Genomic DNA, 144179 nt, shown 5'->3' on the forward strand with positions numbered 1-144179 from the left:
AGATCAAAACAAACAAACAAAAAAAAAAACCCAAAAAAATAAAAAAAAAAACCAAACCACCACATCAAAGTTTCAGCTACTGCTGAACAGAGCCTGTACATCACCAAGGGTTTATCAATTTCTCGTACATTCTCCCCAGCAAGTGGGCTGGAAAGGAAAAGCTGACCCAAACTGATCAAAGAGATGGATATTCCATAGCACATAACATCATGCTCAGCAATACAAACTCTGTTTTTGTGATGTTTTTCCAAAGGCTGGGCACTGGTCTGCTGGTGGAATTGTTGAGGGACTGTGCATCAATGGAGATTGGTTTTCTTCTCCTTTGCTTATTAAGATATCTTTATCTTGACCCATGAGTTTCTTCTTGCTTTTGCTCTTCCAATTCTCTTCCTCATCCCACCAACGGGGAAAATGAGCAGAGTGGGTAAGTGCTTCAATGCTGGCCAAGGTCAACCCATCATCTAGTAAAATCCTTCTCATGGGGCTGGGATTGGGGTTCCTCCACAATAAAATGTCCTCAGGAGATTACATATGCTCCATATTTATGAAATTCATACCATTTTTTGGTTATCATGCAAAAATGTACACTGCTCTTGTTTCACTTTACTATGCCATCATATTGGACTATTTCTTTCACTTAAAGCAAAAATGTTTTAATTCATTTCCTGTAACTGTCATAAACAGGAAAAAAAAAAGAAGATGATACCAGAGTTAAATCAGTATTTGCTATAAATACATTCCAGTAGAAGCATACACACTTGACGAGTTTTTTGTGGCAGTACCTATGCATTTGATATTCTTCACATGTAGCTTAATGCTCTTTGCATTGATGTCATAAGGAGAAAACACACCCAAAACTTGAATTTTCTCATGAGCATGTGATCCCAGTCTGCCATATATGTAGATCAAGTGGTTGCAGAAGGTGCCTATGCACTACATGTCTTTAGGAAAGCTAAGCGACACATTAAAAAAATTCCATTCTTCTGTTTGTGGTTGTTCACAGGCACGCACATGAATAATAACAAAGGAATAATCAGTTAACTCGGAAGTGGGAAGGGAAAGGAAGACATCAAGGAGTGTTTTGCTGAATATACCATCAAATTTGGATGCCCTCAGAAAACATGCAGTATTTCATGACTGTGGAACTGTAAAACTGTCCTTTGGACCTCCTAAATAAGATAAACACAGTTTATGACCATGCTGGAGATGCTACTTCCCCAGCAGCCTGGGTCAGTTCAGCGAATCCATCACTTAGAGGACATTTGTTTATAGGCACAGAGCCTGATCCTAAGGCTGTCTGCTGGACTACCAACAACACTGACAGGCTGCTTGATGTGGTGGCATGGTGCCAGTTCATCACATCTTAGACCTTAACTCTCTGGAATCTTCTGTGGAGTGCTCATCTACAATCATTTCATCTTGGAGGATGAGCTGGAAACAGGATCTCCAACACCTGTGAACTCAATTACTGTCTTCCAAACATTTTCTTGCCGTGGGGACTCCTCCTGGGTAGATGTGGGGCTGAAGAGTCTCTAATTGGGCCACGCTGTCCCCTCATAAATGCCTTGCATCTCTAGACCATCTTAGAAACCATCTTTTCTTTCCAGGTCTTGCTCATATTGCCAAAGACTGAGAATATTTACACCCAACACATCCTCCTAAATCCCTGCATTTGGTGAGGAGTCATAAAGAACGGCAACACCCTTCCTCTGCACAGAGGTAACTTTGGGGCCAAAGGCAGCAGGGTCATGACAGGAACTGAATGGCATCAGCCACACCATTTCAAGTGCTGCAGCATTAGTCAGTGCTGCCTGCTGCTCACATGCCCTGACTTCTCTGCCAAATACAGCCTGGCATCCTGGCTTGTGCCAGCAATGGTTCTGGACACCACAGTGATAATAAGGATTACCTAATAAGATACTACAGGGAGGGTAGTGCCCAAATTGTTTCCTTATTGTCCCTTGATTGTGACTCGGCCCTGGGAGAGATGCAGAAGGCACTGGCAGTGCCACAGCACCTGTTGCTCACCCAGGCACTTTGGAAGCAGGTCACCAACATCCAAAGCTGCATGAGCACCAGTGGAAAATATTCATGTTCACAGTTTTGGGAGGTGCTCACTACTCCTCCAGATGCCTCCCATCACTACCTTGTTTGTTCACATGTCCTTCTTCAGCTTTGTGAACTTGGTGACAAAGGACCTAAAGCAATGAACCCCAGCTTAATAGAGGTATTAGAAACTGAATTTAAACTGAATTCAAAAGCTCCACAAGAACAAGGAACCTGCACTCAGGCTGAGGAGTGTCTGAAACATGGGAAGAGTCTGGCCCTTTGTTCCTCTGACAGGAAGCACAAGTGGCAGCAGAAAATCTGTGGATCCTTGTGGATATTGCTAGATTAGAAAGTCCTGATGTTTGAGCACAATAACCACACAGACATGCATCCCTAAACCTGAAATGAGGACCATTGCTCAAAAGCAAACCAGAGTGTCTAAAATACACCTGCAGAGAAAGGTTCTGCCAAAGCCTTGTTCTGATCAGCTGTTATAGGAGTAATTTCTCTATTTTTGACCAAGTTCTAACATCTCCTGTAAAAACCTGGCACTAAAATTCAAAAAATGGCACACTCAAAAGACTCTCCAAGTTTTTTGTATTCATGGGCTAAAATTACAAGGAAAAGAGAGGCAAGTGAGGGCAACCCAGAGAAGACACAAAAAATGCTAAATCAAGTAAGTCTGTCCACATTTCAGTATCCAGTTAGACAGTATTTATTTTCATGACCTTAACTCTCAACAGCCTTCATTTCACAGCTGTTTCCCCTGACACTATTAATGTGATTGGAGAGGTAAAGGCAACTGCATGTGTTCTTTCCACAAACTGAGTAAGAGGCCACTTGAAAGAGGGGTTCAGAAGTCTTTTCACAAGTAAAAATTACTCAAACACTAGATGGAATATTACACACATTATAATACACACACTGAGGGAAAAAAAAAAGAAAAGAAAAGCACCAACTAACAAAATCTACCCTTGGAGAAGCACTCTGATTTCTTTTGAAAGTAAGAAAAAGGAAGCACGTGTATCTCACACACATAATGGCCTGCTGCCACCAACACCTGGCTGCTCACATTTGCTTCATTAGATGACAGGAACACTTAATTTGTCGTCAGCAGCAAAATTTATTTATAATTATCTGCACATGTAATGGACATCCTGCTAGTAAAAAACCTCAGTAAATCAAAGTGCACGTTAGAATGAAAACAATTATTATGTCTTGTATATAAAATTAATTTGTATTTTTTACATGTATATCAAATTTACTCTACACACCTATTCTGCAATACAGCCTGTATATAAGTGAGTCCTCTGGAAGTAAATAAAAATATATTTCAGAATTATGAGAGAAACAGATCAGATGGTGGATAGTTGGAGGAATATTATGCCCAAGAAAAAAAAGAACTGAGGGAATTGCATGCTGGGAAAAAATAATAGTATTACTAATGAGAGAGAAATCCTTCTGTCTGGGTTGCAAAGTCTCGACCAGGAAATTAATGGTAAACTCTTTTTAACTGCTACCTCATGTGAAACAAAGTCAGAACCGATACATCCCACTGTGGGAAGAAATGAATATATAATAGCACACTGCTTTGGCAGCTGTCCCACAGCAACGGAGAGTTCCACTTCAGCTGGAAAAGCCAATCCAGTCCTCTACCAGGTGAGAAGAACTCCGTGGAACGTAATGAAGAACAGTGGGAACCGAAGACTTCTGGACTCTGACAAACCTTAACCAACTATCAATATGTGGAGTCTATAGAGCACAAAGGACTTGCTTTGAGCTGGATGCAGGAGAAGCACTACTGCAGAAAACAAGCAGGGAGGGGGAAAGCACTGTTTAGAGGAATTACTCAAGGAAATATGTCAAAGGTTGTCAAGTAACTCAGATCTAACTCAGAAGAGATTAGACATGTCCAAACAGGTACACAGACCTTTTTTTTTCTTTTAAAACCAAGTAAAACTAAACTGTAGCATATGGCAAGTTAATCACAACCGCAGTGATTTTAAGAAATCACCCTGATTATATTTAGCAAGATCATTTAAAAATAATTAAAACAGTTCCAAGAAAAACAACTGACAAATAAATCTTTTTGAAGACAAATCAGATAAAATAAACAGGCATCCAAGAGTGAGAAGTGATTCAAATACCTAACAGTAATTAAACATCTCCCATGGCCTAACCATATTTTGTACTTTTAGAAGAAACTTGACAGAATAATTAAACATAAATACTCATCACAAAAATCTTGATTACATCAGGCAACACTACAAGTCATCAAAAACACTCTGCTCAATATTTGAACTTGCTAGAGCACAGAAATTGAGAATTTAAAGTTGCCAAGTTTTTGTTGGACACTTCCTGTTCAGTTCCTCCCCAGCAGCCAAAGCAAGCATCCCTGTAAGATGCAATCCTCCCTCGAATACCTCCAGGTGAGCCCTGAACTATTATTACTGCCTCCAATGCTGCCCCACTGGTTTGGCAGCTAGTGGGACATTCTTCCAGTGCCAGCAGCTCCTGCCAGGCTCACACACAGCTTCTGAGCACTGTACTCTGCAGTGGGGAGAAAAGATATATAAACCCATCAAATCTAGGCTCACTTGAGATGCAGAGAATTCATGAAAATACTCAGAACTAAAGTACAACACTGTTTCACAATGTTTATACTTGAGGTCACTTTTTGATCATGTTTTTGTATTAAAGTCTTACTACCACACTGTGGTTAGTACTTACATTGGGGAAAATGGAAACTTTTCACACAACAAAACAGACTAGTTTATCATCTGACTAGATTTACTTCTGACAAAAACTCACATTATGAGGTATATGACGATATTCTAATTTTTTATTTCTTTGTAAGATATTCCTAGCACCCTGGCACACATGTGGAAGTTTTTAGGGATAAGACTCCTTTTTGTTTTGAACTTCAGTTTATGAAAATTAAAGCATCTTCTAAACTATCCTTTGATGCAAAGATAGCATGCTTGCACTAACAAATAGTTCTTGAAAGTCAAGATGAGAATCTTGGTATCTTAACAGAAAAATCTGCATTTAGGCCTCAATTTTTATGTTAATTTTATATTTTTTGTTTGATTTATTAACTATAATGAACCAGTTTACAATACTGTTGTAACTCTACTAATTTTTGTCCTTCTGTATTGAATTATAGTGAAAATGTGAGGTCTCTCCCACAGAATCTAACTTACCCGTAAATTTATTTCATATGGAACACTGAAAATCCTGTGTTAAAATGACTAGCTTCACCTTAACTCAAAGGCTATAAAGTTTTCTACTCATCCCAAGAGAAGAAGATATTATCTAGATCTTATTGAAGAACTGGTTAGTTCAATTACCAGTCGCTCCAAGCCACAGATAGGTGGCCTAAGATAGTGCTAACAATGAGACAGACTCATATGAGTAATAGGACAGCTCTGGCTGCCTTTGGATTTCTACTCTTCCATCAGAGAGCACAGAAATCTCCATAATTCAGGTTTGCTAGGACTTTAAATACAAGAATTTTCCTGAAAACATCAGGAGGTTTCAACCCAAGTACAGAAGAGTCCTGGCTACACTCAGTTTCTGGTAGGAAATGTGACAGGAATGGGCATTGAGCTGTTCATCAGGAGCCAGGGAGTCCACTTCACGTGAGTACACTCATTACCTGCAGGACTGTCACTTATATTGTATTTAAAATACTCCCCTGTGGAATGTTCATAGGCCTCTCAGCCTTTTTTTTAATTCTTCACCTCATACACACCCATTAAATTACACAAGGACTAAAAAGCCTGATAAGTTCCGCTCTGAAATTGCAAATTATATATACGGAGAGCTTTTGAAAGATGCCAACTTTTTTTTGGTCTTTTGTGCTGTGATTTATTATTTGCATAGTCAAAATCAGACTCCATTATTCTAGACATTTGATAAACACACAACCCAAGCCACCACAGCCTGGGAGAGATTAGTCAGTAAACTAACAACACAGACAAAAGGTGTGAGAAAACAATTTCTTACTTACTGCCTAAACTGAAAACAGACAAGGGTACCTCCCACTGAATAAGTTACGGAATCCAGCCACAAATCAGAAGACTCTCACAAACTTAACTCAGAATACATCTACAAGGTGGGGTGAGGCAGATGTCTGTGTTTAATGTGCCCAAATCCAAACCAGCCAGGTAAAAAGCAGCTGTAGTTTACAAGCCATGTCACTGTGTTAGTTGGGTGCTGTGCCTGCACATTCGTCCTTCCAGGCTGACTGGATGTGAGCTTATTCTCAATGCTGCAAACACCAATCCATCAGCCCAACCAAACAATCTGCCTCTCTACAGAACGTGACTGCATGAAGCTGATTTTGTTACTGGTAGACAAACCCAGCCATGGTGCTTCCAAACAGAAGGTACCTTGCTCCTAGATAACTTCTAAGCCAGGGAGGTGAGACCCCACCTGCAGTGCTGCATCCAGCTCGGGGGTCCCCAGCACAGGAATGACAGGACCTGTTGGAGCAAGTCCAGAGGAGAGACACCAAGTTGATGAGGGGATGGAGAGCCTCTCCTCTGAGGAAAGGCTGAGAGAATTGGGATTGTTTAGCCTGGAAAAAAGAAAGCTTCAGGGTGACCTAATTGCAGCCTGCCAGACTCAACAATTTTTTCCTCTTCACCAAATGCATAAATCTTCAAAGAAAAAGAACATAATCTTTTCATTTCCAATAGAGAGAATGTAAGATCTGTATCTTATGATTTCCATCCCTATTTTCTCCCCTACTCCTGCAGCTTTTGCACATAGCTAAGGGAGGTCACAAAGATGCTTCAGCAGGGAACAACAGGGAAGCTCCAGCATGTATTTACAGGTCTCCTCCCTATGCCATGGAGAATGAATTATTTGTTCTTTATCTGTAAAACAGTATAACCATGGGTAAATCATCAAAACATTGTCCTTGAAGATGGAGATGACAGTATAATATTATAGAATCTTTTTAATGATCATATGGTTTTATTTAATGCCAAATGTGTTTATACTGTACAAAACCCCCAAAATATATATTTTGTCACAATAATTACTGGTTCCTCACTAAATAATTCATAAGTGGCACAGGATTCCCAGCCAAAGGTAGGAAAATGTGTCAGGACTGCTAATCACACAGCAGCTCCCTGGCTGTTGTGGAATGCCCACCATGAAATCCCACTGGTGGTTCTCAAGGAATTAAAATGATGGAAACCAAATCAAACAGATCAGTAAAATCTTCTAAAAGTCAAAGAATAAGAAACTATAGGCACTTCCCCCGAAATCCACAGGTTCAACAGTGACACTTGGAATTACCATGCACTTCTCAGTGCCAAGTCTCTGCAAGACAATCTTCGTATCATTCCACCATCAAGCATTATCAGCAGCATGCCCTTGGCAGTGGGGGCTCCCTGTACATCTTCTGTACATGAGAAGTGTACAAAATTATGTGAGTACAGAGAAAGACCACCAAGATGCTTAGATGCTGGGATGTGAGGTACAAGAAACACCTGGAATGGCTGCTTAACAGGAGCCAGTCTGTTCTTGGGAGATGCACAGAGAAGGACAGAGAGAAGGTGTACAAGTTGCAGCATGAGAAATTCTGCTAGCCTTCTACCAAAAAAAAACCAGACAACTTCCTCATTTCCTAAAAAGAAGTCTCTTCTCACCAGCCCACTGATTTTAAGAGGTTCTCTCCCACTTTCCTAGCATTAATTACAAGTCATCTACACGACCCTCCATGAGCCCTGAGAGACTATGTTGTGGCACCTGCTCCTGGCCATAAAGAATGGACAAATGGAAAATGATGGTTTCCACCAGGCCATGCAACTCACATGTTTCTGCTTGGCTGTTTACAGTCTGTGAATTTGGGCACTGATCCTTCTGGATTTGAATGGCATCGGACAGTATTCCTGACCTACAGCCTTGCCTCAACAGCAGCACCACAGATGTGGCACCAGAAACATTTCAAAATACTCTGGAGTCAATAAAGAAGTAGCTTACAAAGAGGAAAGACCAACTATACAAAATCTGGTTAAAGGATGCACATGGGCCCCTCTGTCTGCCTATATTTCTTAGAGTACTTATAGAGTGATTAAACTGTACAAGGAGCACGGTAATAAGGTATCCTTACTAAAATTTTTGTTTTCTTTTGTCAAAATGCTGGAAAATGTTAAATACATAAAAACCTTCTTAAGAAAGGTTTTTTGATATTTAATCTTTGCATACTTTCAAGTCTCATCAACAAGATGGGAGATGTAGTCTGTGAAACAGACAGCAGCCCACAAGCTCTAAGTGATGTGCGGGTGTTAGAAAGACAAATTACTGGTTGGTAGAATTGTCTTGCTAAGCTTTAGGGCCTGGCAGGTTTCAGTGATCTCACACCCAGAGGGAGGTTAACAAACTTGGGCAGAAGGACGTACCACTGACAGCAGACACAAAGAATGCAGAATTTATGGGCCACAAGGACATGGGGCAGAACCCCCAAGATCGGGAAGAAACAAATGAACCTTACCCAGCAACTGTGCTGAACCAGCTGTGACTGGGCAAAAGGTAATTCTGCAGAGGGAGATCCCAACCACAGATCATTGACACAAAACCCATCGGCTCAAGAGAAGAGAAACACCATGGGACTGATTAGCATAAGAAACAAGAGAATAATTAACTAATAGAAGATAGAACACTAATTAATACAAGTACTATGAAACCTGTAGCCAACAAATTAAGGCTTCTTTTTGCTAAAAAGTATGGTGAAATGTTTTGGTAGTGCTGCCTTTGTGGGTGGGACACCCAGCACCCCTTTCTGCATAGAACTGTAAATAAATCAAATACCTTGACTATGTGTGTGGACTGTCCCCTGGCACACAGAATAAAAGAACCTATTTTGGGACAACAAATATAGCAGTTCTGCTTCTGGCATTGGGCTCTACCTGAAACTCAGGATTTAGGGAATTCATCAAATATGTCTGTTTTACAAATGTACATAGCTCAGGACATTTTTAAATTTTCGTTTGGTTGAGTTTATAAATTCTAAATGAGTAAAGAATTCGGACACTATGAAGAAATTTTATCCAACTAACTTTTTAAAAAAAATTTATTTCATAATTTCCAAATACAGTTCCAGAATAATACAGAAAATGGTATCTTATTTTCTTTAAATAAATACTATGGGTTGTTTTTTTTTTTTCTTCCAGAGAGCACTAAAGAAGGCCAATCTCTTACAGTCTTTGCCTATCTTTCCCTTCTTGTCTCAAGGGAGCACCAAATGATGAAATATTTGATGACAGTATGTGGCTGCATGAACAAACACGTGTGAAGATAAGAGGTACAGCAGAAAATTTGCTGGTGTGACAAATACAAGAATCCTATATGCAAAGATACACCACTATCAGATACATTACACACCTGAAAACCACTGATGACTTCTCTCTGTTTTGAAAGCTGAAGAAGGGTTTTTTTTCACCTTGCACAGGAACTTCTGGTGATAGAACAGGTCCTCAAGTTTTTATTCTATTTTTAACTGCAAGCTGCTAAAAGAAGAACCACCTAGTATTAACAGTTATCCATCTTTCCTATCACAGGATTATATTTCCAGCAGAATTTATCTTTCCTAAGCATTACTACTTTGGCTAAACTTCTGCAAATCAGACCATAGGTGCAGTAGTGTCCTCTCCCTTCTCTCCTGCTTCCCCTATTCTCTTTTTCAAGCTGTCTGGGAAAGGTTTGTTTCCCATGCCTTTCCCAGCCATCCCAAGAAAATGCAGGAGTAGGGATCAATCCCAGTTCTCTAAAGAAACTTGGAAAGTCTTAACCACAAGGAAATGAATAACAGAATATACTGAACAACAGAAATTATGCAAAAATTAGTCTCTCAAACCAGACTGCTTGTGAACAAAGAAGGTGCCTTAACATTGCACATTAAAAACCAGAACATGGGTTTTGAAGCTCACAACTGTTTGACTTTGCACCATAGCATCTCCCGCATGGAAGTGGGAGACTATGGACTCAGCCTATGGACTCCCCCATATTGGGTAACTTTGATGGAACTCAGATGCCCAAATTTAGATGTTGAAGGTGTCACCTTCAGGCAGCTTTTAAAGTCAATGAGACAAAACTTGTACTTCTAAGATGCAATTAATTTAGCCTGGTTTAGACACTCACCTTAAGGTGAGAGGCACTGCACACCAGACATGACTATTTGCCCTCCTCAATTATAAAGTGAAGAACTATTTCAGATGCAGATATCTGAAATTAGAGGATATGGGTGTCATCTTGTATGTGAAGTAAATGAAACCAATTATATTGACCCTTTCTATAACATACCAATTTCTCTCCACAGATGTTGTCCTGCCTCGTCCCTGAGATCACACAGGTAAACAAAGTACCACTCTTCTCTTTGTTCCATGCAAGCAGAAATCCACTAGAGTGTGCAGCATAAACTGCATGATGTAAATCTTGAGAGGGTAAGAGGGGACAGTTGTAGGAGCAAGGACCAAGACAAGGAGAAAAGGACAAGACAAGAGATAGGTGTGCTGAGAAAGAGCAGAGACTGAAAACTGCTGTTTTCTCATTCAGACAAGTGGTACTCACTGAACTGCTATGCATTCAGTATTTAACATTGTTTTTAGCACTCCATGCATTACTAAGTGCCAACTGTATGTACCTGCATTCAAAAAGAACTTTTTGTTTGTGCACCTTCCTGGGTGGTTTATATAGTAGTAATTTACAATAGTAATTTCCCAAAACACCTTTCTATTTTTATTTGTCACTATTTCCAAGTGTGGACCTGACACACAAAAACCAGAGATGCCAAGACTGGCACCTGGTTTGAGTAGGATAGAACTTGCTTTTTCACAACAGTCCTTGTTTTAACAGGCATTTAAATTTTCAGTACTGAACTCCTATTACCTGAATGGAACTCAGCACTATTATGGATCAGATTCACCTGGATACAGTAAGGTTTACCATCTCTTCAAATAAACAGCCAACAAAGCCAGAAACACAAAAAAAAAATTTAAAAAAGGGGGAAATCTTTAACTTGCTTCTTTTCTTTTTTTAATTTTTTTTATTTAAGTGAAAAAGCATGAGCAAAGAAAGTCAGCAATTTTTGTGCACCACAGCAGTCAGGAATGAGGTGCCACTCTACCAGGATCTACTTTTCACACCCTGACATCCAAGCAGGCTGACCAGGAAGGCATCAGTAGTCTTACTGGTTCACATTTTTCAGACTGTCATTTGATTTTGAAAAGGACAACATGAAAAAGAGAGTGCTCTTCACCCTGGTGTTTACACAGCCACCAAACCCACTAAATCAGCAACACAGAAAGAGCAACTGATGTTAAACTCACGCAGGAGAAACAAACTACTACTTTCAAGGCACAGATATTACATTTTCCCAAGACAGTATTTTTTACTTCTTAAAAATGCAAAAAAAGCAAATTAATGTTTTAGCATGTCATCCTTCTTATCTTAGTATCTTCCTAGAAACATAGGTGTTTTTTCCTAAGGATCAATTTCCTCATTAGGTCACAGAACAGGAAAAAAACTCAGAAAAGGAAGTTATGCTTTTAATTATTTGATTCTGAGATCTTAAAAGATCTCCACTCCCCTATAAAAAAAATTAAAATACTAAGTCTTTATTCTTAATTGTTATGCGTACATTACAGATGATTAAGAAACATACAACAAACCAAATTACCCTTTTCCATTTCTACCTCCCACTAAGTGCAACTAGAACACTTGCAGAAATCCATATTCAGTCCTACAAAAGAGCACAGGTGAATGTTTCTTTTTTCTTTTTTAACCAGACAATGCACAAATGTGAAGTTACCCATATAAAGTACATTGAACTGAGGGTTTGTACTTCACAAAACACCAAGCTGTATAACAGTTTTCTACATTTTATTCTTGTCAATCAATTGAGCTACTAATAGCATGTGTTTGTCACAGGATGAAGCATTTGTTCTTCATCTTTTTCCAAAATGTGATGTTGCATGTGGGCTGAGAAGCACAGCTCCTTCACCTCTTCTAACACAGAAGTCACAGAAGAGTAACTTAGAGTAAGAACATGGAAGCAGGGAAGAGATACAAGATCTTGGTCTCACTGACACTTTCTCCACTAAAAACAATGTTTCTTCACATTCCACATATCTTGTGGATATGCATATTCCTCCCCAAAATAAGGTACAATTCCACAGTCTAACTTTCCTTCAATGCAGCCTAATGCCGTTTCCCTCTCCTTATTTTTATGCTATTACGGAACCCTTAATATCCTTTATTTCCTTGCCAAATCACTGTACAATAACAGTTGCACAGGTTTCCTTGCCTTCATGTATTTAGCATGTTGATGAAGGTGAGCTGAGTTCATTCAGTCAGGGGAAAGTAATAAAAACAAGGAGTGTTGCTGGTGGTAGCGTTTCTAACATGCCCAATATCAAATATCTGTGTTTCTTGAAACTGAGGAAGTAATAAGCAACAAAAATATTCTCCTGTTTCACAGTGATTACACTGACACATCTCAGGCAAGAATCTAACTACTGTCATTTTTATGGTAGCCAACTCATAACTGGACCAAGTAACTTGTCTGGTCCTGACCATCAAGTACAAAAAGCTCCAGATTCATAGGGCAGCATACATTGTGAGAAACATTGCTAAACAAACACACCCAAAGATAAACAGTGTTTTTTGGTCCTCCTCTAGTCAACTTCCTGCTACAAAGCTCAATTCCAAGCCATCCTCTTCATTTTTAAAGTTGCCATTGGGTGGAGATCATGCAGTGTCCAAACCATGACAGCTGTACAAGGACATGACCTCCAAGAGACCAAGTAAAAATTGGTTTCATAATATGATGGCTACCTACAGCACAGTGACAACTGTAATTCTTTTTTTTTTTTTTTCACTGCACCTTCTTCTGTTAAGAGGCTCAAACTCTTAGCTGTTATCTGAGGGAAAGAGATTCTACAAGCTTTTGGTGGAAAAAGTAATCAGAGGAGTTCGTCTGGCTGTCCTGACACCCATGAATGCAGGCAGTACAACACAAATTTCATGGAGACAGGAGAATGCATCCTTGTAACTTCAAGTTTCAGGAGCTGGGATGCTTGTTTGGTTTTTATCACAAGATTCTTTTATGCCATGCTGGGTACTGCTCTTCCAGATAAATAACTAACAGCAAGGAAAAGTACTGGCTATCTGAAAAAATAACATAAGACAAGGAAAAGAGCTGCTGATGAGATAATGTTTAAATTGCAGTACCATATAAATAGGTATCTTCAAACTGACAGCTGTCGTGCTTGCCATGTGCCAAACCATAGCTAAAACCACGGCCACTAATTAAGCATCTCATACCTTCAAAGTCATCCCTGTTAACAGGACGCTCTCTCTGTCCTACACAGTACTCTTGAGACAAAGCATTACAGCCTACCATGCATGCAATAAAAATAAAATACTTCAAACCATGTCTTTTGAGAAGTGCTATCATAATCTTTAAAAATGTATTTCATGTTTTTGGCTGTATACTAAAAGCTTAGCTTGTTCCCCCCTTTTTTTTTTTTAAAGCAAGGGTGGTAGAAAGCTACACAAACAAGAGGAGTTTGTGCCCTCTGAAGGTGACCAGCTGCAGTAAAGATGGTGACATACACATGTCTTTTTATGTGCTGAAGCACAAACCCAGCCTGTCATCAATAGCATAAGGACTGGTTCCCTGACCAAAACCCAAACCCCCCTGAGTTTTGTAACAGCAGTTACAACCCTGTCCTTTCAGAAGACTTGCAATTATTAGACTTCTCTTGTAATTTAGGCACGGAACTTGAAAACAAATTTATGCAGTAAAAACATCCTGGTATCTGGAAGAAAAAGGAACCCACACCTAGATTAAAGACTTATGCCACTTCTCCTATGCCACGACTCATTTGCCCACATCTAGATATTCTATTCAGTTTTGGGCCTCTCAATACAAAATACACTGATAAAAAGAGCACAGGGCACCAAGATACTGAGGAGCTGGAGATCCTGCCCCAAGGTGTGGCTGGGGAAGCAGGTTCAGCCTAGGGAAGAGGTGACCACAGAGAGAACCCATCACCTGCCTGTTCGTATGCATGAGAGGGTCACCAAGAGCCACGGGGCTCTACAGCAGTGCATGGCAGGCACAGCACAAGCTATGAATGGAAATATGTTCCAGCCTTCTACCAGAAGAAACTATTTCACACAAGGCAGTAGTAACACAGCTTGGCCAAAGTTGTTGTGCACTCTCTCTTCTTGGAAAATTTCAAAACCGAGTGGACACAGTCCTGAGCAACTGGGATCTGAACTCAGAGTCAGCCTTGTTTGGGGCTGCCTTCCACCCGGAGCTGCACTGTGATCCCATCCCCTTCTGTTTTATCTGGCCTTTGGAAGGCAAAAGAGGGATCTGCTCCTCGTTGAGGTCACCTGCAGCATTACCTTGAGCTTGGCCACTCAATAGCATTCTGAAATACATCATTTCCCAGTTTAAAAGTTCATAAAGTACATAAAAATATGTAAACATAAGCACTTTTTTTTCCTTTTATAGAAGAGTTTGCTGTTTAAAGTCTTCAATAATACAGTTCAACACAAAATACAAACATAATTAGACTATTAGTCAAGTTCTGACTTCCTCCTGATGTGTACTTTTCAGCAAGTACTAACACTTTCATACAGAAACACCTTCTGAAACTTACAAATTTCTCAATTTGAAGCAAACACCTGAGAGATCAGTAGCTCAGAACTTTTTTTTTCTTTTTCTTTTCTTTTAATGTAGGCAGCACTGACAGCTTCTCACTGCCTGGCTTGTGATGCTCAGATCTGAGTAGTATTAACCAAACCTTTTCCTGACGTAGCCTCAAGTTCACCATATGCTACTGCGAATTACCTTCACGTCACAGGTTTTACTACTCGTGTCGCTGAGGTTCGTTGTGCTGTGGCCACAGGCTCTAAACATCCCCCGGGGAATACCTGTGTCCCCAAGAAGCCAGCATGCACTAGACAGTCATTACTCTTGGGAGGCTTGGACCACACCGGGGAGCAACAGCTATGGGGAGCGCTGTAGCAGAATGTTGTCAAGCCCTTCTCTTTCACCTTCCTCCTCTATTACGTGCAGAAAACGCGAGCGCGGAACAAGCCCACTGCTGCAGAGGGGCACAAGCCATTGACACACGCCAGCCGCCCTTGGGAGGCTGGATTGGGCCGGGAAGCCTCGCCCTGCTCCGGGCACGGGCTGCCTGTTACTCATTCACGCGGCCGCTGCTGTTTGTCAACACGGCTCGGGCCCGCCGGCTGCGGCGAGCGCGGGACGGGAAGGCGGCTGCGGGACACGCTCTTCCCTCCTGGACAGAAAAGCCCCTGGCGTCCTGCCGTGCCCGCCCCCGGTGCCCCCCGCCTCCCGCCGGGGTGTCGCGCTTACCGCGGCGCCGGGGACTCGAGGTGCGCGGCGGGCGGCAGGGTCCGGGCGGGCGCGGCACCGCCGCCCTCCCGGGGATGCTGCTCCTTCTTCTTGGGGCGCCAGTGGGGGAACGCGGGGCGCCGCTTGGGCGCGGCGGCGGCGGCGGGGCCGTGCGCGGCGATCTCCCGCCGGCAGCGGCAGCGGGGGCAGCGCGGCGCTCTCGGGCTCTCCGCGGGCATGGACGGGGCGGCGGTGCTGGCCGCCCGCCCCGGTGTATGCGTTTAATAAGGCGATTCCCTGCCTCCCTGTCTCCCTGCCCACCGCCGGACGCGTCGGTCCCTCCCCGCGGAGCGAGCGGCAGGCGGGCTGCGCGCCGCTCGCACAGGAAGGGAGCGGCCCACGTGTGATCCGTGCCCAGGTGCGCATTAGGGGCCATTATCTTGTTGTTGTTTGCTGCTAACCCTCAGGTGTGCCCCGCGCCCCGGACACTTGTGCAAGGCGCGGGAAAAAGCTGCGCGCCGCGCTGGGGGCTCCGCATCCTCCCGCGGCCGCCCCCCGGGCCCTCCTCATTTAAGGCGAAAAACACGAATAAAGAAAGTCAGCTGTACAGCACGCCCCGAACCTTGCAGCGCTGCTTTTTGTCTCGGTGCCCGCCACATTAATTAATTAGCTGCTTATCCCTCTCCCTGGGAATAAATTGGCTCTGACCGCCCTGCTGGCTCGTTATCCCGCTGGGGAGGACGAGGAAGGCATTCCGTGGGGAGGCAGAGCCGCTCCCGCGGGAAGGCTCCGGCTGAGACACCTTGCAGCGGGCAGGATCGTGTCGGGTCCATCATGACCGGCCCCTGCCAGGACCTGGCCGTCCCATGTCTTCCTCGGTGCTTTTAGGAATCTTCTCTTAAGCGACCCCGAGGTCCAGCTTTCCTTGGAAAAGGCTGCTGTGCGCTGACGGATACTGTCTGTCCTAAATTGCACATTTGTCCGATGTAAGGAGCTTTTAGGGCTCTTGTGGTTTTGGTTCTGATTTTTGCTTGTTACTGATGCGACATGGATGTCATAATTCTCTGCTAAAAATACTAAGATGACATAATAAAAATGTTGGAAGTATGTATTCTGGAAAAATTTTAAATTCTGCATTATGCTATGGTCATAATCTGCCATTAGTTGACAAACACTGCATAAATTGATGGGTATGAATTAATGCTGGTTTTGTTTTGCTTTTTTTTTATGGCAAAAGGAAAAGGAGGTGAGCAAGGCAGGGGAACACAAAATATACAGAAGTTGGCTGAGCAGCTCAGTTTTACCTATGCTACTGTTTTACCCCAAGCAATATGTACACCTGTTTGGGGAGAAGATTCAATTATTTTAGCTTGTAATTTATTCGGTTAGTGATTAACTAAACAGAATAACCTAAAAATAAAGTCGTTTTTCCCAAAATTAAGTATGTGTCATGCCAAAATTGGGCAGAACTGGAAAGAAAGACAGTTGTACTCTCAGGAACTGCATAGGCATAAATTGATGGGTATGAATTAATGCTGGTTTTGTTTTGCTTTTTTTTTATGGCAAAAGGAAAAGGAGGTGAGCAAGGCAGGGGAACACAAAATATACAGAACTTGGCTGAGCAGCTCAGTTTTACCTGTGCTACTGTTTTACCCCAAGCAATATGTACACCTGTTTGTGGAGAAGATTCAATTATTTTGGCTTATAATTTATTTGTTTAGTGATTAACTAAACAGAATAACCTAAACATAAAGTTATTTTTCCCAAAATCAAGTATGTGTCATGCCAAAATTGGGCAGAACTGGAAAGAAAGACAGTTGTACTCTCAGGAACTGCATAGGAATTGAGAATAAAAGTCAGCTTCAGTAAAGCAAGCTATATAAGCCTGAAAATTGTAGAATCACAAAACACTTTAAATGGGAAGGGACCTCTAAAGGTTGTCTAGTGCAGCCTGCTGCTCAAGCAGAGTCAGCAAGAGCAGGCTATTCAGGACCATATCCATTTGCATTTTAAGTCTTTCAAAGGACAGAGACAGGAGATGGGATGGCAGGTAGATGCTATCCTTTACGGATGGAAAATGTTGGAAGTATGTATTCTGGAAAAATTTTAAATTCTGCATTATGCTATGGTCATAATCTGCCATTAGTTGACAAACACTGCATAAATTGATGGGTATGAATTAATGCTGGTTTTGTTTTGCTTTTTTTTTATGGCAAAAGGAAAAGGAGGTGAGCAAGGCAGGGGAACACAAAATATACAGAACTTGGCTGAGCAGCTCAGTTTTACCTGTGCTACTGTTTTACCCCAAGCAATATGTACACCTGTTTGTGGAGAAGATTCAATTATTTTGGCTTATAATTTATTTGTTTAGTGATTAACTAAACAGAATAACCTAAACATAAAGTTATTTTTCCCAAAATCAAGTATGTGTCATGCCAAAATTGGGCAGAACTGGAAAGAAAGACAGTTGTACTCTCAGGAACTGCATAGGAATTGAGAATAAAAGTCAGCTTCAGTAAAGCAAGCTATATAAGCCTGAAAATTGTAGAATCACAAAACACTTTAAATGGGAAGGGACCTCTAAAGGTTGTCTAGTGCAGCCTGCTGCTCAAGCAGAGTCAGCAAGAGCAGGCTATTCAGGACCATATCCATTTGGATTTTAAGTATTTCCAAGGACAGAGACAGGAGATGGGATGGCAGGTAGATGCTATCCTTTACGGATGGCTGGGAACAAAGCAGAAAGTACTGCCTGCTATAGCTGGATAGGAATTTGGACATTGGGTAGACACTGTAAAGATTCAAATAGCTATACCTCTTCTCTTACTTTAACCTAAAATTATTCCTTTCTATTTCCTTGACTAGAGAACCACACATAACAATGGCATTTTCTGACACTCACCACTGAAGAAGCCAGATCAATACATTACTATGTCTGTGTGCTACATTTCCATTTAGGTGTCATCTGTAATTGGGATTCTGCTGTGCTAGAGCAAAGGTAAATTAATTGGTGTTGGTGAACCACTTCACCTAAACAGCACTGGAGAGAAAGGAGTCTTGGCCACTGCAGTGGTGGTGTCTTCTCCCTGCCACTCTACCCATTAGATACCTTCAGCTGGTAGCAGACCAGGCAGATGAGGGTATCTTCAGCAGAGCTGTGCTACTTTGTTCCACACCAAAAAAAACCAGAACAAAACAGACCAACCAACCAAAAAAAGAAAAAAAAGATGTGTTTGGCCTGAAAACATACAGTTTAAATGACATAAGAGAGAAAAGGGAGAAATGCAAAAATGCAAGGCACACATTTTTTCAAATCCTTTTAGATTATTTTGGCAGGGTCTGGATTAGTATTAGCAGCATAGAGTACCTAGAAAATGTGCAGAGTTCCATACGTCTCTGGAGAGACACATATAAGAAATGTGCATTCCACATAAGCCTTGAGGTATCAGTATTTGTGCTTCAGTTCTCACATACCTTAAAAATCCTGATACACATAATAAAGTGAAGGGGTTTGGTTATTTTTCAAACTTTGGCCAAAATTTAAGTCTGGTTGTTAAATATGGCAGTGTCAGAACAATGTGTGATTTCAATCCAAACAGATCTGTTGAGGCCCTGTACTTTTAGTTGTAGCTGTCTTATGTGGAAGGTTTGGACCACTTAAGTCAGGAAAGGCATTTTTAAGGCCATTAGTTAAGATAGACATTCATAAGAATTAGCCAGTCATTCAGGAAACTTTAAATGATGGTCATGTTTATGTCAGCAGCCAGTTTATGTCAGTTTAATTCAGACACATGCAACAGAACAAGTCAGTCTAGCTTTATCTGAACCAACACAATTTTGCAACAGTTCACAGTACTTCATACCTTAGAAAGGTATTAGGCAACAAATCATCCTTCTCCTGTTTGGTATCATTCCAGCACGGTGAAAAAGAAGATGATTGAGTATCTAGATTAGACTTCACCATACCAAATAATCTTGCTTGACTGCAAACTGTATGTGAGATTTTAAAAAGAACCAAAAAAACCCCTAAACCTGAAACATAATAATATTAGAGTTACAAAGATAATCCGGTAAATACAGGCTCGGAATTTTTGAAGCTGTTATAGAAATCAGCTAAAACACAGGTTGAGATAATACTATTAAATCAAATAATTGATTCTCCCTTTTTATTGTTTCAAAACAGAAACAATCTCTGTTCTAATATAGAACTATACCAATATATGGCACAATAGGTCTGAAACAAATAAACTTCCAAATTAAAGCCCATACACAAATTACAGAAAAATACTAATGTACTATCATCAACTTTTGTCATCAAATATTTTTTCTTCTTTTCCAATACAGGAGAGGTGTGAAATTTCCTTCGAAATGGTGCATGCATGCAACCATTTGAGATTCAGATAATTCACTGTCAGAATATATTAAAACTGTTTTGGATTTCCACACTTTGGAGTTGGTGGTAAAAGAGCAATAAAGTACACAGGGGCCAAAATCCTCCCTGTGTCCCACATAAAACACGTAAGTCACAAACTATGGTCCTGAAATCCCACATTCATTTGACACCTAACCCTGTGGGCACTTAAATTCCAGGGTTGCCTCCCTGTTTGTCTTGCAAGTGCCGCAGGTTCTTAGGGATTCACTTCCCCACATGCTCAGTCTTCACGGGACTGAGTGTTGGGTGCCTGCTTCTGGCCTCAGTCTGACAAGCAGATAAAAACTAGGTATTGCTTGGCCTGAATCTCTGCTGGGACTCCCTGTGGCTGCATATTAGGATCTTCTTTAACTCATGGAGTAACAGCAGGTTCCATACAAAATGCTATATTGGCCTCCATTTTTTTCCAGGAGTTCCAGGTATGCTGTAGAAATGGTAGCCTTAATTTGGGAATATCCTACCTACAAGAATACATTCTATCTCACAGTCATATCAGCACTAATGTTTGTTTTCTGGCCCAAGAAGAGACTAGAGGTTCCCTGGCCACACCTGAAAAGAGGAGTGAGTCTCACTCCATGCCTTGAAAAAAAGAGGCATAAATTAATGTCCTCAGTAAATTATCAGACATGGCTGGATGTGGGTGATCACCCCTGGGGCTTAAAGACAGTCTGGAAAATGCAACTAAATATTAGGACCAGGAAGAGCCAAGGCTAGGAACTAAATTAGTTCAGGAACATTGCAGCCAGAATTGTAGCAAGAGTAATACTTAGGCAGGCAGGGAAGCAAAGAGACTCTTAAAACAAATAGCAGGGCAAACCCCTTAAATGTGAGCAATTCCATGTCATGTGGGAGGACTTTGGAAAAATGGCAATACCTTGACTGAGAGTAGGACTAAGAAATCTGGAAGCAAGAGACAGTGATGTGGGCTTCAACCAAGAAGTAAATTTGCAAGTCAAGCTTTTCTGAGATTGCCTTATGCACCTGGTAGGTGGGACAAAACATCACTCAGGCTCCAAGGGCGATCATTATTGGCATGCCAGTTGCCATGACTTACCCTGGTCTGTCTGGTGGCCACATGGCTGGATTGCCTGGGGACACACACAGGGGAGCACACAGGCACTGGAGCTCAAGTAGATGGAAGCACCTCAGGCTCTGAGGGTATTTTGGAGTGGGGGTGAATTTACATAACCTCATGCTCTGAATTTGATCTTGTACACACAGTGTGATTACTTCAGGCAGCAATTTCTATTTCTGTGTTGGATACTTTTGGTCTTATTTTGTCTGGTTCCCATCAGGGTTCAATTTGGGATCTTTGGTATTTAAGTTCATCTGTGAGCTAATACCTCTCTTGAAAGCACGCAATATCCATCTCATAGGTGCTAGTTATTGATCAGATAAGTCAAAAATGGATGTGACTCTTAATTTATAACCCACTTATTTATGAATAGCTCTGCCAAACTCTTTGATACTCTAATATTTTTATTCTGTAAACTGGGCATTCCACAGCAGATAGGTGTGGGTAGAATTTTTAATGGGAAATTAGCATGTTCAATTAATCAATTCAATATTAACATGGTTTCTTATTATTATTATTTTGCTGTAGAATGCCAAAAATTTATCTGAGCCTTTATCTGTCTTGCTTGTATCTTTGCATAGATGAAAAGTGTAATATAGACCTCCCCACTACTCACACACCTCCTGTCAGCTACTCAAAGAAGAGTCCTGCAACCCCTCTTTGGGCCTTTAAAGACCCTTTTGCATTAGAATCCTACAGCTCAAGGGAAGCAAACAAAATAAGTCATGTATACAATCCATGGGGTTGTGTCACTTGAGTGCTCACCCATTAGAAGTGTCCCACAGTGATGCCAAGGTGGGGTATGTGGTCTTTGACTTTAACATGAAATTTTATAGCACTAACCAGAGCCATTGTAGGGTTTTTAACCTACAAGTGAACTAGTTCTGCATCAGTTACTACCTCCACATAATACTCCCACTGTGGTGCTAACAGTGAGAGTGCCCTGTTTGGTTTCAATGCCAGCTAGGTTCAGCCCATAAGTCCAGGCAGATAGCCAAATAGATTTCAGTTATGAAACGTTCAGGAGTTCCCAGTGTTGAACATTCCTCTTTTTCTTGCTAATGTATCCATGTCAGTAGTTTTCATTCCTTCTCCAATCAGCTGACAGGGAAAAAAAAGTCTCCCAGAAAAAACATTTCTTTCAGGGGTTTTCTTCTCTGTTACTAGGTGCTTTTCTCATGCTGTTAATAACAATCCAATGCTACTTTTCTTAAATGATAACTATCTTTCACTGAAGTGCAGTGTCAGTACAAAACCAAGATAACACCTACAAGTCACCTACAAATCCCTTAATTCTTGCTCAGAAAATCCAAGTATTTTGTTCTTTTGCCCACTTGTAAAAGATGAATGTTTCCTCTGTGCATTTTTCAATTTACAGTTTCTTGAAAGCTTTCAGTCTTTGGACTTAGCAGTTTGCATAAAGAGTTAAAATAAAGATTTTTGAGCCTGGTCTCAATCTGAGCACTAATATCTGTAAAACACTTCATGTGTGCTATGTCAGGGTTGGTTTATTTGGCATCTGAAGTTGTTCAGTATTTTTTTTCCTCCTCAAAGCTCTAAGAGGGAAGATAAAATAGCTGTGAGAAAACAGGCTATGTAACCAGTCTGAAACAAATTATGTGGATGCTACTCAGAGGACAGAACATTCCACATCGTGGCTACTTTTTTTTCTTTCCCATCTTAGTGGGAAAGGAGGAGGGAGGTGGGAAATGCTGCTTCTCATGGGAGCAGAATGCCACTGATGGGCAGCATCATCGGTGCCTCTCTGTGCATCAGGGGCTCCAGCCTCCCCTGGAGTTTGATTAAAAGGAAAAAAAAAAAGTGATTTCTAGCACTCAGTTCTCCTGTAGTCACAATTTAAAGGTATACTAGTAAGACCATAAATTAATTCAATTAGAAAAACACCACACATTAACATAACAATGAGGCATTAGGAATACAATACTGACAAATTGTTAATTTACTGGTTAATATCAAGATGCGCTTATGTTTTCCTGAGCAGATATAGCTTGGCTGAAATGTATTTATTTCCAGGCTAATATTTTATTGTTCTGTTTCTCTTGCTTTCCAATTTTGCACTGGTTAGTGTGCATAGTACTGCCACACTTTCATGCATGGCCAAAAGCAAAGCTATAGGTCATGTTCTTCTTTGATCTAAATTTTTGATTGTCATCTAGGTTGAAATTAATTTGCCACCTTAACGAATAATTTTTAATTTGTTTGACAGCAATGCAATTCTATTATATTTTCATCATATTCTCATGGAGATCTTTCAGCCAGCATGGCTTAAGTTAGGATAGGATCTTTCTCTTTTAATTTTTAAGAAGGAAGGCAGAAACTACAAGGAAATTTAAAATTAATTATTTCATAAATATTCTAGGTATATTACTAAATCAATAGCCCTGAAAATTAGATAGATAATTACCATTTATGTATTATTGCTCACACTGACTAACAGATGAGCTGGGAAATAGGCAAGGATGAAGGAAGGTAGGTCCCTCTCTTCAGCAATTTACAGTCTTGAGCCAATGTGCTAAAAGAATGAAGTATAAGCACAGCTGATTAAATTGCTATGGGATATGAGCATCCTGTGACAAATCCAACAGCTATCCAGTCTTTTGTAACCTAGTTGGGTGCTAAAGAATCTGCAATTAACTATTAAGCTGACCAGATGTAATTAAAAGCATAACTGTTCTTATGTATCTGCAGATAATACAGGAGCATTACTAGGAAATTGAAACTGTCTGTTCATAGTTGTGTTTACCAGTCACTTCTCCCTCCTGTATATTACAGAGGGTCTATAATACAGATGCTGTGAACACCATCAGCCTCTGTGCAGGCATCAGCTCTGCCCTCTTTCCAGGTGGATATAAACCTTGTACTGTCCTGTGAAAAGTTATCCAAAGAGGAGGTGTTGAAACAGCCTGATGAAACAAACCAGTTATTGTGAGTCCTGGGGAGGAGAAGCACCAAGTAGTAGATCTGCTCGTCAGCATTTGCTTTTCCCAGGATAATCAGTTGCGATTACAGAGAATAAGGATGTAATATTTAAAACAAACACAGAGAGTGACTGTGAGAATGTGGGTCAGTGAATTTCTACCATTAATAAACAATAATTAGGGAGTTATCTATCAGCTGTTCCACAAAAAGATAGATGAGGAAGAATGTGTAAGCTAAGGTAAGTCTTTATAAACATGCCCTTCCCAATAAGTTATCAAGGAAACTACACTATTATGGGTTCATAGAAAAAAAAAGCAAACAAGAAGAGTAAGAGTAATCAATATGATATGAAACTGAAGAACTGAACTTCCTTAAACTTCTCTAATAAGTTTATTCTTATTTAAGTGACTTACTTCTCTAGGGGCCAGAGTGCCCATCTGCAGGTTAGACCTGCTGTCAGGAAGCTGACTGCTTGTCCTGGGCTCTGGTTCCGCACACCACAGAATGACCAAGAGTGTCTTTGGATTATTGCTATCTATTACTGCCTTTTCACCATTACTGTGTGCTTCTTACCCATCTGGACACAAGTGTTGCTGCCAGCAGAGAACTTGAGCAGATCAAAGGCAACTGCTGTGCTCTGAGCTGTGGTGAAGAGCCAAGGTGGTGTTCCTTTTTGACCCTACCATTAAGGACATGGGCTTAATAGGAGAGGTTGTATTATGCAGATCAAAGCCAGTGTAGCTGGTGTCACAGGGAGAGCCTTTGGCTTCTGTGTCCATGGATTATTTTCTGGAAGTGAGGACTGGTGGGAAGTGATGGCACCAGCATAAGAAAGAAAGGCAAGAGCACCTTTCCCAATAGTCTTGCTGTTGAGAAAGGTTTCTAAGCAGGTTCATCAAAGTATGCAGATCAAAGCCTAAAAAGAAGTGGGAAAACAGGTTCAATTTAAGATTCTCAGGGAAGCAAGGAAGGTACATGGCAAAAACCTGAAGTACAGGGGAGTGGACTTCAGCTTGGTCAGGCAATCGGTCAGCAGGAATCACTGGGGAACCAAGAAAGAAAAAAAAGAGTTGGTCTTCAGATCAAATCTCCCTGAAGCACTGGAATGGCCCATTGTGATTGCACAAGAAGATGGGCAGATACAAGAAGTGGGAAGATTGGCTGAAGAGAAAAGTTCTAGCTGAGCTCAGACATAGAAAGTAGGTTACCAGGGAATCTAGCAGCATCACTCAGGCATTCAAGAGTCGAACTAGGAAAGCCACACCACTGGGGTCAAAACCACTAAGGAACATGGAGGACAACAAGAAGAGCTTCTACAGACAAGCAGCCCTGAAAGATGAAGAAAAATGTAAACTTGCTGCTAAATAGTGCAGGCAAGATGAAAAGGATGTGGTGACAAATTGCATAGAAAAGGCTGGAGTACTTAAGAGAAAAGTACTGGAGTATTTTTTTACCTTGTTTTTTACTGCCAAGTTCAGGTCTCTGAGCCTAACAGCAAATTGTGGGGATTGAGGCACTCACTACCCATCCTACAGAAAGATTAAATTAGGAATAATTTAAGTATTTCTGGACAAAGAACCAGGCAAGATGCATCCATAGAAGTTGAGACAGCTGATGTATTTGTGATGCTCCTCTTTGTCATCTTTGAAAGGCTGTGACAACTGGGGAAACTCCCCACTGGTAAAAGACAAATATCACATCAATATTTTTTAAAAATCAGGAAGGAAGGTCTACAGTATGGTCAGCTCCCGGGAAAATGAAGGAACAACTCCTCCACATTTTAGACACATGAAGGACAGAACAATGACTGGAATCAGCCAGCAGAGATTTATCAAAGTTAAATCATCCTTGACCAACCTGATTGCCTTCTATGATGAAATGGCTGGCTCTGTGGATGAAAAGAGAGTAACAGATGTAGCTTATCTGAAGCAAGACTTTCAACACTGTCTTTTGTAGTGTACTGGTAGCTAAACTGAGGAGATGTGGACTGGATGAGTAGACTGCAAGGGTAGTGAAAAACTGGCTGGACTGACTGCTGGGATCAGAGAGTAGTGGTTAATAATTCAATGTGTATTGGGTTTTTGTGGCAAGGTTTTGGTAGCAGAGGGGCTACAGTGTTCTTCTGTGGAAAGGTGCTGTAAACTTCCCCCATGTCCTACAGATCCAACACTAGCCAGCTCCAAGATGGACCCACCACTGACCATGATCAAGTCTATCAGCAATGGTGATAACAGATTTAAGAAGGGGAAAAAACCACTGCAGAAACAGCAGCAGAGAGAATATGCAAGAGCAACAGCTCTGCAGACACCAGGGTCAGTGGAGAAGGAGGGGGAGGATGTGCTCCAGATGTCAGAGCAGAGATTCCCCCACAGCACCTGGTGCAGACCATGGTGAGACAGGATCTCCCTCTGCAGCCCATGGACGTCCATGGTGGAACAGATATCCCCACCTGCTGCCTGTGGAGGAGCCCATGCCAGGAGGACACCCAAAGGAGATTGTGGCCTTGTAGGTTAAGCCTACATTGGAGCAGGCTCCTGACAAGGCCTGTGGTCCCATGGAGGGGAGTCCATGCTGGAGCAGGAATGCTGGCAGGACTTGTTACCCTGTAGCAGACCCATGCTGGAGCAACCTCTTCCTGAAGGGCTGCACCCCCTGGAAGGAACCCATGCAGGAGCAGTTCATGGTAACTAGTGAGCAATCTCTCCCTGTCCTTATGTTGACCCATGAGCTTTTCTTTACATTCTCTCTCCCCTGTCCAGCTGAGGAGGGGAGTGACAGAGTGGCTTTGGTGGGAACCTGGCATCCAGCCACAGTCAACCCATCACAAAGCCACGAAACACGTTTATCATTGAACTGGATGGGGAGCTGGAACACACATTTGTTTGGGTTTTGGGTGATACAAACTGGGCAGGGTGGAGTGATTGATATGCTGGAGGGCTGAGCTGTTATTCACAGCAATCTCAGCAAACAAGAGGATGCAAGAATCATGGAGTTCAAGGGAGGCAAATTCAAACTCCTTTGTAAGCAAGGAAATCAAGCATATACTGGGCTATGTTACACACGTAGCCAGCAGCTCAAGGGAAGTGATTTCCAACTCAGCTCCCTCAGTACTGAAGAAGTCACTGGTAATTATACTTCTCATGAAATAAGATAGACTTTAGGATTTTTACTTTTTTTCACCATCAACTTGAACACCCATTCTCTTATTTTACATGCATCTTATTCTTACTTTTTTCCCTGAGAAATCAGTGATTGAATTGCTAACTCATATAACAAATGCTGTTCAAATACAACCAAGAGGAAAACCAGAAAAACTTTCATCCAATATTGGTTTTAAATCCAATGAAAGTTCTTTGTAAATTTAAATCTCCATAACAAACTTTATAAGCAGAGAAACAAAGATATATCAGAGCTTCGGAACTGGAGTTATTTACACTTTAGTACCACAAAATTATCAAAGTGAATTTGGAATCAGTGAGAAATTTCGTTCCCTGGGTAAAACTATTGAAGATCATCCAGTCATATTTAAAAAACCCCTTTGTCTGCAATAGAGAAATTCAGTGGTTTATTACAAATCAGTACTATTTATTTTGAGAAATCTAAGGGGAAAACTGTGGTCTACGTCAGATGTAATAAGACACATACGTGAATAGAACATTACTTTTCTGAAATCTTGATGACTTGGATGGGCAGGGAATATGGGCTGCTCTCTCTGTGTCACACTTGGCACTATGTTTGCCCATGAACCCATATGATATTTGGTACGTTATTGCAGAAGTCAGGTTTCATGATATAGCAAATAGACCGGGTTGTAACGAATCTAACTCAGATGCTTGGAACTACACAGTGTAACACAGAAAAGGAATGAAGTCCTTATTGAAATTATTTTGATATAGAGCTGTACATCAAGAAATGTTCTTACCAAGGTAAGCAGCAGTTAATTCTGGTTTCAGTTCTGGGAGTTGCCAAGTGCTGGGTGACACATGGGTGCTTAGTGTCTTCTTGTACTGAGGGCTGGACTGCCCATGTCTCAGCAGTTGACATTTCAATGGTATTAACAATGTAGGTTATTGGTGAAACCTCTTCTTGCCTAAAAGTAAACAACATAAAGGCTGTTCCAATTTCCAAATAGCACAAGACTATTGTATTTTCTTCCTTCTACTTTTGTGTTACTTTCTGCCTGTGCTCTGATTCAGCACAAAGTTAGTGCTGATCCTTAGTCATAAATGGCTAAATTTATATCTCAAACATAGATAGAGCCAAACCTGTCCCATACTGAGATAGTACTGACAAAGCCATTAACCTTTTTTTCTGTATTCCCAACAGAAAAAACAGATATGTTGGGAATCATCATCCTACCATCTTTTGAATTCCCCTCTGTGATAAAAGAGAATACTTGACAGAATAGGTATTACTTAGTTAACATGCAGAGGGGTAAAAATGTGAACAATGGGCTAAGTGAACAATGAGCTGTTGGCATTTTCAGTATATTAAAAAAGAAACCTTATGATCTGATCTATGTTCATAAGAAATCTCCACATGTACATACTGTGAAATTTTTAAAAGGTGGTATTTTCCTTCCTCCTCACTAAGACCAAGATGTCTACTTGAATCTACAATGAAGTAGCAAAACCAAGAAATTTTGTTCAAGGTAAGTAATAAGTGGCAGACCTAGAACGAGGATTTCCTAATTTCCAGTCACTTGGTTTAGCAGTAAAAGATTTTTTGATAGTCTGAAATATGATCCAGGAATTTTGATTTTGAACTAAAACAGGAAATGGGGATGGTACTAGATTATCTTCAAGGTCCCTTCCCAGTGCAAATCTTTCTGTGATTCTATGAAATCAGCAAAGTAAAAAAGAGTTAACAACTGTAAGGGAAAGCTAGGACATTTGTCAGCACACCTCAGTTATTTGGAGAACAAAGAGTTTAAAACCAGTCTAGAATATTTACAAATACATTCGCTGTTATAGAAGACAAATATTAGTAAGTGAGGAGAGCATGAACAGAGAATTACATCCAGATAAGAGTGATTTTTTTTTTTTTTGCTTCACAAATTTATAAATTAAAATTGTATCTGGAAAACATTAAGTGCCATCTTGTAATATTTCCAGGAAGTTGTCAGATGAATGAATCAGCTTCTCATGTAATTAATCAAATTGACTCTTCACTGGGAGTAGGCAACAATTAACTATTTAGCTAGATATAAATAGCAGCTTTATGAGTTTCATTTGACTCTAACTCACTGTTGCATATTAAAAGATGTACATTAATGATTCTCACAATCTGGTTTTGTTTACACACTCAAAAGACAGTAGCTAGAAAATTAAAATATGTTTTGCTTTCTACTGAAAATGCTTAGGGAAGTGAAGGGAAAACAGCAATAATGATTGCTGATCATTTGCTAATAAAACAACACTGGAACAGGTAAAGGTTCACATATCTGTGTGTTTTGTCAATGATTTAATAGAGTCTGAGTTTTACAGAAGTGGAGCCAGGACTGAATAAATGGAGTATTTTCTCCACCTGCTACGGATATCTGTTATACATCCATGTATGTATAACTTGCATAAGTATATACATTATATACTTACAAACTACCTTACTTTGTGATATGTGTAGGTGACATAAAATACCAATTCTATGAAAGCACCATTAAATTAATTCCATGTAATCAAAGCAATGAATATCAGTAATCCAAGTTCTAGCAAAATACAGAGGGAAATAGTATTTAATATTTTATTTCAGGTCACTTTTCAGCAATCAAATGCTGGCATGATTTGCCTTTGCCAATATGTTCTAACTTTGTAGTTACTCCCGCTTTGAGAAGGGCTGTTGGCCTGGATGTCAGGGAAGAACTCCACAGGTCCCTTCCAATGTAAATTATACACTGATTCTGCTTACATATCTTCATCTGCACTACCATTACACAAAGACATAACTGCCCACAAATATGTAAATCATCTGTTCCATTTCTCTTATTTTTAATAGAATTAATGCATCTTTAATTATAATCTTGTTTGTTACAAGCATCTTCACATTCCATGTGTACTCAATAACAGGTATTTTGATTCAGCTGCCATTAGGCAATGACTCACTGTGTGTTGTCTGATGATGACGTTTAAAATGAGGGAATACTGCTTGAGGACCTTTGGAATTGGAAATATGTTTGTTGAGCTCTTCTCCTTCCAATTTAGACCAGTCCATTGTGCAGAGTGACAGTGCAACTTAAAGAATTAGATAGCAATATGGAAAAGAGTATGTCAAAGTGGTAATTCTCTTTTTATTGTATTTATTTTGACATTACATCCTAGCATTTAATGTTAGATTTAGATTCTTTATTTATAGTCATAATAACAGCAAAGCTAGTATTCACTTCAGGTTTAGTATATTTGTTCAGTAGTCACAGTATATCTTAGGTGTTTATCTACAACCAGCTTTGTCTCAGTAGCAGAGCCTCATTCACCTACAGAATTGTCTATAAAATCTCACATGGACAACATATCTTGCTGTATCTGTGGCTGGTGACTACACCAGCACAATGTTTAAATAGGAAGATAATTTAAACAGCAAGCTATCTCACTTTCATAACTTGACTGAGTTCTGTTCTCCACCTGGCTTCTTGTATCTAGATCCAGCAAAAGACTTGGACGCTCAATGGAGTTCAGTTTTCAGTCTATGAAGTGGAATCCATATGCCCGAGTCAGGTGCCTATGTTCCTTATGTTATGCACAAGAGAAACATGCAAAAATGAATGTTTAATCTGCTTGGTAGTTGTCATAAGTAATCAACAGAATGCTGATTGCACAGTCCAGCTGTGCTTCAGGAACTGCAGTAGTGGGGGTTAAGACAGACCTCAGGAGGTGAGCACAGGCAGCATCAGGAAGGAGTCACATCCTAACAGTATCACTGATAATAGCTTGCAGATTCCTCCCTGCCTGTGTGAAATGACCTGGCACTACCTTTAGTGATGCTGCTACAATGATCAGTCAAACCCTTCAGCCTACATCCTACCAAAACCACCCTTTTCTATAGGAGAGCTTTGAGGAGTTCGTAGGAGGAAAGGGCAAAGACTAACCCTGTGGTTCTCCTTGATTTCCTCTAGGGATATTCATATGAGCAAAGATTTCTGAAAGCTTGCAAATAATGTAACGAGGAAAAATCTTTGTAAAAATCTTAGGGTTTTTTGTCTGTTTGGTCAGGGTTTTCTGTTTGTTTGCTTGCTTGTTTTTCCAGCTGTGCTGGCAACTCAGAGCATCCTCCTGAGACTGGTTTCAGGAGACCTCTAACAACATTAAGGAGGTTCCTTGCAGAAACACATAGAGATGCCTTTAGTAAATGTGCAGTGCTTGTGGGTTGGATGTCTCTGTAATTGTGGGATCAGTTCTGTGCATGTCTCCTGCCATTCTAGGTTTACAAGACAATAGTTTCCACCCCATCTACACTAGTTAAAACTGTTGTGAGTGCACAGAGAATACATCTGGAGGAGCCTCTTCCCTTCCACCATCATGCCCAACACATGCAAGGTGAGTGTAGTTGCCCATATTCAGGAGTGTAAGGGAACTGGTCCCCTCAGAGCATAAAGCCCTTGCAATATCACATGTGCTCTGTGCCTTCTTTCCCTGTCCTTGGGGTAGGCCATACCAAATGTTAAGTTTTCTCCAGGTTTACAGCAGTTTACCTCCTTTTAAATCCATGTGTCACAGAAAAAATCAGAGAGAAGGCAAGGAAAGCTTTCTTGTGTATGTCCCAAATCACAAAAGTGCCGTAGCTTAACTTTTTGCCTATAGAGCAGTACCAAAATAGGTAATTTTTTTAATAGGCCTCGTGTTTGGAATATTATGTTTTACCAAAAAGAGGTCATCGTGATCTCATTTAAACTGGAAAAAAAAAATAAGATGAGCCTTTCAGGCTTTTCTAATCCTTCAGATGACTGAAAAAATACTAGAGTTCTGCAAATCATACTGCTGGCTCAGCAACACACAAACTTATTAAAATGCCAGTCTTTGGGTAAACCCCACCGAAAGTCTGTAATCATTGCGGTTAGTTCCCGAATTCCCGAAGACTCCTTCGGCAGCCGTGGCCACTGCATGACATCTGGTGGCCACAAAGCAGCACGGCCAGAGCGTGGCACTGCTGAAACTGCGCCGTGCACCCGCTGACACCACCCCGTGCCAGCTCTGGCCCCAGCGAGCCAAAACACACCAAAGCTGTGAGCTGCGAGCTGCAGGCGCGCATTTTGCCACGGAACAACCCAGCTTTGACAACTGCTAGTGTGTAGCGCCACAGGATACATATCTTCCTTGGGAGATGTTGCCCACCGCTTGTATTGGTCTTCCTACAGTTGTGGGACGTTGAGATGGGGATTTGCAGAGCGACAGAATTGTGGGAGATGCTCTTTGAAGTGCAGAGGGGGAATTCACTGTGGGCTTGCACCTACCGAGCTGATAAAAACCAATCCAGAACGATGCTTTGGTATGCAAGAGGTGTCACTGGTGGCGACAGGGACTCCTCATCCTCCTGTGATCATGGTATAAAATCACAGAATTGTAGAATATGAAGGGTTGGAAGGGATCTTAAATATTATCTAATCTGTCCCAATCTTCCCTGCCACAAGCAAGGTCATCTCCCACTCGACCAGCTTGCTCAAAGCCTTATCCAACCTCTCTGGGACACCAAAAATCTCCCTGAGCAACCTATTCTACTGCCTCACTACTCTCACATTAAGGGATTTCCTCCCAATACCTTAAACAAATTTCCCCTCTGTCAGTTTGCACCCATTCCCCCTTGTCCTATCACCACAGATCCTGGTGCAGAGTGCCTCTCTGGCTTCCCAGGAGGCCCCTTCAGACCCTGCAAGGTTGCCATGAGGTCTCCACACAACCTTCTCTCCTTCCCCAGGCTGAACAGCCCCACCTTTCTCAGCTTGTCTTTGCATGGGAGGGGCTCCAGTCCTCTTAGCAGCTCTGTGGCCTCCTCTGGACTTGCTCCATCTCTCACGGTGGGTAAGATCTACCACAATGATCAAACCCTTCAGCCTATACATCCTACCAAAACCACCCTTTTCTACAGGAGAGCTTTGAGGAGTTCATAGGAGGAAAGGGCAAAGACTAACCCTGTGGTTCTCCTTGATTTCCTGTAGGAATACACGTATGTGCAAAGCTTTCTGAAAGCTTGCAAATAATGTAATGAGGAAAAATCTTTGTAAAAATCTTGGGGTTTTTTTGTCTGTTTGGTCAGGATTTTCTGTTTGTTTGTTTGTTTGTTTGTTTTTCCGGCTGTGCTGGCATCTCAGAGCATCCTCCTGAGACTGGTTTCAGGAGACCTCTAACAACATTAAGGAGGTTCCTTGCAGAAATACATAGAGATGCCTTTAGTAAATGTGCAGCGCTTGGATGTCTCTGTAATTGTGGGGTCAGTTCTGTGCATGCCTCCTGCCATTCCAGGTTTGCAAGACAATAATTTCCACTGGTTTTCCCTTCTGGTCTTGAAGGGACTCATCGAGTCCCAACTCCTGGCCCTGCACAGACACCGCATAAGGTCACGGAATGTGCCTGAAAGCATTGTCCAAGCGCTCCTTGAACTCTGTGAGCCTTGGTGCTGTGACTACTTCCTCGGGGAAGCAGAAAAAGAACAACGGGGTGAGAGAAAACAGAGAGATTCAGTGCCCAAAACCCCCCAGTGCTCGGGCCATCGCTCCGATGCCTCAGAAGGGGGCCCATGGCCGTGTCCAGTACAGCGGCGGCCCTGCGGCTCTCCGCCTCCAGCGCTGCAACACCAAGCACCAACAGGGCTCAGGGCTCAGGTCTCACGTCTCCCGGCTCCCGGCTCCCGGTTCCCGGCTCCCGGTTCCCGGCTCCCGCCCTTCCCGCCGGGCCCCGCCCCCATCGCTTCCCGCTTCCGGCGCCGGCGGGGGCGGGGCGCGCGGGCCGGGCGGAAGCCCCGCGGCGGGCGGCCGCCGCCGCCGCGCTGCCCGGCCCGGCCCCGTGGGGCGGGAGCGCCGCTGATTCACCTCGGCCGGCTGCCGGCAGGGAGGGAGGGAAGGGAGGGAGGTCGGCAGACGGACGGACAGATAGGCAGACAGACAGATAGGCAGGCAGACCCCGCGGGGCCTGTCCATGCTCCGGACGCCGCCGGGTGTCAGCGCGGTGCTTGGCGATGCTGGGGCCCGCCGTGCGGCCTCGGTGCCCCCGGGCCGGTGCCCGGCTCGGTTCGGGGCCGCGCGGCGCGCCGGGAGCTGCCGGCGGTAGCGGGAGGGCACCTCTCGGCTCTGCGGCTGGGGCGTGCTGCAGCCTTAGGAAATGCTCACTTGTGTGTAGCTCCTTGCCCTTACCGTGTGTTTGTAGCTGGGAACTTAATTCATCCCGTTCTTTGTAGCAAGTGAGGCATTTAGTGCCCCGCTGACAGCCTTGGGCAGCCTGCAGGAACGTAGTTACAGGAGAACCTTTAACAAGATGTATTTTATTTGCAGTCGTCCTGACTTGTTTTCTCTGTTGGGGGTGGGGAATGGGTTATGTTTGTAGCTGAAGAAACAAATTGATCTACATGTGCTTCACTGTCCATTGGAAGAATGACAGATGACAAAGATGTACTTCGAGATGTGTGGTTTGGGCGAATACCGACCTGTTTCACTCTGTATCAGGATGAGATAACTGAAAGGGAAGCTGACCCCTACTATGTGAGTATGACAAAGGTAGTCACAAAAAAATAGTCCAAGGCCATGGTTATGTTTGTTTCCTTCATTCTCTTCACGTACTACTGCATATTGTGAAAAAACCCCACTTATTTTCTTCTTATTCCTGGTAGCTTCTGAAAGTAAACATACAACCATGCTGTGTGACTTCATCTTTCTTCGCAGCAAATTGTGTCACTACTGAGAGAAACTTATCACAGATAATTTAAGATCTTTGAAAAAATTCTGAGAAAGTTAGTGAGTGACTAGGCAAAGGAGGAGGCTGAATGTGAGTTTGTATGTTCTTGGATAATGAACAGTCAAAGGGAGAGAACTTCTATTAACGCAGAAATAATTTAGTCAGACTTATGAAGTCTTAATATTTAAGACTTGGTCACCTGTGTAACACAAACTTCTAATGAACACTGGCTCTGTGGATGACTTCTGCTCATTTTCTTTTCTTTAAAGTCCACCAGCCATGAGAGATCTAGCTCAGAAATGAGGAAAGCAGCTGTAATGGCTGAAGAGAACACTGCCTGAACAGGATTGCTAGCTGATGATAAAAAAGGGATGATGGATGTATATGAGTTATAACATGGAAGTGCCTTCTATAATGATGTATTTATTTATTTATAGTGTTCCCATCAGTTTTCATTCTTTCAGCACCTAATAGGCATGTAAGTGAGAAAGAACGTTAGCTGATTCAGTGAAATGCAAATCTGAAATATAATGAGTATATGTGAGGGAAATCTTGAACTTTTAATTTTTATGGGATTCTGAAATTCTCAAGCCTTATCGTATCCCATTCCACACTGGATAGAACTTTCTTTTTTCTGTGTTCAGTAGCATCTTGGAGTCATCAGTTTCTCATCTGAATGTGTTGTTTTGAAACCTAAGAAACTGTTGGTGCTTTATGTTCAGCAATAATAGCGCTCACCTTTGAATATTTTAGTTTCATCACTGCTAAAAGATAAGCACTGTGCTTCATATTTATTGACCTATTGCCAAATACATCTAACCTAAAAGTCTGAGACTTTAAATTATACATCTGAGTTAAAATACGTTTGCACACTTTGTGTAAGAGCTACTTGAAAGTTATGGATTTAAATTTAGAGGCTTACAGCCTTGATCTGTTTAACATTGGCTGGGAAAGCATGAAACCATGTTATCCTCGTGGTGTGGCCAGCTTTCTAAGTCAAGGAAATGGTTTTCAGGTCATAGGATTTCTTTTATTTACTCCATGTAAAGTGTGCACAAAAATTCTCAATGCTTAATTTTTTCTTTCTGCAAAATGTGGTTATTCATGGATGACAGTTGTAAAATTTTAGCTTCTTAATTTTTCAGTTCATGTTGGAGCTGGTAATACAGTTTTGTGTCTTTGGAGGGACCAAGGATTTCTAATAGTATAAGGCAGAATAGCGATCAAGCTTTTAAGTCACGGTGTAGTTCTGATAGTTTCAGAGTGTGTTTGCATTAATGTTTCTGTTCAGATCTGGAGTGCGTTTGAAATAAGTCTTCATCCTTTCCCCTTCCTGTGCCCAGGCTGGTATCACAGAGCACTCAGCCCATGGGTCGAATCATTTTCATGTGAAGCTGAAGGAGCAGATGGGCTTCAGTTGGTGTATGGGAGCAATCTTGAGCTAAATCAAAGTAAAATTATGGGTAAAGTAGAAAAGTACACGTAGTTAACATTTCCAGTCCTTGACATCAGCTCTTCAGCTGTACATGGCCCCTCTTATTTGTAAGTATAACCTCTCTATTCCAGACTGCCTTTCATAAATGGAAAGACTGCATGGGAAGGAAATGCTGGCATCATTAAGTTGAGAGAGGATAAAGGATTCTGCTCTGAGGAACTAGCTTGATGAAGATGAAGAATGACGTAGACTTGGGGGGTGAGGGGTTAGAAAAACAGCTCCGAGTCTGTGGGATGGATTTTGGTTTTTGTGAGTGGTGTGACAGGAGAGCCCTGTCTGTCAGATGTGTTAGTGCAGCACAGGAGTGTTGAAGCATGTGTTTATCACCTTCTGGCACTGCACAGGGGTAGGACAAGTAATATAAAATTAACTTGTCTGCCTTTTGGAAAGAGTGGTGACATAAAGACTGGGCAGCTCCAGTAAAACACTGTCCTGTGTCTTAATAGAGTCATGTAGGGTAGGTTTCTGCAGTTATGCTAGAAATGGATACATCAATTTTCTTTGGAGTGTTTCATGCAGATGGTTATGTTTTGAGTGACAGCACATTTAGGAACAGCTTGCTTGAACTACTTTTGTTGCTGATTTGTCTGATTTTTCTCTCATCCTAAAATTGTTATGCATCTTATTTTAAAATGATATGCTGTTTGACTCTTGCTGCAAGCAACAAGTAGAAAGAAAAAGATGAAATAAGTATACAGGAAGCAGAGACACATTGGCTGAGACTTGTCAGATGTATAAAGAACAAAATTACAGTAAGATACAGTCTTAGAATGATGGTCTGCCCAAGGGACTGGTCTTTAACAGGATGACTCTTTAGCTTGCTTGGTGTCAAAAGTATTATTTTGTTCAGATATCTGTAGGACAGAGCAACGTGAAGCCATTCCACGACAGGATATTTTATTTCATCTCCCTTGACACTTCAGTGATCAGACCAGTCCAGTTCTAGTTAAGTCTGTAACTTTTCTGTTTATTGTTTCTCATGTAAAAATACTGCATGCTGTGCAACAAAACCTTTGGATATACCTGGAGTGGCACTCTTTCCATGAAGTTGTATCACAAGCATTTATGTAGGCATTAGGAATTCTTTGTTATTCATTTAACCTCCTGGTTAATAAGAAAACATTCCTGGTTATTGTGATTAAAAACTGTAGCAATACCTAATATTCAAAAGGAAGGTGTTGCGATTTGTGTAGTTTTTGGGGATAGCATTTAGGGATGACTGTGAGGATTTAATCTACTTAGTGATGTATTTGGAGATTTACTTTTCTTAAGTAAAAAAATTTAATGAAGAGAACTCATGATCTTGTTATCTTTCAGTGGGTGGGGAAGTGATATTAAAAAGGGTAACAAGGTAAAAATGTGTTTAAACTGCTCTTAAAGATCTCACTTAACAGATTTAGTATACTTATAAATCTCTAAGATTAGTAAAAGCTAGATAAATTAAAGCTAGAAAAGTGGTAGAATTGGATCCTTTGGTTTCTCCTATGGAAGGGGATAACTATATCAAGGTAAAAGAACTGGGGGGACCAAACAAAGAGTTCAGTAGAGTTCTACAAATGCTCAGCATCTCTGAAATCTGTTAATGTGATTAACTGTTGGGTTTTGTACAGTTGTACAGTTTTTGTTGAAGCATTTTGGGAGTGCTGGCCATGTTCTGTTAAATTCAGTTGGTTATTGTCTGTGTTCTCTAATTATGTTGAAGTAAAAACTGGGTTGTTCTTTCACAATATAAACTGAAGTAGAGTATTTTACGAAGGAAGTTACGCAGTTTGAAGGGTTGTGTCAAACACTGTTGCAATAAATAATACTTCGATGTATTTATCAATTTCAGCATGGCTGTGCTACATGCAACATGCTGAAAATTGGCTTTTATAAGAGTTCTAGTAAGTCTCATCAGAGCACACCAGCATTAATTTAACTGTACATATCATGCAGAAACAACATGAAATTATTGCCAAAAATATGTGGGTTTGATTGGTATAGCCTGCACTGTATTGTCTCAAGGACAATTAGTGAAGATATGTGGAATTAGGTAAATAAAGGATAAGCTTATATTGTCATTCAAGTCATTAAAGTACCAAACAATTCTTGCTTGAATGTGTACATAACTTCATTGAATTTATTGAGTTTGCCTTTTAAAAATGAAGGCTGTGTTTTGATTACATTGTTTCTACTGTGTTTCATAGGAGCAATGTGGTGATGGTAATGAAAACAGCAGTTGGAAAAAGAAAACCATATGGTACATGAAAAATGGAGTGTTAACTGACATGATGATGACTGTGACAGGGGTGATACTTGGCCTTATGTAATTTTATAAAATTGTAACATTTACCTGTGTCACAGATGTAACGTAATGCAGCATTATCAAAAAGATGAATCTGTTCTTCCAGGAACTTGATGTACTCTCCATACTTCTTTATTAATTGAGTATTTACAAATTGTATTATCATGGCCAAAATATTATCTGATTTATATATCAAAGTGTGGTCTAGTTATTGGAGAAATTATGGAAGAATGTTGCAGCAGACATCAAATTTTCTGTCAGGCAAAATATATCCTTACATGGTTTAGGATGCCTTTACCACAGGCATTCACTTAGGCCTGGCATTATTCATATACTATAAAGAAAATACTTTAAGAAACAGCACTGATTATGAGGAACACTGGAAAAGAAACGTTTCTCTAAACATGCAAAATATAACCTATATATACCTTAGGCCCATCTATTTTATTAATAATTATGAAGTAGAACTTTACAGGATGGATACTATTCATTTAAAATGTCTGCTCTAAAGCGAATTGATATTTTACAGGGAGGTTAATCTTTACTCATTGAGATGAAATGCTGAAAAGCATTGTTTGTTAATGCTTATGGATTGATTTACCTCTAGTGAATGTGCACACAGTTATCACTCAATTCACTGATTGATACAGAGTGCATAACCACTCCTGGGCATAACTCTTTAAAAAAAGAGAATGTTGCAAATAAAAATAGCACAACATTCTGATTTGGATAGTATACACTCAAGAAAAGAAGATAGTATGTAACAGAGCTGTAAGAATGTGTCTTGTTTCAGCTAATAAAATACTTACAGTTTTCTTTCTGATTTCAGTTCCCGGGTGAAGGTTAAATAGTGGAAGAATAGTAGTCTTGACTAATAGGTTGAAATAGCAAACCCAGTGCAAAGAAAATGAAAATTGACAGCTATTGGAAGTATAAAACACTTGGAAATCAAACCCTTAAGCATCTAGTTTTCATTGTTTTTTGGTTTTTTCCTTGTGTAGGGATTTCCATTTTGAAATAATAGCTGATAAACAGTTGCTCATGCTTTTCAATAAGAAGTTACAATCTCTTCTTATGTGTTCATATAAAAAAGGTTTAAAGCTTCATTATTTAAGTACAGAAAAGCAGAAATTGAGGTCCACTGTTCTCCCCTCACCCCACTGAAAGAATCAAGAACTTAATTTTTTACTTTTTTTGGTGTTAATATATTGGATACTACTATTCTGTATTTTCTGAGTACATAATTTTATGGCCTTCCACTGACCATTAAAAAGTAAACTGTCACACCTTAAAAAGAGGAAGAAAAGAATGTTAACTGAATTTTTTGTTATGAAAATGCATACTTGTTACAGATTTTTACTAGTTTAGTGTATTTTATTTACACTTAAAGCTTCTGTAATTTTTTTTTCAGTTGCTTTTGCCAAGAATAAGCTACTTGACACTGGTAACAGACAAAGTGAAGAAGCACTTTCAGAAAGTTATGAGACAGGAGGAAGTTAGTGAAATATGGTTTGAATACGAAGGTACACCACTGAAATGGTGAGTTTATTGAACTTTGTACTTTATGCAGTTTATCACATAGAGAGTTCTCAGGTTCAGCACAGTGTCAGTTTTCCTAAAGTAATCACTCCCTTGGGCTTCAAAGATAGCAAAATGCATGTTTTTGGGGAAAAACAAAAGGTTTAATGATGAACATATTTTTTATTATTCTGCTTGAATTTTTATTGTATGTGTAAGACAGAGGTGTTGTGCTGCACTTACTGGTTTTATTCTTGTTGTTACCATAATTCAGAATGCTTGTGGTTTTGGCTTCACCGTTGCTCGCAGTAGAATTGCCAAATAAATCTTCCTTTAACATATTCTACCTTCCTAAAGGTATCTAGTAACACAAATAGGAAGCAATAATTCTGAAGTCTGAATGCAAATAGCTTATATGCATCACGGTAATAAAACATGAGTAGCCTTCACTGTTCACTGGTGTGATACGTGCTTGCACTGTAAAAAAATCTTAATATTAATCTGCAAGTGTTTGTTGAATTCAATTAGTTCAAGTTTACTGAACTAATTGCTGTTTATTCTGGTTTTATTTTCTCCTGTAGTCTATTAAAATAATCTTCTTTTGGTTTTTAGTTTGTTGGGGGTTTTTTTGTGAGAGGTTTGGGACTTGGACTGATATTGTTTCATTTAATTAATTTTCATAAATACTTTCCATCGGGTTTTCTACTTCTTTTGCTGTTAAAAGTTTTAAAGGAAATATTGAGAGCTGCAGTGTTTCCTAGTTCTGTATAGATAGTATCAGCCATCCAGAAGGTATATAGTATTTTGAATGATGAAGAGATTTTTATCTTTTTTTATTTCTTGTATCATCATAGGAAAGAAAATGAGTTGATTTTTTTTCATCTTACTGAACCTGGATTGTCTTGTGATTAGCAAACATCACGTCATGGAATGCAGTAGATCTCATAGTCTTTTGTTTCTTTGAGACCAACCTAGTGTAAACCTTGAAAATATGTAAAGAGAAACCCATAAAAACGATCTCTTTAAGCTTTTATTATAACTGACTGGCAAAACCATCTTTAGACGTATAAATAAATTATGTGGAATTTAACAAGAAATGGTGTCTTATGTGCCACGGTAATGTTGAGTCATGGATACTACCTAAATAAACAGTAAAGGTACCACATTTACCCCAGGTAAATATTGTTTATAATCCCAGGTAAATATTGGAAGAAAACTAGTTTTCACTGAAGTTGTAACAAGAAAGGAGAGAGAGGCTTTGTACTTCAACCACAAATAGACCCATATTTTCTCTAAGTTTTCAAATACCATGATGTTTAAACTAGAATTTAAAAAAACTGTACAATATAAAAAAAAACCCTGTACAATATAGGTATAGACTAAAAATGTAGCTGTTAATTCTAAAATTAAGTAAAGAGTTATTAAATTCATTGAACATAGAAATGAAAATAGTTAGTCTAATGATGATCTGCTAATTAAGGCTCTCATCTTTCAGAAAAACTAAGCCTATTCTGCCAGAACCAGCTCCACTGATTTCAGTGGAACTGCTTTTCTAAGGAAAGTGCTATTTGTAAACCAGTATTTTAGGAGAATGGTAATCCCATAGAGAGCCAAAGCTTCTTCTGGAGAAGACTCAACCACCAGAACTGAGAATTAGATTGAGTTAGTAGTCAGTAGAGAAAGAATAGCAAGCATTAATGTTTAGTCTTTTAAGCTATGACTTGTGCATTCAGAATCAAATAGAACTTGTTAATAATATTGTTTATTCTAATTATTTTCTTTGAGGTAAATACTTTTACTTTTTTTACTATGAGGTGTTATTGTTTACAGTCTATGCAGTTTCATATCTAGTTGGGGTGAAGTCTGTATCTGTTCAGATGCAGCTCTTCCATTTTCCAGTGAGATTTTGGAGGAAGTCTGAAACATAGTTTCTACTTCAGGCTCTGCAGTGCTTGGGTCAAGTTCTTAGAGAAAACAAACCCTCCAGGCCTGAAGTTACATGGGCCTGGTTCTTGGTCCTGCTGAGAGTTGGGACTGGGGAAGATGGATTCTTTGCCTGCAGGAGGTGTGCTCTGGGGGAGGGTCTGTGTCACCAAGGTGAGGAGTTTCAGGAAGAGATTATGAGACTGCAGCATTAGAGACTACAGAAGGAAATGGATGAAACCTTAGACTCTCCTGCAGCTACAGGAGATTAAACCTACAACCACAATGAAGGAGATGCAGTCAAAGACTGTGATTACTGGATTAGAAAACAATCTTCTAGGATTTGGAAGAGCTGGAAGTTTATGACTTCTTGCAACAGGAGGAATGTTCCTTCTACACCTGCATTTCTCTAAGTACAGCACAGGTTCAGTGCTCTGGCTGCAGGTAAAGGACTGAAGGTGTTGTTCAGTAATGCATTTGATATGGCTGAACCTGAACTGTGTAGGGACACCAGGAGGAAATGAAAAATTAAGTCATAAGTCTGTATTTGGCTTACTGTCCTTTCTCCAGGACTTTTAACTCTGCCATTTCATGGTCACTGCAGCTGAAGCTGCCACTGGTTATCACAACTCTTCTGTCTTAACAGATAAGTAACACATTCAGCTTTAGGTTATCTCTGGTTCATCCAGTGTCTGCATCAAGAAATCTTGACTGCTTGTGTACTTGTGTCCCATTGTGACAGAAGATGTGAGAGGTTAACAGGAACCAGGATCTGTGATGTAGACACTTATTAAGTTGTTTAAAGAAGACTTTATCAATTTTCTCACCTGGATTGCATGATCTGTTGCCCTTACTAGTCCCTCCTCTGTTCCTGAACCACAAGAACTCAACCAACCTGTTGTCTGTCCTATTAAGTTTCATACATCTAAGCTGCTCCCTGACATGAAAGACAACCCTCTGTCCTCTTCTGCCCTGCCTGCCTTTACTAAGCAGCTTATGTCTGTCCTTCCACAGCAGTATTCCAGTTGTGTAGGCTGTCTAACTATGCCTCAGGTAGCCCAACATTCTCCCAGTAATGTCACAGCATGTGCAACTCTACTTTTCCTGCTTGTTTCCCAAGCTATGTGCACTTCTGTAGATATTTGTGGTAGGCTCTCTCCTCCCTTCTTTTATCACTTTGACATCTTCCTTGCAGCTATCATCTTTCACCAATTGCTATCCACCCATGTCTATTAATTTCTGTTTACCTGTGGGTTGTTATTTACGCTTCTGTTGTTTATGGTCTAAAGCTCTCACCAGGCTGGGCAACCTTAAGGCAAAGATACTTTTGTCTGACTTAGGTGGATTCCATCTTTCCCTAGCAGTCCATTATCCCCAAACAGTATCCTATGTCTGTAAAAGCCGAGTAAGTCCTTGTTGTTGCACCAGTTGCATAACCAGCTCCTGACCTGCAGACACCTCTCTGAACCTCTCTCCTTTAATGGCGAAGTTGTGGAGATGCCTCCTTGCCCCTAGAACTTGTAGAGTCACTTTTGATACTCTCAGGGGTTCTGTTGCAGCACTTATCGTATGTGCCCATGTGGGTAAACAGCAAGGACTAATAATCCAAGCAGAGGACAACTTTGCCAATCTGCAACTTTTTACCAAGCAGCAACCCTCTCTGCAGGTTAACAAGTGAAGTTGGCAGATGGGGCTCTCTCCCCTGCAGGATGGAGTCTGGCTGTGGCTGCTTCCTCTGGCTGTGGATGGATGTGCTGTTCAGACAGCTCTCATGCTTCCTCAGAATTTCCAGCCTCTGGTCTGACACTGAAGCACTGCCAGTGGCTGGAGAAGGCCTGCCCTCTCTTGGCCAGAGTTTAAGGAAGGTTTTCTGTGTGTCCATTGGGAGCTGCTCTGGCAGTCACACCCTTGGAGCACCTGAGCTGGGTCGAGGCCCCTTTGCAGCAGGCGGCTCTGGGAGCGATGGGTGCCTCGCTTGACTCCCTGCACACCCACACAGCCAGACAAGGTTTCCTTACCTGCTCGACCTCGGTTTCCCATAGCAGAGCCTCAGGCATCTGGATCCTTAAAAGAGCTTGGTCATGGTGTAAAAACAGAATGACAGCTTGAGCTGGTGCCCCTGAGCAGGGACCCCAAACCAAGGAACTCCTGGGCTTTTACACCCTCTCAGTCTGTGTGTGACAGTGTGGGGTTTTTCCTCTGTGTCAGTGGCTCCTGCCGTGTCTCTTGAGTGTCCAGTCACCTGGCAGGGCCACAGAGCCCCATGCCCTTTCCTGTGCAAAGGGTCAGCACCAGCTTTGGCCTCTTGTTTGCGGCTCCCATCACTCAGAGCTCAACCTGCAGCTCCCTCTGCAGCACTCTGAGCTACTGGCACTGGATGGATTCCTCAGCACCAGAGTTCACACAAGTCTGGTTCTCCCCATCCTCTGAGTCCCCACTGACCACTTCAATGACTGCTGATACTCTAGATTCTCATCTCTGTGAGATCTAGGTGAAGATGCCATTAATCTCTATGTCTTTCTGATGCTGAGCAACCCCTGGCTCCCTGCAGCTTCTTAGCTTGGTGACATAGATCCTCACTGGTGTGCACCTCCTCTAGGCAAGGACATTTCCTCTGCTTGCTCTAACCCTCAGGAGAGGTCCTAAGCTCTCCTGGCAGCTTGAAACCTGGAGAGCTGCAGCCTTTCTCAGGAGCCCTCTCTGAGTGATGCCACTCTGTGCTGAGTAGTTTCTTCAGTAGATGCTAGGGGATGACACCTGCAGCTTGTTTCCATCCTGTCTGAGCATTTGCACATGGCTTTCAGTGGAATTTATGTCCTTTTTGTGTGGGTTGGCATTCTAGCCCTGCTAATTGTAAAGGTGGCTCTCTAGTACCAGCTGGATGGGTGCTTGACCATTCCTGTTCATAAATTAGCAGAAGACAAAAGGTCAAAGCATCATTGAATTAGGCATCATTAACTCTGCAAAGCACAGAGATTTTACTGAAAAAATTTGGTTACGTGAACTTCACTATGTTATCTTAACTCATTAGAAAATACAGATGTAGGCCAAGACCTGATGCAGGAGTTTTCGTATGGGTTTTTTGTTGTAGTTTTCTTTTTCTTAGTTATCTGTTTTCTTGTATAAATTGAAAGTAACTGGAAGTCATTGTTCATATTGAAAATTTATGTTCATCTAATTATCAAATCTGATCTTTGTTACTTAACTCACCTGGGAAACCACTATTACATGGAACTCTTGCTGAAACCTTGTTAAGTGTTTAGGACATGATTGGCAGTTAGTAGATAAAAATCTTCATGGTAAAAATTTGAGCATTAGCATTGAATCAGAATAAATCTGGATATGCATCCTCTTTATTCTCAGGTAAGCTCAGGAATTGTAGTAGTATTTTGTGTTTTATTTTGCTGTCGTGGTGAATTTGTCTTGGCTTTGGGGTGGCTCACCCGTAGAGGGTGCTAAAGCACTGTTGTGTGAGAGTTTCACCGATCTGGAAAGTGGCTTGGCACAGGTGCTGTTAAAGCAACACTCTCAGTTAGTGCTCTTGGGACTTTCAAAACTTATGTACGTGCTTGGGTCTGTGACCTGTGATCAGTCCCATTTAGTTCAGTGAAACTACTGACTTTACAGTTCAGCATGTGTTTCTCTCTTTGTAGGATGAAAACCTAGTTAGGCTCTTTGGGTTATGATTTTTGAAAAATAAGAGAATGGGTCTTGGTATGCTGAATGTAAAAAAAAAAAAAATCTTGCCAATATCTGTGTGTAAGAAAACTGAAAAAAGCTTTTTGATAAGAGAATGGGTCTCGGTATGGTGAATGTAAAAAAAAAATACAAAAATCTTGCCAATATCTGTGTGTAAGAAAACTGAAAAAAGCTTTTTTTACAGTGCCTGTGGGGGTTTTGTGTGTGATATATGTTTCATATACTGCTGGGGGCTGTATATTCTAATGAATTTAAAGGAGAGAAAGCTATGAGACAGAAGTGAGTATTTGTCAGAAGCAAGCTTTTTTGGGTAACTCCTTTAATCTAGAATGCCATTGAAATACAAAACTCCAATTAATTTTTTCCTCCCCTTTCATTCTTCTTAATTTGATAGTAAAGATACAGAGTTGATCTTGATCTATCATCTTTCAGCCCTTTTACAGATATGTAATTTTTTTATTCCTCTACTTATTCTCTGCATTGCTATATCAGATATGTGGAAAAAGGAGAGGATATTAAGGGTCAGCATGGTATAAACCCAGGACACTCCAGCATCTGAAAGCATGTGTGCTTTTCCTGGTCTGATGCTTTTGAACTAAAAGTGCTATTTTGGAAGGTTCCACAAAGCAGCTGTAGGCCACTTAAGGCTGTTGCAAAAGTAGCAGTGTTTTGTGGGCACAGCTTGGAAACCACTGGTTTAGATATTGAACTTGTACATTCCAGACTTAATTCTGCCTGTCAGTCATCTGAACTTGCCTGTATAACTTTTCTATGTAAACAATAAATAGTGCTAACTGTGGGAGTTAAACAGCTATTTTGTGTGTATGTGTGTGTAAATGCAGGTATGTTAACTGTGATACATAGAATTAAATGCATGGCTTCTATATTAAATGAATATCTTGTGATTTTTAGGCATTACCCAATTGGTTTGCTCTTTGATCTCCATGCATCAAATACAGCCCTTCCTTGGAGCATCACAGTGCACTTCAAGGTAAATTGATATAGACCCTTGTCTTAAGAATGAGTGAGCATGAGATTGCATGAAATTTGGAAGCTGGAAAAAGGTTTCATAACTATTTTATAAAATATGTGAATGGTGTGATTTGAAAGGGAGAATATCCATTGTTCAGGAAGCATTTAAAGGTTTCTGTAAATCTGCAGCTATTTTCCTTGAGACTTTGTGTGCTTTTACTGGACTTTCTGTAGAAAATTATTCTCAATAATCTCAAAATCCAAAATTGTTTTTCATGTCATGAGGCTTATGATAAAAGAACTTTTTACAATGTTTTCAATTTAATTGGTTTGAGTTCACTGAAGATTGGGAAGACTGAGAAGTGCTCATCCTTCTAGGCACATGTGAGCATGGTTATGAGATGCTGTAGAAATCTTTGAAGTCAGGGAATGCTGACTTCAGCATGGCTGGTCCCTTTTAGAGACCTGAGTGAAATGAGTTTGGTCTTGTGACAGCTTAGTCACAGGAGAGACATTGTTTTGATTATACATTGTAAACTCATTAAGTATGGCTTAATAGCACTACTGATCTTTGCTCAGAATGGAACTTGAACAAAGTTAGCTTTGGTGCAGGATTCTTGCATACTCTGAAATGCATTGAGACAATAATTCCAAGTATGTTTTGAAGTCAAAAGCACAACTACAAATCATGATATTTAACTTTGAAATGTTAATTTCTCCATTGTAAAAGAAATAGTGCAGTAAGAAAACTGATGTGAAGGACAGCACTACATTAATGGGTTTGACTTTAGTGCATGAGCGATTTGAGTGAAATGAAAAATGTATTGGGGAAGCACTTGTCTTGAAGGTTTTCATTGAAACAATTCTCAAAGGTGTGCGAGAAGAGCTTTTTCCAACAGTAATCTGAATATTTTTGGAAGTGTACACTGAAAGCATACATATTGTGATATGTATTTCTACATGTTGAAACTTCTAAAATGATTGACTTAATAGATCTGAAGTTGGGGATGTTTTTGAAACGGCTGTAATTGCTACACTTGTCTGATAAATGTCAGAGACCTGGGATGAGGAAACTTCCAGAATGTCCTGACGAAAATGTAGGGCGTCTAGTTTCATAAACCATGGTTTAATTGTTATGTTCTGAGAGCTCTGGGATATTAACAGTGGCAATGTGGGGATGTTGCCATCACAAAGTAGAGGCATCTTGAGAAGTTGCAGCACCACAGCACTTTTTAATCAGCAGCATAAATTTGGCTTTAATGTCCATGTTTCTGCTTGCCAAAAGATCAGCTACTTTTAGTTTTTCTGAAAGGTATACATTAAAGATCAGCAGAAATAATTAACTGCTAAGGTAGTATTATTTTAAAAGTTGATGTAATTTAGTAATATAATACTGTGGAGTTAGCACCTGCATAATCTCTCTTCCTATTTTGATGTAATCTGAAAGTTTATTTAAATAAAACCCCTCTGAATCCTTAAGTCAAAACATAACTGAAAGATATCAAAGTATGTCAAAATATTGAAGAGGTTTTCATGTGTTACAGTTCCTTACAGCTGAATAGTTTAGATGTTGGATTTTGACTGGAGTATTCTTTTCATTTCTGTGTAGCTATTCTTCAAAGAGTTGTAATTTTTATTTGGCTTAATCAAAGAGTGTTAGATTTTATGGAGTTTAACTTTTGTTGTTGTGGCTGTCTCCTTTCTTCTACCAATGCATGCAGTCAACAACAGATATCTCAAACATCTGTAAAATGTGTTTTTCAACTTCTTTTTAAAAGTCAGATTCCCCCTATCAGGTTTCTTTGTTTGAAGTTAAAAACATGGAAAAGGCTTATTTCTGTTCAGCAGAAGTTTTCAAGTTGATAGATGATTGTAATTGTCCTCCTGTATTATATACGCAGACCAAATCATAAACACAGTTAGTTTTTGCACTGAAGAAACAGTTTGTTAATTTGTACTTCTGGTATGCAATAAAATTACATGCATTGTATCTTGTAAAGTTGAAAAACAGTTGCATTAAATAGTTGCAGAAGGATGAGGCTGAACAGCATACAGGGGTCTGAGAATCATGAGAGGCTGTAGCCTGGAAAGTTGCTTTTGTTATCCAGGTGTGGCTTTACAGGAAGGAGGGAAATTCTACCCCTTCCTGTTAAAATCATCTCACCTTACTCTGCGGCTTGTTTAACACTATTCAGTTCTGTGTGGTAATCACCTCTCCAGATTTTGGGCAGTAGATAAGATGGCAGCAGTGTTGGAGGAGAGGAAATTGTGTGTGCCAGGGCAAATGCTGAAGTTCTGCTGAAGCCATTGTCTGCTGGTGCCTGCCTCTCCACCCATACATGACCTGATGTATGGGAGGAGAGGCAGTGTCTGTCCTTGTGTGACAGTCATCATCTTTGTGGTTTTTTAGGTGAAGATGGGTCGGGTGGAATGGAAAGGAAGTACTTTTCCATGTAGCATATGGATCAATTGTGGAACTGCTAGGAGATATTGTGGAAGCCAGAAGTATAAATGTTTTGGTTTTTTTTTTAAATCAGTCTACTTAAAGAAAAGACCACTGATAGTAACTAAACACAAATACATAGGTGCACCCCCTGCCACTGGATACATTCCTTATGGTTTTGAATGCCATTTTCTGTAAATGTAGTCTAATGCAAGTAGACTGTCACAGGATAGACAGATGTTTTGTGAACTAGAACTGAGAGATAAATATGGGTGGAATGGAGTTATGAAACCAGACTGTTGAAATTGCCAGTGATGTTTTTGGTACAGTTTTTTGCGAGAGGTCATTTAGTGCTCTTGTCTGTACAGACAATACCTATTTCTTTGTGACCTGTTCATACTGCAAGGGTCTACTGGTATGTGAAAAGAAAAAACAGAACTCCTTGAGCTTTCTAAGAAAATCAGAGTCAGCCCTTAGTAACTGTTCTTTCAAAGATGCAGGACATGGAGGGAGTAAGACACCACTAATGAGAGTACTTGAATTAAAGCTACTTTTGTCATCTGTTAATACTTTTTGCAAATCTCCTAGTTGTGTAGCCAGGTTTGGCAACCAGTTTGTTTACAATTGTCCCTTTCTTCAGGAAACTAAGTAAAGTTATTTATAATTGATCAGTATTTCTTCAGGTAGAAAGGCAAGTAGAATTTTTTTTTAAAATACAAGCACACATGATCTACATTTAAGTATAAAACTCATTCTTTTGTACCCTGATGGATAAATCAGCTGGGATACCGTGTTTTCTGTTGACAGTCTCATGTAGGAGAAACTGTTTCATGTACTTCTTGCAGGTGTGCAGTGTTTTTTTCTAAATTGTCACTTTCATGTTTAGGTTTTTCAGCTTCTACTTACAGTACTTCACAGAAATGTGTCAGTGTTTTCCTACTGAAGAAAAACATACACAGCACTGAGGTTCAGGAGTGTTTTCCAGTCTTTCACAGTGTTACTTCTTAGAAGCTGGGAAAATTAGTCTTGCCACAACTAATTCTACTACTGTGTCTAGGTTCTTTATAGTAGCTTAACTAGCTTTGACCAATTTTAAATAGATCCTTGCTGTTCTGCAGACTGCACTGTGTATGATTTCTGGAACTTATCCTCAGGGAGTGACATTAGCTGCAAATTGAAATTCATTGGAAAAATGTCAGCAGGAAGAGGTCTACCTGTAGAAAAAAAAGTCTAAAAAAATGACCCTGCAGTTCAATATTTACACATGTGTAGTGAAACAGTTGTTGTAACAAAACTGTTGTTTTCGTAAACTTAGCGAAGACATCACTTTAACTAGGAAAGTCAGTTTCTAGGTTCTTATATTATTTGGCATTAGGTACATACCACTGTTTCTTTGTTTTGAGGGATGCCAGTGTCTCACTTGGAATTCTTGTGTGTAAAGATCTTTTTTGATCTTTAACTATGCTATTTCACTCTATTTGTTTCTTCTGGATTGGTTACAAGACTTTACATTTTTATTTGAGCAAGTAAATTGAACTTCTGAAAGTATTTTACAGGCCTATGCAGATGTCAGTTGGCAAAAAACAGTCCCAGTAATGTTTTCCTAGTAATCTTGGGCCCAGTTATGCTGAGATACTCAGCTTTGTAGGGTAGAACAGGAGCAAGGTCTGCCCCAGAAGAACTTTCTTTATTGTTCTGTCTTTAATGTCTTTATACTTGGCCATTCTTACGTAAGAAAACAGATTTACCTCTGTCCTTAGCTTTCTAGTCAGCTTAACATACACCAGTCCAAACAACAGCACTTCCTTTTGCAAATCCAACATCAAACCATGTAAACTTTAATGGAAAAGATATTGGCAATCTTTTCTTTATGCCCCTGTTTTTGGAAAATACTCATCCTTTTGATCCACAGTTTCCAGAGTTTGGGTTCTCACTGTCATAAGGAGGAAACGCTATATGAAATTCCATTATTTAATTTCCAACTCTTCTCAATAACCTAATGAGGAGGGAACTATCACTGTTTTCCTCAGAATTTCTTTCAGGTAAGGCAATCCCTAGCTCCCTTTTTGATATTTTGGGTCTCTGTATTTTGAAGCAGTCTTCACTATTTTTCTTGGGATTATGTGAGGGAGTGATGATAGGTTTTTTTCCCAGCATTAGATTGCTCCTACTTTGACATGTTAACTATGTTGTAAAAGCCTTTGAAAAATATCCCATTATATGTACTTGTATTTCCAAAATGGTTTTGACAGTCCCTCACAAAAGCTTTTTAAAGTGCCACTTTGTAATGGATTAAGAGAAAGGGGTCTCTGGTGGAATAGCCTGATGATTTAAGTATGAACATGTGGCAAACCCTTGGTAGGAAGGGGAGTACTGATGATGCCACCACTCTGGTTTGGCTCTGAGGTTTGCTCCATTTGCATGGTCATAAGCAACTGTGAAAATAAAGTTAATAAGGAGGGAATAAAGGTGAGTTTTGAAACTTCTGAAAACTAAAGGCACTGGATTTGTAGTAGTGAATGCTTGTGTTATTATTAATGGTAAGTGATAGTAAGTGTGGATAAAAGAAGAACTGGAGGCAGGAAAACCACAACCTCTACAACGCTGGACTTCAGATCAGTTAATTTCCAAATAAATGGTTTTTGTGTCTGAACGAGATATAGTGCTATAACTGCTAAATAAATTCGTTAGGAGAGGTAGTTGTCATTTACTGAAGGGTTAAGAGTTGTCTGAGGAGTGGTAGTTGTGCATTTGCAATGCTGAATGCTGTGTGGCAGTGTAACCAAGCAAAAGGGGTATAAAATCGAGTCACACAGGCTAGCAGTAGTCACGTGGATTAGCTGAAACTGGAATTGACAAAGATTTCCAGTGTCACTAAGGAAAAATGTAAGTGGCAGATATGCTACAGTTCATATATGTGGGTGATTCTGCTTGGTTTTCAAGGAATTACTTAGAAATGGTTGATAAAATATTATAGAGAGCCAGTATATATTAGGTGCCTGTCACTTGCTTCTCATCATTTTCTCCTGTTTATTGTCTGAGATTAAATATCTGCTTGAAAACATATTAAAATTCTGGTTTTACAGAAAGTTGTTGAGCTTTTATTTTTTCCGAAGCATTTTCACTGCAACCTGTGTCTTGTCAGCACAATGAGAGAATGGTTGTTACATTCTCCTGTAAGTAGAAGATTCCAGTGTGCTTCTTTTGCATAAATGTATGCCTATTTAAAATTGTCATTTATTCTTCATCATACAAGGTATGTGTTGCATTTATTTTTCTTGATCTATCATTTATCTTTGTAGAATTTTCCAGAAAAGGATCTTCTACACTGCCATTCTAAGGATGTGATTGAAGCTCATTTTATGGCTTGTATAAAAGAAGCAGATGCTTTAAAGCACAAAAGTCAAGTCATCAATGAAATGCAAAAAAAGGATCATAAGCAATTGTGGATGGGATTACAGAATGGTAAATACAACACATCAAGTATTAATTGTATTCAGGTTGAACAAGCTAATAAATAATTTCTTCAAATTTCAGTTATTGCATGAGATATAAAATGCCATTGTTCTGCAGAATTTTTGTCTAGTGTAATGGAAAGCATTGATGGGTTTGGTGGTTTATAGTTTTTTTTAAATTAAAATAATAATTTTGGTGATAATTCAAAGGTGCCTGGAGTTATTCAAGGAATTAGATTGGGTCATGACTCTGTTTTAACAAACCAAAACTAGCAACAAATCAAAATACATAAATATTGTCTAGAGTATTTTTGTGCAAATGGTCTTTATTTGGGAGACACCTGGGGTGTAAGTATTCAGTATTAGCTATCTTGGACCATACCTAAGAGATTGTCTCCTATAGTTAATGCTTATGGATTGTCACTGGCAAACAATATAAGTAATCTTTAAAAAAAAGTTGTCCAGTAGATTTAATAATTTTACTTTTCTCTCTAAATTGCTTTATGGCTTTCACAAGGACTTCAGCAAAAATAAATATTGACTTGGAAAAGTCAGCAAAATAATTCAGAGCAAGATGTTTAATTAGTGTTCTTACTTTGCGCATATGGTATGAATCAGTATTACAGTGCAAAATAAAACATTTGTTTGTAATATCTTCTGTATTAAGATTTCTAGAACCTGTAAGTTAAAAAGCTTTTGTATTTCAGTAACTTCTGTCTGACATGGGTGATCATGCTGCTGTCATTGTATTTTTCTGATCTCCTGAAGATGTCATTTATATTATCTCTAGTAAATTCATTTTATGAAAGCATTTTAATATAAGCATGAAGATGTTTATTCTGTGTTGAGAGACAAAATACAGAACAGTTAGAATTAAGGTCTTCCCATATATGTATACGAAAAATTAAAAAGAACGTTAGAATGTAAGAGGACTTGAACCATGCTTTTGGTTTAGCCTAGAAAGTTCCAAGTTAGTTTTGGTTTAATGTGTGTGTTTAGTGGATGTGTGGCTTTTTTTCATTGTTGTTTAGTGGTACTAGCTTTCATATTAAAGGTACTCTAGTGATAATTTTGAAGATGAATGGTTATTAGAAACTCTGCTTTCTATTTTTTATTTAATTGGATGAGAGTTAGAAATTAAGATACTATCTTAATTTGCCATTTGAGTAGTAAGATCTTGAGGAAGCCCATGCATACCTCCAAAATGAAACAGTACAGGTTAAAGTTCTTTTAACCAGAAGTTACAGAATCTTGATACCCTCAATATTTAAGGTAAGAGGACAGCTAAACAGCATGGGTTGTTTTCGTGCTCATCTTAGGCTTTATCTTTTAGTTGATTATTTGTCTAAAAATATTTTCAGTTGTAGGCAAAGGAGAATGTTTCTGTTTTTCTCTATAATGTTGAGAACGGAGGTTGCCTAGCAAAGCTGATTTCCAGGTTTCACTGTACTTAATGAGAAATTGCACCTGTGGAATCTGACACCTGAATGAGAAGTTTAAGCAATCTTTCAAACGCTAATTTTAATTTCTCAATTCTTCATAAAGGAGAAACAAGAAAAGCTTGTGAAACCAAGAAAACTCTTTTTAAGCATGTTGTATCTTTCAATATGTTTTTATAGGCTTTCGTTTGAGATGTAATAATTTTAAACCACTTTGTGAAACAGAATAAATGACCACAAAAAAGAAAAGAAAGTAGCATTTGTGATAACTGCTTTGTAAGTAAAGGTACATCTGCAGATTGTTTTTTCTGTGCAACTTCAAACAATTTTCTTCAGTTCTTAATTACAGGAAGTGTTATTTGTTTAGTGAGTGATAGCATTACTTAGAAGACATGTCCTGAATTTACATTTTTGAACAGAAACCTATCCAGTTTTGTTTGGAGAAATATAACTATCAAGTAATTTGGTATAAATGTTTCTGCTGAGAAGCAGCTTCTTGAGCAGGTAACACATGAAACTTATCAGTTGCTGTAAGTTGCAGCAGAGGAGAGCTGTAATAATGAATTTGTGGGAAAATCTTATGCTGGTAACAGCTGGTGGTTATTCATATCAACCTTTACATCCCTCCTCCCACCATTTCTGGTTTTATGTTAATCTGATACCAAATGAGGCAAGAAAACATATTCTTCTATTTTGTGCTGTGGTTTTTCTTGCTCTTCACAGACAATTTTTGATTCATAAACCAGATATTTCTGAGGTAGAACACTTCTTTGGGACAGGTACATTTTTGACCTGCCGTGGATGTCTATCTGTGGTAGGGAAGTGATAAAAGCAGAGTATGCAGCATACTGACCTTTGTTCCTTTGTATGAATTGTTAAAATTCTCTGGTCAGAATTCATGGAAAATGTTACTACTGTTTTTGCTTTGATAGAGTTATGGCCATTTTTATCATGCATGAAAGGGATTTTCAAGTGGGTGGGTTTTTTTGTTCTTGCCTTTTGTATGGAAAAAGAAAGGCTTTCAGCTTTGAAACTCTAAGACTCTATTGGCCTGCTGATGAGTCAGGATCAAACCATTGAAATCCCAACTGTTTCCAGGGGGAGAGTTGTATTTTTGCATGGTTCAAAGAATTAATATCTATAACTTCAGTATATAATGGTTGATAAATGAGGGGATTTAGATTCAGCACATCTGCTTTTTATCAGTTGTAGACTAACAGGAGCGACTGTACCCTGAAATTTTCACAGGCATCATTTATAACCAATGAAGAATAGACTTGGTATTTCTGATACATGAGTGGGAGAAATAAACAGTAAGAACTCATAACTATTTTAAGGTTTCTTTTATATATTATAAAATATAATGAAGTCATTATTTAACTGAAAATATTATGGAAAAAGAATGTAATGCTCATTCATGCTGTAGGGCTTACCAGAAGTTAAGGGGCCATATTGAATTGTTCTTAGTAGAGGAGAAAAATCCTTGCAAGCATTCAGAATATACAATATTTTGTCTTTAAATGCATCTGATCTCTTTCTTGCCTTACTGACAGAATCAGGCTTGTGTTGTCTTGCATTTAGTTCCGAAATTTATCTAAACTATTCTTGGGTTTTTGAGAGCCAGAAGTTGTGTTTGTTCTCAGTTACCACATTTCTGTTTAGAAATGTTCAAACTGCAAAAAAGGGAGTGTCCTACAGCCTTTCTTGTGCTGTGTACACTTGACCCACTCAGGTTTGATGGACGTGTTTCTTCTCCTCATAGAGAACTGGTGGAAGCAGTGCTGTCCTTTACCCCATGGTGAGCATGCTTTAGTAGCTGAACAAATCTTTGTGATCTCAACTCATCATTTGAAATTTGCTTAGAAAATCTTCTGGAGTTTATCAGGAGAATGAATAAAAAAGCTACCTTGTTTACTTCTTCCCTGTTTTGCTACCAAAATGGGAAGTTCTTTCCATGTTCAATGTGTGGAGGATTGGTTAACTGTGAAGAAAGATTAAATAATTAATTTGAACTTTGAAAATTAGTGTGTTGTTTAAAAGTGATTTTAAAAACCCAGTTGTTATCTTCCTGGGCTTCCTTAGTCAAAAATGTCCCAAAATGCATCAAGTTGCTTTATAACTAGCATCAGTACCTGCTTATTCTGGAGTTAAGCTAGCATGGCATACACCAAACATTGCTGATACCATGGAGCTGAGGGAATGTGATTTGGACTGGTTCATATAGCCCTGCACAAAGTCAGCCCAGTGCTGTTTTGGTGTTGAGCAGGGTCTGGCTTTGAGCAGGTTGGACCTGCAGAATGAATCAGCTGCATCAGGGCAGGCCTTTCTGGGGATGTTTTTGGAGTTTTTTTCCATAGCAGCGGGTTGTGTTTGGGGTTTAGTTAGTTGTGGTCGTTTTTCTGGTAATGAATTGTGACCCAGACCGCACTGTTAGTTCTGCAGTGTTTAGGGGATTGTTACCCTTTCTGCACAAATGATTAAACCAGTGCTCCACTCACATGGATGAAGTATTGTGAGTCTAAACTGCCATCCCCCTGAAACTGCTGTTGCCTTGCTTGTCCTCTGTGCTGTCCTGGTGTCTACTTGAATAGCTGCCCTTTGCTTTGGCACAAAGGTGGGGAATTGATGGCAGCCTGCATTCCCCCCTTGGCTTTCTCTTTCCTGCTGTCAAACAGGAGGGCAGAGCAGATCTGTCTGTCTGAGGCCAGTGAGAACCAGTAGGTCTCAAAGGAGGGCAAGAACTATATGAAGGCAGAGAAGGAAGGAAAGCAAAAGGTAACACAGCATTCACAATCCTACTGAAGTCTCTGCCACAAAAGGAGGTTGCCTAAAGATGAGGTAGTGTTTCTAGCATTTTCACCCTCTTGTGTTAGATGGCCATGTGTCTAATGAAAACCATTACACTCTGAAGGAGCAAACTTCGAGGTCTCTTTTTCCTGCCTTCTGCTTTTCTTCCTCCCCTCCCTCTCAAAATAAGTAATTTCCTGAAAAATCTGTATAGTCTAACTAAAATTTAGAGTACACTATCTCTAAAAAATAGCCTTCACTTGTAAATTTAACTTCTTTTAGTTGTTGAGGGTTTCTTGTTTTGCAATTTGAAATGCTTCTAAGTTACTTTCTACTAGTAAGCACCTGAATTTATTAATATGCATTACTATAAAGGTTACTTTTAAGAAAAGCTTTTTTTTTTTAGGAGAAACGTAGTACAGAGAAAGCAAAGTGGGTTAGAAAGTTACATGGTGTTATGCTGGTCTGTTTTCATATATATAGAGATAGCATAATTAGAAATGAAGAAATCAAAATTCCAAGGCTATCCTAGACATGGAGCAGAGAGCTGGAGGATGGATAAAATTGTCAGGAGTCCTTTTCCCTTTGACTTCCTCAGGAAAGCCTGTAACAAGCCCTGCTTCTAATTCCTGTGTACACCCTGTGGGCTATGTGTTTCAAAAACAGCTTTGCCTTTCTCCTAGTCCTATCTCACAGCAGAAGTGAGTGCATGGGTGATTGGCCAGCACTGAACCCACCACACTCATCAGTGCACTGGTTGGGAAAATCTCAAAATTAGGGAAATCTTAAATTGACGAACCAAAACCACTACAACTTGTCCATCATCAGAGTTTTCCTTTTAGTTTAAGTGACAGGACTTCTGAGATCACCTGGTTTTTGTTGTAGAGAAAGGTTTTAAATTTTTTAGGATGTATGCATTTTGTTATTTCAATAAAAGAAAGGAAGTAGTCAATCTTGATGACTTTCTTTGCCTAAACCTTTTCCAGGTAAACTGGTGACCTAGAAATGAAGGGAGGTGGTGGTAAGGAAACAGGATAAAGTACTTAAAGTGAAACTTCTGGTTTGTATGTTGAGTAAGTGAAAAGAATGTTGGTAAGGTATGGCTCCCTTGTGTATACTGTAAGAAAACAGGGGGAAAATGCCTTTTTGATGTGATAGATAATCTAAAGAATGACATGCTGCTTTCTTGTACAGTCTTCAAAATGTCCTCTTACATTGAATGTTGTTGCTTTGCTATCAGTTACATGAAGAATATTTTCACATATTTCTGTGGCTTCTGCTACATTAAGTCAAAACTGTTCTAAGGTCCTGTCTCTCTAGATCTGATAGTGACTCATATATGAAGGTAGTCTGAAAAGTTCAGTAAACTTGTGTTCCCCGTTCAGTGGTGGATTTGTATTATATACCATGGTCTTTCAAATGCCCAGGTAAACTAGGTATTTAATAGCAAGAACATTTTAACTGTGGCAATGTGTAAAATGGAAGAGAAAAATAAATATCTTAATAATGTCATACCAGCATTTCAAGCTGTGCCCTCAAAAAGCTGTCACTAGCTGTAGTAGTCATTGGGAGTCAGATATGTACCAAAGTCTTCCTGAAGTCCTTGATAGTTGTAATTATTGGTGTTTTTATAAAACGAGAATATGAATGATGAATGTAGGTGAACTAAGTAATTTAGAGACAAATCTTTATATAGCTGGGAAATTACAGTAATCAGCTGTAAATACTGTTTCTGAATAGCACAGAAATTAAAGTGTTCAAAATACTTATTTCATCAACAAAAACTACTTCATGCTTGAGGCATACCACACAAGAACTTAAGTTTTTATAAAATTGGTTAGAATTACCAGTGAGCAGAATTATGTATGCATGCAGAGTCTTAGTCTTCCTGGGAACAATGTGGAAGTAGTATTTATACTAAATTTTGAGAAGACATCTTTTTGGCTACAAGCAATGCTTGTTAAAACATGAGTCAGTAGAAAATATGCTTGCTTTAACATTGAAAAAATACACTTTGTATCCTTGACTTTCAGCTGCAGCTCTCTGTACCCTACAATTGGATTATATGTATGTGACAGATTAACCCTTAGTGAGTTTGTCTGTGAGTGAAAGGACAAGTTGGTGGATTGGAGGGCAGATCTGCCCTTTGGAAGGGGTCATGATGGCTGGAGCCTCCCAGGGCTGACACACAAGTCCTGCACCAGAGACTGGAAAAAGCCCGTGGCAGTCTAAGAGCTGACTGGGAAGCAGCTTTCTGGAAGTGGGTAATGGTGAACAAGAAACTGAGCTGAAAGCCTTTGTGTGGTGTTGCACAAATAAAGATTAACTTGGGAGCTGCTCAAGCTGTTGTGCCCCCGCTTGGCTCAGCACTGGTAAAGCTGTACTGGAAGTGCCATGTCCTCTTGGGACCCCAAGACAAAAGGAATGGGGCAAACAGAAAAGAATCCAGCAGAGTGCTGGTAAAATTCTTAGGGGCTGGAGTATATGCTTATTAGAGAGTGGGGAAACTGCCTTGTTGAAGATGAGGAGGAAGCTGAAGGTGGATTTAATACCAGCTCTACCTGAAAGGAACGCCCCTAGAGCAGATGGAGTCAGACTCTTCTCCCTCTTGTCTCCACTGTCAGTGGAGCTGGGCAATTACCAAATAAGAAACAGTTACTTGTTACAGGAGCAGCAGGAAGTCTGATGGTAAATGGGGAAGGGAGGGTGGGGTGTGCTGGGCAAGTGAAAGTGGTTGAGTGGAAACCCACAGAGACTGTCAGACTTCACTGGGCAAGGCCTTGAGCAAACTCATTTAACTTTGTGTAGGCAGCTCTTTTGGGGCAGGGTGAGGAGCTGTTGACCTCCAAAGGCACTTCCAAACTAAAGTTTTTCTGCCATTCTTGTACATCTTGTGCATCAGTCTTTGGTCTCTTAGTGCTCTCCCCAAGTGTTCCATTGTTCATATGGTTGTTAGACAGTGGTGAACCACTGAGAATGGACAAGTTTTGTGCTTTTTAAACTTTAGTATTGAACGTAGTTGTGTGCAGGCTGCAAGTTGGTATTGCTTGCATAGAGCTACAGATACAATTTAATTTCAAGCTTTCTGTTTAATTTATTCCAATAAATACCTTTAAGGAGAAACCATGAATAGTCCAGACAAAATTGTTCATATGTGCTACCCTGAGGGCTACACTAATTTGTTCACTTCTTTGAATTTCTAAAAAGATGCTGAAATATAAGAGCCATGAATGAGTATTTCCTTTCTGAATTTCAAATATTTCCGTTGTTTTTGTATTATTTATTTCTGTTTCATAAACCCTCTCATCAGCCTTCTTGAAATGTCCCGTCCTAGAGTCTGATAATCTCTGATAGCTGCATCCCTATCAAATACAGAAACAAAATAGTTCCTTACTCTTATGATATCTTTGTTGATAAGGTTAAAGATTAGGGTGGAGTTTTTTACTTCTTTTACCTACTACACTGCAGTGGGAACTTCATTTTAATTGTCTGTATGCTTTTACCAAGGCTTTTCATTGCAAGATATTTGTAGATGTATTTTTCCATTCGGTGGTAATTGCCCAGGTTGATTGTGCATGCAGATTTAAAGCTATGTGGTAGTGAAATGCACATGTTGATGGCAAGCACTTGAGCAGTGCCCTTTGCCCTCTTGGTAATCCATCCTGTTCTAGCCTCCTGTGGGTACAGGGGACGTTTCTAACTTCAAGATCCATGTGAAATTTCAAGTTGTTTGAAGCGTGACAGCACTTGAGTTTCAGAAAATGACTGTAAGAGGCTAGTATGAGTGAAACTAATTTTTCTGGTTGCCTGAAGACCATTTCAGGCTGAGACTCAGGGGCAAATGGGACCTTAGCCTTTTAGCCCTTAGCTTGAATTAATCCTTAGTTAACACTGCTCAAGAGTAAGAGGTTCAGCAATTGCTGTCTATTACTAGCAAAGTATGATGGCGTTACCAAGAACTTTTTAACATAACAAGGTATAAGTTTGGATTAATTTCAATGACTGCTAAAGGATCTCTATGGGTTTCTCTGGGTCTGGATTAAAGGCACTTGAGACAGTATTTCATGTTCCGTGTAAGTTTGGATGAATTTCAATGACTGCTAAAGGATCTCCATGGGTTTCTCTGGGTCTGGATTGAAGGCACTTGAGACAGTATTTCATGTTCGGACTCGGGTGTTTATTATTTCTCATCAGTGAAACGGTCTCACTACTGTGAGTTTGGCAGCTTTTCATTAGCAAAGCACAAAATGGCTAACAATCTCTTGTTACAAGGTCTTTTAAGACTAAACTAGCCAATTAAGAACTGACACCTAGATTATTTTCCTTTTTAACCTAATAAATGATCCCAAAGAGCCCACAATGCAGACCTTTCTGCCCAATTACAAAATTCCACCCAAACCCATGAAGAAGAAGGAAGAAGAAGCATGAAGAAGAAACTCAGGACATCACCCTGTGCCTTCTATCTTGCTTCCATCCACAACATACTAAAAATCCCAAAACCTAAATTTCTCACCAAGTGATACACCTGCATTACTCTCTATAATCTATTTCACACTTGAAGTCTAGGAAACTTTGTCCATGAATGAGGGTCAAAGTCAGTGCTCCCCTGCGGGTCAGGAGACCCCAGAGCAGACAGAGAAATATTCCCAGTGCCCTGGGTTTCCATAGATCTCCGGTCTGGTTTAATGGAGAAAACAACAATTCCCAGTGTTGCCCTGTGTCAGTAATTTTTTCAGCAGTTTTAATGGGTACTTTAAAGACATGAATAATGTTCCTGGTAGGTTTCTGGACCCTGCCTGCATAATGTGGCATACTGTATTTGTAAATTTATGTTTGAGTTTGCTTTGTTGCTTAATGAGTTTGTGTACTGAGATTATTGTCATGGGTGACATTAATTCTTTGTAGTTTTGCCAACTCATAGATTCTGTATGTGTCTCTGTAGTACTGAAAGCTGATGTTGTCTTTTGGGCATTCAGTGACTGCATTTCTAAGTAATAAATAGTTACAAATATTAGCAACTTGGCGGATACATTTCTCAATTATATGGTCATTAACCTTCTGATCTTTGACATAAAATACATAGAAACGTTTTTATATTTCATTTTTGGCGAATTTATGTAGAATCATCATTGCTTGTTTAAGAAATATGATTAGTGGAGTCATATTGAACTTCTATAATGTCACTAATCTCACTTCTATTCAAACCTTATTGTCAGTACTTTAAATATTGTTATTCAGATAGGGACATCTGCCTTTTGCAAGTACTTTTTTTGCTAATACAGAAACTCTTAACACTTCAAGCAAGCCGTGAAAAACAAAAGGAATCAGATTTGACTGTTATGGTGGTTTAGATGTCATGCAGACTGCATAAGCTTTTTACGAGGGAGGGAGACAAGTGTGTAAAGTGCTTTTGCTGATAGGTAGAGAAGTCTTCCTTGTTTACTGGCTTGATGAAAAGTCAGTTTTGTTTTGATTGTTAAATTTCCAGCCAGTACCTTCTGTCTTTGTCCTGTCTAGCCAGTAAACTAATTAGTTTTTCTAGCTCAGTGTAGCACTAATAGCTTCCTTGAGACTTGGCAAAAATAGAGGGTACTGATACATAAAAATGAGAGAAGGAAGAATCCTTAACTTAGTTTTTTAAGGAGATTGGGGTGGATATTTGTCAGTAGCTTTGTTTTTTTAAGCTTTTAGTCTTAAGGTTCTTTGGAAAGCAGTCACTTTTGGATTTTGTACTTTTGGAGCTTTAGGATTCTGGCACTAATCCAATGCTCTGCTGATAAAAGCTCTTCAGGTCATATATATCAGTATGCAAACTGGATAACTTTTTTTTCTCCTGGTTCTGGCACTAAGCCAATGCTCTGCTGATAAAAGCTCTTGCCAGGTCATATATATCAGTATGCAAACTGGATAACTTTTTTTTCTCCTGCTTGCTTTAAAAATTTGTGTTAGTTTTCTTACACCCAACTCTGTTTCCTGTGGTGAAAATACTGTATCCCTGGAAAGATGTTTGGAGGACAGCAGTATAAGGTTGTGAGGAGCAATTTGTTTAGAGGTCTTCAGACAGTGCTGTACACAGTGGAGATCTTAAGATATCTGACTCCATTATGTCTAGCTAAAATTCCTGGGATATCAGGTGGATTGACATAACATGCTTGATTACAAAATGCAACGAATTCATAATTCATTTGTTGCAGATTTATCGCTGTTATGTTTGGAAACCACAGAAACTATTACAACTTTGAACAATAGATTTTCTTAAACATTGCCTGAGTGTTCAGAGAATAATCTGAGGGGTATAAATTTTTAATTTGAACTGCCTTAAATAAGATTACCTGGTTTCTGGCATGTTTTGTGGGAGGTGAGGAAGCGGGAATGAAGAACAGAAGTGAGTTAACTGCACATTACTACTGTTTAACTTTTTTGTCATCCAGAGCCTTCCTTGTTTGCCATATTTGCATGCCACAAGGCTTAATAGGGTTAATATGCTTAATCTTCTGACATAAGACTTTTAGTTGTTCATGATTTCTACTTCTTCTGATCCATAAGATGTGATGCTCATTTCTGGTGAATTTTGAGAACAGTAAACTATTCACCCAACATTTCTAATTACACTAATATGAGTATTAAACAAGTAAATCAAGTTAATGTTTGCTTTATTTCTGTTCAAGTAGGATGTCTCTAGATATGAAGATTCCTTATTTAAGTCTGCTGAAGCTCACTAGCTTAAAGTAGGTCTGAATTGTTTTGTTTTGTGTATCACCATAACAGTTTTCTCAAGTGAGTTAGAAGTGGTAATTGAAGTATAAATCTATCAGTGCCTGCTGTGGAATGCCTGTTCACATCTGTAGTGAAAGCTACAAGTCATTCTGAGTGCTGCCTGCAAGGAAAAAGGAAGCATGCTAAATCTTCACTTTCCCTCTGAAAGAGTTCCTGAGGAGGAGGCAGTCAGTCATCCTTTGTGCTGGACATTTAAGACTAAACCTTTGACTCTGTAGACTGGGATTCCCAAATGTGGGATTGTTTGATTACAGTCTGCTCCAGGGTTATCACTGTTACTCCCAACCCACTGGATGATGGGGTGACACCCTGCATCCAGGCAGCTCCTCATGCCAGGCAGGTGCCTGCCTGGTGGTGCTGACTGTGGCTCAGGGAAGTGCCTGTCAAGAGGCACTTGCTGCTAATCAGGAAACAAGGGTGTGGAAGTACTTTCTCAGATAAGTATCAGGAAATGCTGCTACAGTATACCTGGCAGGAGTTTGTTCCCAGTTTCTTGGAAATTCCTGCCTTGTTTTGCATTCAGTCAGGAAAAGCAATGTATTATAAACCCTGAAGTATACGCTAACCTGTGCCTGACCAGGCGTCTGTGCTGTATGCTGGAGTGAAGCAAATCTCAAACTCATTTTCTGCAATTGCTTTAAGTGTAATCAGCACTTTTGGAAGCAGGAAGAACCTTTTCCCTGTGAATACCTTTCTGAATTTTACCTTGTTTCACTGGGCCTGAATTTTGTAATGGGTGTATTCTGCAAGAGCCCAGTTTCTTGAGACTTGGCTGAACATTGTACTGAGGAGAGAAAATAGGAGACTGTGTTCCTTCTGTGGAAACATCTGCTGCATTTGGTGTTTTGGGCAAGTTAGGGCCTATAAGGAATTTGATCCCTTGCTCTTCCTCTTCTAAAGCTGCCTTCTTCAGTAAGGCTAGCACTAGCTTTATTCATCTTAGCTCTTTGTATTTCTTTCTATCACTTTTGGTGCTAGTTATTTGCTTCATTTGAATAATTGATTTGCACGTATAAAAGCCTTTATTACTCTTAAACCTATGCTGTCATTAGTACATTTTAAATGTAATAAACTATTCCATTCTTCTAGTGTCTGAGCAACATGAAATGGTGTGCAGGCTATTTACCCTACTTACTTGGATAATAACAAAAATGTGTTACAAGCATAAACTTTTATTTTCAGGTTGTATCATGAATCAGGCAGTATGTTTTCTGATTGTATTTTTTTTTTGGACATCTCCTTAGTTTTTATAGCACTAAGGTCACAGTGAAGTTTGGAAATCATTGCTGCAGATTATTTTAAGATCTACATATCCAAATGTAAACCACTCAAGAAGTATTTCTCTTGCTTTAGTTTCTGTATGCTGTACACCCATTGTTCAGTTATAGCTAAGAACACTTAGATGTTTTTAATAGACTGTGAGACAGTATGGACCAGTAACAGCAGGGAGTGGAGAAACAGGCACTGTTAATTGAGGTAATGAAATTCATAATCTATAGCCCAGTATTTCCTTAACAGTGGGAGATAAGATATGAGTTAAAGTTGCTTTCTCTTTCAGTTCAATAAATCACCACATCACTGTTTTCATAGGCGAATGCAGATGACCTACCTTTGGCTTCAGGCTAAATAGGGAAGAGAAATGTGGGAAAAATTAATTCATACAGGTTAAACTTCTGTAAGAAAAGCTTGCATGATGTTTCAGTTGTGTCTCATTTACCTCTCTGAAAAAAATGTTATTAATATTGACAATTTTGCCTTCACAGATAAATTTGAGCAGTTTTGGGCAATAAATCGAAAACTCATGGAGTATCCTCCAGAAGATAATGGATTTCGATACATCCCATTTAGAATTTATCAGGTAGGAGGACAATAAAATAAAATCAAACTCATATCCTGAGGTGTCAATATTGTAATCTGTTTTCAGAATTATATTTCCTTTTCTAGCATTATGGCAAAACTTTGCATGCTCATTTTTGCTGGACCCTTGAGTTGTATGCATTAGCAGACAAAGTAGACTGTGCTTATTCTAATAGTTAATTAACATTTATTATGTTGCAAGTGTGTAATACTTGTGAATGTGCTACAGCTGTTGTAAATTCTGTTCTTTTTTTAAAAAACAGTCCAACAGCCTAATTCTGGTTTTTAAAATAGCTACTAACTATGAAGAATGCTTTAGATACAAAATGCTCTGTGAAAGTTCTAAGTCAAACATTCTAGGAGCAACACTTTTCCTTCAACCACTGTATAGGCTTTTTTTCTTGTAGGCATTTTAAGGTGGAAGTAGTGGCATAGGTTTTGCATCTAGTTGTTACTTTTGTCTTCTAGCTGTCCCAAAACTAGCTTTTAATGTGGGGTTTTTCCTGTTTTAATACACCAGCACTTTATTTTTCTCAGTGTTTTGTTTGGAGACACATTCCTTGGAATCCTTACAACTTTTTCTTATCCTAAGGACATCTCCTTAGTTTTTATGAAGTTTGGAAACACATATTATACAAAAATTCGTGTAGCCTCTCTGTAAATGAAACTGTTGTGCTCTGTTGCAATGTTTAAATGTATTTATATTTAAGTTTTGCACCAATAGCTATGAAAATGAAGTCCTTTATTCATAGAACTGAATATTCTGATACCTCTGTAACAGCTTATAATGACCATAGAAGCCTGTACAGTCTTGCAGTGGGACTGGAGTAACTTTTAATATTAGATGTAAGACATTTACTGTCATAATGAAACCTTAGATTGAGAACGGAAGTCAGTTATTTTGTCAGTGATCACAGCAGATGGCAAGGTTTGTATTAGAATTAAAAAAGTATGTATCAGGAAATGTAGTAGTCACAGCATTTGTTTGGTTGGTGACTAAGTTATTTGCTTGTTCTCTGATAGGTGTGAGGTTTTTTAAAAGTCTTTTTATAGAAATCGCGTAAATGGGTTTGCAAAAAAGAGGTTTTGCTCTCTGAATTGGTTGCAGATCTTTAGGGCATGAGGGAAGATTTTTATGATACCACATGATTTCAAACTAATAAAGCTTTTTAAAAATCAATAAATCAATAACATCTATCACTTGAACCAGTAGTACTTATCTTGATTCCCATTACCTTTTGAATTGGAAACCCTTACTTGCTATAGTTTAAACCCAAAATATCTAACTAAAAATTGAAGACCAAACACAAATAAAGATGATACTGAGACAACCTTTGAGAAGGTTGATATGTATTATTTTCAGTAATGCTGCTCTTAGCATTTCGAAATATTTCCAGTCTTTTTAAAAATGTGGGCGCAGGTGTCTCTAGCTTTTTTATTTGGTTTGTTAGTGTGTGTACTGATTACTGCTCTATGTGTTTAAAGGAATTTTCAGAAAGCCTTAGGGTGAGATTATAATTTAATTCCAAACAAAGAGTTAGTGACAAACTTGCATATGGAAAAATAACTGATTCTAAAGTGTTTGTCAGATGTATTTAACCCCTACCCTGAATGCATTTAATTTCCATTAATGCTGGTAGGAGACTTCTTGGCATTCTAATTGGTTGCTGGTATATCTCAACAAAAACGCATGATTTAACCTGAGTTTATGTTGCTGTGGATATTTATTCCCTGTGTGTCTTCACACAGTGTTCTTGTAGGTACTTAAAGATACACAAGTGGATAGCAGGAAATGATGAGGCATTGCCTTCAATGGGAAGAGTTCCTCCTTGTATTCTCCATACCTTTTATTATGCCAAATTATTAGAAGGAAATTCTTTGAAGGGAACTTTTTTCTTTTTGGCAGTAGGAGGTGGATACATTTATTTTCCTTCAAAAAATTGTACTAGATTATGATACCAAGTAAGAAAAACCAGTCTTAGCTGCAATTAAATGTGAATTGGCAAAGTTGCTGAATGCAGAAAAAATGCATTCAGTAAAGTGATTTGATAGATCTTTTTCACTGAAGAATTCATTATTTTAAAAACTCAAAAACTCTTTCAGTTGTAAAGTTTGTCTACTAAAATACATTTCTAAAGAATAATATGAATCATACCTCGTATGGTGACCAAATCTGATGGAGTGTGTGGGAGAAAGAAATGGCAAAAATACGAACATCATACTTGGGTAAGTCAGATCTAAACTAACCACAGGTAATTTTAAAAACCCTTGTCCAGCACCTCTTTTAAGTATAGCAGCTAAGATTGGAGCAGAATCTTGGAATCTACAGTAGATAATGTAAAAAAAGGTTGAGAATCACTAAGGATCAAATCTTGGTGATTTTACTGCCAGCTGTCTGTCATATTCTGTTAACTGTGTCGTATGGAACTTGAACCAGATGAACCTTTGATATAGGTGGAAACTTTTTCTACCAGAGACAGTTTTAAAAATAGTGTTATATCTTTGTGATACTTTTAATTAAATGTGTCAAAAAGTAACTTCCCCACTTCATCACTTTAGAGGTGTAAGCTGCTTTGTCTTCAACTGACAGGTGCACAAAAGCTTTTTTGCCTTTTTATCTGATAGTATTATAGAATTGAGTGCTTTTTGCACTTGTTCTTTAATGGCAAGAAAGAAAATAATAGTAATGTTTTGAGTACATTTTTGAATTCGAGTGCTTTGAGTATATTTTGAATTCAAAGCATCAAGCTTTTCATGTCCAGTAATAGAGCTAGTTTGGCTTGTGGAATTTCCCCCCATGTTTATAAGACCAGCTGATGTTTCACAGTCTAATTGAACAATTGGCTGATAGATGGCAGGAAGTTTTCATCAGTCTTTGGCTCCAGGCACTGTGACGGGGCATATTAGTCAGGAGAGGAGTCTCTGCGTGCTGATAGAGACTGCTCTGATGAACTGCTGCCTGCTGTGGGAGCACTCTGAGTCTCAGCTGTTGTGCACTTAATTTGTACTCATTCCCCATTTTTGTTTCTTGCTCTCTCCCCATGTCATGCTCACCCACTTCATCATGCTTTTCTCTGTAGTCTGCCCTCTGAGTATATGTGGTTTAAAGCTGTATGTTGTATTTCATTTTTGAGATTAAGATTACAAGAGTATTGGAAAGGAAGTGGATGAAAACTCTTCATGCCGAGTTCTCTGGAGATTTTTTAGACTTGCAATTGCTTGAGGCAGGCAGGCTGTTTTGTGTTTGCCATGCCAAGAAGGGATGATCTACGATTCTTTGTGTTTTCCTTTATTTGGTACTGAATGAGCATTTCCTTTGCTTCCATTTTCTAAGGGTTTTGATTAGCTTAATAATTTTATTGCTTATACTTACATAGCAGGCCTTAACTTTGAATAGGTTTTCCTGTCATAATGAGATTAAGTTGTACAGTCACAAATTGTGAGGATGTTTATCTTCCTGTGTAACATGAGTGAAATTCTCCATACATAATAATATATTAAGTATGGAGAATACTTAATAATATATTAAGTATATAAAGTTAAATTCAACACTTCGCTCTTTATGTCAAAGCTGCTGTATTGAGATTTCTAAGTCAACATAAATGTTTACCATGACCTGTCCTCTAAAAGTGGGAGTGGGAAATAAAATATTTTCAGACATTATTAATATCTGTCTCAATAAGTGAATCAGAAGCTCAAGCATGGCCATTTCCAAGCAATTGAAGACTGTTTCATCCATATTTCCACATTAATTGGCAGAACTCAGATAAGCAATTGCAAAACCCATTGCAAGTATGCAAATCAACAGCACAATTTGGGCCATGTTATGACAACTATTAAAAAATGGATCAAAAGAGATTGTTTGGAAAGATACTGGGTCTACCTGTAGAGTTTTCAAGTAATAATGAATCTACCTTTTTATGCTAGTAGATTATTAAATTGGTTGTTGTTGAAAAGTCTCCATTGCATTTAAAGTCTGAATTTCTGACTTCAGTTTCCAGATTGTTTTGCCTTACCCCACTTTAAAGTCATGTGACTTTCTGATCTCCTGTATTCACTTAGGGACTGGTATCAGGAGCTTTCTTTGCTAGGCTGAATCAATTCAGCTTTTTAAGCCTCTTGTCATGAGACTTTCTTATCAGTACTGAAGTTGGTTTTTAGTCATCTTTTCAAATGCTGGCTGATAGTTTGATAATCCTCAAGATTAGTATTGAGGTTAGGGAGATATGAAGGGCAAAAGTAAAGTTAATTTTTATAGGATATTAAACCAAAAATGCTTCAAGCATTGGTGGAATACAGGTGGAATTAGCTACTGCTTGAAACTTCAGATCTGAAAAATGTTATGAAAGAAGTTGCAATGCAATGCAATCCTCGTCAAGGAAAATAACTGGAAAATATACTGTCGACCTGAAGAGGGCAACACAACACAGCAAGTTTCAGCATTTTGTTGGCTAGTGTAGAATGCTCTTAAATAGACCTGTGTGCAATGTCTTCGTTTTTTCTTATTTATTGAAAATGACGCTTTCATAAAGGACCTGCTGAAAATAGACAATTTGTTTCTTAAGAAACTTCCTTTTACCAGGAAGAAGTTTGAGTGAATAGGAAGACCATGTGAAATGCCATTTGTGTAACAGCTGGGCTTAGCTGAATTTCTGTGCTGAAGAGAAACAAATGGACTCTGAGTTATTCTAATAAGTGATGGTCCAGTACTAAAGAAACAGTAGCACACTTTGACCAGTTTTAAGTTACTTCACAATCAAAACTTCATGAATAAGAAGGTTTAAAAACTTTGCTAGGTTAATATTTTTCCTTGTGCCTCATGACTGGTGGGGAAGAGAAAGAAACACTTCTATTGAGTATTGCACAGGGGCAGTGTGATCCTTAAATACTTGTTTTCTGAACTGGGTTGTTTTGTTCCGTGCTGAAAGTAATAGCAATTTGACTAGTTCTCACCTTGAGCTGAAGGTCACTGTCACCACAGACCCACCAGCGGTTCCGTAATTGCATAAGCTCCTCTTATGCATCACAGTGAAATGAGCTGGCTCAAACCAGTGCTGCTAAAGACGACTTTTTTAACATATTCTATGTTAAGGAGTGCTCATGCAGGTCTCTTGAAAAACTTCAGGAGCCCATGTGCAAGTTCAGCCTTGTACCTTTAAGAATCTTGGTACAGCATGGGAGCTGTCAATCAGAGTTTCAAAGAACAATTCTGAGGTGATAAACTGTATTTGTTGTCAAAACGTGACTAAAGTTTCCTGAAATATGCCCAAGTTGTCTGTAAAACTGTCAGTCTGCCTAGTTCAAAGCTATTGTAAAAGTTGCAAAGTGCTCAGGGAACGAGATGCAGAGGAGATGGAGCTATAAACCTCGGTTTGGGCTGATTCTCAGCTGTGGTTGAGCTGTTACCAAGCTGGATGGTTTTAAGCTAGTTCAGACCTGTCACTGGGAGCTACAGTAATTCTTCTGGGTTGAGTATAGATGTAGCTTGCATGCAATGAATTAAGTAGTTTTGCTACTTTGAATAAAGTAGTTTTGTGAGAAACAGTTTGTTGAGGTTCTGAGTTGCATTATACCTAGTTTAAAAAATATACTGGATTCTGCATATTGGGGGTAAAATGGGTAGTATTTTTTTTTAATCCTCTTTTATCTTGCAATACTTAAGTAACTTGTAAGTCCCAGGAGAATCTTGAGTATGTGAAAAACCAGTTGAATCCTACTAGTTACTAAATTAAGTCAAAGTCCGTCTTGAATAACAATGGAATAATGAACACTTTGTGTGTGGGGGGGGAAAAAGTCCATTGGCAATTTGAAAATACCTTAATCTTACCTCTTATGCACCCCACAATTGCAAATTGGTAGTAACATTTTAACCAATTGGTATTGTATAAAACTCTTCAATTGCTGTCTTTTCTTTGAATTGTCTTATGATAATGGAATTGAGTGTAAATAAGTTTGGGTAAGTGTTCATGCTACAAGTTTGAATTTAAACCATGAGGTTTGAATCCTTGTGGCTCCCTAAACTGTTTCATGAAGGTGCTAACCTTGTAGATTTATATCATCCTAAATTTGTTAGGAAAGTTAGTGTATGTATGCAAATTTTTTTTAATTGCACTTTTTACCTCAGCCTTGAATCTTTATTCTTAAGAATATCAATACATTGAGAAGCTGTGATGAAGACAATGAATGAAACATTAATTCAGTTGAGTTGGGTCTGTGTACAGTTACAGATCTTATAATTTAATTGCAGTGTTCTTTGGTATATTGCTGCCTCTGATCATTAAAGCTGATCACTTTACTTTTCCATTTCACTTGCTGTAGCCAACACAAACTGATTTGCCACTTTCATCACATACTGTGTAATGTGGGCAGGTTCTTATGTTGTGGCAAAAGGGACTTTGCTTACCTGGAGCTGTATTCCCTAGAGATTAGCTGTTGTACTCTGATATAGTAGCAAGGGAAAAAAAAAATTGGTGAGCTGCTTTCCTCAGAAAAAGGGAAAAAGCTGATACGTAATTTTTTCTTCAGAGAAATGAGGAATGCCCTTGTGGCTGTGTCAAGGGTTATTTCTGTGGCTGTGCAGCATAAGCAGTGCCTATAGAACTAAGCCTAGCTATCTTATGATGCTGATGCAGAACTCTGTAGAGAATGAAAGCCTTACCTGTTTTGACTTATCAATATCAGCATTCCACCTTTACTTATTTTTAAATAAAATAGGTGAATAAATCAGGTTAACTTTTGCACAGAATTGAGGATTGGAAAATACAGTGTTCTGTTTTTGGAAAGTACCAAGACTTTTATTGGCATTTTCAGAAGACTGAAAGCAAATTCTCTACAGGTGAATGTGGAATGGAACGAACCTATGAGGAAATGGGATATGACACCACACTCTAGAAATATAATATGACTTAGCAAACAATTTTGTGAAATTTTGCTGTTCTGTATTATAGGAACTCCTGTTAGTTAATCATTAGTGTAGAAAACCACAGCAAATTATTGGATTTAATGGTTTGAAGTAGCTTAAAAGATATTTTTGAAGTATTGTATTCTTCACTGCTCTTAAACAAGCAATGTAGTGTTTTTGTAGATGTAAATCCATTTCTAAAGTTGTTTGCTTGATAGGTAGTCAGTATTCAATTGCTCAATTTTTAAGTGGGGCTAAGGTCTGCATGTGCACATAAAACACTGCAGCTGTGAAGAGCATTATTGATTTGTTATCCCTGACTCTTTAGATATTTTGATATTTTACCAGTTACAAATACAAATTCTTTCCTGGGAAGGAAATGTACTTTGAGGCCATACTTTTATTGTAGCTATGTTTGTCAGCTCAGGGCTCAACAAAACTGCTTCTCTGGGTTTTTTTTATTTAGCCTCTGCTATTTCTGGCTATGTGAGGGTTGCCTGCTGTCTGCTCTGTGTGTCTTAAAGTGTTGACTTTCTTCTGCTTCTAGGATCTTCCAATTCACCTGACATTAAATAATGCAAATCCAGTTGTTCAGAGGATACAATGCTACTTTCGCTGCACAAGAAAACTCAGTAGATAATTTGAAAGATCAGGCAACAGCCAGAATGTGATTCAGCCATGCTCACTAGTTATTTTGAGTGGTACTTCTGCAACTTGTTGTGTGGAATTGGAACTTTTGGCAATACATACTCTTTTTAAAAATGACCTACAAATGACTCCCTGTCATAGGTCCCATGTAGCAGTGGAACTTCCTATGACAAGGAAAGTAAATTATATCCTGGGCTGCTGCAGGATGAGAATTGTCAGCAGCTTGAGAGAAATGATCCCTCCAGTTCACTCAGCACTGGTGAGACTGCACCTGGAATCTTGTTTTGGGCTCTCCAGTTCAAGAGGGACATGGAGCTATGGGAAGAGAGTACCATAAAGACCACTGAGATGATTGAGGAACTACTGAATCTAGCATGAGAGGATAAAAAAGGCTCTGGGAACTAGGACTATTCAGTCTAGAGAATAAAAATTTGGGGGTGGGGAAGTCTCATCAATGTATATAAATATCTGTCTGAATATCAGAAAGTGTTTTGAGTGCAGAATCAATGTAGACATGATGCATTTTCACAGAATTACAGAAGTTACAGAAACTTAAGCAGTATCTTCAACTCCGAAGTGTCACAATGTGCTCAGGCCATTAAATTTTTAAACAGTTTGTTAAGGGATGCTTTCTAACTACACATATCTTTTTCAGATAACTGGAACATGTGGTAGGACATTAACTTTCCAATGTTTTATATGGTTCTAATTACTAATTTTGTTGCTATTATGTAAAGTTTTTTCTAAGAGATTGTAAGGAAGTATTCTCTGCCAGTTTAAATAGTATGGAGAAGGGTGATATTTTAAATGGTTCTTTAATCTTTTTAAGGATGAGCAAGTAATTGCCCTCAACAATGTAAGGGAGAATTAACTGAAATAGTTGCCATATTTCTCTGTAGGTTTATAATGCTCAATTATTGTTAGTTGTGTACAAAGTTAGGACAGAACTGCAGTTGCTTCATAAGTATGCTCTGTTAATGAAAGGAAGACACAAGCTGTTGTCCATGAATGATTAGGAGAATAGTCCTTAACCATTCATGATCAAAAATGGTTCAATATTATTGTCTAGACATAACTGTAATAAGCTCTACTACATAAAATTTTAACCTTATTCCAGATGTGTTTATAATTCTGGTTGTGGCTTTAATTTGACTACAGTTTTGGCTAAGATACTAGATAATTTTAGCATTATTACTTGCATCAATTCTTGACATAATACTTGCCACATGTTATGGGGGCTGTTGTTAAGGTCTGTTAAAGCTTCTACCAAGAAAACACATCATGTAATTCATTTTGCTTTTAAACCAGTGATCATTTATGTTCAACACCACCTAAATGTTTTTCAGTTTGTGTAATACTGTTAGGAGTGCTTTCAAGAATAACAGAATTTTCACTTCACTTGATGTTGTGATTCCTTGACAAGTATGATTGATACAATGATGACCTCCCCATCTAAGGAGTTTTATAGAAGTGTCGTTATAGAGGTACTCATTCAGCATGACCACATTAAAGCATATGTGCATGCATTCATAGAATCATCTTCAGCTTCAATCTAGTGATAAACTTCTGCACTACTAATTTAGGTGACTGGAATTAATGTAATTAAATGCATAAAGTGTAGCCTGTTCGTTGAATCTTTGTTTTGTCATTGTTGTTTCAGGCCTCTTAAAAATAGTAGGGAGTGTAAAATTCCTGTCCATCATGATTAAGATTCAATGAGGAAACCAGAGTCCTTTTTACAACATATAACTGTAGAAATTCTGATGCAAACTCCAAAACAGGTGAAAGGATTAATTTTTTTCCATAGTTTAAACTCAGGTATATATGTTGTAATTTTTGCAACAACTTAAAATGTCTAATTTATTCAAGAGATTTAAAATGTAGTGTAGGAAAAACATGTAATTTGATTCAACACATTTGTTGATGTTATAGCTAGTCCTGCAAACCCACAGCACATCCTGTCAGTGACTCAATTTTTGTGGTAATTCTGGGTAGGTGTGTTGAGAATGTCTATTCTTCTTTTTGTCTTATGGGTTTTATTTATGTGTTGGACATATAAAAGCATTACTTGCTTCTTTTATTAAAAAAAAATTAATCCTGTTTTGTATTCAGTTGTACCTTTTTCTCTGAACAATGATGTGATATTGCAGATCAGCAGTTCAAAATTTTGAATGCTAAGAAAAGCAGTGCCAGCCTTATTCAAAGCACACAAAATCATAACTAGGACATCTACTTAGTGGACTTTGCAGAGGCTAAAGAAATACTAGAAACAGTCTTTTTTTGTTGGAATGTTGTTCTGGTCCCAACATCTTAAAGAATAAGTGAAATAGAAAAATTATCAAAGGTATGGAATAAAGCAGTGGGTGTTCTGGGAGAAGCACTCTGTACCTGGAAAATTTGAAGAGGAGAGGAGCAATAATTACAGGATAAAGACATATCACATTGTTGCGGTTGATGCCTCTTATAATAGAAGCTGAAAAATATTAATGAAATTTGAAAGGTGACAGATTTCAAATAGATAAAACAAGATAATTTTTGTGTGTACTTTAGCTTGTTGAGCTGAAAGTTATCTTTATGAAAGAGATGGAAATTATTTTAAAGTTTTTTAAAAGGAAAGAAACAAAACAATAAAAACGCATCAACTCCCACCCAGAAACATTGTTGTACATCTCCAAAATTAAATACTCAATGAGTCTAGTCTAGTATAAAGCAAAAAGAAGTCAAAGGTACCCATCCTGAAATTCCAGCAAAATCCCAGCATTTCAGCACCAGTGGAAGAACAGTATTTCAGATGGGGATTTTTAGTACCGTGCTTTTGGACAGGCATGGTGTTGTGATGGTTCTGTGACTACAGAAACTCATCAGCTTTTCAGTTGGTCACTTTTAAATTGTGCATTGAGATTCTTAATTGAAAACATTTCTATAAAGTAGAAGACATCTAAAATGTATGGGAACATGTATTTTAGCAAATATTTGCATAATTTTGCCCTGTTCTTTCTTGTTTATATAAAATAACTTGCATAATTGTGCAAACTTTTGTTACTTCTCAAGCTTCTTGGTTGAGTTTAAGTGAGTTTAAACAAAATGGTTCTATGAAATTGAGAGCTTTTTTTTTAATGTCAAGTTGTTCATTACAAAGCAGCAGACTAAATTTGACAAGTTACTGAAAATATAATGGAATATGTAGGGAGGTCTCAGCTTTTATTGTGTTAGGGTCCTGGCTTATACACATGTGGGGATTGTAAGAACGTCTTTTTTTACTTTGTGAGTTGTTTGGTAACTTTTATTTGTTTGAATATTGAGGAGCAGCTGAGTGTTTAGGCAGAAAATCCAAATCCCTTCCTCTTGATGAAAATAGTGGTAACTGTGATTTTTCCAGATTAAAACCCAGTGGTTTGTGAGTTATGTTTTTCATTTTAAGATGCATCCTGTATAAAGTATCTGACTAATTAAATTGTGGATTTCATGCAGTGTTTGATGTTACGTTGATTCTGAAAAGGACCAGGCAAGCTGACAACTTTTTTTTTTTTTTTGCCAGGATGATAGGGAAGAAAGTTACATTTGTTAGCATACTATGTAGCTATTTAGATTGTCTGTGATCCTGTGAGACTTTGCACTGAGTTAAAAGGTCTCTTAAAACTTGCCCTCACCTATAACTCTTCTCAATGCCATTATTCCTGAATAGGTAACTCTAATCTTTCTCACTGTGGTGTAATTTGTTTTCATCCTCATTCTCCTATCATTGTCAGGGCTTAAACTTTCTTTTAAAAAGAGTAAAATCTTCATTTGTTCTGCGATCATAAGATTTATGGTGCTGTGTACTATTGGAGAAGAATGAGAAATTGCAGTTGCAGTTAAGTCCAACTTTCTAGAAAGTATATTAATTCAGAGATGAAGATTTGCTTTCATATAAATTAAATAGTTGGATACTAAATTGTGAATATGATCAGTATAAAATGCCCTGAAATTTTTAGGCTGAGTGATTGTCTTCATATGCTCATGTACTTGAAGGCATTTTCTCTGCAGAGGTTGGCAATTACTGATTGACTTTCACCTGTTGTATGCTGCAAATGCACCCAGAATCTTGAGCAGCTCACAGATACATGGAGGCTACACTGCAAAGTAAAATAATTTTTAAAATTCCAATTTTCTGTTGAAGGTATAATCATTTTAGCTGGCAAAAAGATGGATATTGTATGAATATTTGCTTTAGCTCTAGTGTAGATTATTTAAAATCATTATCAGTTATGCAGTGATATCTTTATGGGTTAGATTAGATTTTCTCCTGATTGATTAAGCAAATATTGTACAAAACACAACATTATATAAGCAGCTATTCATGGTGGCTGTTTCTTCATGTCTTGTAGTAGATGGAATCATAGAATAGTTTGGAACAGAGTTGGAAGGGGCCTCTGAGGCCATCGAGTCCGACCCACCTGCCGCGGGCAGGGCCCTGTTGCACTAACCCCTGCTGCTCAAAGCTCCTTCCAGCCTGGCCACGACTTGCAGGGATGGCAATACCAGAGTGGACAGTTGTAGTCAAGCTGGTCTTGTGTTACTACACATGAAACAGGGTGATGGCAAGGTTGTGCTAAAACTGTGCTTCTGTGTGACTAAGACACTTGGAAAAGTTATCCTGTAAATATTGTGGAATGTAGGATGGGACTTTTCTTTTGATTCTTTTAATGCATGAAGCATCTGCTGCTTGTGAGGGAGGAAGCGTGTAAGCATCTTGGGGTAATACTCTGGCTGTAGGATTAGATTTGTGAACCACGGTCTTTGTATAAACAACAGGCAGTTACTTTTATCATTTTAACATTGATGAAGACCAGTGATTTTTATTTACTTTACCACATCTGTGTTGCTTAACACTTAAAATGCAAAACTGAATTCATTTTCTATAATGTTTCATGATAGCAGCTAAGGATATTGTTTGCAGCAGTCAGCAACCATGTGGGAGACTTAAAGTACAACTTTGGCTTTTCCCTCTTGGCAATAAAATATTATAGCTAGGGAAAAAATTGTTCTTAATTTATTAATAAATAATGAGAAACTGCAGTACACACTTGGGAAATTCTTATCTTAAAAGTCTGTTGATGATAACAACCTTTGACTGCATATTTCTGTTTATTTCCACTTCTACTTCAGGCGTTAAACACTTGGGAGTTATTACAGAACTTCTGTGAATATCCAATTATTTTCAAAAACTAAACATGGTACAAAATTGTTTTGACTATAACAGTGTCTTAGAGGGATTGCATTTTTGTTTTTCTCCTTTTTTTTTAATGTTTTGCATGTATGTTTCTTCAACATAATGTGCCACATTTTTTGAGTGTGGATCTAGCTGAGGTGGATGCATCCTGCTGGCTGTGTGCCTCCCATAATTTTTCAAATGTTCACATATTTCATTATCGCTGATGATATCCCCATATTGGTACCCTGAGGACATAGGGAAGTGACTAGAGCAGCTAGGAAACAACTTTTGATTAATCTTCATAAGAAAAACTGGGATAAGACTATTTTTCCATATTTGAAGACTGCTAGCAAGAAGTAACAAGTAGTTGTGTGTCAACAGTTCTGCACTGTACTGCTCTGGAATTACTTCTGAGCTAGAGAACTCTTAGGCAAAGACTCCCTGCCTGTGGGTGACAGTTGTGTTGTTGTTCTTAATTTGTTTGTTTGTGTGGTTGTTTTTTGCCCATAAACCCCCACTGGGAGATAACATACCTCTTGATGTTCAGTTGTTTCTAATTTTTAATTACCATAGTAGGATAGGAGACACTTTTTGAGAGGTAGGAAACTAAATTTGAAAGGGGTAATGGCTTGTATTGCTTGTTCCAATTAAGATAATATGTGATGAAAGTCTCATTTGCTGGAGCCCATTCATCCACAATGCAGGGCACATCAGCTGCTTTTGGGGGTTAGCTGCTAGCAGAAAATTGTCAGCAACAATTTGGATCTAGATTAAAATATTTGAGTTGGTTGAATATGAGATTTTTAACTTCTCTGCCTCAGGTGGTGGGTTTGGGTGGAGATGTCAGGTTACCAGGAAAAAAAACTTGGCCAGTCTTTGCAATGTCAGCCCCAGAGCTGCTTTTACAGATACTCAGTGAAGAGAGCCACCTTAAGAGAACCACAGTTCTTAAATAAGTCCTGAAGATCTGATTGAGGAATTCATGGCCAGGGACATGAAGGGCAACAAGAGGAGCTTCTATAGGAATGTCAGGGATAAAGGAAGACTAGAAAAATTGTCTCCCCTCTCCAGAAGGAATGGGGAGACCTGTTCACCCAGAACCTGGGGGTATTCAGTGTCTTTTTTGCCTCAGTCTTTACCAGCAAATATTCCAGCCAGACTGCCCAAGTCCCAAAAGGGAAAAAGGCAGTGACTGGGAAAATAAAGAACTGCTCACTCTGGAAGATCAGATCCAAGAACACCCAAGGAACCTGAAGGTGCACAAGTCTATGGGACTGGGTGAGAGACACCCCCACACACCTTGAGGAGAGTGACACATGAGGTGGCCAAGCCACCATCCATCGTATTGAGAAGTTGTGGCAGTCCAGTGAAGTTCCTACTGAAACATAACTCCATTTTAAAAAAAGAGAAATAATGAAGACCTGGGGAACTACAGGCCAGTCTAACTTTAGTGCCCAACAAAGATCATGGAGCAAATTGTCCTGGAAGCTATGCTAATGCATATGGGGAATAAGGAGTTCTGCTTGATCTCCCTGGAGAAGAGAATGCTCCAAGGAGACCTTCCAGTACCTAAAGGTGGCCTACAAGAGAGCTGGGGAGGGACTTTGTACAGGGGCATGACTGGATAAAGGGAATGACTTTAAACTGAAAGATGCATAGTTGAAATAATTCCTTTTCATATCTGCAGCAGAAGTGGGCCATATATGTTCTTTACATATGACTGATTCCTTAAGTAGGTAGAAGATTCTAGGTTGCCTGTCAAAGCACAACACTTTTTTTTGGAAGTTGGTAGTGGTTCTTGCAGCTGAAATAGTTTGAAATTTTTGATATAAAGTCTACTGAGAAAAAAAATCACCTGTTGATCTGTGATGGTAAAGTATTGCTTTGGCTTGGCAAAATATCTAAGGATATGTTGAACTCCTAAGTTTGTGCTCACTGCTTGGTTTTGTTTTGTTTTTTAATTAAGGATATATTAAAATGGTTTTTATTAAAGCAGGTTGCATTCCAATAACAGAAGACTTGGGACTTTAAAAAAAAAAATTAACACTCTTGTATCCATGACACTATCTATGAACTATCTTCACAGCTTTTCTGGAGTGACAGCTTACTTGTAATTGTTAAGAAACAAAAACTTCCCTGCATTTCATGATATGAATGAAATGCAAGGTGTGGGGCAGGGGGAATGTGGAAATACCAGATATTTCTTCTGGTGCAACATTTAGTTCTGTCCTATTGTGTACCTGTCTGAAGTGCTAATACTACATATTTGCATGGTCCTTAAATTGTTTGGTTTGATTATTTTTTATTGAAACAGGCAACAACAGAGAGACCTTTTATACAGAAGCTATTTCGACCAATTGCTTCAGGAGGACAGTTGCATACTTTGGGAGACCTGCTAAAAGATGTGTGTCCTACTGCAATCACCCCTGAAGGTACTGAAGAAATAACTTATCCAATAAGATAATTCATTTTCTGTTGATTTATTGGGGTTTTGGGGTTTTTTTAGGTTTTTTTTTGTTGTTGTTGTTTTTGTGGGGGTTTTTTTGTTTTGTTTTTAATATGAGTATTTTGGAGGGAGAACTCAGTGCCAGAGTTTCAGATTTCATTAATTCCTGGCTCTTTACTGTGCCCTGCATGGTTTCCAGAAGGTAAGATTGAGTCCTTAGTCACTCCTGAAAAATTCATCTCTAAAAATTTTGTTCTGAAATTCCTGTACTCTTTTGGTGTACACATATTCACATGTTATTTTCTACACTTCAAAAAATTTATGCAAGTGTCAGCAGATTTTAAGTTGCCTTTAATTTTGCATTCCAAAAACTTTTTATATGTAAAACTCCAAAACTTACAGAAATTGAAAGTGTTTTCAGAATGTTTTTTTCTGTTCTTGAAGTCCAGCCTTTTAAAATGTACTAGTAAGAGATTTTTACAAGTATATAATAGTTTATGTATGATTACAAATTAATATTGTGTGAGCAATCAATGTAGCATATTATTTCATACAATAGCATTTGTTGATCTGCACTTATTCAGTAAATAGGATGGATGCAATTTTAGTCTCAAAGCTTACAAGTATTGGAACTGTGATATATGTTTTAGGGGGGATAAATGTAACAATTATGTCTCTGCAAATTAGGATCAAAATTATTTAATGCAAAAGGTTTTTTATTTATTCTTGCTGTCATCTTACCAGTACCTGTAAATGAGCATCTTACAAGAAATGTGTGATATTCTAGAGAAGGTCTTGGCACAGAATATACTGGTGTAGTATCAGCATCTTTTAACAGTGAAGCACTGAACTGGAAATCAGTATAAAATTCTGCAAGATTTTGTTGTACACAGAAGTTGCTTGATTCAAAATTAAACAGTTGTCACAGATTCCTCCCAGTATCAGGATCTTAGAAATTCACTGAAATATCAAAGTACTTTTTTTACCCTTCTTTAATACTTGTTAACACATGGGAACAATTTCCAAAAATAACAGAAGATAAGAAAAATATGGAATATTGCTAACCATGTGTCCATTTTTCATAAAGCTATTTGAAATTTTGGAGCATTATTTTAAGTAATGCTTTCCACTAACTGTCCAAAAGATAAAGAGAGATACCAATAAATACATGAATGTTAGCACCAGCAAGTTTAACCATCTTTAAGTACTTCACTGTCAGTATCATACACACCCTACTGAAAAGGTAGAGAGGGAATTTTAAAAAATCATTGAGAAGGATGGATGCATTTTAACTTGAAAGGCAGTCGAGCACAAATTAAATCATAAGCATTTATGCACAAGTTATTCCAGGATTTAAGGGATGACAATTTTTATGCACATTTGCCAAAGCTGTAGATGGTGAATGTGCTAGTTAACTGCCCTTATTGAAAGTGTGAGTGTAATACAATTCTGTCTGAATACCATGATGGTGCTTCCCATCGGTAGGCCTTCTTTTCAGATGTTGACAAAAGCACCAATCTTGGATAGTAGAACAGAAATATACTGTGCTAATTGCTTGCTTCATTTTTGTTAAAAGTTAAAAAAGCTTACATTTATTCAACCTGGACAAGGAAAAAGTTGGAAGAAGAGAAATTAAAGTAGGTACTGTTCTTACACATACGAGGAGGGATGTGAAATTCGGTGGGTTTTGGAGTGTTGGAATGTCTGTTCCTGTATACATCTGCTTAAATTTGACCCAGTTTTTACTGAGCAACTTGGAAACTTCAGAATTTAATAGATCTGGTCCCTCACATGGGTGTGAGCTATCCAGAACTCGACACATTTTCTCCTGTAACACAGCTTTGTGTTGTAGTTCAGTTATTCCTCTGGTGTTGTGAGCATTCTCCCCTTCTGGTGTGCTGGAAAGTCAAGGAAGCTGTCTGAGCTGAATGCAGAAAACAATGTGGGCTTCTGAGGAGATGTGGGGGTAGACTGATACACAGAGCCAGTGGAGGGGGTTTGAGAGTCTGACTGAGCAAGTAATTTGGAAGAAAATGACAGATCTGGGAATCATTAAATGTGATTGGGAGAGTGACTATAAACAATGTGGCAGAATGAAAGAGATTGGGGCAAAAGCCAAAACCAGACATAATAAATGTGAACACCTGGACAGAGTAAGTGGGGTAGGAGATGATAAAAGGATGAAGGAGAAAAAGAAGCATCTTGCTTGTAGAGCATGTACAGAGCTTGTGCAAGACATCTGTGAAAGAATGGTGAGTAGGTATCCTGCTGGCCAAGTGATTCAGAGAAGGGATTTGGAGGAGCAAATTGAATCAGAAGTTGAAAAGAAGGGTAGTTTGTGCTGGCAGAATGACAAGCTGCAGGTGAAGAGGTGGTCAGGTGGAGCTGGGGATTGTCTGATGAAGGACTGAGGAAAGCCTGTTCAGGGTTGCTGTACTGCAGACAGGAATACAAAGCAGAAATTTAGGCATGGCAACATGGAAAGTAAAAAAGGAAGAAGCAGAATTAGAACAAAACAAAGGGATGATCAAGAAAGGTTCAGGCATAAAGGACACTGACCTGAAAAGATGGATGTCCATGACAGCAGTGGTTCTTACTGCTAAGGATCATGGACAAGGAAGGACACTGCTGGTTTAGGCTTGATTGCTAGAGGTCATCATACTCTGTTCACTGATTATTCAGTTTAGCCAATAAGTGCGTTTGATTAGTCTCTTTCTTGACTAAATCCACTTATTTATTATTCAAATGTAATGTGCAGTATATTAAGTCTTCATGCTCTAATACAGCTTTGAGCTATTAAAAAAACAGCTAACTCACCAGACTGTTTAGAGTTTTGCCTGTAGAAATGTTAGCAGCTATAATGAGGAAAAACATCACTCTTTTCCACCATATAGGCTAAACTCCTGAGACTGCAGAAGCACAGCACATTTGTGCTATTGAAGTCTCCATGAAACTCATTCAGTAAAATAATTTTCTCTCTGATGCTGGATCATTGAGAATTTAACAAATTTCCTATGTCAGCAGATGTTCCATCAGTTCAAAGTACAGAAGAGGTATGAATATAGGAGAGTTTAATTTGCAAACATGTTTTGGAAACCTGGGATACTACACCTAAAGGTTTTACTTCTGAAGCAGTTGTCTTCATTTGAAGTTGAATATTTGAAGTTTAGAAGGTGTCAGAGCTGTAGACTGGCTGTACAATCATAATTTCCTTACATACTTACCATTCAGCTTATAATCACTCTCTGCCTCTCATCTCTCTTTGTCTCCTATGAGACTATTGTCTTTCTGCCCAGGCTGGGCATGTTTTAGTGTCAGGTGTGTTAGTGAAAAATCACAGTCCTGATTCTTGAAGGGATAAATCAAGAATTAATGTGCTTCAATAAGTATTATAATTTAGGCAGCTGAATACTGCCTTTGGGAAGAGAATTTAATTCTTTTTTCCCTGGAGAATTCATTCATATGTAATCACAGGCAAGCTGAGTGTTACAAATCCTATGGAGAGGAGCATCAGAAAAATCCAGTGATCAGTGTGATTGTTCTGCTGAACAGTTTGCTTGCTTGTGCTTGAAATCAGTGAGAACTCTGGGCCTTTGAGTGTGCAAACCCTAGGCACATTCTAAAGTAAAGTTTAGGCCTTTTGTACCACCCTCCAAAAAACTTAAATTTCTGACTATAATATCACTTTGACTTCAATTTGTGATCTCTAAAATTATGATAATTCAGGAAACTCTTGTTAAAATTATTTCTAAAGGAAAAATAGATTGTAGTCAGACATTAAAAATTGTCTTTTTTAGATCTTTCTTAGTATCTTCTAATATTTTTCTTGTAAACATGTATGTTTTGTCTTAATCTACACTTTATTCTGGTGGAGGCATTAAAACAATATTGCAACAAACCAGAATACATTATCAAAGGTTTATTAGAAAATAATTTAAAAGTTTTTTCATGTCTGGATTTTCAGACTATTCAGTTATTAAAGTTTAATTTTCTTAATTTTTCTGAACAAAGGAAATAAAAGTAGTATATCATCAAAAGTATGCTTAAAGGTATAACAGATACTGGAAAAGCAGGTTTTTAAAATCTTTTTACTCTTCTTTTCAAAGCCATTTAGATAATTTTCCAAGCTGTATTTAACCTCCCTCTTTAGTGAATTGATTCACTGATGACATTAACTGCATCTTTTCTTCAGTGCAACAAAATCAATATGAGCTTCTTCTGTTTTCTCCATCTGTTGACTTTTCCCCCCCCTTTTCCTCTATGGTTTTCTCTTTTCCAATGACTTTTCATTCAACTGGAAGCTTCACGGTAATTGTGGTGGTTGCTTGTCTGTGGTGACATCCGTAACTGAGCTTTGTGCCGTGGGAACACAGGGAATATATGGTTTTCAGACTCTGCATTTGTAGCTCTACACTGAGCTGTTCCTGCTGCCAGATTCTTAGGGACCACCACAAGAGGAGGGAGGGAAGGGTTTCAAGAACCACCCACAGTGTCTATATGCCTTTGCTTTAGGAAGCATGGATATAATTAAGTCTTCCTTTTAACTGTGCTGAGAAAAATGTTTCAATGAAAAAATGTATTTTTATATATATGTGGCTCAAATATATGCATTGATTACCAACTGTTGAGAACACGGTGTAAAGAGCACTGTCAAAAGAACAGGTTGAATAATGACATTAAAAGATTGATAGTGAAAATGGTCTTTGTAAAATGCTGTGTCAATATTATTTTGGACTATTATAGGCTGCGGGTAACTGTTTAGAATACTGTATTTTATTTAAATTAGCTTATGAAACTATTTATTCAAGCCTTTTATTGTTCGTTGAAGTGCTGTAAAAAATGAAAACTTTGAACTGTTATTGTCCCATCCCATACTTTTCTCTCTCCTCAGAGAGAGGTCCTTTATTTGATTTTATATATATACATAATCTTTTTTTAAATAAAATACCTACATGTCTGTGAATTTTTTTTTTTCTGCTTAATGAGATCTGTACAGTGCTCACCTTTCTGGGTTGCTGAATAGTTTCATCTGCTTAAGCTGTTAATCAGGGAAAAACTAGTTGTCAAAAGACTTTGTTATGGGTGTTGTTATACTAAAAGCAAAGAGTGGCTTCTGTTTGAGTCCATCCTCTAACTCTTCAGATTGCAAGGAGCATTGACCTTATTTTCTCTTGTCCTCAATCCCTGCAGTGGAGTTGGAGCAGTGTGCACAGTAGTTGGGAATCCATTTGTCAGAATATGCATCAAGCATGTCAAACATTAGTGGTAATGGTAAGAAAGTGTAAAGGAAAGCAGTGGGAGCAAGCACTAAGAAGCCAGTGTAGTTCTTAAAACTATTGGCAATTACATTCATTATCTTGACTATAAAGGATACCCTGTTTTTCTAAAGCAACAATGACAATACCTGTCTTTGTTAGTAGCAAACACAGAATCGTAGAATGATTTGGATTGGAATGGATCCTAGAGCTCCAACCCCACTGCCAGTGCCGGGGCACCTTCCACTATCCCAGGCTGCTCAAGGCCCCATCCAGCCTGGCTTTGAACACTTACAGGGATGGGGCATCCGCAATCTGCACAACCTGTGTCGCTGTCTCGCCACCTGCTGAGTAAGGAATTCATTCCTAATATCAAATTTAAACCTGCCCTCTTTCAGTTTAAAGCCATTTCCCTTTTTCCTATCACTTTCATGCCTTGCAAAAGATCCCTATCCAGCTCTCTTGTAGGCCTCCTTTAGGTACTGGAAACATTTAAGAATTCTAAGAATAATGAAATGTTCAGAGAACCTTCAAGGAAGATGCACTTATTTTCACTTTGTATTACTCCTCCTGCAGTATTGTGCAGTACTTTCTTCCAGAAAGCTAGGTTAGAACTGATCTAATATAACCCTCTCTAATTTTGTGTCTGAGTAAGTATTTAGACAGCGTGTTAAATCATCTGTTTTCTTATTAGCTGAATATTTTTTCTTTTTACATGATTCCTGTTTAGCTGCTCACTTCTGCTCTATAGGCAGTGGTTGTGGTTATGTGGCAATAGAAAATTGCCACATAATAGAAAAGTATGACCAGGTCACCACCTTTCATTGAAGATAGACACATTTCATTTGTTTCAGTTATATTCTTTGTTCTGGTCTTCCTGTGTTGACATAAAGTTTGAGAAGCAGTGAAGTACTTCTTGTCATGTTTAATAAATATTAAAATCATTCTTTTCAAAGTAATTCAATAATCACTTCTGTATTGTAGCCTGCTATGGTCTTTCTTTAAGGCATGTTATATTTTTGTGTTTAGTTACTGAACTGTGTTTCATCAGTTACACAGCAGTTCATAAATTAAAGTCATCTCAGTCTAAAATTTTACTATGGGATAATCCTGTTTTGTGTATTAGCATATTTTTATTTACTGTATTTCCATAATTATTGTTTAATTCAGTTCATTTAAAGGCTGCATACAAATGAAATCAAATTTGGGAATTGTGTAGTAATATGGATATACTTAGCTTGCTATTCATGGACTACTCTTCCTGCCTGTCTAGAGTTTTTGGAAATCCTTCCAGGAAGATGGGCAATTTCATTTCAGTTTTCAGTCTTTTAAAGTAAAACATGGCAAGTTCTGTGCTTTGAATGTAGTAAACTGTGTTTAGTTTTCAGTTGTGATCATTCTCTGTTGGAGGAGTATGTGTGTATTTGTTTTTTATATTTGTTCATACTCAAATCTGAGGCAAGCTGGTCAGTTAGGTTTTTGGGCAGAGTCTCATTATATTTGATCCTGATAGCAGCATCAGGAAAGAGAGGTACTTACTTTTCAGTTCTCTTTTCAACTTGCGTTGACCTATCTTATTTTCTGTCATGTCAGTGTCTCTTCTTTTTTCTGCTCATGTTCCTTCATCATCTATTCCAGTAATAGCTCTTGCTGTCTTTGTTACTCTTTTAGTATCTGCTTTTGCATCCTCGAAGGCTAACTCTCCTTTGGCTAAGCTTACTGTAATTTATATAACTCATTTTGCAAATTTTCAGACCTTAGCTGATTTCCTAACAGGAATAGATCAAGTTCTCTGGGGTAGTAATTAGTCACTTCTGCTCTATTAGTTTTTTCTTTTTCCTTTCTATCTTTTTGTCTTGTGGTATTCTATTATCTAGACTTCAGTGTTATAGAGTTTTCCAGCAAATTTCTCTATCACTGGATACAAAAATCTAGGTGTCCCCACACCTAGGGACTGTGTCTCTCTATCAGCATTCTTCCATTTCTCAGTTTCTCTTGCTTTTCATTTGTCCTCCAAGATGACCAATGTCCTGGTTAGTTACTCAAGGAAGTCAGAATAAAGTTGTCCTGTGTCGACCTTCTCATTCACCATTTTATGTATATCCTTTCCAGCCAATAGTCCAAAATCCTTCAGCTTTGCTTCTCATAGACTGTGCATCATGTAGTTTTGAATCTAAGCTCATGACAAATGGCTTTTTGATTTTAATATGAAACACCCATTCATGAGTGTTTAGAATCAGGGTTATGATCAGATTATTCTGATAATTCATGCTGCAGCCTGTAAACTCATAGTTTGATCTGTTTTCCTATGCTTATGGATGCCACTTGCACAGACAAAAGTTGGTTCTTTAATTGGACAGTTCTTGTGTGGTGAAGTTAAATTGTCTGCAGTAGTTGCAGTTCCAGAAAATTAGGCAGTCATTTAAATAACTTCAGAGTTACTGCTATCTGTGGGAAGGTTTAGTGGGTTATACAGGAATAGGCTAAGATAGAGCTTGATATTGCTTGTGGTCTCTTACGCTGTGGTGTTGTAGTTTCTATGCAGGTAAGGAAGAGAGGATCTTAAGACAATGTTGTTGCCTGCAACTATAGCATAAGGTCACATAACTGATATGATAGAACATGTTACTTATGGGTGTTCTTCCTCAAAGTGATGAATAACAAAGTTATCCATCCCTGAAAGAGCTAAGACCATGGCTACTCTCCCCTACTGTCTGAAATTCTCAGTTGTATTCTGATTAGGTGGATTAGGCCAACTGATTACAGCAGCACTGTTGTTTATGCCAGATAATAAATTTAAGTGTTATCTATCTGTTGCTTCAAAGAAGTCATGTTGTTTCCCCATGATTTTCTGTATTTGGTGATGGCATTCCTCTTGCCAATTAAGGGGCCTTTGTTTCCAGAAGTAATATCAGTTCTTATCAAATTGGAAAAAAAAATGAATAATTCACAACTATTGAAAAAATATATTTCGTTTAATACACATTTATGAAGTTCCTGTAAATGAACATCCTAATACTGTAAACAGTTCAGTTAGAAATAGTGACTCATCTTATTAGGAGAAAGGGAGGAACACAGTATGATCTTACATAACTACAAAGCAGCAACTGCAAGAGGAAACAGTGTTGAGTTCAACAGAATGCTTTGAAGAGGCAAAGGGTTAAAATGATAGAAAACAGAGGGAGGGAAAGACTTTTCCTCTTCCCCACCAGAAATTTAAGACATTGGGCATAATGCAAAGATAAAAATGGTGTAATGCAAAAGAAAGCAGTTTTCTTACACTGCTATCATGTCTAAACAATTCTGGATACAATTTTAATTTGCAAGTGTTGTTGAAGTCTTCATAAAACTTGTTTTGATTTTTGTCTCATGCTTCCTTGAAGGCTCAAATGGTAAACATTTGGACATAATGACGCAAACAGTAGGCTATCAATCATTCCCAGTTTCCACAGCATTGTTGTTCATTCAGAAAAGCTGCGTGAACTGACCTCTTTCTAAAGCAGTGTCATTAGTTCTTTCAGAAATAAAACAAGGATCAAAAAGACTTTCAGGATTTTTCTCTTAAGACTTGCTGTACTGAATGATTTTGTAAAATTAGGGATCAACTGTTTTCAATTAACTCTCAGCTTTTTTTAATGTATAATGTATGAGAGACTACATATTAATTGTTTTTGTTCTCCCTCAGTTTTTTAAGCATTGACTTCCAGTAAATTAGTTAAACAGAAAATTGAATTTAGATTAGATTTGCCATGTAGACTCCTAATATTGATACAAATGAGAAATTGTGCAACAGAAGGAGGTAAATTTATGCAGTGTGAATGTCTTTGGATAGACATGAAATATGACTGGGCTTGCTCTGCCTGAGGTCAGAATTAGCTTGATGTGGGGCTTATTGTGGGAATTGGAGAGCACAGCACTATCCCATTCCTTGCTGCTCCTGTGGTGAGCAAACTGAGGAAGTCTTTGCTCCCCATGTCTGACTAGTAAGTCTGATTGCATGTGCTCTCTGCAGACTGGTCTGCTTTTCAGTGCTGTGGTGGTACAGTGTTGAAATAATTTCCCAGGCCACCTGAATTTAAAAATATAACAAGCCCTGGGCTGTTTTAGACACTTTATTAGCCACACTTTCATCCTACATGGCTATGAGAGTTTTGTGAAGGGTTAGAGGGCTTGTAGGGTGTGGGTGTACTGAAAGGTGGTTAAAAGCTTGCTAGTGATACGAATTCTAGTCCCCTGTCTGCTCTGCTGTGGGAGTCACCCTGCAGGCCACAAGTGACCTTCAGGCCACTGCTTAAGCTGTTCCGCCCTCCTTGTGTCCTTGACTCAGTGGTGCTTTCCATGGTAGAGGAGGTCATCCTGTACTTCTCCTTTCTGGTGTGAGTCACTATTTGTGCCTATTATATTTTCCTAACTAGGCCATCTGCTTGGATTATCCTTCTGCATCTGACTTTCATCTTACTGCCGACTTTTGATTTTTGGGGTTTTTTTACACCCACAAACATCTAACTGCCCCAGTTGCCTTTTTTTAAGTTGAAGTGGAAACTTTTTTTTTTCCTGTGCTAAAATTGCATACTTTTTGATTTAGTTGTCCTTTTTGGTAAAAAGGGGTAGAAGTCTAGAGGTTGGCTTGAGATTATAGAATTAATAGTCACGACTACAGAAGTAATTAATATAGATTTAATTTGTCATGACCACGTGGAAAGGTGCAGATAATTGGAGAATAATGTGGCAGCTGTGCATCTTGTTAGCCATCTTCATTTCTAAACAAACTCTACATAATCAGAGAGGAGTTCTGTTGTGTGCAGAGTGTTCTGCTCACTTGCTCCTAAAAGGAAACATAGTGGGTATGTAGGTCTCCTTGTGATCTTCCTGCATACATTTTCCTGGGAAACACTGACCATAGCTTGGTTTTAAGGGCTTCTCTTGCTTTGCCTCAATTGACTCTACAAGGATCATCCATCTGGTAGCTTATGAGCACTTTCCTCCTTTCCTGTTGGCAAATGGGATGAAATTCAGTAAGTCCAAATGCCAACAAGAATGTTGTTGGTGATAGGGCTGGAAGGCATGTCCTGTGAGGAGCAGCTTCCTGAGGAAGGGGAGAGGGAAGTGCTAATTTCTTCCCCAAGTATCTGGTGATAGGACATGTGGGAATAGCTCAAAGCTGCACTGGGGAGGTTTAGACTGGACCTTGTGAAGCATCTTTACCCTGAGTGTGGTCAAACACCAGAACAGTTTTCTAGAGAGGTGGGCAATGCTCCAAGCCTGGTCAGTGTTTAAGAGGCATTTGCACAAGGCCCTTAATAATGTGCTCTAACTTTTGGCCAGCCCCAGATTTTTCAGGCAGTTGGATGAGATGATCCCTGTAGGTCCCGTCCATCTGCCGTAGTCTGTTCTAGTCTACTCTTTCCTCTTGTGTCCAGCAACTTTGCTCACATCACAAGAGTAATGTGCTGGTTCTTTGTGACTTAGAAGTGGTTTCTGGGCATGCACAGGCACGAACATTCAGAATGGTAGACTGTAGGAAGAGGTACAGCAAATAGGGAAATAATCCTGTTTCTCAGACAAGCCTTTGGAAATTTGTTCAGCTTCAGCTAAATTTGTTCTGCTGGCCACCCAATAAGTTTTATTAGTATCAGACTCCAGACTATTCTCTTTAAATTAGTCAAAAGGCCAATGACTTTATTCAGACACAAGAAGAGGTTTTGCAAGTCTATCATTAGCAGTAGTAGTATGAAATGGAGAAAGTAAAGTCCTCCACAGAGCAAAAGAACTTCTTCAAAATTTAGCTTATTCTGTTTGAAAATGACAAGCCAGCATTTCTAAAATGCTCTCCAGAAGAGAGGTGAGGTTTTTTCACCCTGGAATAATAATCTGCTCTTCCCAGGAGCATCAGCGTCTTACCATCAGTTTCCTGACTGAGTGCTGTATAGATTTGGAAATTTAGGCACTTGAGAAGAAATTGTGGAAGATTCATCCTGGAATAATAGTCTGCTCTTCCCAGGAGCATCAGTGTCTTACCATCAGTTTCCTGACTGTCTATACAGTCTATACACACCTGACTGAGTGCTGTATAGATTTGGAAATTTAGGCACTTGAGAAGAAATTGTGGAAGATTACTGACAGAAAACTTGCCTGATTTCTAGTCATCTGCTGTGTATGTGAGTTTTAGGAGAACTGTTGGGATCAAAGCATCTGGACAGTGTGTTTTGGTTGTGTTGAATTTTCAGTTTTAAAATGAGTATTTTTTGTGTTTTAGGAGGAGGCTGCAGGTTCCTTATGCACTGTACACACTGCAGTGTGTTCCCACAGAATTTATCACTTAGATAAAAGATGAGTGAAGAAAGACAAAAAAGAAGCAGAAATTAAGAGGCACAGAGGGGTGATGTGGCTTGTACCTGGTCACACTGAGGTCAGTAGCAGAGTTAAGAACTGGATTTTTTTGAGTTGTGATCTAAATTAGTCTGTCTTACTCCAGAGGCCACAGAGGTCACTCAGTATGAGTGAGCCATCAAAAATTTCACAGAAAGAAACCCAAACCAAACTTTTGGTTTTTCATATATCCTTGCTTGCAGAAATAAGCATGTCAGCAACAGCTGAAGTACACAAATTTAGATTTACAGGCTATTTCTTATTGTTAGTTTCACAGAAAATATGACAATGCCTTTAGTGCTGTAATTAGTTCAAGAGTAACTAGAGATTTGGGTCTACCAAAACTTTCAGGAGACAGTAGTAACCCTCCATGAAGATCCACAATGTGAAGTTCTCAACCAGGACACTGCAGCCCACAAACAGATTTAAATTATGTGCTCTCAGTGTTTTTATTTATACTGGTAAACAGAAGTGGGCTAGAACATGTGGTTTTTTGTGCTGTATGACTATTAACAATTCTTGGGCATAATTTTGGTCAAAGCATATTAATACTCTCACAGGAAATTTGAGCAGGGTTCATGGATTAACAGTCTGGGGTCTGTTCTCAAGAAGCAGTAGAAAGGAGCAGATAATTTAGCTGAATAGGCATGAGCTGTTCTCTGGCATTTTTCTTGAAGTTCAAAGGGTGGGTTCTGGCCCATTTTTTAAATTATATCTATACCTTTAAATTAGGTGTATGCACTGTGTCTTTGGGGGTTGGCTGAGTAAAATCATTCCCATCTTCCTTGCATCTCTCTTGCAGTCTGGTTCTATTTTGCCAAGATGCATATAGGTGTATATATGATTTTTCCAGGAGATAAACTTCTTATAGGGCTGGAAAAAATAGAATCTGCAAAACTAAAGGACCTACAAAAATCATTAGGAGAAAGATAGTAGTTTTACCAGTAATGTAAAGGAGAATAACCCATTATATGTCTTAATCTCTTCTCTAAGGATTCAGCAGCACTTGCTGACAGTAGTTGTCCCCTGCTTGAATACCCCATTTTAATCAGAGATTTTAATAACTTCACAATGAGTGGATAAACAGTGGATAACTTTATATTTTACTTTGCACCTGTAGCCTTTTGAAGAATATCTGTTAAAAAATAGAGAAGACTTTGACACAAGGAAAAGTTTTACACAGTGGTTTGGCTTGTGCGCAGGAGGTGCCACAGTCAGTGAAGATTTGAATGCACTTGTGCTCCTTGTCCTTTTTCCAGATGGTATCATCACCACATTTACAATGGCAAAGTGCAGCAGGTCTCTACACTTTGGCAAACTTCACTAGGTCCAGTACCTGTGCAAGCTGTCACCTGCCATTTAAGCCAGGAAGCCACATGTATGAACCAGATAGACAAAGAGATGCCCCCTGACACTTGTGATGTTGGGGATCAATATCCTCAGATGGAGAGATGGCTGCAAAGCCAGTCCTCTTTAGTGCTGCGAGCTAATGTGGCCAAATTTGTGGTAATTAATTTCAGACCTGTGTTTGTCTACACAGCTAATGATTCCTGGTAATCTTGCTAACTAATTAATGATACTAATGTAGCAAATTTTGTTTGCAAATGCTGTATGTTTGTGTTGTAAGGTTTATGGATCTATTTTTCTACTTTAAAGCAGAAAAAATACTTTCTGAACTCTAAATTAAAAATATCTAAATTATAAGTCAAACTCTCATTAAAAATAAAGATTATATTATAATTTATCAGCTTTGCAGCTAACTGTCTTAATATTTTGGAATGGAAAAGCTAAAAGGAATTTTTTATGAAAACCTTCTTCCAATTTTAACTCTGACCAGGTAGCTGTTTTGAGAAGGGGTTGTTATTTTTTTAGTGTTCAGTGTAAAGCATCCTGCAGGTGTTCCATTACTCCTTTCACCACTCTTTCCTGAATTTTTCAGTGCTAGGTTCTTTAATTTTACTGTGGTAGAGATCTCTAAATACTTTAGTCCAGTACATGTACTACAGTACATGTATTAAGAAAAGGTAGTTCATGTGTGCAAACTCTACAGCTTGCTCATTACAGAATTTATTTTTCGATGAGTAAGGGCCCGGAAGACGCTAATGTAAGTATTTTAGCAAGGGTTTGTATTTCTCTGATAAACAGCACTCCCCTTCTGTTTGTGATCACAGGATGAAAGCTCTCTAAGCTTGTATATGTACATTTTTACTGCTACATCATGTAGTGTGCTCTTAAGATTGAGATCTCATTCCCCAGGAAGCATTTCTGTCTAAGATTAATTGCCCTTTTAAAATCAGTGTTTGATGTATTCCTTTGGCTATATCCTGACTCACTTTAACCCTCTTTGACCTGACCCCACTGACTATTACTGCCATGGCTGGAGCAGAAATCCTTCAGCCTGATGTATGCAGTACAGACTTGAGCCTGTGGTTTTTCACATCAATGGATTCAATTAGCTGATCAGCTTAGCAGAGGTTGAAGAATTTGTCAGACAAGGAACAAGACTGTCCATACTTTGAATATAATTAAATAGCTCATCTCAATTTTCACATGTAGTTTGCTTGTGAAGTTGTTTACTTTGTTAGATAATGTAATAATAGTCTTGGAAGTAGCATTCTTAAAAAGGAAGAACCAATTTATTTATCTCTAGTTAAATAGGGGAAGGCACAAAACATGAAATAACAGCCATTAAGCCTTGAATCTGTATGTGTGGCTTATCACTCTTCAACCAAATGGTTTTAAACACTAATTATGTCCCAATGTCCACTTTTGAATTTGATGCGTTAAACTAGGCAGATATACTAGCAATTAACATTATGGCTTGAAAACAAGTGAACGTGCTTCTCTATTGAGAGTGATTTTTCAGAAACAGTAATCCTTCTGTGCTTTGCTAGGAATAGGTCATCATGTGATTAGCTGAAAAGTTCTTCATAAAAGATGGGCAGCAATTACGATCACAGAATATTTGCAGGCATGATGTGAATTATAGTAACTTGAAAATGAAGTAAACTTGAGGTTGAAAGTTCAAGAATGCCATTAAAAACCTTTAAAAGTGTATGAATGTGCATATGCTTAGGGGATATATATTATGATTGCATAGAGAATTTGTTGTTTAATTGTTTGGCATAATAGTATTTTGAAAACAATGACATTATAAAAGTTCTCACAAACTATTAGTAACAAGGTCTTTTACAGCAAATTGATTTGCTTTAGACCAAACTTTGTAGAGATAAATCTTTATAAAATGAAATTTTTGGTGTTTTGGTTCTTTGTTGGTTTTTTTTTTCCCAAGAGCCACATTGATCATGTTTAGCTCCCTAGCTGTATATAGAGAGAGAGCTAATTTCTGAAGGTGAGTTTTACACTGTTTGAAGGGAAGGGCAACCTCAAATCTAATTAAGGACATAGTGCATTAAAGGGTTAACTTCTGGTAAGTCAAGATGCCTGCTGTTCAGGAAAGCTACACAACTCTTAAAAGTGATTTAGCTCTCCTTCAACAATGGAAAACTTATCATGGACCTCAATTTGTCACACATTCAAGTGTTTATCTTTTAATGCACACCCTGCCTGTTCCTCATGTATCTAAATGTGTCATGTGCTTGCTTGTTACATGGAACAGCAGCATGATTTACATTGAACTTTCTCACGTTGTTCATACGTGAATGGCCAAACTTAATGCATTGAAGAAGATTGTTTTATAAGCCTCAGCTTCTAACCCCAGCCTTTTATAAACTACCACAGGTTTATTGCTAGTTCAAAGATGAGGCTAAGACACTGATGCTAAGGAAGAAGTGTTATAAGAGAATTCCCTGAGAGTTTAGTCTTACCTTTTTTTATTCTGCCCGAAGCTAGATGTTTGATGGGAAGCATCTCTGGCCTTGTAAGGTCTTCTATAAGATGTCAGATTTTTAAGAAAAGTATTTTAGGGTTCTGTCATAAATTAGTTTGGGACTTATTCCAAGAACCCCAATTAAAAAACTTCACTGAAATATACAAGAATAAAATCATTTTAAAGCAACAACAGCAAAGTTTAGTTAAGTAAAGCTTAACCCATTTCCACCCTCTCTCTGCTTTTCCATTGAGTTGCATGAACTCTTATAACAGGAAAAGTTCCCTCATCTTGCATGCTGTTATTGTCAGTGTTAACTGTTTTGGGGAATTGTTAAAAATAGTCTGCTCAAGCTTAGTCTTCTTAGTGGTGTTTCAGGCCAAATTCACTTTCTCTAACAACTTTTTGAGTGCACTAGAAAAAGGTTTTCTGGTTCATTTACACACTTTCTGGCTCCTATGAGGTTAGAAGTGTAATCCAAGTTCTCATCTGCTGCTCCAAAGCATCATGAACTTTTACTTGTGGTGATTACTTTAATCTGCTTTTTCTGCTATGTTTCAGAAATGTGGCTATCTAACCTGAGGTAAAAGATGACAGGAAATAACAAGGGAGAAAAGTTGCATGGAAAAGAAAATTATGAACAGGGTGATGCCAAATATTTGATTTCATCTCAGTATTTAGTGATATTTAATGTAGATGATGATAATATTGCATACGATAATATGGCACTTCTGTTTGGGGATAGAGAAGGCTGGATGGTGCCTGGGATAATCCAAGGAATGTAATCATATAAGAACTGTGACAAAGAAAGTTTTGTCCTCTCTGCTAAGTCACAGATGTCTAAATTCAAGTTGAGATATTTATACCATAAGAAGATCATGAAGATACCAGCCAACTGGCCTGGGTCAACACCATGTACAGAAGTAGAGCAATAATTAAAGATAAATTAGTGGATAATAATTTAATATCAGTCCATATTTAAATCTTGCCTGGAGCTGGGCTTTTATAGTCAGGTACTCTGCAAGAAGAGTTCAGTGAAGTTGATACAGGTCTAGTTCTATCATAGCATTTTGGACAAATAGTTCCTATGAGGGGCTCTGGTAAAGTGACATGAAGGCACTCTAAGGGTTAAATTGAGACAATATGAGTGACAAAACACTTCAGGATCAAGAGACTGATGTTTTGATTTTGGAGAAGAATTTTAAAAAACAACTTTAGTTAGAAAAGATAGGTTAAACACTCCTGTTATCTGTAGGTTGTTCAGTAAAATATTAAAAATTAATACTTGTTTTGAAAGAGATCTTAAAACAAAATACAAAGTTATAGCTTTTATTTACCATACCCCAAACTGGAATCAGACATTTAGGAAAACAATGACCTTCAGTTTGAGCAATTGAACTCGTTACTACTAAATGGTTAAAATGAGTGATATTGTCTTCTTGCTGACAGTTAACTAAATCTGTGTCATGGTTTATTTATATTCATGTCAGGCAGTTCGAGTCTATCCAGGAACTGTCTTTCGTATTCTCCAAACCACATCTTGTGTTTGGAACAATTCTTATTTCAGACACAGAATCATTTTGAGAAAGAAATTTGTACTGAATAACGCACTGACCTTGTATTTCTGTGGGTGAATTCTTCGCCTGAAGTCAGCTTCAGTGGCTTTCCCCACTGAAGCTGGTGAGATATGTAGGCAGGAAGGAAAAGTCAGTCCTATGCTTTCATGTCACATATCAGCATCTAAATTTTTTGAGGTCAGAGGAACCTTTTGTTGTGGCTAGGCTATTGTAGAGTTGGCTTTGCAGAACTCTTTGTGTGTTCTTGCTCTTGGTCAGAGGATACTGAACAGCGTATCTGCTGACATGATCCAGTGTATCATCTGTGTGTCTCCTGAAACTGATCATCATTCCAGCTTCAGGGAGAGGAAGAGAATAAGGATTTTGGTACTTTGTATGGTTGAAGTGAGGTTAAAGGCGTATTTAGATTGCTATGGAAAAATTAGTCACTTTAGGAATAGAGCCTACTGCTGTGCCAAGCGGGGTCATTTTTGCACAAGATGGAATTCAAGGAAAAGTAAGGACAGCCTGGGATATGCTAGCTAAAATAGGCTAGTGTGGAGCTTCTGAAAGCTCATAAGATTTTATTCCTAGTTTAAAAATTCTAAATTCTAAAAAAACCCTGCTCAATTGAACATGTAGTAAACTTAGACCTTGAAGTTATAGTTCCTTAAGTGTGAAATACATGGTTTTAATAAAGAGAACATGCTTGCTGTCTGAAATATTTGTGTTGGGTTCATTTGAAGAGCAGAATATAATTTGGCCATGAGATTTCACCAAAATCAACTCTTTATGCACTTCCCATGAAATTACATAGATATTGACCTCTTGTTAGAACTCAGCTGATTAAGTACAATTTTTTCAGTATACAAATTTATTTTTCTACTGGCTGCCTTTATACTGAGGTTGTCATCACTGTGGAATCAGAGCACCTCACGGTATTTCTGTACCTTGGTCACTATTATACATACACCTGCCAGAAACTGCAGATGTTCCAGTTAGATTGGAGTTTATGAATGGAAAAGCCTGTAAGTGTTAGTTTCTAATACTTTTTTAAAGGTACTGGAGCATAAATATTTAATTTATACATGGATTTAATTAATTCTGTAGCTATGGTTGCTCCTTGAGCAAAGAAATATTTTGCCTTGAATTAAAAAATATATGGTACCTGCCTGTAGTAAGTACTACAGAAGTGGCATGAAAATGTTGATAAATGCTCTTTAGCCTAACTTTATTTTGCACTTTATGAACACATGGGGTTTTTCTGTGGCACACACAATGAAAATAATTGTGAAGCTTGTTTTGGTGTAAATGGTATCCTGTTTTTGTCAGTTTTAATATTGGACATTGGAACTGTTTGAACAGGTTACTATTAAACGAGGTAGATGCTCTTTGTCAAGTTTCAGGACTAAAAAATTAAACCACTGCTGACTTTATTGAGGTTTGAGGGTTTTTAGAGATGCTACCTAATTCAAAGTGCAAAAAGTGAAGTACGTTTATCAAATATTTGTTTTTTCTTTTCTGCTACCAGTGCTGAAGTGGAGAATTTCTTTAGACTGTGAGGCTTGTTGGGGACTGTCTAGTCTCTGTCCTAGAATTTCCAACCTGAGGTGCCTAGAGAGGGGAAGAATAACTGCAGCCACTGTCCAGTGCTTTCCTACCACATGTGGTTACAAATTAGAATGCAGTCTTTGAATTTGCTTGCTAATATAGAATAGTCTTTCGTAAATAAATGCACAGTTGCCTGTGTGATCCTTGGTGCTAGACCAGAGGCCTAGCTTCCAAGAAGGAAGTTTTCACTTTTGCTTACTGGAGATTTGGCCTTGCCCAACTTTGGCTTCAGGCTTTCAAAACTGGGTCAGCAGTATCTTTCAGTGACAAACTTAGTGGTTGCATGCTGCATTACTCACACGAGGCACATTACTGAAAGCTATGTTTTCTGCAAGTAATTTCCTATGAGATCCTTCAGAGGCAGATAAAATCTTTCCAGTGAAGGTGTTGGTGTGTCTCTTCAGATTCAGAGATGTCTGAGACACCAGGTGCTGAGCACACACTGTTCTCCCGCCAGATAATCTGAGGAGCAGAAGAAAGGGGGAGGAAAGCAGCCACAACACAGTCACAAAAAGGAAATTCTGCTCCTTATAATGCCATTCCAAGATGAGTTTTCCTACAATATGGCATAGCCTATTGTCAGGAATACCTTTAGTATCATCTTCTTCAGAGCATATGGTATATTCTGAAGAGAAGCAACCAAATGTCTGTGGCCCACTTCACAGCTGGAAAGCTGGCGTCCAGTTATGTTACACGATTAAAATGCTGCTACTGCATGAAACTTGGTTGTGTTTACTCCTTATGCATTTTAGTGTCCTTGTCTATAGTCCTGTGGCCTTGTACCATACGAGAAATGCATTGTTTGCCCCTAACTTGGAGTACTGGGTTCTATTTGCCTTTTTAGGGTTGTAAAGCCAATTTTATAAGTGTTGCTGCCCCTGGCTACAGGCAGATTCTAGGATTTGCTATGCAGAGAACTTGCATACTGAGGATTCTAATTGAGTACTCGAAGGGCACTTTTGCTAAAGCTGAATATCTTGTATTGTCCATCGGTTAAGGGATTTAAGCCTGCTAAATTGCCCTGACAGGTGATTGCTTGAGGCCACAAATCAGAAGAGAGGTATTTCATCCCACTGAAGAATTTTAAGTGGTACATCACAGATGTAGTCTGGCTAGAGAAGCTGTCTTGTGTAGGTGAAAGGGAGTATGTCATTGCAGCACTGGTGAGCATTGAGGTGCTAATCTGGGTAAAACCTGTGACAGAGGCAGTGCCTTCTCACTATTCTGCTCTCAGGCACTTGAATCTGTCTCAAAACTAAACCAATCTTCTATGTCCATCTTTAGTTCTTTCTTTCAAATAATAATGTAACTCAGTAGAAGAATTTATTTAGATGCATGCATTAGTGCTCATGTGCAACGATCTGAATTGATGCTGAATAAGCCAATTTTCCTATTACTGAGTAGATTCGTTTGCAAGCATCAACTTATATAGCTGAAGGAAAGAGAAAACCTTACTGTGTGATACCATTACATGGCACACCTTCCCACCTTCTCTGAAGTCTACAGATTTTCTTGTTTGTTCTTCTGCTGTGTCTTGCTGATTCCTGGATATTGAGGGGTTTTAAAGGAAGTTGGGATTAGCAACGGTGAATAATGTAGGGCATTCCCTTAAAGAAGAGGGAGTGGGCTCAAGCTGCCTCAGGTTGAGGAGGGCTTTGAGCCACTCTCTCAAGGACTCACTTGAGATGCAACAGGCCACTCTCTCTTGCTTCCTCCCAGCAGATGCCTATCTGCAAAAGGGTCCTTTGCCAGGATTTCCTTGTAGTAGTTTGCTCATCAGGAGCACGGAGCCACCTTGTAGGTGACAGAAAAGCAGATCTCTTCTTAAACCCTTCACTTAACAACCCTTCTTGTTTCTCCATTTTCTGTACAAAGCTGGAAAACCCTTCTGACTTTACAGGATATCATTAATTAGCCTGGGTCTGGTCAACACTTCAAGTGTTGCAGCCTTGAGTTAGGGTCAGAGTTAAGTCAGCTGAATGTCTCAAAAATGTCTTTAGTACATAACATGTAAGCCCAGTTATCTGCCTTCTGGAGATGGAATGTTCAGTTTTACCAAAAAGCATTACCCTCTGTGCTTAGAGCTTGCCTCTAGTAACTTGAGAGGGCTACAGTACCTTCTCTATTGATACAGCTCCACAAGGAAAGCAGTAAAAAAATAATTTAATCTTGGGATGACTGCTCTTATAGATGACTTAATTAGTTTTCAAGGTTTCTTGGGGTTTTTTTTGCAAATGCCAAAACAGTGTTTGTTACTTGAGCATCACTTCAGTAAGTACTCTGATTTTAAGTAACACTATGAAAACCTATAAAACACAGATTGCTATGCTTTTATTTTTCTTCTATTTCCATTTCATCTTACTCCCAAGAATAATTTGCAGCAAAGAAAAAAAAAAAAAAAAAACAAAACAAAACAAAAAAAACCCCACAACACTTAGGTCATGTGATAAGTAACATGTAACTCAGTTCTGAAGCTCTGACAGGATTTTAAGAGGACAAAAAAAGTTGGTGAGGTTACTGGAAAATTTGAATTAGTGGTTTTGAGGAAATTCTGTTTGTTTTTTCACTGGATTACTGAACATTGTAGAATGGGTATTGACAGTAATGATATCATCAGGTCTGGACCCTGTGCACTGCAGATGAACAGAGTTATTTGCCCTAATTTTCAGAGGCATTATCCAATGATATAGAATGGCATTACTTTGTAATTAGGTAGTTTAAATTTTATACCACTAATTTAAAGATATGTTGTGTTTAGCAACTTGTACACTTTGTAGCTGCATTTTGTGAGTTTAAAAAGGCTTCTTGTGATCATAGAATGTGAGCTGGGGAAGAAGAGGACGGTGATTGGTGGGTCAGGATGCATCTAGAATCATGGAAATAAAATGTTTGGCAAATATATTAATCTATTGTCTCTCTAAAATAGGTGGATGAAGTTTTCATGATAGCTAGCAAATCATTCAGGACTCAGATCACAGTGGAAATGGATAATAATTAGACAGCTGTTGACAAAATAAGAATATTTTTCAGTAATTGTTTTAGTGTATTTGCTGTTGACAATTTTTGCTACAAAAAGTAGAGAAGAGTGTATATGAGAGAGACTGATTTATAATCGGATATGTGATGGAAAACATGAAAGTTGAGGAAAGTTTGGGTAAATGTGCCTTAAGTGAGAGTTTGTGGTTCCTAGTAACAAAAGGAGAGAAGAATGTTGAAGTAAAAACAATGGATTTTGTGAAAGAAGGCTGCAGTAAATACAGAATTGGGAGATAAGATCTCTTCAGTCAAGCCTCAAGGGGAAAAGGAATTAAGGAGAAGTGATGCTTTGTCAGAGATAATACTAAAGTACAAACAATGCTAATGCAGAGATTTAGATTTTAATTAAACTTAAATTCTTCATTGACCTCTGAGGCTTTCTCAGTTTGCCAAGGAACAGAATAAAAGATTTGTATGAGAAAGGGACAATACTGGGTAAGGGACAAGGAACGGAGACATCAAGATTACCTGCATTTCATTTTTACAAGAAAAGAGTAGAGAGTAGTGTGTGTGCAAGAGAAGGCACATGCACACACATACATATGTTGCTCAGTAATGGAAGAGCCAAAGAAAATGTTTATCACTTATAAACCTTTCCTCCAATGGCAAGAAAATGATACTGGGGTTCTAAAGCTTATAATCTTTTTTTTTCTGCAAATTTTGGCTAAAAAGAGTCAGATGCATTTTTTCATCTGGTTTTATGTAAGTTAGTTGTTTCTGAAAATTAAATAATACTATGAAACATTAAGAAAAAGTCGCCAACACCAATTTAAGGAATGATGTAGGTAGGTTTTAATTTTAATGTTAAATACATATGTTTGAAGGTTATTTAAAAATATTTAGATGTCCCCTAACTTCTAAGAAGAAGGAAAATTGGTGTTGTAAATGAATGAATGCACCGCCACAGCTGGGTTTCTGAGATCTTTTCTTTTGGAGTTAATTCTTTTGACAATCTGACTGGTAGTGTTTCAGCCAAAAAATACCTGTTTTGGCTAGAAATATCAGAACTTGGTTTTTAAATTATGTGCTTTGTTCTTCAGACTTGTCTGCAATAAAACCAGAAACCAGCAAGTGTTTATGCATAATTTAGTGTGACAATGTGTGTATTATGCTCTTTAGAGAATCAAGACTTTGAACAGAATATACCATGTGTAGGTAACAAGTAACAAAAGTATAATGCTTCACTTTAAGCAAACATAACTGTCTGCTCTTGCAGGAAGAATTATTACTAGCATAAAGTCAAGTACATGTTTGGGATGATTTTTTTTACCAGCTGTGTAGGCATAGATAGCTGGTTATACTACAAACTTCTCCAGGCAGCTGTCAAATCATTTTGGCTACCAAACAAATGTGATTTTATCTGTTATAAAATAGTAATTGTACTACAACCGGGGCCACTGAATGCAAGAACCAGTAATGGTACCTACACTTCTAGATTCTGCAGTCTTTCATGCAGCTCTTGGTGAGGATGATAGTTTGTTCTGTAATAAAAACAGTGGAGTGGGACATAAAATGCCAATTAGTGAATGCAGTAATACTTTTGAGTACTGAATGAGGATTTCGCTGTGGTAGGTCCATGTGAGAATGCCGTAGTATAGAATAAAATGAGTGAAAGGTCACTGCCTACTTTTTCCTCTCCCTAACCATTATTTGAAGCATATTTAATATGCTCTTCTCATCCCTTGTCTCTGAAATAAATTTTCATTTTTTGTTGTTTTAGTTCATGTCATGACTGTTATGTCAGTTGCTTTAGCTGGTTCCCATCATTTGAATCAAAGGATCAAAGTACTTGCATCCTCCGGGACAAGTATAAATAAAAAGAATTGAAATATTCTTAGAAAATACTCTCATTATACTGGGAATAATTTGCTAACTTTGCTTTTTCCAAGAGATGAAACTAAGTGAGAAAAAGCTGGTGCCAACTCTTCTTTCGGAGTAACTCTGAAATATTGCTAGTGATTTATGTAAATTATTCTTAGCAAAACAAAATTACTTAATGAATAATACATGTATTATATTACACATAGTCCAGCTCTTTCAGGAGATCACAGTATTAAGAATACAACTTATCAGTATGTTTTAGGAAGCTTAACATTTTAAGAATGATTTGTGTAAAATTCATATGCCTTACAGCCGGGTGAGATGGATGTGCCTTAACTGGGCTGACAACAAGCTGGGATCACTGTAGGGTTAAAAAAAAACCCTCTTGCAACTAGTAAAGAAAAGTGGGACTTTCATTAAGTTTTACTTAATTCCAGTTTTGTCTTGGAATTAATTTTAACTCACAGTTTCTGTTTTAGATGATACAAGTCTCAGCTTTCTCCAACTGATATTTCCTACTTTTCGTTCTGTTAAATGTTAAACTCTGTAACACCAATTAAATCTACCGTAAATTAAGTATGAGTAAATGTTTAATCTTCCTGTGAACTTTGAATGGTATACTAGTGGTTTCTCTTTTTCTTTGAATTAGATGGAGAGCAGAAGACTCAAGTGATGATTCATGGAATTGAGCCAATGCTGGAAACACCCATTCAGTGGCTAAGCGAACATATGAGCTATCCAGATAATTTTCTCCACATTAGTATCATTCCCCGACCTACTGATTGAAACTCAGCTATATTCCTATGAGGATCATTCTCAAGCTGGAATTCTAAGGGCATGTCAACTTCTTGCTTCTGTTAGTCTTGACAGAGGCAGCCTGACCAGAAAAAAAGAAACCAACAAAAAGCCGAAACAAAACAAGAAGTCCTCACTGCTGTAAGCCAAACAGGAAGAGAGATCCTATCATCAGATAAGGGCAAATGGGCTGATCTTATTTTGCATCACTGCTGCGTTTGTTCACCACTGTAATTAAATCGGTTGCGATATGAAAGAATTTACAGGACTTCTGCAAGTCTGCTGTTTTCTTGTAAAATATAATGTAGCTGAAACTGTGAGCCGAAGAGCAAATGGAAATATGCCACTTGATTGTATTTCTGATTAACAAATAAACAGGGCTGTTTCCTAAAGAGGTAATGTTTCAGCTTTGAGGGTGGAAACATTGGTTTAATTTTCTAGAAAGTTAGACACTCAGAGATTTGGTTACCAATAGCTTTTTGTAAAAGATCAAATTACTGTAAATCCATCTTTCCTTAATGAGAAGTTCATGTTTACAGCATATGTATTGGTATGCAAATGATCTTTTAACTTTGATAACAAGCAGTGAGAGATTTTAAAGTAAGCCCGTGAGCATGTTTTGTCAGTTAAAAACATGCACAACTTAATAATTACAAATACTCTTGATTTGTATGCTGTCACTGAATACTCCAGTGTGTTTATTATTCAAACCAGTTTTCATAGACTAGCAATGATGTAGGATAATTTGTCTCAGGATTCGTCATGGCATTTCTTTGTGCTCATCTATTTTTTTTTCTCTTTAACAATATATTTTCTTAATTTACTTTAAAAAGGTTTTTTTTTGGTTTTTTTTTTTTTAAAGCTACATGGATGTTGCAAACAGGATTGTATCCTGCTGTTTATTCCCATAGACTAGGAAACGGTTAAATCATAGAATGATGAGCAGATTGCTTTTTAATGATTTTGAATTTTGGAAAGCTGAGGCTTTTCCAAGCTAATACTTTCTTACATCTGTAGTTCCTGTGCAACCGGTCCACAATTTGGAATCTTCTAATCTCACTGCACAGATTTTTTCTTAGTGTAGCAGATGTATTTTTAGGTTATTGGATCATTTTGGTTTCTAAATGTTCGTTACCATTGCAGATGCTACTTGAACTCTACCAATTTTTTTGTGTGTTGCACTAAATTCATCAAACTCTGTGCTCTATTGCTTTGTCTGCAGTTTGTGGCTGTTTGTGGCACAAAACTATGTTTATAGTAGACATATTATCCAATCTGTCAAATATTATCCAATATAAAGAAAGCATGATATTTTTCTTTCAAAAATAGTGGCCGTCCAAGCTTCTACTCACAGTCTTGGCTTGTAAATGTCCCAGTAATTCCCAGTGCTGTTCCCATTCGTTCCCATGCTCCCTTCATGGCAGGATACTTACCTGTATCTGAAAAAGAAGAAAATTAAAATCAGCCAAATGAACAAAAACCTCTTTCTGAAGCAAGAGGGGAAGGATCTCCATGGGTGAGGATAGGGTTGAGGCTAAGAAGAGCCCTGAGGGCAGAAAAAATCTGTAGACAGATTAGATACTGTTTTAAATGTTAATGAGGAAAATAGCATTAAGGAAATGGAAGGGTAAAGGTACTAATGAAACAAACCTATGCTGTATTCTGCAGGACATGAAGAACTTTTAAAACAAAACAAACCATGCTGGTCTGTGTTTATGCAGAATTGAAATATAATATTCTTATGGTGGGGTGATTTGGTTAAGTTATTCTAATTTCCAGTTCTGTTTGGAATTTTTGTTACAGTGTTGGATTGGCATTTATAAACTTCCTTAGGCACACATATCTAAATATTTTGGAGATTTTCAAAGTCCTGCCAATGGATAAAGCAAATATTTTGTAGAGTCTTCATATTGAAAAAAAAAATCTTTTGTAGGGATAATTTTTCCATTAATCAGGATAAGAGGCAATACATTTCAAAAACTGTAGAGATTGTGTTTCCTTTGTTTTAAGGTAATCTGGAGTGAGTTGCTGGCTATTTTAATATATTCTACACCAGCATTTTAAGTATACAGCTCTTCTTATGGCCCGTATTTGCCAGTAAATCCGACTTTAAGGCCTAGCATGGAACAAAGAAATAGCTTGGCTTTAAAACATACTCTTTCCTCTTACTTTAACTATTTAAACTTTATTAAAAAATAAAACAAAGTTTGAGTCTGTCTTTATTTCTAGCAAAATAAGTATCTTTGTCATGGAATGATGAGTATTTACTTAATAAGTAGGAACTTCTTAGAAGAGGTTCTTAGAATGTTATCACATATAGATTGGGTTCTGAACTAAAGCAGGTAGGTATCTATTCTGTGTTAAAATATCTGGTTTTGAGATAGGCATGGTGACATTTTGAAATGTCACACTAAACCTGAGTAATATCTCTTGAGAGAGAGGTAAAAAGACATTCAGAACTAGATTTCAGATTTCTGTACTTTCACATTACGCTATCAAATTAGCGAAGATGAGTTAAAAATGGGAGAGATGTTTTCTCTCCTTCGCTTGCCTTTCATGTCTCTACAATTCAAGTAAATAAGTTTTTTAATTGTGAAATGAAACACCAGTTTCTCTGAACAATAGATTGAAGAACAGAGCGGAATACAAACCAGCTATGCAAACAGCTACATGAAGAGTTTGGTGTATGTCAGGTATTTATATGTACAAAATAACTAGCATTATATGGAGTTTAAAGGCGTGGTTTTAGCAGCATTTATATGTATAAAAACCACTTTGGATAGAAACACCATGTTAGGGTTGGAGGATCTTGACTGCAATTAAAACTGCCAAAACGTGTCCAATTTTAAAATAGCACTTTCCACTGAAGATGTTCAAAGCCTTAATCCTTGCATCATTTCACTAATCTAGGTCAATAATAGAATGAATGTGTTGTGGAAACAAATCTGTGATCTAGCCACTAATACTCATTATACCCTGAGCTCTCACCATAACCGAGTCTAACACCTTGGAAAGGGCAAAGCCAATTTGCAATGTAGTTTGCATCTGTTGGAATTTGAAGGATCGCTTGCTAGACTTTTGTCAAGAGTGTTTTGCAAGTTCACAAGCACTTCTTAGAAACCTCTAGAAGCGTGGTTCTTTTTCAAAGAAGATCAGGCTGTGGGGGGAGAAAAAACAATGAACAGCACTGTTCACTAAACCTGTCCCTTCAGTGGCTGCCTGACAGTGAAAGGCATGTGGAGAGAGTGCACGAGTGAGAGCTGGTGATGCCTTATTTTGTACAGATATATTATAATTTCTCCTTATGTATATTGTTGCTTAGTGTCCCAGCTGACATAACAAGCCAGACAACATGTTATTCTTTCAGCTAGACAGAGGCACTCAAGTATTTTTATTACTACAAAATTAAAGCTCAGAATGGAAACTATCTGGCTGAAACTTGCACCTTACATGCTTTTCTGACTATAATTAAAATAATCTGCACTTCAGAGGTTTGATTTCCGTCAGTCATGTGTACACACACCCTCGCTGGATTTTTTCTGCAGTTCAAAATTGGCAAAATAGGCTGGTTTTCCTTCATTTTAAAGTTGATCTGAGTCTGTACAAGGCAAACAGGAGCAAGGGATCAGGCCATGAGGGTGAGCCTAAAGCCCTGAAATCATGGCATGACACAGGAAGTCATACGGTTATTCACCATTTCCACAGCGACCATTTTATCATATGAATCCTGGCCCTTGCAGATTCTTCTTTAATTTATAGATTCTTCTTTATTTATCTGATGCTTGAGCTCAGCCAAGTGGTGATGAGGCTGTGCCTGCCCTTGGCTCCGCAGCTCCGTCTCTCCCTTGCAGGATTTACCATCGGTGTGTGAGTGTGACTAAAATGCCCATCTCGGGGCCCTCCCTGACACTTCTCACACTGCTCCTCCTTCCCCAGCAGAGCATGAGTTAATTTCTGCTGGCTTTTACCACAAACTGGGTGGCCCTGGAGGAAAGCAGTGAGAGAAGGGTGCAGAGGAGGAGAGAGGGAAACGAGAGGAATTAAAAAACAGTGAAGGTGGGGCTTGAGAGAAAATACTTTGTGGGGACTGAAATGACAGAGCCGGATTCTTGATCTCACCCAGGTTTCTCATTCACTCATCACCTTGCAGCTCCCACCACGTGCTTTCCTTTCCATCCTTTCCATGAATGCATTGCAATGGTTTTCACCTGCAGGACAGTGTCTGGCACCTCTGGTGTTGCCTGGAGTGAGCAGTCGCTGAGTGTGTATTTAACTTTGATGGTTTAGCACATTGCTGAAGGAGGCCTTTATTTACAGGAATTGTTTCAGAGCTTCCTCCTCTGCAGCAGATCCTCAGCCTGGGCTTCCTTCATGTGGGGAGTCAGAATGGGGAGGTCCTGCTGCAGAAAACATCCTGCACAGGCACCACAGGTCACTGTTCCAATATACTGTATGTTGGAAAACTGAGTCATGGATGGATGGATGGATGGATGAGTCACTAGAGGACCTTCCTTTCATGAAAATAACTGTTTCATGTCTCTGAAGTTTTATTTTATGCTGTTCTGAATGTTTCATAAAGAACAGCAGAATACATTTTCAGTGTGGCTAGTAAATACCAAACCCAGTTTTGGTCACAAGCATTTTCTGTTTCGTTTTGCAGTCAGAATAAAATTCCATTATATGGGGTTTAGTTGTAGAACAAGAAGTCAATATTTGTAATGAGTCTGTACAGGCAGGAGAAAGAGGATGTGTCCATTGTAATCATCACCATTTCTGCACTGTACATCTCAACACCTTTTAATATGAAGATACATGAGGACTTGTGCTGAGGCATGGTTTTGTTGAGCCACCCAGGCAGTTTCTCTGACAGTTTGGGAGGTCTGCTCCCCTATGGAAAGTCTCCACTTCTGGTTTATTGTATATAAATTTATACTTGATGGCTGTTGAGAAAATGACTGGAAGAATAGCCATAATGGCAATGGAAAAAAAACCCCAAACCAACAACAAAAAGCAAAGCTTAATTTATTGCTCAAATGGAATGTCTTTCAGTGAGAAATCATGATGTCAGTTTTCAGTGAAATTGGTGATGTCCTACTTCTGATTGTGTATTCAGTTATTTCAGTGGTAAGAGGGAGCAATCCTAATGGGTCAGCTTACAATTACCCTGAAATATATATAGTGTGTTTTTAATTAATGTGCTAATAACAGGAATTACTTGTATTTTATTCTTTCTCGTACTGAAACTTGAATGCATTCAAGGGTTCTGCTGCAATTGGCTTCCTCAGGGAAGTGCAGCAGGAATTGTGTCTCTTCTGGCCTCCATAGATCACACTGGGATCAGTGTCTTTTGGAGGTGCAGGGGAAGATAGTTCTCTGCAGCTTACCTGCTTGCACTCCTCCATCCCTCCTTCCCCAAACTAGATGCCACAATTTTCCATTGTGCAACCTTTTTTTTTTTTGTTGTTGTTGCATGCATTGGACAACAAACCAGATGAACTGTAGCTTCTGATCATAATGATAATTATCTTCAGCTGTCGTTTTGGGGGTTTCTGAAATTTAGGTCTTTCAAGTTTCTGAGCCACACCTCTAACAGTGACTTGTTCTGCGGTAGCCACACAAGCTTCCAACAAGTAAATAGAAGGTGTAAATTAAATTCTCTTTGAAAATTGGCACTCATGTAAATGGAAGTATCCCCAGCCTTCATTCAGGCTGGTTTTGCTGTTTCTGTGTAATCAGCTTTCTGGATACTTCCTAAAAACAAACCTCAGAGGTGGTGTGGAGGGAATGGACGATGCCTGTTGCAACTCCCTTGCCCACACCCAGCTCAGCCCTTGCTTGTGTCACTGCAAGCAATTAACAGTGCTCAAAACCACAGCAGCTCTTCTTCCATTTGCCATTTGATGGTATCGGGACATTTGAGCATTGAGGAAAAAAATTGTTTCTATTTTAAAGGGAGTTTATTCTCCAGCATTAGAAAATGCTGAAGTAATAAAAGGCATTGAGTGTGTAGCATCATCAAGAAGATCTCTGCTGCAAGTTATGATCTGGATGGGATAAAAATGCTTCTTCAGTATAATATATGCTTGAAATGAACTGTAATATATTTATGTGTTCTGCTTTGATCCTAATGTGTTGTGGGGTGCGATGCTGAAATGAATGTGGATACCATCAAAAAGGGGAAGATCCTTAACACCTTAATGTATGGGCATGTGCCGCAGTTGCCACATCATAAACAAGGGCGTAAGCTTTGCAGAGCTGCCCCAAGACAGGGAACTTCTTCCCTCCTCCTGTCCCTGGGTAAACAGGTCCCTGGTGTCTCTGAGAGCAGTGGAGTGCTTTCTCTGGCACTGGCCAGGGAGGGATGAATAATTGCTGTGGATTTCTCAGACGTGCTGTAGGCACAAGTGTGCATCTTGTCCTGATAGGAATGAAACCAAGTGCTTATCTTTACCTGCAGGATTTATGTTCAGTGATTTTGTTATTTATGTCAAAGAAGGCTTCAGGGATTTAAGTAACCTTAGGCATGGGATCATTTTGTTGACTACCCTTGATGCTAATTATTTGAAGCAAATCACACTCTAACATGTTTATGAAGTTTCACTGTGGAGTGAGATAAGATTAAGTGTAAATGGTGTGGCTAGAAACTTCTTGAGAAATGTTTAAGTTTATTTTGCAGTGTCACATAGAATCACAGGAAAGAGAGAACACTCCTGCCTGTGCTGTCTCTGCTGAGCGTTTTGGTGGGTGTCACTGTTTGCCTGAAGTGGTGAAGTATCCCTCTGCCATTCAGAGCATGAAGTAAGGGTGTTGTTCTGGTGGAAAAATCTTGCCCAAGATAAGGGCTGAACTAAACCTGAGTCTGGTTCTTCTGAATTCTGACAATAATAATTTCACTGAGCACACGCCAGCAAGTTGCTGCTCAGCAAGTCTGTATGTTTTTTTTCTGGATTTATTACCTTGCAGAGATAAAGCCTGCTGTTTATTCTGAAAAACTCCTACCTTAACAACTGAAGAACAGTTTTTCAAACTAGAGGGAGAAGCTAGAGCTAGGAGGAGCTAGCAGCAAGCTCCCATGATGTAGCAGAAAGAGAGAAATCTCAAATTCCGTACTTTTCATCACATCACAAGCTTCTTCATGCAGCATAAGTGAAAGGTTTCTCAATAAGTTGTCTGAGTTTCACGTAGGGAAGAGAATTGGGTGTCTTACTGTGCTTATGTTGATATCAGTACTTTTGACTTTGCAAGCAGAGTTTTTCTGCCTCTGCCATGAATCTGCTGTCCTTCCTCTGCATGGATATGGAAATTCAGCCTCCAGGAGAACTGCCATTTCAGTTTTACTGGGGAAATGAACTGGTAGAAGCTTGGGAATAAAGGATGATGTCTAGAGAGTTACTTTTGGCAGAGGAGCCTTCTCAGAGCCGTGTTTAATCCCGCTGTGGATCAGGTGCTGGTCAGAACGGGGGTTGTGTTGAACCATCTGCTGATGTGTGGAGCAAGTCTGTCAGTAATACCTGAGTATGGCTTGGGCCTCAGAAGGGACAGATGCTATCAGGCTTTGCAGTGCAACTTTCAAGTGTGTGACACTGAATTTGCAGGATGGCAGGGTCTGGTAAGTGACGCACAAGCTGTATGGTTTTGTTATGGAACGACTCTTTCATGGCATGGTACACCACTAACATGAGCAGCATGGTTTTATTTATCTCAGCTGATGTTCCTCTGAAACTGCTTGGTGGGTAATTTTAATGGATGTGTGTCATGGTTTAGGAATGGTATTCCACAATTTACTGTTCCCATTCCAAACCGTGCTCTGCTTGCTCCCTTCCCCTTCCCCCTGCCATGGGATGGAGAGGAGAACAGGAGGCACAAAAGGTAAAGATCATGGCTTGAGGTGAGAACAGTTCACTGGAAACAGCCATGAGATGAGAAAATGAGCAGTAAGAGCAGCAATAGTAATGGCAGAGGGTACAAGAAGGAGGCCAATGATTTTCACACAGAGAGCCCCTGACAGCACCCAGCTGCTCCCTCCACCACAGCACGCTGATCCAGTGACTGTGAGGGGGTACAGAAGAACCCCCAGGTCCTGGCCAAAAATTACCCCTGTCCCGGGCAGAAGCAGGCCGATGTGGAATGGCAGTCATGCACTGGCAGGTACAATAGCTGCTCACCTTTTAAATGCCCCAGGCAACCACGTGTGACACCTTCCTGCAAATGAGGCAAATCCCGCTTGGAGCTCAAGCCGCTGCTGAGGGAGAAAACTTTTATATTGTAACATTAAAGGCAGACACTTTGTTTTAATCACTTGCCAAAACAGCTGAAAACAATTATTAATTAATAGGAAACATTAACTTTTAACTTTGCAAGCTCTCCAAAGAAGTGTCTGTGACAACTTGCATCTGGATTTATGGATAATTTGGATACAGTGAAAATGGGCATCGTACTGCAAAGGTCGACTGCTTTAAATTCATTTTAAGTGTACACATAGTGCTCTTAAAATTAATATGTTTATAAACCTAAATTGGTTCAGTTGAATGCCTTTTGTTCTCTTTGTGGCTTCATTTGAAGCAACAACAAAAAGCTGTGCTTGTTTGTGTGTTTAACCAAAACGTTAAATGCAATTAATCCACCAAAAGCATACAAATATTTTTTGAATAATAGAGGCGCCCCTTTCACAGTGTCTTAGGTATTTAGCACTATGGTTTGGCAAGTAGAAAGCAACTTCTTCACATCTCATAAATAAAATTTAAAAAATCTTTTGCTTGGCTAGTTTAATTTGAACCAACACAGTGCAGCACCCTTAGTTTTTCTTTTCTGCTTTGATATGGCTGAGGTTAGCATGTATGGTTGGTGGGAGCTGGCATTCCTAGTGCTTTAGATTCTGGATCCTACTTTCCCTTCTGGAGAATACTGTGTCTGACAAATACAGCTCCCAGGAAATAAGAAGGGGGGGGGATGAATATTGCAGTCTGAGACAGAGGTCCTGTTTGATCTGACTGGGGTGTGACTGTTTGGGGATTCATCATGCAGATCTATTGCTTTTGCTTCTTTTGTCCAAAAAATGGAAAAATTCCTTGCACTGACAGAAATGCAATATCCAAAATATTTCAGCAAGATCAGACCACAAGACTTAGTTTTTTATCTTAACTGAGGATCTTTAGACATCCCAATTATTTTAACAATGGGAGAGTGGCTCCTTAGCCTGTTTGCTTGTAGCCAGCCCATTTCCCAGTTCTTGAGCAATTCATGGGGGATCACAGGATGACTTTAGGAACTGCAGATTCTTCATCAATTACAATATCATTTCTAGCAAATGTGAATACTCTGCTTTTTACATTTGTTCCTAAGACTCTTCTTTTTAAAAAAGGTGTGTTTTCATCCTTTATTTAAAATTATGCCAGCCCTGCTAAACCAGCAACTCGCTCTTTGCCAGGTAACTCAATCTGAGCTCATCTTCTGTGCATGGGACTGAGTCTTAGTGGCAAGAGTTGTCTGGTCTCAGTCGTGTATAATGACTGGGAATCATCTTAGTTATCCTTGTTTTGATCAAGGCACAACACACACGGCCACTCACCAACCTGTGGAAGGCAGATGGGCCTATGTAGTCCAATATTTATGGTTAAGAAGAAAATTGTTACACAGTTCAAAGGTTAAATTCTGCCTTCAGATAATAATCCTTTGCTTTTCCTGGAATGTTTTGCACAAGTCTCATAAAGAAATAGAACTAGAATATTTTGTCAAATATTTCAGACTTTAATGGCTACTGAAATGATGCCTACAGCTCATTTCCCTTTCCCTTGTCCTCCCTACCCAGCACAGTGCTCTTGTTAGGAAGGAGGGGTTGCAATGGTGCAGACACATGGATGCAGCAGCTTGAGGAATGAAAGGCTGTGCTGCTGCATGGACAGAGTGACATCTCTGCTCTGGGTGATAGTGGTCAATAATCTCAAAAACAGTGATCTACATATAAATACCTGCGGATTTTATGGGCTGAACTATGGCAACTGCTCTGCTTCAATTTATGTTTGTACCTGTTGAAGTCTTACACATTTATCCTGAAATTACTTTTTATTACAAACAGTGGCAGTTTGCTCAAAGAACTTCATAATCTCAAAGCAGTTATCTTTCTTCAAAGAGATAATAAGGTTATTACCAGCTTTTTCTCAAAAGAAGGGGGAAAATTGACTAGTCTAATACTTCTCAAAGGACAAAAAGTGATTTCTGTGGTGGGTTGAGTATTTTCTATACTTCCATTCTCTCCCAGCTGTTGCTTGATGCACTGCTCTGCCTGGAGACTTGCACTGAACATTGACCCCATCAAGTACAGGCTAAGAGTGAAATGCACTTGGGGCATCTCCACAGCTTTGTGACCAATCACAAATGAAAGCAGTTGGTTGCTTCTCGTTACTCACTGGTGTGTTAGGTTTCTAGTAGCAGTGCCATTTTCAGGTTTGTAGGTTGTGTGTGGCAGATGGAAATAATTACTTTCAGTGTGCTCTGGGGTATTGCTAACTGAGCAAGAAAGACAGCGTGGCTTCCCTCTCCCACCACCCAGGGTTTAGGATACGTCTAGCTGGAGTGCTACAAAGATCTGGATTGATTCCTGAGTTTTGTTTTGGTGGTTTTCATTATTTCCACAGAAGCAGTTGAGGGATAAATGTAAATTCCAAGTGTCAGCTTCCAGGGAAGGTGTGAATCTGATCTGTGATGGCTCTTATTGAGAGTGAATTTAGAGCAGTCTTACTTTCAATGCTTGATTTTTGCAGGGGCTGTGGTGATTCAGGATTTGTTGAGACCTGTGAGGTTCCTTTATGCCAGTATTGGTTTGTGCCTTTCAAGCAGCATCCTTTCCAAAGCCCTGAGTGCCGAATCTCGGGTACAACTCCCACGCAGCAGAAACTTCCCCCAGCTCTTGAGTTTCCCAAACACAGTCTGGGACTGCAGCATCCTCTGATGCTTCTGCATGTAAGAAGTTGTTTGGATTTGGTCTGTTCCTCTCCAGCTCTTTGGATCTGCCAGCTCTGCAAAAATAATGGGATGTTAAAATTTTAAAATTAAAAAATAAAACATGATTTGATATGCCAGCTTCAGAGGACAACTGCTAATTCCAGTACACCTCTCTGTGCTGTCCTGGTTTTGACTGTTGTTTCCTGTTACTGTAGTAGAATGAAATTTGTGTTATCCTCAGTGTTATCCTATGCTTACAGGTGTGGGAACCAGCAGGTTTCCATGCACAGAAATCCAGCATTAAGCAAGCAATTTGGTAATCTTTTGTAGTTGTCCAGAAGGTAAAATGCATTGTGCTGCCACAGAGCAGTCCTCAGAGCACCCTTTATATGGACAAGCTGTTTCTTTTTGCTTGGCCATCTTGTTTGAGATACAAAAGTATCCCCCAAGCCTTTTTCATGGCTTTCATCTGTATCTGTGGAGCATTTTGCAAATGAAAGTTGGGAGGTTTGCCATCCTTGTAAACAATATTGCAAACCCCAATTCCAGAACAGGGAAATGCTTCCCTGTCCACACAGATGAAATTTAACAGATGCTGAATTTTGCAGTTTTTTATGCCCCACATTAAGGAAAAGCCTTTTTCCCACCAAAACTCTCAAGCAATCTTACAAGTGAAGTGAAGCTGCTTCCTCTGTCCTGAAGAGAACACCAGGGAGAGGCAGGGATGTGCAGAAATCAATGAGAAGGTTTGGTCTAACTGTTTTTTTTTTTCGCACATAAGATTAGCAGAATGCTGTTTGTTGCAGTCTGTTGTTAAAGTACCAATATTTGTTCTATTTTTAAAACAAAGAAACGTTGATTTGATGAAAATCAACAGAAAAGAGTGCAGGAAGCTGCTGATGTGAAAAATTTTCCCATCATGCCAAGACACCATTTTTTAATGAAGTTTTTTTCTTTAAGGTGTCACTTTGCAAGGTTGCATGCTGATGATGTTTTGCTGCTACAGCTGTGTGGAGGAAATGAGACTGAAAAAATTATCTGTGTGAAAACCTGTAGAAGTTGACTTCAAAGAGAGAGCTGTCCATGAAACATGAATGCAGCAGAGATGTTCCACAGGGATATTTCAGCTACCAGGAATATGAACTGTTGTGAGCACCTCCCCTCTCAGATTTGCACAGATGGAGATGCATTGACTCAAAACAGAAGGATTTTGATAAGCAGATATTAGCTTCAGTCAGAGCTGAGTAAAGAGGAAAAAAAAGGTAGGTCATATTCAAAACAATGGAAACTCACCAGCTTAATTATAGGCTACAAATGGTCCTACTGTTCAGTCAGTGAAGATGGAAAAGTCCTTTATTAAATTTTATTGGGACCCATGAAACTGCAGTCTTCAAGCCTATGCCAGCTGCCTCTGAAATCACAACAGAGGATGCTGCAAGCTGCATGGCCATGTCCTTTCCTGAAATCGTGTGGTTTAGCCTACAAGTGAAATTTCATTGGGTCAAATGAAAAGGTTTGGATTTGATTGATGAGTTGGTACATGGTTTGTCAACTTCTGTTGCTGTTCTGCCTTGTCAATTGAGAAATGCCAAAAACTTTGGGCAAGATGAATTAGTGAAAGTAGTGCAATAGCTTTGATAATGTAACTTTCATGAAGGCCAAAGGACAGCTCAATACCAATTATACATGATAATTAATAAGAGTAAGCTAAAATTATAGCCTGACAGTGCTTAGGAGGGGACTTGGAGGATGTGTGTAATACATTTGCTTCCTTCCAAAACTTGTTGGACTAGCAGCCTGACTACGGGAAAATCACTGTAATTTAGCTTTTGCTGGCAGTATCAGCAGTGGAATCTAGGGCATAAATACATTGCTTTATGTATATCTTAGCCCAGATCTAACATGGGAGCAAGTGAATATGACAAAGCTTGTACTGTTGTTGCTTCTCCTTTTTTTTAACAGGAACAGGGACAGCTCGGGCTTGGTTGTGCTGCAAAATGGACATGCACTTAAAAACATTACCTTTATTTCATTCCAAACATCTTATTGAAGGGAGATATGAGCCCAGGTTTTGCCCTGTCCAAAACAGAGACCCTCAGACAGCAGGGCTGCTCTAAAGCAGCCACAAAGGAGGCAGATGAGGAAACTCATAGTTCAGGTCTTCTGGCTTGGCACAGGAAGGCAGCTTCCATTGCACCCAGCCCCTGTCTGGGATGAAAGCAGTGATCACAGCAAACCTGAACTGTCCACATGCCTCACATGTGACAGAAACATTTGTATTTCCTTCAGCCTGGTCCCTGGGAAGCATCTGACACACCTCATGAGCTTTGACTTGTGTGTCTGGGGCACAATTTGTTTCTTATGGTAGTCAGAGACTACAGACAAGAAGAGCTGTGGGTCTTGGTTTTAAACGTTGGAAGAGTAGGGTAGTCAAGCTTTATACTTGCATTGGATGCATTCTGTGAACTAAGGAAGCACTTGTGGTGGCATGTTTTGCCAAATGAATTAGCAGAAGCAGACTCAGCCAGCCCCGTGTATGTCCCTGGCCACTTTGGTGGCCCTTTTTGCCACCCTTGTAGGAAACACAGGAACTGCTGCAGTCTGGAGAGAGAAACTTTTGAGCTTGTGCCAGCGTGCACCTGTGAACAGGGCTTTGCTGAGGTCTCTGACCTCCAAACAGAGATAAGCTGCTCTTGCGGGTTAGGAGATTTGAAGCTGCCAGGCTGAAATCCAGCACGTCCCAACCCAAGCTCTTTACCTTTTCCTTGGTTAAGAGGTGCTTGAACTATTTGGCAGGGAGCCAATGAGGTCTGCTGGGTCTGCCATAGGGCAAGGAGTTACGTTAAAAGACCCAGTTTCCAATTAATCCAGGCCTTTGGAACTCTCTAAGTAGCTTCCTAAAGTCACGTTGGTGCAGGGTCACTCTTGTCTTCGAGTGTGAGACGGGGCAGATGAGGCCTCTGGTTCTGCTGAACACTGAACTTCAGTGTAGATCATTAGCATTTTAACCTTATCAGGAGAAAAGTTCTGGAAATTATCCGTGTGATTGTATCTTGAGGGGCAGAAGGCAGAGCAGAGCTAACTGGCTGATGTTTCTCTCTTGGGCTGGAGTTCAGCATTGCCCCATGATCTCTGCTGAGGCTGTTTCTTGAATAAAATAGAATTCTGCATGGAGCTGTTCTTGGTGTGGCTTCTGTGCTCTGAATTCTGAGGCAGAATTAATAACCAAAATTTGCCTAATTTTTGTCTTCTTTCTGCATTTCTGATGGTAGGTACAGGATTTGGGGAAATTGCTTTTCTGCACTAGTGTGGAAGTGTTACTGTAGCTGTGGCCAAGGTTGCAGGAGGTGGTCCTTGCTGCCAGATGTGCCCTGGCTTTACTAACCCATGTGATTATTTTTGATAAGCTTTTGGTTCATGGCAAGTATCTCTCAGAGGTAATCTGTACTCTCCTGCACTGAAATACGTTGTGTGTAAAAAAGTGATGTGGTAGCTCTGTGACAGAGGTTTGTGGGGTAGCAGGGCCATGGGATGGGTTTGCTGGAAAAGGCCTGGTTGACAAGATACTTCTATGGTGAGCTGATGAAAGCTGTGAGGAGCAGCACAGCACTGGCAGTGCCAGCTCCTCTGCTGCTGGTTTTGACTGAAATGGAGATTATCTGCAATAAGTGGTGAATCAGTGCAAACCCTGGATATGCCTACCCACTGCTTTAACAATTCCCCCTCACAGGGGCTTTCAGATCCCTCAAATTTTACTTGCTCAAAGAAAATTCACTTAAAAAAACAGGCTCATAACAGGAAGTTTATTCTTTTCATTAATACAGTCTCTCTAAATGCAGTGTGTTTGCTAATATGGTATAAATTGAGCTGAGATAAAAGATCTAAGAAACAGAACTCCTGCCTGAGTCCTGTGTGGTGTATATTTAATGAATTTTCACTTAATTATCCATTAATATGTATTAATAAAATAAACATGGCAATTGAACAGTACAGTACTAAAATACTGTTCTGAAAGGAAACCACATTGAGTAAACTAAAACAACTGCATTTCTTACTAATCTACACAATGCATTTAATTTAAAAGGAGAATTTATAGTATTTGAAATATCCTACCACATACTGAAACTTTTAGTGTAAACTGCCACTTTCTGACTATCACATATTGAAATACTTGTGGTGCGTAGTGAAATTTATGTTACATTGTGTAAAATATATAGTGAAACCGAACTGATGTATAATGAGACACACATGTGCCTGCAATGACTTATCAGTTCCATTATTTTCTAACTAACATTATTTTCATGATCAAGTTTTTCTGGGTCAGAGGAAGAAAATGGTGAAGACTGGGACTGATACTACAATGGAGAGTGTAGACACAAACTTGTACAAAAACCGAATCAAGCTGAGTTATCCTTTGTCCTTTCCTCAGATAAATTCTAAATGTAAAGTCTGCTAATGGTTACAACATGTCTTTCTTTCTCTGCCAAAGCTTCATTACGAACATCAACATCACCCCAGCAAGGGAAATACCACCAGCCACAAGTAGAGAGGCCGGGTGCCGAATTCTCAGCAGTTTTTACCAGAACGGGGCTGCTGCACAAGAGACCCTGGTGAGGTATGTGGGGCCTTGCAGGACCACCCCAGCACAGGTTGGGTCATTCAGACCCATTCAGGTTTTGTGGGGGGGGGATAAGTAGACATCCCAGACCCAACCTCCTTTGTCCACCAGAGCTCCAGACCGCCTGTGAAGGCTCAGGGTGGACGGGCAGCATTGCTGTGAGCTGCAAAACATCTCTCCATGCTGCTTAGATTTGTTTTTTCTGTCTTAAGTTAGGTCTGGACGACACAGCCAAACATCCCTGCCAGGCAGGCAGGCAGGCTGGGCGCTGGGTGTGCCCTGCTGCTGGCAGAGCAGGGCTGTGGCAGCTGCTGGCCTCCTGCTGACCTGGGGTGCTCCTGTGCAGCGCTGTGGTTTGCAATCCACAGTCGCTCTCCAGCTTCAGCAGGGGCTTGGGCTGAGGATGGCGGCTGCTGGGCTGGCTGGCTGGCTTGGGAGGTGCTTTTATCCTGGTTGACTGGGATCTCTGCAGGTCCCAGCTGGTGCAAGGCTGCAGGATCTCTCCAGCTCTGCCCACTCTTGTCCAGAATTTGCTGCTTGGACCACAAACAGACTGCTGTTTCTGAGAACTTGCCCAAAAAAAAAACAAAAAACCAAAAACACCTGAGGTCCTAATGCTTCTCAAGCAAAAGAGCAGGAAATAAACCACCTGTGAAATAAGTCTCTCTCCTTGACAGTCCTATTCCAAGCTCCATCAGAGAGTTTTCTTTTATGGGTTCTTTCACCTGGTTTTACACCCATGCGAGGATGACCAAAGCATTTTACACCCAGAAAGGGATAACCACTGTGAAGATCCCTCTTTCTGATCTGCCTCAGTAACACTCAAGTGAAGGTGTGTTTATCCCATCCTTACTCTGGAGTACTGGCCTTTTGCTAAACCAAAACAAGCTGGGCCTACTGAGATTGAAAGACCTTCCTACTTGATGGCTGTTGTGCAATCGGCGCTCATCAAGGATGGTTAAAGGCACAAGACAAAACACACCCTGCATTTGAGGGTAAGGTGTATTAACCTTTCCACTTGGAATGCCTAATTGCTCAAATATTGCCAACATTGTTCAAACTGCCAGATATGTTAGGGAACAGGCAAAACTGGAGGGACAACTCTATATGAGGGGTATGACAAATTTATTGGGTAAATTGTATGGGAGTGCTTAACCCTTCTCTCTGTTCTGTTTTTTGTAAGGACAGTTGCCAAGTAGAGTTGGTCATGACTAATTCATGTGAGGAAACTGCACGGAGAAGTTAAACAGCAACAACCAGTTTAATTTCACTTGTTACCAATAAGGCCTAACTTAAGTTTCAAAAGGAGATGAAAGGTAAATTTGCCATTTGCTCTCTATGTTTTAAAAGCTGCATGAGAGCTTGAAGAGTGACATGCTCTGTATTACTAATGCTACCTCTGTCCTTAGAGCAGAGGGAGGAGACAAACACAATTTAATTTCTGTGTATACTAGGACAAAAATTCTTCAGAGCATAGATTTAGTGTTTTGTTCTACCCCATTCCTAGCTTTTAAAAATCATTCTAGAGGTGCATAAGTTATCCCTGAAGCAGGGTAGAGCACACATATGCGTCAGTGCCAAAACTGAGCAAGATGATACAGGGACATTTTCATGAAGGAGAAGAAAGAAACATGTCCTAAGTATCTGAGCATCAACTCTTGCAAACAACGCATCAGGTATGAATATTTCACAGGTGGTACAACCAACCAGCAGCTACCTCTCTTTCGGTTTATCTTCTTATCTCCCCTGAATCACAGGGTGCAACAATGGTGACAGTGAGTGGATGAGGTACTATGTATTTAGACAACATTGTAGAAGATGATTTGTCAACAGGGAGACAGAAACCTTTCATAATGCTTGGAGGAAAATTCATAGGATAATCCCAGGATAATAGATTTTTAATCCTTGGTTGTTTCCTTGTATGATACAAGCTAATGAGTGTCACCCACTCCTTTGAACCTTTCTGTAACTTCCTTGAGAAGTTCCATTTCCTTCCTTCCATTTCCTTTTGAAAGATGTTCAGTCCAAACTGAAACATTTACCAATTCCTTCATTCCTGTGGCTAGATTGTTATTTTGATAAAACAGAATAAAGCAAAACAAGAATCTTTCCAAAGGCAGTATACGGAATTGTTATCCCTTTGAGCTTACTATGGGAAGGCAAGCACATGGCTGAGCTTTGTTAAAATCATGCTGAAATGCAATTCTCTTTATTTAAAATGCTTCTGAAGAGGCCAGTTTTAATTTAAATGTCCACTACGTAGGTTGTAGTTGAAGACCATCTGAAATGAGACGGTGAATGGGCAGATCTGCCCTCTGCTGAGTGGGTGAATCTCTGTGAAGAGGCTGAAGGCAAATGACTCTTGCATACATTAGCAGCTTAGCAATTTTCTCGGCATCCACAAAAAAGCTGGGGGTGATCACTTGCCAGTAAAGGGACATTTTGCTAGCACGGACCCAGTTATTTTCTTCCCTGGCTGCCTGTATCCAGTCATGGAGATGTCAGTGTTCTGACAAGAGCACCAGCTCCATATCACTGGATTTTCAGCTGCAGGGGAAAGTATTAGCAAATGAAGACATGTCAAAACAAGGAAAAAAAACTTATTTGGTAATACCAACCCAGCAAAATACTGAAGGGGAGCTTTGGCAGGCTGGCAACAGGCTTCCAAGGAGCCAGAAAGCATCCTGGATATTACAGTTTGTCAAGCCATTGAAATTTCATGCCTCAGAGTAAAGTCGGAGATGAGAAACTCTGGACCTTTCAATGTGGGAGAGCTGAATCTATCAAAATAGTTTCACTTTGCATCTGCAGACGGTGAAAATGTGTTCTTCCTTTTTTTTTTCTTTTTCTCTCTCTTAGTATTTTATCTCACCCTTGCCCTTAGTTGTGTGGGTTCCCTCACTTGTTAGGCACCATGTTTTCCAAAGAAAGGTAGTGTTTCACTGCTTCACTTCACCAGAAATTCTCCTTCTGGGAAGACTGAAGAAGCTGGTGGCCACCAACTTGCAGCACTGGCAGGGATCAAGGAGCCCCAGGGATGCTCACCTAGAAGGCAAGAGGACAGGGATGGGCACAGGGAAGGGGAGAATGAGAAAGGTAACAGAGATAGAGAGGAAGAGTGGAAGGTTCACCACCGTCCCGTGCCAGTCTGTGTCATGGGTGACAGACTTCTCCTGGCAGCAGTGCCACAGCTAGCAGAGCTGGTGGATTGATACATGGAAAGTGCCAGTCCTGCTGTGTTGTGCAGCCACAGCATAGGACAGTCACAGAATGGACAAATCTTACCAGTGCATGTGCTTTCCAAAGCCTCAGAGTCTGCCCAGGCAGCTGGTGAGAACAGCACTGAGGCAGCAAACTCAGGCACTCAGAGGATGAGAAAAACTGGAATTAAGGTTCACTCAGTCCTTCATGGACGTGCATAATGATGTGGTCTTTACAGGATGTGTGTTACCTTTGCCCTTGGCCTTTGGAACTCCTTTGGAAGGAGCTGTGCATTGCATGAAGCAAGTCACTCAACCTGAATTTTCACAGGTCATGTAGTGTAGTTATCCCTGGTTTGTGCTTGGTTTGAAGGTGTTCTGGATTCCCAGTTGACTCCTGAGGTTAAGATAAGCTAAAATCAAATAACACGTGGGATAAACTACCTGAAATTCTGGGCACCCAAAGAGAGTTTTTGACTTTAAACTCCTGTATTTTATTTCTTCTTCAGTCCTGCCTAGGGATTTCACCTCTCTCTCCCAGGTGAAGCCTTCAGCCATCTTTCCAATGGGTCCACTGAAAGCATAAAAGCACTCAGGGGCAAATGGCCCCAGCTGGAGAGTGGGGCAGGAGCACAAAGGCCAGAGCCATGCAGCCAGAAGGGAAGATGGGGTGAGAGGGATGGCATCCCTTCCCTGTCCCATGCAGGATGAGCATCTCCTGCCATGTGCACTGGACAAGGTACAAGGCCTGTGGGAAAACCAGCGTGTGATCCTGCAAGCAAGGGCTGCTCCTGAAGCTATGTGTGGACAAGCTTAATTAATTCTGCCTCTTTTTTTGGTGCTTGACATTTGAACCTTGCTTGCAGTGCAGTAATGCAGGGAGAGAGGTGAGTGTGTGTGAGCGAGTGAAAGTGGTGTCAGCATTTTGATTAGAACAAGGTTTCCATTCCATGCAGACACATGTCCAGCCTGGTACCTGTTTGTTTCCAAGAAATGTGTAGGCCCACTCAGTTCAGCACACTTCTGGGGGCCCAGGCTTTTAATAGCATGTAATATTAATTTCTGGCAACAGATGAGAGTTAATACATTATGTTTAAATCTGGGATGAGTTGTTGACCAGCTGTGGTCTGTGTGCAGAGATACCAAACACTTTTCTTTGGATAATGTCAGTTCCAGCCTGCAAAGCACATGTGGGTGACAGGCAGCACTGAAGACCAGCAAAATTAACCCATTTAATCTTATGGAGCCATGTGTCTCCTGCAGAGCATTTGGTGCAGTTATCCTCTAACGATTTAAGCATAAACTTTCAGAAAGTTCTGGGTGAGATGGCTCTTTTTTCAGTGCAGCATGTCAGTCAGTGCTGGTGGGAGGTTTCTGCCCTTGTGTCTGCACCAGAGAGGTAGATTAGGTAGGCAGAGCCATGAATTATTTGCATGAAGCTGAGGTGGCGAATGTGTTATCTCAACAGCAGAAAAGGAAATGGTTCTCTATAGCTTATTACTTACTGAAAAAGCAAAGGCATGTCTTGTTGCCACCACACCACTGGCCTGACTGTTGAGTAGATATGGATCAATATACCCCCTTCCTCCTCAACCCCCTTGCTCTTCACATTTTCACTTAGGCTGAGGTGAAGAGGTTTCACTTTAATTTATGTCATTCTTGTATTGCCAAATGTCATGCCAGCGCAACCGATCCGGGTGTGATCTGACTGTCTGTTGTGTGCTCTCACATGCAATCCCCTCGTGGGAAAATGCTGAGAGAAAATGGAAATTTAAGCTGTGCAACTAGCCACTGTGGTTTTTTGGGTTTTTAATAGTGCTTCGTTTGTGAGGTCCTTCGGGCAGAGAGAGTTTGTGTTGAGTTCAGGGTAGTCATAGCCCATAAGTGAGGATTTCTAAATATTATGATATTGCAGATAGTACTGTAAGCAACTTGTTCTCTCTATGAACAACAAACTACTTGCAGTTACAGATCAGAGGATCTCAAAACAAGGTACAAATATTAGTCCTATACCACAGCCTGAACAAGTCTTGTACCTATTCTACAAATGAGTTGGGTGCTCTATGGGAAGGTCGACTTGTTCCAGACCTCACTACTAGTTAGTGAGGGTACCAAAACCAGAGCACAGCCATCTTAGCTCCAGGGTCCTTGTTTTTGTTGCTTAGCCCTGGCCTTGAAGTACTGAAGTTTTTAGATTAAAAATAAAGTTTGTCTTTAAGCCTCCACTGTTGATCTTGGATATTTTCCCCTGTGTAGATACTTATTGCTGCCTTAGTGTTTAGATTGATCTAAATAATTACACTGAAAATCAGTTTTCAAAAAATGTAGTAAGAATAGCATCAACTGGTATTCCCACACTTAAACACCCCAAGTCTGGGGTAAATGAGAACTTGTAACTGAAGTCTGTGTCTGGGTCCATCTCTTGATATATTTCTGAAGTCAGACTCACGTGGGATGAGGCATTTCCTGGTGGCTAATGGATGCAGAGGGAGATAATGAGCAACAGACCAGTGGCAAAGAACTGAGATTTAGCATGTTCAAGTCTAACAAGGCACTTAGAGTGTTTTGCAGGGGTGTGTGCTGCTTCAGGAAATGGGTTTAATGGCCAGGGAGGGCCCTTGTTTTCCAGCCTTCTCATTTTGGATGAGTAGCTAAGATTTTGAAGGAAACTAGAGAGCACTCTGCCTCCACTAAGGTTTACCCCCTCGGCTCCTCAGCCTGCCTCTCTGTTGGGTGCTCTCTAGCAGCGTGAGGATAATTCTGCCCTACACAGCAGAAGGGCCTGAGCCATGTTGCCCGTGCTCTGCAGCTCTTGAACCACTCGCACCTGCAGCCACTGCTCCACCCCATCTCCTAGGCTGCTTTTTGAGGTCAAGCAAGACCAAGGACAGTGCAGCAAACAACACAGTCATTCCTGAATATTGTATCTGGAGGGGATTGCAAACTCCAGCAGATGTGAGGAGGAAGGAAATCTACATATAGTTGCTATGTAGGTCATAACTTCATCTTAGAAACACTTAGGTGTTTTACGAACAAGTCTCACAGTGATTTGTGGCATGTGGCTCCCAAGGAGGGCAATAGGAACTGGGGTGTCCCCTGGGACCTGTGCTGAACTCCTCCTGAATGGCTCCTCCCAGTCACAGCCCACATAGGGACAGTACAGACATTGGTGTGTAGTCTAAAAGCTGGGTGTTTATAGCAAACACATGTAAAGACACCAATGCTCATTTGGAAATCCACTGCACAGCTGGGCACAGGTATTACTGTTGAGACCACAAGCCTTTGGAGCTGCTTCCCAAGGGCCATGGACGTACCTGCCCTGCCCTCCCATTGCTGCCATCTCTAATCATGAGCACAATTTGGGTCGGGGCTTGTGGCCAGTCTTGCTCAGGGCCAGCCCAGGGCGGAATGGGGATGGGCAAGCACCTCCTGCAGCTGCCCAGTTTGTAGCTGCCAAGCTGGGCCCCCAGTGCTGGGACATCAGTGCAAGGGAACGGGGCTGAAGCAGGATTTTAGGGCAAAGGAGATGTAGGAAAAGAGCCCCAGCCCTGGGATCCTGGCTCTGCTAGTTTGGGTCCTGTCTACGGCGTCTCAGGGTGGCACCGAGGTTACGGCTCTTGAGGTGGCTTGTCCCACCGATTGGGTTGTGAGGGTTTTGGCAGATTGGGATGCTCTGCTGAGAAAAAGCCCTTTGGTTGTCACCTCTCTTGTTTCTCTGTGCTTAAAGTGTATTTTCTCAGTTTGCAGTGTCAGGGGGCTGGGTGCACTGTGAAGCAATTTGGATTCTGCATTGATAAGGCAAGTGCAAACTGTCCCCGCAGCTCTCGAGAGCAGAATCAAACTGAAACTTACCACTCAGAGTAGAAAGCACATAACACCCACAGCTACAGACATGCACAAATTGCTGTAATATAGGTTAGAAAAGGAGCCCTGTTCTGCACCCTCTAGTCTCATTAAAAACATGCACACAACACCAAATCTTCACTGAATGACTACAAGCACCAGCGCATGAGCCCTCCTAAACACCCAACTTACTTGTAACGGCTTATTAAAAAGGCAAATTTTCACTTTTCATGTATTCTTGCTCCCCTTAACACCTGGTTGCAGTTTCTACAACATTTTTAACTTCTGTTTTTTTCATGACTGGTTGCGAGTAAAGTGAGACCTCTCTGGGACACCACCCAGCCTGGTTAACTGGATCCCCACCTAGGGACATGGCCCCAGCGTGGCCAGAAGAAACCAAACTTCCCCCTCTTAGTAAAGCATTTCTGCAAGGTGCTTTGAGGCTGACAAGAAGAGCAGATCTGGTCTGTAAAGATATACAGAACCTGTCCTTTAAAAACAAGAGGTCATCAGAATACACAAGGTAGACAAAGGTGGGGAAAAAAACTTTTTCCTGGGGCTCACAAGAGGGACAGTTCTCACACAGAAAATTTTGCCATAGGAAAGCCCAAGGGAGACTGGGAACTATAATATCCAAGAAATCACATTCAAGATGCTGCCTGCCACACTCCTCTTCCTGCCCAAAATCTGACCACTGCTTTTAAGTTAGGATTTAGTGTGCAAAACTTAACTGGTAAAGGCAGGAGCATTGGGTCTCCCTAACCCCAAGACTGGTATCTCGTTGTGACAGCTGTCCTCAGCACAGGTGAACTGGGAAAGAGGTTTTCAGCTTCTGATTTTGCTGTGTGTGGTTTCAATATTGCAGGAATTGTTTCTCTTCCCAGTGCAGTGTGGCCACTTCGGGGCAGGAATGCTGTAAGGAATCTCACTCGGTCCTAGGATAAGGAAATGATCAAGGACTTGCTTATTCACAATTAATGGAGAAGAAGAGCCGAAAGCCTTTATTAATCATTGCACAATAAGGAAGTCATACTGGTTTTGCTCCCTTCAATAGGGCTATTTGGTCACACCTACCTAAGTGGTTTGGCATCCCAACCATCTCTCTGCGTGCAGCTGAGGAGGAGGAGGAGGAGCAGAAGGAGGAGAAGGAAGAAAGGGCCTGGCCTCATCACCACCGAGGTGCCTGGCTGACAGCTCACAGGGAAGAGAGAGTTCTGAATGTCCATCACCCTTTCCTGAAGGACCAGACATCTCTTTTTAGACATCTCTGCCCAGAGCACACACCAGTGCTGCCCGTCCCCATGCTTTGGGCACAGGTTTCTGCCCCAAGCCCTGGTGTCAAAAAGGAGCAGGAATTCATGCATGCCCTGTGCCAGAGTTCCCCCTGCCAGCTGCAGGGGTCCCTGCCAGAGAGGGTCAGCTCTTGGGGGTGTGTGTCACCCACTGACTGCAGATCCTTGCCCCACTACTGGGCTTCTGCTCCCCTGTTTACCTGTCGTGGCGGCCAGTCAGAGTAACCCCCAGCTCCAGAAAGGAGTTTGTGGCTGTGATGGCTGGCAGGTGCCTCTGAAGTGCCAGGAGACGGATGTTCAGGCTCCAGGCTTTGGCTGGCTCAGGGAGCTGTATTGCCCTGCCCTAGAAAAGGATGCTGAGGTGATGTCTCAGGGGCCTTTCCTAGGTGGGCTTGTGCAGGCTGAAGTTTGTAGAGCTGAACATCCTGAGGCAGCAGATCCTGTGCTGCCTGGAGGTGGAAAGCATCATCCCAGGCAAACCTGGGCTGGGTTTTCCTGTGTGGAGCACCACTGAAGCAGTGCCAAGCTGCAAGCTCTCATGGTGGAATTAAAGGTAGTTTGGCTTTGAAGCAGAAGGCAATGTCTGCTTGTACACACCTCCAAGCAGACACCTGACCCCTCTGTCATGGGACAAGAACACAGCTTTGCATCAGAAGTCAGCACTTGGGCAGCAGGGTCTCAGTGAGGCTTGGTGGCCCCTCTCCTGTTGGGCTGCCATAGTGAATCACTGGGAAATGTTCCCCAATCTCTTAAAAATGAGTGAAAGCAGAGTCGTGTAGTGTGTCAGAAACTCTGCCACTGGGGGCAGTTGGTACAAAGGTGGTCATCACTGGTGTGCAAATGCGCTCTTTCCCAACTCTTCCATGTGCTTCTCAAAGAATGGGAAGGCCAGCAGACATGCTGGTTGCAGGATGGGTCTGTTTCAGCATCTCATGAAAAATTAAACACTTGTGATTTTGAGAAGTGCCACATCTTTGACAAAAGCTCTTGTTTTTCTGCTGTTCAGGTGAGACTGTGCTGAAGTTACCAAAATGTCAACCTGTGCTCCCCACATCCCAGGCCAGACAGCTGCCTTTTCCCTGCCAGCCTACCCCAACCCTGCACAGAGGAGGGAAACCTCCCTCTCAGTGCCAGGGCGGCTGCTTTGATGCTGTCAGTGAGTTTTTCCTTAGCCACGGTGACAGCCTGTGTTTTGCAGATACCTGCCCCATGATGGGCACATTCCTCAGCCGCACCGCATCCACTCAGCTCCGGCTCATGCAGTAATTAGACAAGTGTTTCCTGGCTGCCTTTAATTACAGCCACAACTATTTCCCTCACTCTAATGTAACACCTCTGAATGACAGCAAAGGTTTTGGGCCGCATCCCACACGGTCCCAGCACGTGTTGAGACGCAGCCATGCACTGGCAGACACTGATTTGAACCCAAAGGGCTCATACCCCCTCAGTGAGTCACATTTTTCATTTTCGACCTCAAGGCCATAATTGCCCACATTGGGAATTAGCGGTGCCTCCCCAGTACCCAGCCAAGTACTGGGCTTTATAAACCAGCCAGAAGGGCAGCATCCTCCCTAAATCCGTGCTTAAGTCTATCTCAACCGTAATTCTCCCTGTCCTGTGGCAAAGCAGCTCAGCTGGCAAGGCCACATTGCCCAACACGTTCAGCCCCTCAACGTTTTCACACCGACAGCAGCAAGACGGGCGTCAGGCAGCCAGCAGCCCTGTGCCGGGGCACGCGGTCTCACAGGGCTGCCTTTGTGGCAGCTCCCAAATTGATGAGCTTTCCCGCCCCAGCCCCTTGCTAAGGCTGTTGTGGTTATCTGACCTGGTGGTGGTGGTGTTGCCATGGCTGAATCCCACTGTATTGCTGCTCGGAGCCCCTCATCAGCGGCTCCCAACCGGCTTGGGGGCTGCCAGAAACCGAGGCAGCAGCTGCCGCGCTCGGCCTCGCGAGGCTGTGATCTATAACGTGCATTGTCTTTTTATGTAATGTGTTTTATTAAACATCTTCTAAAGCTTACAAGTGTCCCCAGGACATAACTCTCCAGCACAACGTAATGCTTTGCCAAGTAATGAAGTATGATTTATGGCGGTAATGGTTATCCTATGTTTTTTTAAAAAAATTATTACAGCAATAGCTCTGTCGAATATAGGAATATAACATGCTGCATTTGGCACGTTTATGACAACAGTGCTCTGGTTTTCTTAACTCCACAGTTCGGTGTTGGCAGTATTTCAAATTCTTGAGACAGATGTTTAAATGAATTTTTTTAAGAGGACAGTGAAATACTTTTAAAACATCATACAGTGCTGAGTGTCTCAATATGTGCAGGAACGTTATTTCTTTAACATTCAGGTAGGGCAGGGCAGCACATGGCCTCTCTGGTTTAGATCTCACGGTAAATGATGGAAGTAGCAAATGTTGAATTAGCTTTCTGGGGCATCCTGGCCTGCTGTTACTCTTGGGCTGAGGTGGGGAGGGAGGGGCGGACACTTGACCTTCCCTTGGATTTAGTGCAGTGTTCACATCTCCTTTGTGACCACTTACAACAGCTCCACGTTTGTTTTGAATGCAGTTCCCACCATGCTGAGACGGGACTAAGTGGTCTCACACTGACATTTTGAGTGTGTCATTGTGGTCCCGGTGGTTAGGGTTTCAGGCCAGAAATGACAATCATTTGGAAAAATGTAAATGAGAACCCTGGTCATGTATCTCTGAGGCAGATAGCATTCAAGCATTTCCATTGAAACACTGAAAATTCTTGGCTTTTTTTCCTAAAAATTGGTACTGGCTGAAATTGAGGCAACCTCTGAACAAAACGAAGCCAGGGTATTCAGCTCTGGCATTGCTGTTTGCACCTTTCAGTGAGGGAAAATGAGAACCCATAAAGGCAGGAGCCAGCATTGCTGAAGACACCATCGCCCCAGTGTACCAGCGTTGGGGCCACAACCAGGCTGCGCACCCAGGCAGAGAGATTGAAGACAAGAGAAGCATCAGTAAAGCAATGAACACTTATATTTAATTTACATTTGACAATTTGCACATAAATAATGATGTAAACCAATACGTAAACATATAATAGTTTGTTGTTCTAGCAAAGTAAAAAGCCTGTTAACTTTGGTCAGAGTCTTTCTTAAGAGAGACAAAAAAACCCCCAAAAACACTGTTGATTGTTGCTACATTCACATGTAAAACGTCTAAGGGGAGGGGGAAATAGTAAAGAGAAGTAACAATTCTTAAAGCTGATGCATATAAATTCTTGTAAATTTTGTATCAAATACAAGAAAGCACTACAGGCAATAATAGGAAAAGTGTGTGTCCAGTGACAGAGTAGTGATACTTTGGTTTATCCTACAATTAAGTACTATATTTATGAACTATTGCTACATTTAAAAGATGTCAGCCTCACAATTTGCAGGAGTGGAAATGTAATGAACTGGAGTCCTTCAAAAGCTGTGTTTAGAGACTTGTATTTCAGGATTGTTTGTTTTTTAACAGAAGGCATTAAAATGAAGTTTGCTGGAAAAAAAAAAAAGACCACTGAATCCTGAATTTTTGAGGTGGACTTCTAAAAAAATTTTTTAAGAACGTAACCAGACAGAAAGGGATGCATGGAAGGGAGGTGTGTAATAATGCTACTTATGTTCATGTGAGTTGATGGTCCAACTCGTTAGTGGCAGGGCACAATGAGACAAGGGCCTTATCCCACCTGACTTCCATCCTGCCCTTACTGTGATTTGTGACCACATCACGCACGGGTCATATTTGGCTTCTTTTCAAGTTCTTTCAGTTACGTTTTCTGGCTGTCTGTTGACTGACCACCAGCCTCCTTCCCCCCCAGTGCAGACTGCCAGGAGAGCAGGGGACTGAAGGAGCTCTGGCCTGCAAACCGGGTAATTCCCACCAAATTCACTGAGATGCCACACGTGGATGCATGATGATGTCATTCACGTGTTTGCGAGTGCCAACTTGGCCTTCAGCTGTGCGTGTGTATTTGCAAGTGATAAATGCCTTGGTACAACCTTCTGGTTTTGAGGTCATTGGTTATTTGCAAAACTGGGATAACATTTGATTTTCACACTTAGATGAAAAATAGGTTTTATTACATGGTTTGGCTCACAACTTAAGTGGTATAAATATATATACATATACATATATCGTATAGTGGTATAAATATATCTATAAATATACATGTATTCTTTGCTACACCTCAAACATCACCATATCATCTTTGGGCTTAGCAAAACAAAAAGATAAAAGGACGTGCATTCTATCTTTCCCTGTGCACATTTTGGTTTCTTCTCTAAAGTAGCAAAGCATTTAGGTAAAACAGCATTGTCTGCACCACTGGACACAAGCACTGAGGTAATTGTTGTTCAACAACTTTGCAATGCCCTTTTCTTCTTTAATTAAATTAACCACAAAATGTACAAACACAAATACTGAGAAAAATCTGAGTCGTACAAGAAGGAAGAAAAAAAATTATGTGCCAGGAAAGGACTTTGTTCCCCACTTCTACCCAGGCAAAGTGGGAGAGAAAAATACAAGTAAAACTGAACCCCTTCTTACTCAGGGAATCTGACCATCTTTTTTTTTTTTTTTTTTTTTTTTTTTTTTCCCTGGAAGGCTCTGGCCAAAAAAACCCCAAAATAAAACAAAAATCAAAAGAAAGAAATCTGTCCAAACCCCCCTTTTAGGCAGAATAATATTTGTGTCTTTGCTTTTAAACTGCTTTTGGAAACAAAAGAATGTGAGATTTCGTTTTGGAAAAGTCACTTTAAGCTCATGTGTTCCTTTGGTCTTAAAGTTACATGATAATGTGTGGGGCTGGAGCTGTGTTCTAAAAACCTGTGGTATTGTCCACGGCAGGTCCGTGTTTGCTGTGCCACATCTGTTCCAGGGAGAGCTGCAGGTAGAAGAATCTTTCTCCTCCCCTCAGAGAGGCAGGAGAAAAAGTTTCTTCCCTGCTTGCTGCTACTCTGGGTTGTTGGTTTGCTATTTTTTTAAATCCTTTTCAATTCCCAGTGGGGTGATTTGCTCATGAAAGTACACAGCATTTTTTTTCAAACCAACAGATCTAGGATTCTGTATGTCACATGTCCAACTTTGGCAATATGAAAAACCACATTTGTTTAAAAGACATTGGTACATAAAAGACATTTACTGAAACCCTAATCTTAGGTTCTTAAAACAGATGTGCAGAAAAAAATATCTACAAAGAATGGCCATAAAACAAAAAATAAAAACATTTAAAGTAAAAATTACAATGAATTTTTCCAGTCATTGTAAACATTTTCCTAATTATTGCTTTTAGAATGATTAATTGCATAATAAATTATGAAGTACTATCATTGTAAAAATAATTATGGATAGATGATTGTCTCTTAGTAACTGGCGAGGCAATGCAGAGTCCTTTGCCCCTTTTTATGCCCTGAGAAAACAGTAACTTTGGAGTTCCTTCTTTCAGCTGGAGAGCTAGGGAAACTACTGTAAGCCAAGATTGCTTTGCAGCATTGAAACTATGTACAAGCAACTGCTACAGGCACCCTGACTTGCCAAGTCATAAATAAAAAAAATCACTTTGCCAAAAAGTCTTAAGGGTCCATTGGTTCAATTGTTTCTTGCTTGACCTTTACAGGTAACAGAGGTAGTGGGTGACCGTGAGGCAACTTCATAACTGACATGTCTGATGACTCGTAAAGGTTGCATCCTGAGGAGATAAGCCCGTTTCCCAGGTTCCTCTGCAGAGAGACTTTCAGGTTAGCTCCTTCCATTTCCCTCCTGAGCACGGTCAGTATATCCTTCTCCACGATCGATGTTAAGTCGATATTGTCCTCCACTTCTTCCAGCTTGTCAGCATTGTCACTGATGTCGAACTTCTCGATCTCCTCGTTGATTCTGTTCAGGTCCTCCATGGAGAGGCCGGAGGCCGGGGCGACGGGGCAGTTGCCCTTCAGGTGGACCTGGAGGCTGCAGAGGTGAATGTAGCTCTTGTGGCAGTGGATGCATTTATGGGGGCGTTCCCGGGTGTGGAGACGTTTGTGCAGCTTCAGGTGCACAAACTGGGTGAATTTGGCTGGGCAGAGCTTGCACTGGTAAGGCTTCTCTCCAGAGTGGAGCCGCAGGTGGGTTTTGAGATTGCTGGTGCTGCTGAACCGCTTGTGACAAACCTAATGTGGGGGGTGGCAGAGAAACAGCGAATGAGTGGGAGGCGATTTTATGGTTTAAATCACAGACACCTAGGAGGAGACGGCAGGATGAAGCAGCAGCTTTCTATATCTTCACACTTTCTCACAAAGGGAAAAAATCCCCACCTTTTTTATTTAAATATTGCTGAATGTCATTTTGAGTGTGGCTGATGGCAAAACTGTATCAGGCAGGTGTTGCTCTAGCAGGCTGCAGGCAATCGTGCTGTCTCACAGACGCTGCTGCACCAGGGCTGGGCCTGGCTGTGGTGCAGATTCCGGCCCTGAGCAGCCAAGGGTTTGTCCCTCAGCCCTCCCTGCACACTGTAGGGGGTGTGCAAAGCCCTCCCTTCAGCCTCCGAAGGAATCACCTCTCTCTCTGTCTGTGTTACATACCTGACACTCGTGGGGTTTTTCTCCCGTGTGTACCAGATAGTGCTTCTGGAGGTGAGCCAGCTGCGTGAAGCCCTTATTGCAAGTCTGGCATTTAAATGGTCTCTCTCCACTGTGTACTCGGAGGTGCACCTAGGGAGAGACAAAGCAATTAACAATTTGCAGTTTCCAGTACTACAACAAAAGTGCTTTCAGATGTTTCCTAAAGGCAGCGGAAGAGTCCCATTGCCAAAATACAATGTTATCTAGTTAATTAGGTGGCGTCGGTATTAAAGCACACAACCATGCTTTCTTGCTGGGGGATGCTGTATTAAGCCCAGACACATAAACAGCCTAACAAGCAAGGGAGGCCTGACCCTGCTTTTCCTCGAAAACCTACAGGGAGAAATCTGAGCCTTCAAAGAAGGCTCCTGTCTTATTCTCCTGCCTACCTTCAGATTGGAGAGCTGGCCAAAGGTCTTGGAGCAAACATTGCATTCGTACTTGATCTTCCCATTCTGCTTTTTCAGTGGGTATGGGAGGGTTTTGTAACCGGTCACATTCCTCTTACTTTTAATGAGATTCATGGCTTCTTCACCGCCGGTGGCAGCCAACACCACTGAGGTAGGTTTAGGTTGCATTATGTGTTCCGAACTGGCTGCTGTACCAGCCGTGGGGGACCCACTGGTAGGGCTGCATGGCTTGTCCTTCATGCTGGCAGCAGCGCCCGTGATAGAGAAGGCACTGTTGGGTGCTGGTATGAGGAAGTCTCTCGGATGATCAGGCTGCAGCAGTCGACGGCCTCCTTCACTGGGCAATGAGCTGGGGAGCGTGGTGGGGTTGAGCATGTGGTGGGAAAGGCTACCTCCACTGAGCAGGTTGCCATAAAGAGGGTACATCCTTGGGAAGAGGTTGAAATTGTTGATGCCATTGATATTGTTCAAAGCGCTCAGGTTATTACAGCTCATATTGAATGGAGGTATCAGGAATTTGGGGTAATGGGGGTTGTAGGATGGTAGAAAGGCAGGTGAGAGGTGGCCAGGGGGTGCATATCCAGGATAAGACCCCAATCCTTCTGAGCCATATGATCCATTCAAGTAAGAGTATGGCTCTCTGTGCTCTTGGGAAGTAGGTGCCAGAGGTGAAACTGTGACCCCCGGACTACTGTGAGGGCTTGAACTTTTTAAACTTTGGTCTGGGCTGCTCCTCCCGGAAGGACTTGGTGTAGTAGATGCCTGGATGGGCGAGTGAGTAATGTAGCTGGGTCTGTCCATGCCATATGCTAAGGAAGCTTTCAGATAGTCTTCAGGAATGTGAGGTCGGATCGGGTAGACAACTCGAGGGAAGAAACACCTCTCTGGGCTATAGTTCTTACGTAAATCATCCAAGTCTTTTTCTGGAGTAACTGGTGAAATGTTGGTCTGAAAGAAGTCTTTTCCTTTAGGAGGATTGGATTCCATTTTCAGGATTTCTTTCACACTGTGCTCCTTCTTTGGGACGCTTTTCTGATAAAGCTCATCTTTATCAGTGCTGTGCTGCTTTGGATTAACGTGGGTTTGTGCTGAAATACAAAGACAAGATAACGATTATTTAGATATGTCACTGGCGTTATCTCTTTTCAAAACAGAATCTAACCCCTACAAGTTTAGTGGAAAGGAAGGGCTACTCTCAGAGATGAGCAATCATTCAGCTTGCCACAAAACTAATGGTTGTGTGAAGAAATGCCTGCTGGTATTAAGTGTTAATAAAAAGCATTGCTAATTTAAGGGATACCAACCAGCACACAGAGATCTGGATGATGATGCATTTGCAGAGTGCCAGCCTCCACTCTGCAAACTGATTTCACCTTTCTTCCCCCTTAAATTTGCCTAGCTTTGCTGTTGAATGTCTCTTTAAGCAGTATTTCTAATAAATGCAGTAATGAGCATTTGTTCACAATACAGGTTTAACTGAAGGACTTTGCAGAACACAAGCTCCCAGAAATGTTCCTCAGTAAAATAACAAGGCATGACAAATCGGGTTTTGCCAAACCGCAGCAGTCACTTCACCAGCCAGTTCAATTACTTACAGTACCAAAAAACCATGGCTGGCTAGGATGAAAGCCTTCTTCAAAGAGAAGGTATTCTCCATCAGTAAACAGATCATTACTCATTAAATATACTGCTTAGGAACATCTACAACAAAGCAGACTATTTACTGCAGATTTCTGTGGCATTCAGTCTATGCAAAACTCCTCTGCTTACAGCTGTATTTTATAAAAAAATGCTGAAGCAAAGCAAAAGAAAGCAAGACTGGTTGGCTCCAGCTTAAGTTGAAATGCGTCCTAAAAAAAATAAAAAGGAAAAGAAATATGTATTTAGAAGGAAATAGAAGCTAGCATACATTCATCTCAGTTCAGCACATACTCTATTTTTTGTATTCAAAGACCTTGCTGTCTGGACACAATACAATCTTAACAGCACACTGAAAGATGACTTCTTTCATTAGAAAAAGTAGAAAAACAAATCTGCCTTTATCTTTTTTACATAATCTTGATTACTTGTAAGATATTTTATTATAGGGGGGAAAGACTGCAAGAAGGTTTCATAATTATAGTTAGTTAGTTCAAGGCTTTCCATCAGGAGGTACAAGCCAACACCAGTAGGTACGTGACTCCAGAACACCGCAGCCCTTTAGAAATGTTTCTGCTCCCATGACTGACTGTTCTTACTTCACTATCTAAGGTGAGAAACAGTTAATTCTGATTTTTGGAGGATCATCTGAACCAAGTGAGGAACGTGAGAACAGGCAATGACCACGCCGCTTTCAACACAGATTCTTTGCTTCACTATTCACTACCCTGATGGAATCTATCATTTGGCAACATTACCCTATAAGGCAAAGAAAGCCATTTATTAAACATATCCAAGAAAACAGCTCCTTGCACAGCATACTCCTGCTTGCAGCAACCCACTTTACAGTAGCATCCTTTTTAAAATGGCATTAGACTAGTAATAAGAAAATTTAGCTTGAGATTTTTGAGTAGTTTGTATATTTTCAAGCTCCAATGAAATGCAAATGAACACAGTTAAGTTCAATTAAAATATTTATGATAAAACTTAAAAGTGTTGTACAGCAAGCATATGCACACATAAGCGCACAGATAGCTTCCCAATTACTTCTCTTGGTGTCCAAATTTTAACGCAGAGCTATATGAAAAATAAAGTAACAACACGTTGTGTTTTCTGTGTTTAAAAAACATCTACTTTCTTTGGTAATTTTGTCTGTACTCCTGGACTGGTAACTCACTTTCTAAATGTCAGCCAGATTTTGGGGCATAGCATAGAGGTCCTACTAGGTTCACGAAACTCCACAATGGCACTGTGAATAATATTATCTGTATCTTCTTATCAGCTGCCTTTCACCACAGCAGTGTTTCAGAGCAAACATTCCTGGTGACACTATCAGCATCGGGAAGTATCAAGACCAGGCAGTATTGAAAACTGGACAGGGGGGTGGGAGGCAGGACTTGTGAAGCCTTGCAGCAGGAAAAATAAATAAATACCACCTTATCAGGCCCGTATCAGTTTCCCAGTGGGGTCTGTCAAGCAGGAAGTTCAAATTGACACTTTTCTCTTTTAAAGAAAAAAACCCAGCGGGAGGGGAAGAGGAAGGAGAAATGCTGGTGGTATTGGAAAAGTGATAGAGAAACTGGGGCCTCTTCAGCTGGAGAAACAGCTCCCACTGTCACAAGGTTAAACATGAGGGTGGGGACGTATGTGCCTTATGTGCAGGAGCAAGCCCAGGAGTGACAGAAAGGAAGCTCATGCACAGAGATCGTAACTTTCTCTGTGCAACAATCCCATGCTCTCTCCTGACTGACTAAAGATAATTGGTTTTTTTCTTCCCTTCTGAATGTTCCTAGTAAAGCTGTCCCTCTTATTAATTTCCATATGCAGACAGAAGTTGTGATATTTAAAGATATTTTTTTCAAGTCTAACTGTGACAGCTCTCTTTAGTTTGCAAGCTATCTTTGGTCCATAAATCCCCTCTTGACTTTTTCCCTTATTACCTGAGCACAGGGGACACTTGGGAACACCAGAGAGATCAAAACATAAACAAGTGTGTCAGCACTGTGTAAAATAAGAGAAGGTAACATCCGGGGCCAAGGAGAAGTTCTTAAGTTTTATGCTGAAGGTGGATTTAAACCAGGGCTGAAATTGATTGAGAGGTTTACAACCTTTCTTGTTGCACTTAAAGGAGCCATACTTCAAAGTTAAAGAGATAGATTTCTTATAACTGCATTTTTTAAAAAAACTTGTGATCTTAGAGTCACGTTTTTACCAATCAGAATGTCTCCCCTTCACTGTTGAAATGCATTTCTCCCCCCCACCCCCATATACACATACATACACACACACACACATATATATATATATATATAGAGTAAATATAGGCACATACTCTTCCAAGATCTGTCTAGTTTCTGTGGTCAGAGGGACACACAGAAAAGAGATTCACGACAAAATACGAATGGTGCAGCTGCATTTTTAAGTTACCGATCTGGGGGGGGGGGGGGGGGGAAAGGAAAAAAATCCCAGATGTGCCTCTTGAGGATCCTGATCCACTTCTAACCGAGGTCAAAAGATTATTTGCTCAGATCTGAGATTTGTGAGTGCGTGCAAGAGGAAAAGGGACAAAACTCCTGTTACTTTTAAGTATTGATAAAACTTGGGTAAAGGAGCTGCCCAGTGTGGGTGTTCCAGCTACAGACTGCTGCAGAGCTATAGACTTTGCTCTCAGTTCTTGTGCTCTGAGCTGTAGCCTGAGAAACATTTCATAAAAACAATGATCTGTTCCTTTCTAAAAACTTGAAAAACGGTTGTAGGCAGACAGTAATTGCAACAGTAATTTCAGGAGTGAGATGGTACTGAACACTTCGAGTGGTAGAGCTTAATTATGCCGATTCACATTTTCGATCTAAATTAAGCACCTCTTTTGCTAGTAGAAAGAGAACCTCGAAGTTGTGAAGCGGGCAAAACAAAGACTGTTTCCACTCAAAATGAGAACAGAGACCAACATTCAGAAGTACAAAATTTGATCATCTGTTTTCTAAATGTGTCCATGGCAGTGTAACATGCCTTTGAAAAATTTTGCTCAGAGAAGGTCTTTCTGGGAGCCTTCAAATAATTCTCAATATTAGGACAATTTCAGTCCCCAAATTCTGATTTTGTGAGGACAACTTCTCATATCATTTAAAAATCATTTTCCTGAGCCCTTTTGAACATTCCAGGAGGCATTTTTTTAAGCAAGTGCAGATGTTTCCTCTCAACCCAAACAGAAAAGCTTCAAAACCAGAAAGTGAAACTGCCCATAAACAAAAGGGAAAGCGAGTGACAGGGCTGAGCTAACGGCCAGCATGTCAGGGCCAGCAGGAAGAAGAGAAGAATAAATCACATTTAAGAAAAAAGCATTAAAAAGTTAATCTTCATAGAACCGGAAACACTTTAATTAATGTCTTGTTAAACCTGTTAATGAAACAAAAAGATTGCCAAATATTTTGTAAATATGCAAATTATCTTCTCCCAGCTTGAACTTTTTTTCTGAAGCTTGACCAAAAGATGTCACCTGCCTGTACTTGACTGAGGAGACAAACATGACATGAGCAGCAGGAAGTTGCATCATATGATTGCAATATATGAACATTATTATCAAATAGTCATGTCCTGAGTCAATGCAATTGTTTGGATTTTGTTGGGTTTTTCTTGTTTGGTTTTGGTTTGGTTTTTTTTTTAACTGTTACCCTCTCCACCCCTCCATCCTAAAATAATCCTCCCATGTTGAGGTAAGAATGAAATTCTAAACCATTTGGAACCGCCAAAGCAAATTTCCTCAGTGTTTGCTAAATAAAATATCACAGACTAAAAGACAACCTGAAGGAGCAGTTGAATGAGGTTAGGCACATTTAACAAATTACTGAAAATTTATTTTCAGCAGAATACAGAAATTTTGTGCCACCATACTGAAAACTCTTTACTGGACAAAGGCACCATCTGAAGGGGACATCTCAAATCTTGACAGAAAACATGAGAGGCCTCAAAACAGGCAGGAAGGGAATGACATTTGAGTTTCCAACACTGGGATAATGTGGAGTCTTGCCTCTACTACTATTGTGCAACTCCTTGCAGGCACTTCAACATCCATTTGAAGTTACGTAGCTCCACTCGGAGCTAATCATGGCTGTGAAGGTAGGTGTGTGCTCCAGCGTCTGAAGGACTGGGTCAAAGGCCCCAATTCAGGAAAACACAGAGGACAGGGTTAAACCCACAACTAAGTACATGCCTAATTGCTGTCTTGCATCTGGATGCTTTCCTTCTGCGGCACAAATGAGCTAATGCTGGGGAAGTTACCTTTAATTTGAAAGTTTGCTGTTACACTGGCAAGTAGATGTTACATGTGGGTGTGTAAATACATTTATGCTCTAAAGTGGTAGTTCTCTCATTTTTGAGGCCACTAATTACAGGAAATAAAGCCAGAGAAATTCCCTGATACATTTTTCCCCGGAGGCCCATCATGCTCTGGTGCTTAAAGAGGAACTAAGGTGCTGAACTCTAAAGCTGTGATCCCCAAACCCTTGAGGCACTTAAAGCAGCTGCCTATATTTTAAGTTGGCAAGACTGGAAGGTCTCTGTAGGTGTGTGTCCCAGGTGGCCTCTCCTGTGCTGGGCAGCCAGCCAAGGTACGACTCTTCCAAAGCCTCCCACGGGCACCAGTGTGCACTGCACACCCAAGTCACAGCAAAGGGAGAGATCTGGCTGCAACACAACATGGCCACTGGCTGCCTCCCGCCCACACCAGCGTGTATCCCATGGGAGGAGGCCCTGACTTCAGCCTGCCTCTTGGGACCCAGACCCCAGCTTTCTCTCCCTCCTCCTCAGCGGGTGCCAAAACCAGCAGCCACAGGCTGGGAGAGGTGGTGGTGCAGCCCTGCTCTTCTGAGGGAAGCCATACCACTTTAAACACCAAATTATTAGCAATCCATTTGGCTGGAGAGGGCTTTCCTGACTTCCTAGCAGGTTGGGGGTGGGGGGCTGGAGGAGGGGGACCCCTCAAGCAAGGCTGTGTTCAGATGTCCTGCTAGGCCAAAGCCCCACATCTGTAGCAGATACAGGGTGCCAGAGAACTGCGGACAAACTCCTGCACTTTACTCATGGATTAATGCAGTGCCAGGGTACCTCGGACAGCCTTTGTGACAGAGAGAGGCTGCAGAGGCAGCACGATGCTCTCTAATTTTAGATTTAACTAGTGGCCTGGGAGAAAGGAGCAGAAGAAAGCTAAACAGTGCTGGTATTCACAGTAAACTCATCTGGTTCCAGTACTAATGCTGGAAAAACCACCCCTGTTTGCACCATTGCTACAGGGACAATGCAAATAAAGATCTTTGGGAGACTTTTGGATTTTTCTTCCACACATTTCAAAAGGCTAACTTGAGAAAACCTCAATCCTTATGGTACCTGTAGGGTTTTTGGCCCATCTGCAGGCTTCAGGCCTGAATGTGTTGCTCACAAGAATAAGGGGAGAAGGAAAAAAAAAAGTGCAAATTTTTTCTCATTTTCTGAACTGCTATTTTCTTGAGGTGGAAGCAGCTAACATAATTACATTTAAACCATTTAGAAATTTTATCTTTAAAAATAGAAGAATATCAATTTCAAACTCAGCAGCTGGAAATACTGCAAATATTAAGGCTGAACTACAAAATTATGGCTCGGGTTCCCATTTCTTTAAATCCTTATACTGAGCCTACTACTTTTACTAAAATCAGTTATTCTGCCATGTCCAGACATCCCTAGTTTTGACCTGATTAAGAGTAACTGGACACAGTAAGAAACACTTTACAAATACATTAATTGCTACTTCTGCAAGGAAGCCTAAGGTGCCAGCAGATGCAGGAAACTGATCCTGTGTTTGTGTATCCTCCTAGTTAGTGACCAAATGCGCCTGACTAGATTTTGGCAAACTCCTCATCCACCAGAGCCCTACATGCTGTTGTCTCATCTCACCTGAAGCTGCCACTGAAAAGCCAACAGCTCATTATATCAGGAAATAAAACTGCACAGGGAGTGGTGAAATGACATATGTGCAAAGATGACAGAATCAGTGAGACAGTTTCTGAACAGAGAATATAGCTGCATAAGACATTCCCTCCCTCTCTTCCCTCTGTCATTAGGAGACAAGTTTTCTTCTATTAATTTGTAGGGAAAGACAAAAAGCTAGTAAAAGTGTGACATCCACAGAGTATAGATGTACTTCTGATTAATCTGAATGTGTGATATAAGTTTTCTAATATGGGATGACAGTTCTAATGATCCCCAAGTAACACTGATATTTTATAACCCATTCCTTGTTGCCAAAGAACCGTAAATAGTTCTTTTTATTAAAAAAAAAACCACACACCAAAAAAAACCCACCAACAAAAACCAAACAAAAAACCCCACAAAAACAACAACAAAAAAAACCTGCTTGCAGTTTTTCCTTCAAGTTTCAGTGTAGTCACTGGCAGAAGGACAAAAGAATACTATGCTTTAAGAGGAGTAGCAGGGGAAGTAGCCTAAGAGTCCACTGAGAAGTCAGCAAGAATCTTTTCTTCTCCAGAAGGGGCTCTGGGTGAGGTGTCAAGCAGTGATTAAGCGAGAAGTAAAGCACCAAGGCTGGAAATAATCGGAAACCACAGAGGAACACAACCTCCTGGAAACACCTCTTCCCTCTGCTACCAGTGCTATTATTTTTGAACAGAAAATGAAAGCTGCAATAAAAAGTCAAGAAATGGGGACAAAGTACACTGAGCTTAAAACACAAGTAACCAGATGAGAAGACCACAGGAGGTTTG

General features: G+C 39.8%; 2 protein-coding genes across 3 annotated transcripts in view; one reads left to right on the forward strand and one right to left on the reverse strand.

Annotated features, from left to right (window-relative positions):
• The first annotated feature begins 33949 nt into the window (after nucleotides 1–33949).
• Nucleotides 33950–107066, forward strand: ATG5 (autophagy related 5). The gene is made up of 7 exons (XM_039728691.1): nucleotides 33950–34558; nucleotides 39942–40069; nucleotides 46583–46661; nucleotides 52388–52550; nucleotides 65307–65401; nucleotides 80458–80575; nucleotides 104716–107066. Exons 1-7 carry the CDS (start codon nucleotides 34451–34453, stop codon nucleotides 104850–104852), a joined length of 828 nt encoding a protein of 275 aa, XP_039584625.1. The 5' UTR covers nucleotides 33950–34450; the 3' UTR covers nucleotides 104853–107066.
• Nucleotides 107067–131712: 24646 nt separating this feature from the next.
• Nucleotides 131713–144179, reverse strand: part of PRDM1 (PR/SET domain 1) — a 25082-nt gene continuing 12615 nt past the window's right edge. The window contains exons 4-6 of one of the 2 annotated variants that reach the window (XM_039730143.1): nucleotides 135766–136874; nucleotides 135338–135466; nucleotides 131713–134926 (exon numbers count right to left, since the gene is read on the reverse strand). In XM_039730143.1, the coding sequence (XP_039586077.1) occupies nucleotides 134351–134926; nucleotides 135338–135466; nucleotides 135766–136874 (1814 nt within the window). In that variant the 3' untranslated portion in view covers nucleotides 131713–134350. The remainder of the gene's footprint in view (nucleotides 134927–135337; nucleotides 135467–135765; nucleotides 136875–144179) is intronic. The other variant, XM_039730153.1, reaches the window with a different exon arrangement.

This window comes from Passer montanus, unplaced genomic scaffold, assembly GCF_014805655.1.
Source record: "Passer montanus isolate IOZ18808 unplaced genomic scaffold, ASM1480565v1 scaffold11, whole genome shotgun sequence".
NCBI lineage: Eukaryota > Metazoa > Chordata > Aves > Passeriformes > Passeridae > Passer > Passer montanus.

What these genes read in the sequence shown, in the direction of transcription:
- ATG5 (XM_039728691.1), top strand. Translation starts at nt 34,451, where the DNA reads ATGACAGATGACAAAGATGTACTTCGAGATGTGTGGTTTGGGCGAATA. An exon ending in GCATCACAGTGCACTTCAAG is followed by an intron (nt 46,662 to 52,387) that starts GTAAATTGATAT and finishes TTATCTTTGTAG; the next exon opens with AATTTTCCAGAAAAGGATCT. An exon ending in TACTGCAATCACCCCTGAAG is followed by an intron (nt 80,576 to 104,715) that starts GTACTGAAGAAA and finishes TCTTTGAATTAG; the next exon opens with ATGGAGAGCAGAAGACTCAA.